Source organism: Ziziphus jujuba, chromosome 11, assembly GCF_031755915.1.
Source record: "Ziziphus jujuba cultivar Dongzao chromosome 11, ASM3175591v1".
NCBI classification, from domain to species: domain Eukaryota; kingdom Viridiplantae; phylum Streptophyta; class Magnoliopsida; order Rosales; family Rhamnaceae; genus Ziziphus; species Ziziphus jujuba.
In genome coordinates, this window is record NC_083389.1 from 4,910,297 (window position 1) to 5,015,000 (window position 104,704).

The window sequence follows — 104,704 nt, forward strand, 5'->3', positions numbered from 1 at the left end:
CAGTTGGCCCATTGGACTGGATGATCAACTCTCTTTATAAGCTCATTGACTTACCCATATTTTTTCTATTATTATTATATTATTAAATTATTATTATTTTGGTATATGTTAAAATTAATGGGTAAATCTGACTTGCAGAGACTATAAAAGGTATAGAGCAAGCAAACATATATATGTCATATGGTATTTTTGAGAGTATAGTTTTCAGAGATCTGAAAGTGGTTTGAGAGTATTGTGTTTATAGGTATTACTTTATATTGTTTTCTATTTTGTAGGATTAAAGATTTAATTTGTCAATGGCTGTTTTTGAACGTTAATAATTTATATTTTAATAGAATTTAATATGTATATTTAGATCTGTAAAATCATCATCTTCATCATGATTATGAAGTGCATGCACTATGCACTAGTGTTCCCCACTTTCGCCACTATTTTTGCGTACAAGTTATGTTGTTTGCTTTTGAATTTGTGCTTGTTTGCCTCAGTGGCACTACCAATCGGAAATGTTAATATCAACAGGGAAACATAAAAAGAAAACAAGAAATCATGACGACTTAATCAACCAATTGTAAATTTACCCCCAAAAAAAATAATAATAATAATACTAATAAAATAATCAACCCATTGTATATAACGGATCAAATTAAGCAACTTCTGAATGGTTATAGTAATTAGTTAGTTAAACTTAATTTTGCCAAGAATTTAATTTACCATGTTGAATCATACAATTAGTACAAAGGGCGTGAAATCAATATTTGAAATAAAAGTTGAATAATATTGTCTATTATAGTTTTATTCGTTGAGAACCTAATTTCTATTTTATAGTGAATACCTAATAATATAAGAATTGGTATTCGCCCTCCCATAGTTTTTGTATTATATCCTTAATTAAAATGATATTTTAACATTTGACACATCAGCATATTTTCATTTTAGATTGAAAACATGTTTTCACCAAAGCATTAATCTTTTTTCTTTTTCTTTTTTTCTTTCTGTCTTTGCTGGTTGGTAAATCATTAAACTTAATTGTAGCATAAAATTTGATTTTAACGAGGAAGAGCAATTAGCGGGAGATGTTTTGGTGGTAATGGTATATATTATCCCTCCCTACTATCTTATAGGACACGTAAATGCACATGTACCTGATACAATTGTTTCACATTCCGATTCACGGTTTGATAACCTTGTTCCCATCACTTTCTCAACTCACCATATTCATATTCATATTCGTCTTTACATAATCCAAAATGAAAAGGAATTAGCAAGGAATATTTGAAACATGTATTTATTTGTGTATCTATATATATATATATGGATGTATGCATGTATGGCTTTTCGTCTTAATTCCTTATTCGTGTGTATATATATATCTTTCGCTCTCTTAACAATTAAATGAAAGGGCTCTTTTCATGATTCATATATTTATGCATCTCTTTCCTCTTAACAATTAAACAAAAGGGCTTTTATCATCATCATCATCATCTTAATTCAAGCTTAATTTTATTGTTTCCAAAAGGCGTTTATAATAACTAAAAAGAAAAAAATCAATGGGTTGGAGAGTAGTACTGTTTCATAACGTACGAAGGTGACAGCAATGGATTAGAGAGTCATGGTTAGTTTGCTTTTGCTTTGACAATTAATAATTATCAATCCATTACTTTGGCAATTAGTATTAATGTACTTTAAAAACGTATGACTTATTGTCTTAATTAGCTTATTTTTATTAAATATGTTTAAGTGGTTGAAACTAGTAAGTAGCTTCCTACTGCGACTATTATGAAATAAGAAAACTCAGATGATGTGAGAAATTTAAAAGAGCATACATCAAGATGTGGAATCTATTAAAATAACTGAAAATTTTGCAGAATTAGGAATTTTCAAAGATAAGACACTTTTCTCATAGGTTAGTTTTGGTTGGTTGCGAAAGTGTTCTTCTATGTCAGATACACTAGGATGTACACTTTTGATATCTCTAGTATAATGTCGTACACTTTTTGGTTATCACAATCGGCCACTAAATGTTTGGTATATCTTTTTTATATATTCATGACTACTACAAAAATACTGCAATCCTCATCCACAAACATAAATGGCATTCATAATGAATATAATTATGCTTTTTATTTAATAGTTTTGACAAAAAAAAATTTTGATTAAATGACAAAACCTAGAATAAAAGAAGCTAATAATTACCTATTTCATTAATCAATTATTTTAGTTAAAAGCATATGAAATTTAATTGAGCGCAAATTGTTGAGATTAATGGTGAATGCTCAAATTTCAAGGAGAGAAAGGGAAAATATATAAAAGGCGCTGTACTGATCCCTCCCCTGCTGAGGCAATTAATATATAATCTGGCAATCTAGCTCCTAGCTAATCAATATTATTTCGTTCCTAATTTGTATATTTGTTTTATAATCTAAGTATTAGACATCTGATAGTTGTAGTGTAGGCAGCTTGTTCCGTTCACAAGTAGTAGTGTCTTGGACTTGTTTATGACTGGTATCTTTAGCAGCTTCGAAGTCATTGACATTACTAGTAGTAATATTAGCGTCTCCAGTACCCTTTATGGCTTGGGGAATATAGAGATCGGCTTCCTGCAGCTCTTTGTACTCTTTGTATTCTCCCCAAAGAACGGAGTAGAGTCCCGCAACTATCAGTGCAGCTCCAAGAACACTGTACCACAATCATCATAATAATAATAATTTCAATATAATGATACATATTATATATATATATATATATATATATATATCACTATAACAAATGACTTCTAATTTGTAGGACATTAATTGGGTACGGTACATATATACATAAACATAGTAGTCAGTACATACCCTCCCATATAAATATTTTCGGCAAGGATGAAAGAGCCCATGACAGCCACAATGATCATCATAAGGGGGCTGAAAGCAGTGACAAAAACAGGCCCTCTTTTCTGCATGACAAGCCCTTGAACATAATATGCCATGCTTGATGAGATTAATCCCTGTAAAATTAATGCACATATATAGTATGTTATGTATATATATATATATACAAAGATCATGATGTGAATGACATAATTATTGAATTTATTAATCATATATATATATATATATATATTAATAATGAGAGCGTACACCATAGGCAGCAGCAAGGAGATTCATATCCCAGCCGATGGTCCAAGCAGAGGGAGAGTGCTCCATAACGAAGGTGACAGCAGTGGATTGGAGAGCGCCCATGAAGCATACAAGTGCAGTGAGAGAGAGCTGAGCTGAATATCTTTTCAATGCCACTGCCTGCAATATAAAGAAAGATGCCCACGCAAGCGTCGCCATTATTAGCAGAATGGACCCCTTCACCCAGTCCTTGTCATCCGCTGCTGCTGCGGCATTACTAGTACTAGTCGAATGGCCGACCCTCCCCGTATGATGCTCAGACCACGCAAACTTAATCACATGTCCCTTGTATAGTGTCATCAACATTGCTCCTCCAACCGTCACAATCGTTCCCAACACCTTTGCTTGGCATCTTACTTTCTTTATCTCCACTTTCTCCATCCTTTAATTGTCATTTTTAATTCCGAATTTATCATATTAATTATTAATTAATTGCTATCAATATTTAATTAACTCATTATATATACATATGTACACATATACACGGAGACTACTGCATAAACAACTAACATTGCAATTAATTACCTGCATAGGACCGCCATGACGAATGTCATTGCAGGGAGCATGTTGCTCATGGCACATGAGAAGGTGGGCGATGTGAACTTTAACCCGGCATAGTAAAAGTTTTGATCAATCACCGGTCTGTATCAAACCATATACTATATATTTTAATATGCATATACATTATTTCTATTAATTTCGATATTCAATATATATTATATATACAGTTCGGTTCAATTGGAAACATCCTCAATTTTAGTTGAGAATAAGTGGAATTGATCATTTAGGATTGTTGGATTACATATATGTCATGTGACATGCATGTAATCCAACAATTCTAAGTAATTGAGCCCACTCATTAATATCCTTACTTGAACACCATTGTATATATACATATAAGTTTATAAGCATGTCCAAATATGATACTCATTATATATACGTGTATGTGTATGAGAAAAACTCACCCGAGAAGACCGAGGACAAAAATATGCATGAAAATGGGGAATGTAATCTTTGGCCTTTCTTTCCTGGATGCATATCAAACAGTTATCAAATGGAGATGGGATGAATATATTATTATTGTAACCTCGCATGACTCATCTATGAGTGTGTGAAGAAGATAATATGTATGCATATACCTCTCAAGAACAAGAGCGAAGGGAGCGATAGCTGCTGTGGCAAAGGCATGCCTATAGACCACAAGCACATAGTGGCTCATTCCTCTGTTGAGGGAAACCTTTGTTACTATGTTCATGCCTGCGTACCCGAATTGCAGACATATCATTGCTATATATGGCTTCGACCTTTGGATAAAATTTCCTAAACATCCTAATTGTCCCTCCATTTTTTTTCTTTTTTTTTTTTCTGATTAATTATTGTAAGATATTAATTAGGTAGGAAAGAAACAAAAATAAGAATAAAAGAGATAACACAGATGGACAAGGAATTAGAGAGAGGAGGGAATGAGAGGAGGAAAAAAAAGGGGAGGAAGAATCACTTTCAAGTAGCTGAAAAACTGGTTATGTGTGTCCTAAGTGAAAAAATGGTACAACTTGATATATATATATATATAGACGTGAGGAGGGGCAAAGCCCTTTTGCTAAGCTAGCCTTGGATGATCTGTTTGCATATCCATTCGTTCAAATAGCCACTACTATTGTAGATTAATTATATGGATCATACATATTCAGTTTTCATATCCAAACAAAACGAATGCGAAGGAGAGGTGATGTAAATCCACGTGGCAGCACTATGCATTGTTAATTTTTTGAGAGCTTAATCAGACTTTAGTGGCAAGGTGTTTGAAAATCAGAAATGACATTGGTGGTTGCTGATGCCATATATGATGGGCCTAACACGTTGCTAATGGTATGGGTGGGACCCCACACTTGGCCTTGTCTCGAAGCGGCATTCCGACGAATCTCATCCGTCCAAACAGTTCGGCCAATCCCATTACCACTATGCTTTCTCACACCCCACCCCTCCTGTATTATTCCTAATTCCTTCTGGTTTGCCCGCCTAGCTGCTACCTGCCTAATTAATTACCTCACGTTTAATATTTGCAATTCACATTTATAAAGCATAGATACGATATGATAAGACACTACTTGTACTTGTTATTTAATTTTAATTTCGAGAACGTACAACTGATTAATTATAAGAAAAGCTACCATGTACATGTTTAATCTGCTGTGCACATGTGGACTTATTATATCTGATTATACACACACACACATATATACATATATGTATCTATATGTGTAATGTGTGTATATAGCTACTAACTTCCGAGACACGGTTTTCAACCGTTTTACTACAAATTTCGATGGGATAGTATATTATGAAATTTGGTATAATAAACTCCTTATATCTCTGTTTCTATGATTGCTCTGTTTCACACTTCTTAATTGGAGGATGACAAAAGCAAAATGCTCCCATTTTTCTGCATTCATACTCATTAGTGCATGAGGCAGATTAGTTAATTATACTAATTTACATGCATATACATACATACATACATATATATATATATATATACTGAATATATATTACTTGGAAATAAGTACTCAAAGAATCTTCTCGTCCCCTCTACCATTACCAATCTTTGTTCAGCTAGCCAGGTACAATCTATAAAATGTTGCAAGTGAAAATAATTGGAAGAACCTAATTAGTTTCTTTAATAAACAATTAATAATATTCTTAATTAGCAAAAATGATACGATTAAAAATATAATTGTTTCCATCCACAAATATTGTTTCATATCAAATTCAGTGTATAGCTGGCAAAACTTCATTTTCTATCTGAAGGAAAAGCATGAAATATTATTGTCATTACATCACGATTAAAATGGTGAAAGTAAAATCAGAGCTATTTGAGGTTAAGACGAAACCTAGCTACATATGTGTGTGTGTGTGTGTGTGTGTGTGTGCGTTGGGGGCATCAGTTTATTATTGGTTGGCATATGAATTTGGCAACCCGAATACGATGGAGATAGCTATGAAGGAATTTCGTATATTGTATAGGATTCGAGGTTGAAAATCATAAATATCTATATAATGTAACAAAGAAACACAAGTTGCATACTTTGATTGTACGTACTGAAAAATGTGATAAAGTTAAGAGTAGATGATCAGTAGCATATTTGTGGTAGATTCGTAGAATAAAATCCCGCATGCATGCCTACTGACCATATGGTCAGGAACAGAGCATCCCTGATCCCAGCACCAAGAAAAAAAGTCAGTTTGCAATTGCAAGGCTTTTATATTATAGCTGCACTACCTACAGCAAATCCATAGGTTATATATATGTATATATACACCAACTTAATTAGGAAAAAATTTAAGATGGCACTGAAACAAGCCCTTAATTCGCCCCCAGAAAGTGTCTAAATGCATGTACAGACTAGTCCAGAGCTAGGGATGTCAACGGGGCGGGCGGGGCCGGTTTTTAAAATCCTGTCCTCGTCCCCGCGGGGAATTTTACATCCCATCCCCGCGGGAAATTTTACATCCCATCCCCGCGGGATCGGGGATTTTGCGAGGCGGGGACGGGGCGGGACGGTTTTTCCCATTTTATTTTTTAATTGATATTTTTTTTAAAAATTTATATAAAAAAATTATTTTATGATTAAAATATAAAGAAAATGACTACAATTCAATAAAAATATAATAAAATACATCAAGGAACAAATTTACAATTATAATAAAATATATATTTAGAAAAATAAATAAAAAAAAGAAGAAAATAATTTTACATAAATAAAATTTTATAAAAAAAATAATAAATAAATAAATATATATATATATATATATATCGGGGCGGGTTCGGGGCGGGGTTATTACTCCCCGTCCCCGACTCGGTTTTTAGGAATTTGCTCCGAGCCCGCCCCGCATCCCCGAATTTTCGGGAAAAAAACCGCCCCTAATGGGGCGGTGCACCGCAGTTTCGGGGATGAACGGGACAAATTGACATCCCTATCCAGAGCAGAGCGGCATTATTGGTGATTTAGATGGGTTTTTTGCCATCCGCATATATATGCATTAAATTGTTTCATAAAATTCTTAATTTCGAAAAGTTTGAGGGCCGTGAGCCTAGTTTTCATGCTTTCATTTTTGACAGGGACGTTGCTACGTTTTGCTAAATATCATTGGCAAATTTGTTGACATGCATGATGAGAAATAGCAAGCTAGAGATTATAATTATGACTTTTAAGTAACTCAACATAACTATTACCTAAAAAAAAAAGTAGTAACTCAACAAAACGTGAAAACGCAAGCATTTTCTATTCACCAATATATATATATATATATATATATAAAGACTAAAGTAGATGTTATTCTCATTCAAAGAATTTCACTTTTGTTGTGATGGAACCGTTGAAAAGCACAATCAGCATCTTGATGCAGATATTTATTGTTTTGTCTTTTTCGGGACTTATTAAAGAAGCTCATGTTTGCCACGTAGCCTTAAGTATATCGCACACCACAACTTGGAAATGGAGCTTTTACACTAGCTGTATTTCTCTAAAGTCTAAACCACAAAAAAAATTTGTATGTAATGTCACCACGTCAATGACCTATAACCATCCTAACTCATACAAATTATAAATTAAAGCATATACATCCCATGAAATATTCATTATATCATTATCAATCATCCATATCATCTATACAATGGTTACAAACAAGTTTCTTTTCTTTTCGTTTTTTTTTTTTTTTTATTTCTAAAGCATATGTAGCAGATCATAAAATCAATCATGTATGTATATTCATATTATATGTTCCAGAGTCCAGAAGGACAGAGCAAAAGTCATAAGTGGATTTGCCGCACAACATATAATATATATATATATATATATATATATGTATATAAACCAATCATCGAAATGGGCATCAAATCACCTCCAACTTTGTCGACATATATAATTAATGACGTTATATGCTACCAAATGGTACAACAACGTTACAGTACTAAGCAACTAAGGAAAGGGATATATGTTCTGGTCTGATCAATTATTTTTTATCTGGAAAATCATCATTTTACTTTTTATATTCAAACAAAAGAGATACAGTCTAATAATGTAAATATGCAATGCATCGTGACTATTGTAGGATAGTTAAACGCATGCCCTTCAACAGTAATATTATCATCGTTATTAGTGCATCTCCTTCAATTAATTAAATAATGCGACTGCATTGATAGTAATGGTACTCTATCTGCATTGATGTATGATAGATATAGAATTTCACATCATTTAAAAAAAAATATATATATATATATATATATATATATTTTAGTTTATTTATTTATTTTTTAATGTTTATATATATATATATATATAAAAAAGCTAGCTAGGCCCACTTGTATGCACTCGTACACTCAAACTTTTCTTCCCAGCTCCTTTAAACAACGTTGACGCATTGCCAAATTCTCCTCCTTCATCCAATTTAGAACGCATTTGGCAATTGCACATAAATACCTTTCTTTTTTTCTTCTTACTTTTGAAGCTGCCTTGCCACTAACAAGTACTCCTTTAATAACAAAAACCCAACCCTACTGGGTCACTCTCTCTCTCTCTCTCTCTCTCTCTATATATATATATATAATCGTACTACATCTGTCTAGCTTTAAGTAATTTGTTGTTTTCAATAACGTCGAAAATCAAAAGCTTTTTCCTTCTTTTTATATTGCATTCTTTACATACATATATATCTTTTATTTTCTTACAGATTATATCTTAGTTTGAAGAGAAAAATAGACCCGGGCCGAAAATAAAAACCATAACTAGCAAGTTGAGTCCCTTTATATGCTTTAGACGTAAAGGTTCTCTTTTTTGTGAAAATAATAGTCTCTCAACTCAAAAAAGAATTTCTGTCTTAAAAAGGCCTCTATTATTGAAGCTGCATATTAAGCGATCAAATATCTTTCTCATCCAAAAATTAAAGTGCCGGTCTAAGTCAAAGATTCATTTCTCCAACGCAACTAGATCTATCTGCGGTATATATCATACTTTGAGATGAGTTCAATTATTTCGGGAAGCAAAAGGACCGAACTAAGAGCCAGCTAGCTTTTAAAAAGCCATGCCCTACTTACAATATATCTTTCACCTATTAATTAATTAAATTCAAAGCCATGCCCTACTTACAATATATCCATAATGCACTCGCTCACCTTTAAAAAGTCTGATAAGTTTCAATTGGAAAAAGAAGCATTCACTTCAAATAGTTTCAATTGGAAAGAGAAGCATTCACCTCAAACTATATTGTTTGCAAATACCACAAGGAAGCTATCTAATTGATTAATTAGTGCCTTTGAAGACGGAACTCTAGTTTATGTTTTGAGTATAGACGATCATTCAAAAGAATGCACATATACATATTGATGATAACATAATCCCAATATAAGATAGAAACATGTTATGTATCAAGTGTTGAAGATAATACGTTAATGAATTAAAATTAAAATTCTGATTGATCAAGTTACAACCCTTAACAATTTTCATATTAATAAGTGTCGAATATAAGAAAAACTGTTTTATATCATTAGCGTATGGATAGCAATGGTATAATGTTCTATACGTAATTGGACATTAACAATTTTTATATAGAATCACATGCTTTATTTTATTGTTATGCGATGTTGATAAGTGACCTTTTTAACTCACTTATTTGGCCCTTATATGCTTAAATTCTTGCTTGGAGCTCAAGGTTTTTATGTTTTTGATATGTTTTGTGTACTTGTTGTAGATGAGCAAAAAGGAGGAACTAAGGCAAATTTTAGTAGAAAATTTTGGGGATTTGAAGTGAGGCTTCATTGGCAACTCCATGGGTGCTCAAGCTGCTAGTTTGGTTAGCTATCATGGCCAACTTTCTACTATTTGATGCAACTTGCTATCTAGCAAGTTAAGCTTATTAACGATCACTCAAATACACTGCAACTCCATCCAAGCATGCTAGCAACTCCAACTTGCTAAGCTTAGCATGCTCAAGCCTCCACCTCACGCTCCAAGCTCCAATCGTGCATGCATAGCAAGTTTCACAGAAACTCCAACTTTCCATGTCTTTCTTTAAGGATTTTTCTTTGCTTTTGGGTATGAATATTGCTTTGAACATGTCTAGCTAAATTTATTAGCCAGGATTTTGATGAAACCACTATATTGATAATATTTGATTAATGGATTGATTTTTATGTTGTTTCTATTCAATCTTCTTGTATAAATCTTGCAATTATTGTTTAATATACTCTTGCATTTGGAAAATTGTTGGAGTGTTGGATAGATTTATTATTTCAAATTTAGAAAAGTTAAATTTGCTACATTAGTCTCTAAATTTACAAAACATAGGTCTTAACCGATATTGGAAAGATTGATTGGGAATTTAATAGCTATAGAAGAGTGAGCTTAAGGCATGAGGACTTAGGAATTATAGGAAAGAATTTTTAATCTTTATTAGAAACTCATAGATTCTAATTTCACTTATGGGAAGAGGATTAGATTAAATTAGAGACTTTTAAAGTTAGAAATTGGATAGAATTTGGTCTTTAATCAACCTAATTAATCTCATATTAGAAGGATAGATGAGAAGTCAAAATCATAGATTTTTAAGTTCATTGTAATTCCAATTTAAGTTTCTAAATTATGTGTTTGTATCTTGAATTTCTTTGTCTTGTCATTTACTCTTGTTTAGCTTACAATTTCATTATTTGATTTCTTGCCTTGTTTATATTTTCATTGCTACATTATATTTGTCAGGACCCGTCCAAAATTCCTCATTGGAATCCTAAACAAGTCCTGATTCCAGAAAAACCTTGCCGAATTTTCCAAGAAAAATTCGGCAACATCTCATCTGAGGATTGGACTTACCACAAAATTCCCTGCACATAAAATATATTTCTAAATACATCACCTTATTCCTCCCATCTTACTACAATTTAATACTATAAGTTTCTATAACTTCAATAAACAACAGGGAATCAGTGCATAATTATAAATATTCAATTAAATATACAGAGCTTTACAAAATTTTAAGTATAAGAACAAATGCAATAAGAAGATAATAGGAATAATACAAGATAGAGAGGGAAAGAAGGAAAAACTTCTTGGACTTTCAACAACGACAAAGATGCCGAACTCACCTCCGGACGATCAACGTCTACTAACTTGGACCTAGGAAAACGGATTTAAAAACACATGAGATGCTGATCATCTCAGTGAGCGACCCGGTACACTAAACAATAATGATAATAATAATAAATAATAGTCATAATAATAATATAACAATAAAATGATCTTGATTAATGAATAAATACTAAGTATTTTGAAATAATGTTTTCTCTCAAAACCCTCACAGTTCACTCGAAATATTCCCCTTTTAAAACATTTTTACAAAACTCAATAATCGTATGCCCCAAAGAATCACAAATAATTAATTAAATAAATTGCACATAAAATACAATAAACTAAAGGTTTAAAATTTATAATGGAAATAATAAAAGATAATTTTAATAACACTTATTAAAATTGTAACATGATGTCATAAATAATTAAACCAAATCACAAATAAACCAATAAATAGATAATAGAACTCATAGTAGAAGAATTTAGCACAAATCAAATTAATTACTCAAGGATTAAATCAATGAAATAATCAAGAAATACTATTTAATAAATAAAATGCAATTGATATGCAATAAAAAAATAAAATAAACTAATGAGAGACATCAATTAATTAAATAATAAAATCACAATTAAATACCTTTAGTTTCAAATAAAATTTGAAAACATTAATTATCATAAATAGGATAAAAAACAATTAAATCCATTGAATCTTTAAATATGATTTTAAAACAGATTTTTGTTTAAAAATTTCATATCCAAATATTCTGACGCACCATACTATATATCAGTGATATCCGAAGGCGTCCAATGTCCCAAAGCACCATCTAACGGGGAGGTTAAGAGAAAACCTATATCCAGTCACTGTGGCGACACACTGGACCGATGCTATCAACAGTCACCTGGCCATGGATGGGGCGGCTGATGCTCACTGTGCATTATACCCTACCAGCCCTCAAGTCCAATGGCCTAATCATGCACACTAATCATATCCATGTAAATCTAGTACAAAACACAAATATTATATGAGTGCGTTTAAAAATCATAAAATCAATATATTTTTAAATATCCAAATCTCATAAATCCCACTTTTCAAATCGTTGGTTCACATCATCTTTAAACCCATAATATTTTCACAATTCTTTTAAATCATCCTCATAAATCCATCAAGTTCAAATCCATCAACTTTCAAATACATCAATTTCTCAATCCACAATATTCAAATGCATAAGCATAAATTTTAAAATAATAACCTTAAATCCTTAAAATTCAAGATAAGCATAATCTCATTAAAATCACATAATAATTCCAAAATTCATAAATCCATATAAATGCATTTTTATTGCTTGAAATAAACTCACAAATAAATTCAACATTATTGAAGCCTCGCATAATTCTTGAGATTATCATCACTAAAGAGAAAGAATCTATAAAAGGCTTCATAAGCAATTTAAGATCTTCCATTAGAATAAGCATGAGGATGTTTGTTTTATGGCTCTGATAATATTAGTGTACCTAGATAAAAATAATTAGTCAAAATTTTAGTGATTATTTAAATATAAAAACAAATTCTCATAAGAACGATATTCTCTCATCGCTTTATTATTTGGTACGATTCGTATACTTGTAGAATTGGGGCGTCAATTACAAATGATTAGAGGTCATTAAGTTTACATTGCACATAGTAATTAAAGGAATATGGATGACAAGATGTCATTGTTACTTATAAGATACCATCTCCCAACAAAAGCGATTTTCATTTAGATTGAGTCAAAATTATCCAGAATGATTTAGGCCTATGAGATTATTGATCATGACTCATACTATATTTCTTTTTTCTTTTCGCGTGCTGCTTTGGATGAATATGTATACTACTTTTTCCTATCCATATATATATATATATATATATATCCAAAATAAAGGTAAGGTTTTGTCATAACATATATATAGTCATGATATAGCAAGAATATGATAAGAATAAAGATTTTATGGCAAGATATATCATTTAAATATTTTATTAAAAAGTTTTAAAAAAAATCCTAATTGGAAACTAACAACTATTATATTTAGATGGGACCCATAGGTGATTCTTATAAGAGTTAATTTGATATTTTTTAATTTGATTGATAATTTATTTTTCCTATGAAGCTATCAACATTAGTGACATAGTTTGTGACATAAGAAATCCTTACTATAAAGTTATAAATAGAATCAAAATTATATATATATATATATATATGTGTGGAGAGAGAGAGAGAGAGAGAGAGAGTCAAACTCACATTAAGTTCTCTATTATAAGCTTTTAGATCATTTTTAGAATTGAAATTTAAAAATCAATTAATAATTTAATATAAATTTAATATCATATTAAAATTCTACTTAAAGAACATAATCTGATTAGGGATCTAATAAACCATAAATGATTAAATTTTAACCTTTAAAAATGATACATAAATTGAAAAAGAAAATTCTAATAATAAAACTATTAGAAACCTGATTGATATATATTCCCACCAGTCGTGAGGACACTTTGATATATTTTGGTTCAACTTTTATGAAAATTAAATTAAAGGTTGAAAAGTGATGCTCTTTAAACCCACCCATCTGGCACTAATTGGCTAATAGAGAATTCGAAATGTTATATTCTTCGCGAAATAAGAAGAATTGAATAAATAATGTTATGTTTGACAAATGCAGCAATCTGGGAACGCAAACAAATGGAAAAGTGCTTCTGTTAAATTTTTTATATGAAAAGAAGGATTATTAAAAAGTAAGACTAGCTAGTATTGCACTTTCATTAGGCAGTGAAGGAATTACAGTCGATTTTGACGGTTCCTTCCCAAAGAAAGAAGCAAAAGGAGTGGTGGGAAGTAGCACGTGGAATCCAGATTATATATATATATATATATATATATATTTCCTTCTCAGTCAGTAAGAAGTCGATCACCGACAAGTAGTAGAAAATATATATATATATATATATATATCAAATAAAATTAAAGGTTCTATAATTGATTATTTTATAGTGGTCATTTTCATCGATATTAATATTTCTATCGATATTTTTATAAAATTAAATTTTTAATATTTTCATTAATATCGATATTTTCATCATTGATTATGTTTTATTATTTCTATTAATTATGTATAATGTAAATTTAATAATCTATAATTATACAAACACCACATGATATAACAAATAAAATATGTGAACTTGTAAAATATTTATTAAATTTTCACGTATAAATTATCCCTTGCACCATATTATATTAAAGTTCTTGTCTTGGATTATATATGTGGTAGTAATATAATAATTGGTTGGCATATCCTGGTGAGATGGATGTCTTATTTGTATGTAAAATTGAGAAGGGTGGTTTCTATATTTTTTTTAAAACATTGATTCTAATATACTCTAAATTAAAGAGGAGGGAGATTTTATTGAGGTATGGTTAAACTCAAAATCTGAAAATGTATAATTTTACCTGTGGATTAAACTTAGGAATATCGATTAATGATTGAATAGCTCCATAATGTTCCCCCCCCCCCCCCCCCCCCCCCCCCCCCCAAAAAAAAAAAAAAAAAAAAAAAAAGGAAGAGAAATGGGTTTAATTATTGTCTAAGAAAAGAAACGGTTTTTCTTTTCCCTATTCAGTGTGCTGCCATGTCTGCCCTACAGATTAGGGACCCTTAAATGCCCATCTTAAATTGAGTTAAACTTTGTCAAATACTATTTAAGCAAGCCCAACATATTAATTAAACTCGATCCTACTTCATGGGCTATTCATTCTTCTCAGCCAAGTTTCAAAAGAAAATTTACTACAATCTTAATCATATATGACATGTTTTTCCTTGACCCCTGTAAAATGATTACTCACAATGTTTTTTTCAATAAAAACATAATTTCAACTTGAAGATCTAACTTGAAGACACACACCTACAAATATATATATATATATATATATATATGTATATATATATGCAAAATTTCTCCTCTCCATTCAAATCAGGAAAATAAATTAAGAAAATCGAAATGCAAAGCTAATCCTGATTGTGTTGCTGATTGTGTTGCAGAAGTGGGTTGAATTGGATCGGGTTATTTTAAATTTAGACTAATTAAATTTGAGTGTTTTAAATTTAGTTCAATATAATTAGATAGGACTTTCATTAGTTGAGCTTAATTTTCCAATCCAAACAACTTGTGCCGGTGAAAATGTATGAAATGCCCCATAAATTATATATAATTTAACATTAATTTGACAATATAAGTTATTTGGTGGTAGCCGGTAAGATAAAACATACATCATATAGGAATAAAATTGATACATGCAGGTTTTTTCAATTTTGAGGAATTGACTAGGCCGGGGTTAGGAATACTAAATATCCAAAATTAAGGAATCGAAATAATTAATAAATCATAAAGAGATTAACGTGGACACCATGAACTGGTATTGAAAATGAGCACCTTTCTGATCAATATACAAATTAATAAATTTGGAAAATGACCAGGCAATCAATTTGCTGTTATAGAAGGCGCATTCAGTTACGTATGTTTTACTTGCAATTGTAAAATAGGTGTGAAAAAATACATAATTAATAAGTATAACACAAATAAAAGTCCTTGACTAGCTTTCTCTGTTGACACAAATAAAAGTCCTTGACTACACGCGGTGGCTATACATATGAATCAGAGAGAAGAGACAATGACTAATGCATGCATATGCACCAAAACATTATTATTATTATTATTATTATTATTATTATTATTATTTTGGCTTAAACTATGTATAGAGACAAACAAAGACTAATGCATGTTTAACATTTTTTTTTTCCCTTTTTTGGCTTAAAGTATATGCCACCAAAACTAATCCTTCTTCGTAATATCTTTTCAATTAATATAAATATATTATATATGTATACAATTCTTGCTTTAGATAATTAACTGGCGAATAATCTCCCATGGCATGGAATAGCTCGCTAGCTAGTGAGTTTGTTGCCTTGTTGGCGGGATTAATGGGTAAAAGAACTCAAACCCACCGATTAATCAGGGCATTTCATTTGGACCATTTGGCCCCACCAACAGATTTAACCATTAATTAATCATAATCCGCCTTAATTACTATTATTTATTTATTTGTTTAATTATGGGTGGTTAATTTGGAAATTACGTCATCCATCAAACATTCAAACCGGACTTTTTCTTCTGAAAATAAGATATACCTGCAAGGCTGCGACATAAGCGTACTCCACCCATATCTTATCAGTACTCACCCGCTCACTCGCTCACTCTCTCTACTTTCCAATTAGGTAAGCTTGCTCAGCTTTAGCCTTTAGCCTTTAGCCAATTAGTCAGCCATGGTTATGGAGCTTTTCTTCTCTATCCAAATTCAATCTCTCCTCTGCCTTCTTCTTCTTCTTTTTCTTCTGCTTCTGTTTGCATATTTCTACCTTTACTTTGTTGGCCATGGCCGCCATATTAATATTAAAAACTCAACCCACAAAAGAAGCAAACAACCTTCAGCAGCAGCAGCAGGAGGAGGAGGACAAGGGTTCAAAATCTACCCCATCCTGGGAGCCCTACCAGAATTCCTGTACAACAGGCATCGGTTCCTTGAATGGACCACTCAAGTCCTCCGCAGGTGCCCCACCAAGACGTCGGTGTTTCGGCGGCCGGGGAAGGTCCACGGCATCATGACGGCCAACCCAGAGAACGTGGAGCACATGCTGAAGACCAACTTCCAAAACTACCCGAAAGGTGACCGCTTCAATTACCTGCTGCAAGACTTTCTGGGGGAGGGAATCTTCAACTCGGATGGTGAGCTGTGGAAGCTGCAGAGGAAAACCGCCAGCTACGAGTTCAACACAAAATCTCTGCGCAACTTCGTATTGGAAAACGTGGTGGTAGAGATGGACACCCGGTTGCTTCCCACTCTGGAGGACGCCTCCCGAAGGGGATATGTTGTTGATTTGCAGGACATCCTGGAGCGCTTTGCTTTTGACAACGTATGCAAGTTGGCTTTCAACGTCGACCCTGCTTGTCTCAATTCCATGGCTGCCAATAATGCCACCAACGCAGGTGCAGGTGCTGAATTTGAATTCATGCGCGCCTTTGAGGACGCTGCCACCCTTAGCTCCGGCAGGTTCATGTATGCCTTTCCCATCGTCTGGCAGATCAAGAAGTTGCTGGGCGTTGGATCAGAACGCCGTCTCAGACAAGCCATCCACACCGTCCACAAATTCGCTGACAATATTATACGCTCCCGAATGGAAGCCAACAGCAGCAGCAGCAGCTTACAAAATGAAAAAGATTTACTGTCCCGGTTCATCGCTAATGAAGAAAACAACTCCCCCGAGTTTCTCCGAGATATCATCATAAGCTTCATTCTTGCTGGGCGAGACACCACTTCTTCCGCTCTCTCATGGTTCTTTTGGCTACTGTCATCCAGACCAGACGTCCAGAACTCCATACTCAAGGAGCTGCAAGCAATTCGGATACAAAATACAAATACTGGGGAAAACAACAACACATTCTATTTTAGTTTCAACCAACTCAGGGACATGCAGTATTTGCAGGCTGCCATTTCCGAAGCCATGCGCCTTTACCCTCCAGTGCCCGTTGATACCAAAGCCTGCCTGACCGACGACATTATGCCCGATGGGACATTCGTTGGCAAGGATTGGTTCGTGACATACCATACTTACGCCATGGGGAGGATGGAGACCATATGGGGAAAGAATTATGATGAATATGTCCCCGAGAGGTGGTTGGATGATGATGGTATGTGCTGCCAAGAGAGCCCCTTCCGCTTCCCGGTATTTCATGCGGGGCCGAGAATGTGCCTAGGAAAAGATATGGCTTATATTCAGATGAAGTCCATTGCTGCTACCGTTATCGAGAGGTTCGAGATCGAGGTGGTGGATGGGGATAAGCGTCCAGAGCACTTGTTGTCATTGACCCTCAGAATGAAAACTGGTTTGCCCGTGAAACTCACAAAGAGAGAACGACTCTAATTCAAATCAAATGGGATATATTAATACACAAATCCTACTCTTTATCACAACCACCCACTTTTTTGTTCATCGCTATCTCTTCCGTTTTCATATTTTATTTTGGGAATCTTGGTGTGGATTGTGTATGTTGGTCCGTCAGCGTTTACATATCAGGCAATATTATACACCATTAGGTAAGCATCTCGATGAGTAATTTGACGAATAGACGGATAGTGATGTTACCATGGAGATAATCAAGTAATACCTATTTCCCTGGAGAAAAACGATGCTCTCCTAAGATACAAACAAGAAGAAAACCAATAACAGCAAAATATGCATATGCACATAAAAATTAAATATCTAAGCGTATAAGAAGGTGAGTAAGTATATGGGTTGTTGACCCGTCTAGTCGATTAGTTTGATTTTCTTCCATCAACGTTCATAGGCAAGTTACATGACGCACAAACCAAAATAAGCAAAAGGATAAACAAAGAAAAATCAGATTTATTCTTATCTATCAAATATATATATATATATATATAATGGGAAATTCTATGGTGCGGACTATCCGCATGTAAACCACACCAAAACCGATGCTTTTTGGATAAAAGGAAAAAAAACCTCGGTTTTGCTATGTATGTGTACACAGTATACACAACAAAGCCGACGTTTTTTTTAAAAAAAAAACAAAAATCGCCGCTTTGATGTGATCCGCACCATAAAACTACTCTATATATAATATATGGAAAGATATGTCATTGTACTATATTATTAAAGTCGGCCACTGTCTAATTGGTTACCCTGTGTCATAAGAAATGAGAATAACAATGCCAGGCCAGGTCGCATAGTACGGACCATGCAAACCATAAGCACCGGTCATGTCTACTCGCATAGGAAGGCCTTGGTATCAACAGCAGCTCTATTCAGTTCCTTTTAGTTACCAAAACTTGCTACAACTATCCATTATCTTTATAAACAATCATAGGTTACCGCTACAATTTCATTCCTCCTTTTCTTCTGAGCTACCTGAATTCATTCCCCCTTGAACAACAATATCTTTTCCAGGGAGTCCCATAACCCATACAGTTATGAACAATAAATAATCCGTAGGACCAGCTCTGCATGTATGAGAACAGTAATCGGTCAGTAATTTGCTAAAAATAATAGCATAGCTCTCCTGTTTGACAAAAACAAAGAGGAAAATATATATATATATATATATATATTAAAGAAAAAGGTACCAATGCATGGACAATTTTTGAATAGGAATTTCAGAATTAGAAGAAAAATTAAGTGCAACTTCAAGACAACTTGAGTTGGAATTTCTATCTCCAAAAGGCACATTTCTTAAGACCAGGAGGCCATTAAGTAGGGGTTAAATAGCAATCCCAAGCCAGAAGAGTCCCCAACTTCAGAAGAAAAAGAACTGCCCCAATGGTACATCTACAATGTTTACATGTAAATTCCTTTCATTAAGCTTTTGGAAAAAATAAAATATTGCACAGATACCTGGGCACCACACCCTTTTTGGCAAGAACTCAAAAACCAACAAAGTCTACTTCTGTGAAAAAACGATGTTGTCCTGGACCCCATTACTGACATTTGCATCTTCTGTCTTCACCCGTCGATAGAAGAGGACATATGCGGCAGATGACTTCACATCTTCTTCATTTATTGGTGATATATGACTATCATCAAAGCTATACCACTTATTCTCATCTAGAAGCTGCAAATAACAGTGTAATCATCTAAGAAGGTATAGGATTGAGTCTTAAAGATTATATTACTACTAATTATTCGACTTATATAATGCAGATTAAATAATGATCAGACAAAGAGGGAAAAACTCTTTCAGAAATATTTCTTCCCACGTACCTTGATGTGTGCTGTGTAGTGACCACTACCCATGCTACCATAATGGTTTGTTAAAGCATAGAGTTCATAGAGTTGGCGCTGGGAGTTGTTTTTATTGGCTACATAATGTGTTACATCAAAGTCATGAACAGGAAAGTTAACAAAAGTTTCTAGCTTATGCTTCATTGATCTGCTGTATGAGAATCTCTTTAAATGGATGACCAACACTTCTGGAAGTCTCCACAAATCAAGCTTTTTGCTTGCTTGCCGCCGCTCTTTGCACTGTGGACAGTACCTTCACCAGATAGCCATTATGATTTAATTAGTGGCCAATCTCTACACTCGTACAATGAGTGCCACAGTTAAAAGGTAAAAATGATTTAGGAGGTTTAGAGAATTCATCATCATTAAATATTCACAGTTAAGGTACAAGTGGAATGCTTAAAATATATTAATCGGGTCTTCAGAAAGAACAAAAAAACTCTCACAATAAATAAGTATGATGAGATGCAAACATAGCAGAATTTAGGGAACAAACGTTTGCTAACATAGTTGCACTAGCAAATTTGCATGCTGTTTGACATCTTCTACTCCAGCAGCCATGGGAGACTAGTAAGAGGTGAAGCTATTAAAAGGCTAGCAACTCTGGGACGTGAAAATCATAGACAGATAAGAGACTAGTAGCAGCCAGACTAGTAGATCCTATATTGTACCATTTGTGTGTGACTCTCAGTGTAGACAGGGGGAAAAGGATAAAGAGTGAGAAGAAAATCTAACCACATATCTTCAGGCACCAGTGGTTCTTCACGTAGAAAAGCTTCTAAGCAGGTGTACAAGGAGAGAGGTTCACTGCGAGCCTTCTTTGTAACAGGTCCATATTTAAACACCTCTGGTAAGTTTTCTAGGTAGTGAGTATCATACTTCTCCAAGAGATTCTGGGACCAATCAATATATATAAGTATTGCTGTTGATGTTGAGGGAAGCTTAATTATTTTTTCTTGCTCCATTAACAGATCAATGAATGCATTATTTTCATCAACCAACTGAAGAGGTAGTTTTGGCAATGCTGCTTTAGAATTAGTGACATCATCTGAATGAGAAACATTGGAGTCAGTACATGCTTCACCAGAAGTTAAATCAAGACAAGGTTCTGAAACTGCAGCAGAGATGCTAGTATCAGATACATCAGCATGACCCAGACTCTCACTTCTTAGCATAGGAGAAAGCATTTTTTGAACCATTGTCTGTATATTGCCTCTCGTAATTTCATCATCACATGAGATTAAGGAGACAAGAGGTGTTCCATAAGGTTTCCAGCCTGATGAAGTCTGCTTATCACTAGCACCTCTAGGAGACAATTAAAAGTAAATTAGTAAGTACTAGAAAGTTCCTCAATAAAGGATAATGAAGAAAAAGAACAAATGTTAATGTTTAACCAAGAAACAAAGACATAAATCAGCTCCACCACTACTTTAAATGGTCTACAATATCATTGAATAACAACACATTTGATTCCGATCATGACAATTGTCCAGCTATAACCAAGTGAGCAACTGCTTTCTCAGGAGCAATTAAGATACTCAGGAAAAAAAATTAAATTAAATAATAAATAAAAAAGGAAAAGGAAAAAAATAATACAATAAAGGAATTGAAAATCAAAAAAATTATTTTGGGCACAGCACATACAGGGAAAACAAGGGTTTGAGGGGAACGTGCTAAGGTTTTTAATTATTATATACATGCACAAAAATAATAAGTATACATACTGCTCTCCATGACGGTGCATCAGCTGAAGATATTTAGTTTTCTTCAACAGCTTTGAAGTCTTGTAGGCAACAAGATGGTCATCATCTTTGATAGTGGACAACGATATTAATGGGTCTTCTAAAAATCTCTGAATCAAATGGTTGTGTATCTGTAGATCACACGTTTAAACAACATAATTGAATACATTTATATGAAAATATACAACCACAACATTAACGATGCTTAAGAAGACAAACCTCCACAAGCAAAAGCTTCTCATTGTGCTTCAAGGAACAAGCACCAGTAAGTGCCTGGATCAGGTCCCTGCAGCGTCCCTGCTTGGGAACGGTCACAGTACAAGCATATGGTAATGCACTTCCATCACATGTAAACACTGTCACCGTCATAGTTCGGGTAGTGGTAGACTGGAGCGGCAGTGAAAGGTACATGAAGGGATCAAATGTGACAGATACTTTATTGCACACTGGGCAAACCAAAGTTGACTTGTATTGACCCTATGATTTGGGGAACACATAAAAATACATACTTAAACTGAATTATATAAAAAGCATATGCATGACTGAAGATGACGCATCTAAACAGAATAACCACATGATCTTCTGAAATAAGATGTTCAGTTTAAAACATGAAATGATGCCCAACATTAGCTGGAAGATAAATTATGTCCGAAGCATGCATGTCAACCAACTTTACCACATGAACCATTACATTATCAATTTGTACGTACTCACTTGGCACACATCGACAATTATAGAATCATTACGAGCAATGTGATTGGCCCAATACTCATCAGCAACTTCTTCATCAGGTCGGCCATCAGCATCTCTAGATTTTATGTAGGGTTTATGTTTAACACGATTCAGATCTTCATGAAGACCATCTAGTAAGAAAGCTAAAAGCTCCTGTAATAATAGTCAATCTTTTGGATGTTGAGGTGCATTTATTCATTGAAAGATAAATAAAATAAAATAGAAATTAGTTACAACTATCAAACCTGAGAATCATGCTGATTGTAGCCACTAAATTGAGGAGCAAAGCGAGCAAGCTTTGCTTTGAAAGGCCGAGGAGCCACTGGTGTTCGTCCAGGTGCCCACAGCTTCCGTAGTAGCTCACCAAATGCCAAAGCTAGCTCACCCTACAATATAACCACTTCAAACTGAGTCAAATCAAGATAGTAAATAGCATTAAAAGAGTGAAAATAATCCTAGAAACTGAAAAATATCTACTAGTAAAATCACTAACTTGAGTCGATGCGCTTCTTGGAGTAATTTAGATTAAATGATGATAAATCAAGGAATCGATAAGGAATAAGAAATAAATCAAGGAATCCATTAGGCATTACTTGAGGAACCTCAGAGTAATGAAATATAGATTTTTTCCTGGCTTCCAATAAGATTACTCCTAGATTTTATGGTTCTTATTTGATATGAGACAGCATTAACACCAATGCTAGGGACAAAAACATTGCTGGCTTACTAACTCTTGCTCTAGCTCCTACTCCTGGCAAAAGGCTGACACGACCTCTCGATCTACTTACAGCAGCCCAGGAAGAAAAACGTCGTCTAGGCGTTCTATCATCCGAAGAAACGGAAAATACCAAAAAGTTCGAATTCACAGCTAATAACATTTTTCTTTTATTCCGCTGATAGTGCTTGCATTGCTGTCTATTACTAGTTCCGACAGTACTCATCCTTCCTAGTGGGACTTTAGCACTTTCACAAAGGAGGACATATTATTCTAATTCTCAGACATCTATTTGACCATATTTGTACAATTCATAGTCTAGAATTGTTTGTAAATAAATACATCAATACACAATATTCACATTTATTCATGTTTAGTTTCAGTTCCTTAATTCAACCATCAGTATCTGTCACTGGATACGCATACAACCAAAACTTCCCAGCTCGAGTCCTAAAGAAAAATAGATCAGGTTATTTTACTCAATAATGCAAATGCTGATATCAATGGCATTCAAGAAAAAATTTAAAGTAACAACTCTAGACAACTAAGAAGCAACAGGTAGCATTTCTGAATGTAAAGGATTACTGTTCTAGGCTGGTTTTTGGACTCTATACCAAATTCTACAAAACTTATAATAAGATTCAGTAGGGTCCTTTAACAACCAAAACTCTTTCAAATTAGAATTGAAAGAAAAATAACTCAAATTATTATCTTAATTGAAACTTACGACCATGCCCAGAGGGTTTTGCCAATTTATCTCTTGATGATAGTCTTCCCGAAAATATCTGGCAAATTCTGGTGTATGAACAAGGCACTGTATAGCACTATTCATGAAACAAGTATTTCCAAGGTTTAGCAATCCAGTCAAACCACCAGTAGAGCCCCTTGTACTAACACCAACAATCCCATGAGCATTATCCGACTCCCTAGCTGGAGAAGGCAGGCTTTGACTCTGTGCAATCTCAGTGTTGTAGCTTTTTGATGCACCCTTGCTAGCGGATAACCCTCCTGCAATTGATAAGCTTGACTTAGAAGGCTCTACAAGAATAGAGGTCGCTTCCTTCTCAAGAGATCCATTGTACTGAACAGAACTCATGCAGCCACCCGATCCAATAGCATTGGCATGGTTAAGGACTTCCACCAGAATCTGTTGGTCAAAAGAAAGAAAAGGGTCACGTAATACACAGAGGACCCTCATCCAACAATACATAAGCTTCACAGCTTACTGGAATTTAGAAAGGGGAAAATCTATATATAATTCTATATGATTTTGTCATGAATGTACATTTCTATATTTGTTTCCCAGAATGAACCAGTAGAAATATCCTCATTCAGAAAATACCAACCGTAATTTTGATGCATGTAAATTAATGAATTATTAATTAATCACTCTCATTGATAACTGATAAAAACCAAAATTTTTATCAAAGCTGCCCATAAATTCCTACAACATATTTTGCTCATCTAGGTACATGACTTTGTATATTTGTAAAGTACTTCTACAACATGATCTAGTTCATCCAAGATAAAAAGTCTAAAATTACATGTATATTTCCAATACATCTTTACCAAGTTCCATTAAACGCATGCAATAAAGGCAGAATCCAAGTTACAATATAGTGGTTCTAGAAAGCATAGTCAATTTTTAGAAGATAAAAAGATAGACCCACATCTTGATCCATCTGAACATTAGCATCATCAAGTGTTTTATCCATGTCGTTCATCAAAGCATGTTTTTGGCGTCCATAGAAATCCCAGATGCACACCTACAGAAGACAAGATTCTTGAATACTAAAGAACTTGAGAGTGAAAGACTTGCTGAAGTATAAGCATCCACATAAAATAATAAATTTAATAAGTGGCTAGCATAACAAATTTACTTGTTCAGCTTTAAGATCGAAAATCTCACAAGCTCTCCTATGAAGCTCTCCAATGGTTTCCTGTGCACAATGTTTCAATGTCAAGTAAGCAACACACCTATGAAGACATCAATATGACTACGACACCAGAAGGCTGAAGAAAGTGGTAGGTAAAACATGACCTGGCCTCATACTATACCTTCTTGCTTATTCTTATAGTAGAGCGATCACCTTTTGGCATCATAAGTAATTGAAGGCGCAGAGGATAAACTTCCACAGTCAACTCTGTCTGAGACAGACCTGAACTAATTACCTTTCTTGCCAGTGTTGGACCACCTCCATACCTAGAAACAACAAGCACTAGATTAGTCTCTTAATGTTTCATAAAGCAGAAGTAAATAACAAGCAATCCAATTTAATAAAACCCTTCAAAAATACTAAAAACAAAATTAAGAAAAATCAAGATGCTTAAAAGCACAGGGAAAATTAAACATCATTAAACCAAGTAACCAATTTCAGAGGAAGGAAGGACAGTCCCATATCAAATTATAGACACAAGAAAGAAGAGTATGAAACCATAATGATAGTTAAGATGAATCTTGAACAATTTATACCATGTATGCAATTGGTTCCAAACTTCATGAGGGAGCAATACATAATCACGGCCCTCTAGTAGAGTATCATGTATCTCAGTTCCTGCATTGGAGTCCTCCGATGTTGCATCATATATCAAGTCAGAATTATCGATACCTGAAGGCCTTTTTAAGGTACTTGTTCCAACTGAATCACAATGCTCAGACAAGGAGGAGGCATCATTTAGGTTATTTGGCTCATCACGATTCACATATTCAATCCAATGTTGCCACCATCTGTAGGGAACCAATTAGAAAACATTAGGAAATGAACAGTCAAAAAAATAATGCACGCATGACGAACTGATTATATTTTTCTTCTCTCAGGCATGGGGTGTGGAACTTTTTAGGTAATTTAGTCACTATTCTTTGAACAAAACACCTCAAATCATGGAGCTTAAATCATTATAATTGCAATCCAAGATGCACATAGAAAACAGCAATAAATAAGATTCAATGTGATGGCAAGTCGGCCAATCACTGACACAAAATAGAAATAGCTCCCACCATGAGTTTACTAGAACTGAAACTACTACACTGATGTACTGAACAAAAATCATCTTCAGCTGGTGAAGAATGAGAAGCAAATAGACGAAAATAAGCATTGTTTTGAGGACCCTATTTGCCAAAATTCAGACAATGCTAGTTTCTGGTTGGGAAAATAGTATCTCAACTCACCAAAATCGTTGGTGAATATTAGATAAGAATACTGAAAAGACCAAGAATTATTTTTACCTAAGCATAAGATAGCTCTGGTTCAAGCATAATCCGATTATGTAAGTTTCTCACGTAAATCTACAATGAGTTAGCTTGCTAAAAGTACTCAAACTTGCTTCAAATTGTCGTCCAATAAGTTTTCTTAGGGAAAAAGAGAAAAAAAAAATACATTGCACGAACACAACAGTGTACAGCTATTTGGCAACGCGAAAAAATATTACTTCTTTTCTAAGTTTTAGAGGAGGAAACGCAAAATAAGTAAATAAATAAATTCAAACACAAAAATTGGACCGAAAAAATTGAGTATTGCTGAGAGAACCGTATTTAGGTGGAGTGAAAGTAAGAAGAAGATTAGGGCAAAGGAAGAACCTTTGGGTGATCAAATAAAATGTATCGCCCTCTTTGCTGTTAGCTTCGGCAGTCAAGGCAATGTCCCTTATCACTATCCTCTCTTCATCCGGTGTCAGCTCCGAGCTGCTGCTGCTACTGCACATCGACACCTCCGCCATCTCTCTCTCTCTCTCTCTCTGTCTCTCTGTCTCTCTCTCTCTCTCGAACGATATTAATGGAAATGAATTGAGATTGTTATGATTTGTTTTCGTTCTCCAGGGTTTTGTTCTTTCTGAGTGACCAAACAAGGCGTTAAGAGGCCAGAGAGGATGTAATCATATCATGCCTTTTTTTTTTTTTTTTTTTAATAGTGGATTTTTTTTCCTTTTTGCTTTATAGAATGAAAATTATATATATATATATATATATATACACACACACACACACTTATATATGAGTTTATAACTTTTAGCCAAAAAAAAAAATTATATATATATATGAGTTTATAACACTTTAAAAGCGTCAATAATAAGAAAATTACTCTAACATGATACTTTTATCTTTTTTCGATTTGAGTTTTTTTCCCCTTTTTTCTTTTTTTTTTTTTTCTATTTTGATACACTACTTGAATTTTTTTTTTTCAATATTATTATTATTATTATCACTGCCTTGGGCTTCCTATAGACGTCAACGTCCTTTCTTGTTCGGGCCAAAAGACTTGTGTACCCACAGTTAACGTCCGACCCACGGCCTGCCAGAAGCAGTAGTACCCACCAGTCGTTTGATGAAACGCCTATTTGAGATCTCCACCTACTAATCTGTTATTTGTGTAGTTGGTTTCTCTGCCTTCAAAGTTCAAAGAGATGGATTTGCATTGATGTTGCCGTTTGGAAATGGAACAGCTAATGAAGTTTCAAGTTTCAAGCTTTTTTTATGATAAAATTTTCAAGTCTTTCAAACTTTCCCCATGAACTATGTCATTGGGCTTTCCAAATGATAGACCAAAATAAGAAATTGAAAGTAGAAAGAACAAAGTGGTTCCCATTGCAGATTTGGCCCCCCAATCGTGAAGCCAACAAGATAATCCATGTACATATATGTGGATGTTCCTTGCCTTGTTTGTAACTATTAACACCAAACTGGCTTAGCCTGTAAGAAGTGTTCACTCGTTAGAAATTTAGAATCTTGACATGTGATAGAAGGAAACAATGATACCTTTCCATACATATAATTGGTTTATTCATTTCATTAATTTGCTTTATTGAAATACTAAGAACCTTAAACGAGGTACATTTAAAGTAACTTATTGATTTAAAATAGTTTTCAAACTGTTACACTTCTTTGAAGCTCTACCCCTCCATCTTTATCAGAGCTATCCATCTTCTTAGATGGCATTTTATCTTTAGCAAGTTCTTCATCATCTTCCTTGCTGCAGATTTCTGTGGCCTCTTGCAAAGGCTTATATGCATAAAACCGAGCGCATGCCACATAATAAATGAGATTAACAACTTGAATTCCACTAACAAGCCAATAATAGTAGTCCAATCTTCCTCTATTTAGATTTTTATTTGGCAGCCAATTGTTTTGCTTGCCAGTATACGCATGTACAAGTGTCACCATCAAGGTACCAATATAATTTCCTATTGAAATTGCTATCCAATAAAGGGCTGCTGCAGTGCTTCTCATGCTTTCAGGTGATTGATCATAAAGAAATTCCAAGTGACCAACAGACATGAAAACTTCAGCTAATCCATGAAGGCAAAACTGAGGAACCAACCAAAACACACTTATGGGGACAACGGCTTTTGCATCATCCAATAAGTTGTGATCAGCAGCAACTGCTTTCCTTTTCATTTCAACAAAAGATGAGACAACTGTGGCAAGGATGTTGACCGCCAAGCCTATTCCCATCCTCTGTAGGCAAGTGATGCCAGATGGGTTCCCTGTCAATCGGCGAGCCAAAGGGACAAATAGACGTTCATAAAGAACAAGTCCAGTGAGCATGGTTAGGACGCCAAAGACAGACAAAGTAGCTGCTGGGATTTGGAAGGAATTGGTAAGGTGACGATCCATAGTGCGAGCTTGTTGGATTGTGAAGCTGTGTTGATTTGAGTGTGAAGCAACAAGCAAGATTCCGGCTGCCCAAATAGGCAGCATTCTTATGATACACTTGAGCTCCTCAACACGGTGAACTGTGGTAAGCCTCCACAGGTTTGGTGGCCCCAGAACCTTTGCCTCATCGTCAGTTACAATGGCGGCTCTATCAAACCACCTTCACATTAATAAAGAGACAAGAAAGCAGGGATGAGGCTATTTGTACATTTCTTGCACTTGAAGAAATATTAAAGAACATGGATTTCCGAACTCACTTGAATTGATCGGTGTGAAGAAGCCTCCCCTGCAAACAAATAGCAGCATCAAGCTCCCTATTTTCATACAAAAGCATGGGATCTGATGGCATCTCTGCATTCCTCTTCTTACTAGCTGCGACAATTACGTGAAGCAATCGAACCAATGGACTCCCTCCTGGTTTTAACCTTCTATAAATTGGAGAACCAATGACAAAAGCTACAACTGATAAAGCCATGGCTATAGTTGGAATGCCAAGACCCCAGCCCCAACCTACATTGTCTTGTATGTAAACTACGACAGTCAAAGCAGTTAGTGTTGCCATTCCCATGCTAAAATAGTACAAGTTGAATAAGTTCCATCTTCGACCAGCAACTCCAGACTTGGTCATGTCAAATTGGTCAGCAGCGAAAGTAACAACGCAAGGCTTAATGCCACCAGAGCCAAGAGATGTGAGGAGAAGAGAGATGTAGAGGATCCATATCTGGAAGGCTGATGCTTCCTTGCAGTTCATTTGTGTGGGGCATGGTGGAGGGCGCAAGGTGGGTAGTACTGCTGATATAGTTATGCTAATCAATCCCTGTAAATGAAAAGGAAATTTGACATAATAATGATTAAACTTTCTCACTTCTAATAATATTGTTTGTTCTCTGTATGTGCGTGTGTTATGTTAAAAAGTTGCAAAAATTAATTAAACAGAAACTAGAATAAGCAATGATCGTGTCCTGTATTATATCTGTCAGGTTTGTTAGGTTTTGAAAGAAAGAGAGAGACCAGTTCATAGATGAAGGAACTGATGGTGATGGTCCAAAACCGACCGGCAAAAGAGTCGGCTATCAAAGCACCAATGAGTGGGGTGAAGCTGGCTGTTCCACTGAAGTTGGTGAGGGTGTTGGAGGCCTGAACCAGCGGCAGATTAAGCTCTTGGGTGAGGTATGTTATCATGTTGGCATGGAAACCTGTGGTTGCAAATCTGTCACAGATTTCATTTGCTGCATCCAAAACACGTGGAAACACAGCTAGAGTAGTCAGTTGTCAGATTATATAACATTAATTATTCCACAAAATAATATTGCATGCTCTTAATTCTTCATTCTCCTTTCCATGTTATTCTTTAATGTGCTGACGTTTAGAGCAAGCGTAAGAAAAACACTAGTTATTGTAGTCCAAATAAAGCCTTCTCAAAATTGAAAATATTGATTAAAAATGTAAACGCCCCTTTCAATAATCTGCAGAAGAAATGCTGAGAATTGCAATACACATATATATAGATTGTTGTTGAAGTTGGAAGGAGGAGAGGAGAGCTACAGGATTATATATATATATATATATTATAGTATTAGGCATCATTCCCAAAGCACAAGTGCTGCTATACTGTATGTAAAATACACACAAAATTTTATACATCCTACAATAAGTCAGATTTTTATTTTTTTAATCAACTTCGCACCATTTCCATATCTTATCCCTTGGATCTTTCCATAAGCTGTGTCTTGGGTTTATGGTACATTGAACACCCAGAATTGAAAGAAATTAAAAAGAAGAATTAATCAATATATACAGTACAGTTGGAATTGGAATATATATATATATATATATATATATGTATATACATACCAAAAATGAAAGGCATTGTTCTGATCCCTCCGAGCCTCTTTTCCTTATTCATTTCTTCCTCCTCCTGCTTCTCACCACCATCAGCTATGTTCTGCATATCCAACTCCATTTCTGGCTCTCAAATCCAATGCCATGGCAGTATATATAAGCAGATAAAAACAAAATAATATTAAAATTTGGGGTTAGACCTTAAGGTAAGGTGGTTTGGAGAGACAGATTTCCATAAATAAGAGATGTTTGGCCCACAAATTGACTTCCACTACCCATTGGCGTGAAATGATAGTCTTTTGTGCCATTAAATAGAGCTTGTCCTTACTCTAACCAATTGCAATTACTGCAGTTTATGTAATAAATATATATATATATGCCTTGTACCTGTGTGCCTGGCAAATACACAAAATTTTAGCATTATTCTGATTCCACTGTTTTTCTGCCAACATTAAATAAAACTGAAAATCAGTCTTACTCTTGCATAATTTATATAAATTTAAAAAGAGTGGAATCTTTTGCCAAATCGTAAAAGGAAGAAGACAACTAGTAGCCTGCATTATCGACATACAATCCAAAGCAATAAGACAATTAGTAGCCTTCATTATTGACATACAATCCCATCCATCCTAAAGATGTAGGTCCTTAATTTGGGCTTTTTTTGGAACTAAGTGAGCGAGCGAGCTAGACATATAAGCATATATATGTATATGTTCCAAGAACTAGCTTGAGTTTGAAATGTGTGTGAAACTCCATGGTCTCCACTAGTCGGTCAGCAGTAGCAGTAGCTCTAACTGGCTGCTTGATTGCAATTGCAAGTGAAATAGACAATATGCTGATACACCTCTCCCCCCCCCCCCCCCCCCCCCCCCCAAGTCAGCTTGCACAATGATATTAAAAATACTCTCTTTCTTTATGCATGAGTCGACCATGCAATTGCACGTGAATGGCAAATTACAACCTCTCCAATTTCAAGTTCTGATTTATAATTTTTCTTAAACTCACTTATTATTATTATTATATATAACAATAATATTATAAAGAGCACCATATAGAAAGCATCTAATTTACACGTTCCACCATATATTGTGAAACATTAGGAGTACAGAGACATGCACAAAGTGATGATTTCTATAGTAAAATTGCATATGTATATATATGTATTAAATAAAAGATATGATGCCCTTATTCATAAGAGAAATCAATGTGGGTTTTGAACATTTATATTTTATATATAAAAGTTGATGCAGCTTCTCGCAAAAGTTGTCACCATTAATAGTAATGAAATTGACAACAACGTTATTAATAATTATTTTAGATTAATTAATGAAACTCATGTGGCGCGACATGCAAAGTCTAATTAATTGATTTGGTAGACTAGACGAGACTGAGAAATGATTGAGCTTTGAATTGTATCAGAATGTTTTGGTGCATTTCTAGTTCCCTACACTCCACGTTGACCAGGATTAATGCAGCCATACGGGTTGCCTTCTTTTTTGAATCTTTTTTTTTTTTTTTGGATGAAATGTCATACAGGGTTCTTGGTAATGCATCCCGTTAGCAATATATCTAAACATATACTTGTGCAATACAGAGAATAATTCATTAATTAATGTCTGCTTTTCTAAGCATTGACTTCACGCTTCACGCATTCAAACTGCAGTAGTAATTGTCTTAACCTTCTAACCGAAGCATGCAATGTAATTCGAAATAAAATATCATCACGGACGAATTTGTTCCCTCGCTCACTAGAAAGAATCTTCTCAGAAAAAGAAAAATGTATTTGTTATTTTGAATCCATCAAACAAAGAAAAAAAAAAAAAAAAAAGAATAGTTAACTTGACAGAAATTCCATTTGAGCATCTGGTATTGAAAAAAATAAAATTGAACTTATTTATTTATATGGCCCAATAATGCAAAGGATGACGTCCTGGCTTACGAAAGTGAACAAAGTTAGGCCAACGGAGATATACGAAAATGCCCCCTGGGTGTCCCTGCTACCCTACAAATGAAAATGGTGGATCAACGATTCCTAAAAGATAATATCAGCTCTATTCTGTTCCTTGTTTGTTTGTTTGCATTTGCATATGCTATGACTGCCTCACATGTAAACAGTGCATTTCAAAGGAATGCAATGCACTCGAAAATTCATTTGAATTTTTTATCGACACCAACAGTACTAAGTAAATCAAACAAGAAAGGGAGGACAAGTTCAGATTCATAACTCAATAAAAAGTAATAGGAGCAGTACCTTGGCTTGTATTTTGATGAATATATAACTTCCAAGTTGCATTGTGCTCCATCTACCTTTCCAATATTGGTTACTAGAAAATCCAAAACAAAAATGAAGAGACAACCATGCCACAAAGTTGAACCTGATTATGTTCTCAAATTTCGACACCAAACAAAAAAAAACACTTTTATGTTCTTAAAATCAAATTCAAGCGTCTAATGGATTAGAAAAGGATTACGCAGATCTATTATAGGAATTTACAGCAGGAAAATTTTTCATTCTAAACATCAACAAGAAACAAATCCAAAAGAATATTACGGAGGAAGTCATGCTCCTAAAGTCCTGCCTATGATGCAAAATTATTTTCTCAGCTTCAGTTGAAGTCTTTCAATCTTTTCTTCAGCATGTCCATTGACTTTTTACGTGCACTTTGTTTATTCCTGTTTGAGAGGCTTTGAAACAGCCCATCAGGGGAATCCTTGAATTTCTCACAGATGCTAGCCACCTTCTTATAATCCAAAGCACTGTAGTTTTTCTGCCTTATCACAGGATTCATGAAATTCTCAGGTTGACTGCTCAATAGAAGGTTTATCAATTGGCGTGCTTCTATCAAGCAACCTCTAAAACTACCTTCCCTGTACACATCGCTCAACCCAGTAGTGTGAAACCTCTCATCTGCAAAACACTCTAACATCTTTAAATCATTGTTGAAACTCGCAACTACATTAGCATTGAACCTCTTCACACTATCGTTAAGAAAAGCCGCCACAATAGAGTTTGAAATATGCTCAAGTGCCCCACTTCCAACCTTGTATAATGCATCCAAAGGCAGAATTTGCTGTGCTGTAGACATAAGAGTGTCAAGGTAAATAACTACTTCGTTTATATATTCATTTCCATTCTGTGCTATCTCCTCTGAAGTCCAGTTAATATTTCCTGTAAGTGCCATAAATTCATCCAACTTGTTATTCACCAAATTCAGAAGTCCAATATAAGCTTCATCCATCGATGTTTTTAGAACCACCTTTGCAGTTAAACTAGCTTGAGGCCTCTCAACTGATCTAACTGGGATCCCACACAGCTGGGCGGCATGTCGAAGAAAATAATCACAAGCTCTTTCCAGAACTGCTATGTTTGCAGCAATCTGCATAGCTTGGGAGACACCAATGCTGCCCCTTTGAATTGTATTAAGTATAACCTCATTTAATACATCAATTAAGAGCTTGTCTAAATACTTCTTTACAACATCATAAAAGTTAGTGTTCAACCCATAGGACAAGTAATCAACAGATCCTTTGATGAATGATCTCACAATGCGGCAGACATCAGGTACCATGGAGGAGAATGGTGCAATATACGGGAAAGCTGGCATTATATCTGAGGTTTGGAGATTAAATAACAGGACATTATTCTCATAGTCAGCATCCTTTTTCATGACCATCTGCTCATAGGTATCATTTGCAAGAACGGCAACAATCTGTTGGCGACACTCTTCCAAAAGAAGTTTATGGTATTTGTCCCGGCTATTATCTAGTGCCTCAAGAAGTGGAGCAACTTGGTAGCCATACAGCCTGAGAGTAAATCCAAGAAGAGTTACATAATCTTTCACCAGGAGAAGATGAGTCGTGGAATCCATGTGGGAGAACTGTTCCTCTAAAACAGATATTATCTTAGCTATAGATGTTTCCCACATTGTTTCAACCTGCTCAGCTAACAGTAGGCCACCAGCAGTCCTCAGGACTCGATCCTCTACTATAAAGTACCCAGCAATTTGGGCCAAAAATGTTTGATAGGATTCAACAAAAGGCTGTGTGGATGAGATCTGCAAGTCAGAATTGAGCTGCAACATGCGATTCTTATAGTAATATTCCCGAAACTGCTCTTGAATTCCTAGAAAAGTGTGGATATAATATGCCCGGTAAAGAGGTGTCAGATCAAACTTCAAAACAGAATCTTCATCTAATTCTTCCACGTCTAATGTATATGAAAATTCTCCTATCCCTGAAACATTTTGTTCCTCAGCTTTCCTCTGACGTTCTAGTATTTCCTCATCCCTTTGACGTGCAGATGCAGCGTGGCCTATTGCTGTTTGTCCAATATTCTTTGCTGCACTCCTTATGTGAACTAGCCATTCATTGACTTGACTACAAACTTTCTTCTCTATATGCGATTTGATCACTGGAATTCTCTTCTCTACCACCGTTCTAAGTGCCTTGACAGGAATACTCTGCAAGTAACTTCTCTCAATCAAATCCACGATTTTCAGAGCAGGATAAAACTGACCTTCGGAAATGTGACTGTTACACTTGACACAAAGATCCAACACCTGTACACAGTTCTTTGACATAATGATAGCTTCAGTCACATTCTTCTTGATCGCATAAGATTCAAGAAGCTCCTCAAGTTTGATTAAAAGGGCAGTCCCAACCTCTTGAAGCTTAAAATTATCACTGGACAGGTCTCCTTTCAGTTCTTCGGCATCAACTAACACACCCCGAAGCTCATCCACAGCAAGAATGAATTCCTCATAATGGCTTTTGCAAAGCTCCTCAATTTCAACTTCCTTCTTTTTCACAACGTTCTTAAGCTGGTGGAGTAATGATTCAGGCCTCCCCATTTCAAATGCATGCCTGACAAGAGGACCCAGGTCATCTCCGTTCCCAATCAAAGTAGCAAGAACCAAGTCCTCTCCAGTATCCCCATTCTCTTTTACAATTTTCCTCTTTGGTTTCACATCCATAATTTTTTATCACACCTAGCAAAATCAACGGAAACAAATTATGAGATGATTAAAAGACTGATTAAGTATACCAACCAAGCTGTATCCTCATAAATTCTTATTAAAAAAAACAAATAGCTTGTATTGCATTTTAGGAATACCAAATGTGAATCCTATACAAGGATATATGCTAGACGAAATGAATTGAAAAGTCCCCTTTTTAGCACACATGTAAATAGGTTTTCGCATGTTTCATCCAAAAAGTAAAAGAATCCAGAAGCAGGCGAAAAATCCCATAAAGAGGGGGGGGGGGGGGGGGAAAAAAAGGGATTTTTTTCCTTGGGAAAGTTGAAGCCCATCAAATTAAGAAGAACCAAGAAGAGGAAAAATGTGCTCGTTTATAATGGGCATATGAGCATTTGCAATAATGGGTCCACATTAGACAAATCCATTCGATCAAATACCAATCATAAGAATCATCGGAAGCATAAGATATGGCATTTCACTTTCAGCTGAACAACAAAGGAAAAAGAAAAGTGGTAGAGAAAAAAATAATACGAATCTTTCTTTCCATTTCCTAACAAGCAAAACAGAGACATAAACGAAAACCAACATACTTGTATATATTTTGTAATGGGAAAAATAGAGACTCACGGACAGACAGGCAGATAGTGAAGCTGTTGTTTTTGAATGTCCGGAATGAATGAGAGAGCCTCCGCAGCTAAACGATGAATGAATTCCAATTTTCGAAATGAAATCTCTGGTTTTCTCTTTTAATTTTCTCCCTGGTCCCTGCAATCGAATCTATTTGGAATCTGCTATGCTCTGCTCTCCGTTGTGTTCGAGTTTGGGGAATTGGAAAATGGGAATTACTATTTCCACGCGTTGATTTGCTTCTTTCACGGTAACTAGTAAGGCCGGCTCTCTGCTGTGTACTTTTTTTTTTTTTTTTTTTTCCCAAACATATAATTTAATTAGTACCATAGTATATTTGTTTTTAGTTCTTTTTCTTGTTCCTTTATTCTTTTTGAGTGGTTGATTAGATGCGATTTACTTATATAATATTAATTTTAATATTTTCCACTCAAGTGTATGTTTGATTGCAATGAAGGAAGGAATAATATTAGATATTAGTAGAATGAAAGGGAGATGGAGAAATTATATTAATTATTAAAATGATATGTGATAATGAGGTGATTATTATGTTCATGACATTCTATTGTTGTTGTGGATCGATGTTTTTAAAGTTAATTAGTGGGATGGTAGTAAATCAGAGCATGCAAAGTTGTCTTTTGCTTATGTGGTTGTTGGTTAAATCATAAATGTGTAGCGTACATGTAACAACACTAGCGACTTCAACGAAGACATATGATACATATATTATTTAGGAAAAGGCTTGCTGCTTTTTTCTTTTTTCTTTTTTTCCAAAAAAAGAAAAAGAAAAAAAAGGTGCTTCGTTTTGCGTCTCATCCAAAATTAGAAAAGAAAAAAGGATAAGAGGGAGAGCGAGCCTTATCCAAAAAAACTTGAGCTTCCCGGTTCCTGACTGGTAATTAATCTGGTAATGATGATGCGCATGGCGAGTCGTGGTCCTTGCCCTCCAATTCCGTCCATCAATATGGTTTCAAAGTGCTCCGCTTTTTCTACTTCTTCTTCACCTTCAAGTAAGTCAGTGGGGATTATAAGAAGAGAATTAATGTTGAACGGAGTAGGGGCTCTGCTTCCAGCTCTTGTAATTCAACCAACACATTTACATTCAGCTGCTGCTAAAGAGGTGGAAGTAGGCTCCTACCTCCCTCCCTCACCCTCTGACCCTTCCTTCGTCCTCTTCAAAGCCACTCCAACTGACACTCCTGCTCTGCGTGCAGGTACTACTTATACTTACCCTTTTTCGTATTTTCTTCTTCATACTTCAATTTTCAATTTTCATCTACTACTAACAACTAGTATGACTATGTCACTATGTCTATCAGTCTATGTCTGTCTTTCTTCTTTTAATTCATTAATCATGTATATATATATATATATATATGCATGCTAATTAATTAATTAATGATACTTGTGAGAGAAAGAGAGAGAGAGAGAGAGAGAGAGAGATGGATTAGTTGTTAATAAATAGTAATAATTTGCAGGAAATGTGCAGCCTTACCAGTTCATACTCCCGCCCACTTGGAAACAGACGCGTGTAGCTAACATTTTATCTGGTAATTACTGCCAGCCTAAATGTGCAGAGCCTTGGGTTGAAGTCAAATTCGAAGACGATAAACAAGGCAAAGTCCAGGTTGTAGCATCCCCCCTCATTCGCTTGACTAACAAACCCAATGCCACTATTGAAGATATTGGCACCCCTGAAAAGTTGATCGCGTCCCTTGGACCTTTTGTCACCGGCAATACATATGATCCTGATGAGCTTCTAGACACTTCTATTGAAAAGCTCGGTGATCAGACGGTACTGCTTACCATTACACATATAATCTTTTACCAAATTGAACTTAGCCTACTCTTCCACATAATTAAAATAAAATTCCATTCCTATCTACTAGTATTCTTAGACCTAAATACTTTGCCGACTGTAATTGTTATATCTTTTGTATGCAGTATTACAAATATGTACTTGAGACTCCACTTGCTCTGACGGGTTCTCATAATCTTGCAAAAGCAACAGCAAAGGGAAACACTGTAGTGTTGTTCGTAGCTAGTGCAAATGATAAACAGTGGCCAACTTCCCAGAAAATTCTTAAAGCCATGCTTGATTCTTTTCAGGTTTAATTCTTTCCCATATCAAATCAACTGTAAGTTATATATTTAACGTACCACCTTCTTTACCATATATAGCATGTTATCCTTCATTTATTTTATTTTATTATTTTTTTCTTTCATTTGGTTCTGATTTGGTGAAATTATATACTTTATTTTGTCTGTTTTCTTCTATCAGAAAATGAATCTGTACGTTTTCTATGGTTTCAGTTTCATTAATCATCTATTCAGGGCCAAATTTTTGTAACAATTACTTTCTAATTCTTTTTCATTTATTGAAAAGCTACTATGAGGCCCTTGCAAGGAGGTTTCCTAATAATTTTAAGCTCCGAGCTCACAAAGATGTGCATGCATTGGATAACCATCAAATTAAAGCCCTGCCAGAACTTTTTTTCCAATAAGATAGTAAGAAAAACACAATAATATAATCACCTAACAGGCGATTTAGTTTGCTACTAAATCAATATATGATGACATTATCAATATCAAATGTACAGTTGGCTTTCTAAGGAATGGTATATATGCATAGACAGTTGAGCTTGAGACATGCATAATCATGATGCTTGCGATGCAAATATGTAGGCCAGAAATCTGATGCACTAGTTTTATAGCAATGACTAATGGACATCGAAGTTCATGATGATAGTCTATTAATTCATTCTCTAGCTGAAAATCTCACCTCTATCTGTTTATTGATCTTCTTGGCATGTTTGTAGAAGCAGGAAACTCCACGGCAGTTTAACTTGAGCGTCAAAACAAAGAAATTCACTCAAAAAAATGAAAACACATGTTTACATGCATATCCTCCTTGAACAAATGTTGATCAATCTCATTCACCATTTCTTTCATGAATTTCCTCTTCTTTGTTCCTTCGTTTTGATTGATACATGAGGAGTTTGACCCTATCTTTTTCCTTTTTTGTAACTACAACTGTTTATGCCATCACGGTCATCTTAACAATCGACTTCGGAACTTGTTGTGTTCATATGCTCAACACCTTTTGTTTTCAAAACATATTCCACCTTTTTCAGTGTCACATCCTGGCAATATTCAGTTATTTTCCTACTCTCTTCAGTTGCGGCACTCTTGGTAACGAGATGTAAAGCTTTGTGCATAAGATTTCTTGATGATGGCCTGTTGCTCTTTCCAGCCATCTCATCTCTTTACTCCAGTGCTCCATCACAACCCGCATCTGTTGCAAATTTTGTCCACCGCTTCAATAGATATTCAGAAGGTATATAAGATATATTTCTTTCTTCAGGTACCTTTAAAGAATGACTACATAAAATACCGATTGATTCAAATTTTGCACAACTACATGTAATGGAGGGACCTAAACAATCAAATGTCACAACTTCATCCTTCTTGTGCCCGTCCTCTATCAATTTGAACACAGGAACCATCCCAAAACTAGTAACTTCTTCCATTTCCGGTTGCATGCTGTAAAGAAACTCATCTTGGAACTTTCTGAACATTGTTCCACTATATATACGCTCTGCTTGCTTCTCTATCTCTCTTATTGAAATCAATGAAACCCTTTTATTGCAACGTAAATCTTCAATTGTTTCTTCTAAGGGCCTTCAGTCTGCTTCCTTTTCATATTGATGAAGCTTGGTAAAGTCATGATGTCACTCGCTGAATTTTGAAAAACATGACGTTCATGCTATTCAAAATTGATTGTACTCCAGCAATGAAGATCTTTTTACAGGAACAAATGAGACCATTTCTCTATTAACATGAATAGCCTATTAAACCATGAATTTTTGCGAAGATTATATTTGTCTAGTAACAGATTCCACTGCAACTCAAATTCTTGCTTTGATTGACATTCAAAATACATCTATAGAAATCGCTCTCAAAATCAGATTGCTTGTAATATGTAGAAAGGCGTCTTTTAGCATTTTCCATAGATATAACACATACCAAGATGATGTTCTGTCTCTGGGAACACCACCTCTAATGAGCTAGCAATTGCTTGAGACTCGTTGGTATAAAATGTTTTTGGTCAATGATCGCCCATAGCTTCCGTGAATGTCTTGAACAACCAGACAAAGGAGTCCATAGTTTCATCAAACAAGAAATCACAGCCAAACAAGATGCATTGCTGATGATGATTAAGTCCCCAAAATGGTGAACAAAGCATATCATATCTTTCCACTTGAAATGCTGAATTGAAAACTAGAACGTCCCCAAAATAATCATAGTCAATCCATGCCCTGCCATCCCTCCAGAAGAACCATTCTCGGCATCAACTCGGATGGTATAGAAAAATGAGGAATCTTCCACTTTCAAATGTTTGAAGTAATCTATTAAGCCCTGAACATCTTCAGGTTGTAGAATATTCATATTTCTATGATGCAGGTAGTTATTGGAATCGGTATGATCATGACCATGAAGTCTGGTATACTTTGCAGCTGAAATATCATTAGCAACAGGCTGCTTATGCATTGTTGAAGGAGGCTGATGATGAGAATGCTTCACACTGCTCTGTGTTGTTGACCTGTCAATGTCATGATTGTGGTCAAGAAGGAGGTCAGAGATAATCCATTTGGCAGCTTGAAGTGTAAGTTGGACATTGGCTTTGCAACCTGTTCTGGTTGATTTTCTCTTATACTTTGGCTGTTGTTGTTGGTTGATCTGAAACCTTGTCTGGAACACAGTAAAAATCGCGTTCTGATGGTATCCTTCCTTTTCTTACGTAGAAACCGTTTTGTTGAGCATAATTCTTGTAAAACTCATAAGCCTCCTCTTCAGATGAGAACTCCATCCCATATTCTGGTGCCTGATCCTTTAAATAACTTCAACAACATGCCTTTTCTCAACAGCTGTAGTAGGCAACTCGTAATGAATTTCATTTTCTAGTTGTCTGCTGTTAATGGATGAATGTCATCACTGGAAGCATGTCCAATCAAATTGTCCAACTCCTTTTTTCAGAATTATGCACAAAACGAGCTACACGAGGTATTAGATTGTTTTTCACATGTTAAATATTTAACAAGCTTCAATTTCTTTTCCTTTTTTCTTTTTTTTTTTTTTAATAATAATAATAATAAAATCTTAAAAACCAATTTTAAGCTATTATCCAGGCCTGTGGTATGAATAGAAAATGAAATGTTAGTTACCTGGAGGTGGAGAGGATGATGGTCAAACTGATCCCAACAGCAATGGTCATTAAGAAGGGAGTGGCCGGAGAAAGTAATGTTAAAGGAGGAGATGGAGAGTCAAAGGGAAGTATGCAGTTAGAATTTGTAATTGGAGGCGTACGAGGAAATGGTAATGACAGAGCAGAAGCAGAAGCAATATCATACATATACGCCCTTCCTAAGCAATTACCATCCGAATTCTAAGGACATGGATGATGATGATGATGATTAGGAGACGGGAGAGCATCTATTGGGAGATCCATTACAATGCTTAATGCTTGATGTTTCCCTCCACAGTCCACTGCACTGAACAACAGCCCAAAGCTTGCTGCTTGCTTGGCTTTACTAATTCTGTTGCCTAACCAACGAATAAGAATGATCATTTGGGCGGTTGCTACGAAACTTATATGAAATGGACTTTGTTGATATATATATATATATATTCATTTTCCCATTAGAATGTCCTGACTTTAATAAATTTAAGATATATATCAGATAACATATTATATAAGAAATATCTTAAGCAACACGTTAGTCTGATGTTAATGTTGATATCCTGACTTCAGTTTTGTGATAAACACATGCATGTATTATGCTATCAGATTACGTGTAAAAATTAGTAGATTACTTATAATCATGTGTACATACGTTTGGTATCATATGTTTGCATAAGTTTTTTAAGCAAAATTTTGTATATTTTTAATATATACATTTATATTATATTTATTTTGAAAAAAAAAATGGGGAAAGGGTGCATGTACCTTTTTGACCACAAAAATAGATATGAAGAAAATGGTGCAGATAATTAACGTATGAATGCACCAGCTGCATCCTCCGTACACCATTTCTCTCTTTTCAAGTTCAGTGACCACCAATCTTCTGTCTTCTGTGGTCTGTCTCACTTCACCCTGCAATTTATAAACATGTTAAGTGAGGCGAGGTGCTTATGAGTTGAGCCACAAATTGAGTTTGAACACCACTAATCTCCACTGCAAATTAAACAACATCCGATGGCCAGCACCTCAAAACAAACTTCCTTGCCCATCCACCTGCATACTCAGCTCTCCTTCAATATTGTGCATAACAATTTCCCACTACAACAACCACAGTCACAGCCACGGCAGGAGCAGCAGCTAATTATGCCCACAAAATCACCCCACACTATTCTTACTTGCCTCATAGCTGTGCTCCTCAGCCTAATGGATATGAAGCATCAAGCGAAGGCTGGTGTCTCTCCATTTGAAGCACACCCCACAAGAATGCGGTTTGCCATTTCCTGTTTGCTTACACATTCCTTGGTTTATGGCATCTAGCTCTCACTCTCTAGGTTTTCTTATTCTTGTTCTGCCCCTCAATTCACTACACCATTTACACCCTTTGGTTTATTTTCTGTAGCATCGTTCGCTTCGCTACACTGTTTGGTTTCTTTTCTGTAGCGTCTTTAGTATCAACGTTGGTCCCAGATTCTCTGCAGCCTGCTTTATATGGTTGCTGTCGCTAGTGGACATTCTCAACGCCCGTATCAAAACCATGTGGAAATTGATGCACTCTACAACTACGAACTCCTTGGATCAGGGCACACGCTTCCACTGTAGATTGGCCTATTTTTATCTGAGTTTTTCAAACAAAAATATTTGTCCCATAAATGTCTGATTATTTTATATAATGGAGGATGATAGCAATTTGTACTCCTAATTGTTAAACAACAAACAGGACAAATAGGTACTTTGAAATTCGTAAAACCAATAATTTTTTTTTTTTAATAAAAAATTATAAACAAAATATTTTGCAAAAGAAAAACGAAAGCAAATCTTTAATCTCTTCTAACACTGGGTACAAACACACACACATTCAATTCCACCCACTAAATATGTTTAGCTTAACAAAAACCCATCAAATATGTTCCAGAATTTTCAGGTCAACGCGACTGCTTCTCCCCGTGATGATAAATCACATTAAAATTGATGCATTCTATGCAAGTCATATTGCGGTATTGGACTTCTAACATTACTCAATTTTAACCATTAATTAACAATAAATCATGCAACAGTGAGGACACGACAATTACGTGCATATTAGGATATTAACAATCTGATAGAGCCTGCTAATCATTAAGTTATATATAGATATATATATATATATATATACAAAACTGGGGGGTCAAGTTTAGATGGTAGTTATCTTATCACTAGTGACTCCAAGATCTTAAACACCACCTGGTTTTCCAATCCTCTAAACTCAGGTGGTCACCAGATGATGAGGGCCGGTGGCTCGCGGAAGCACACATGAGTAAGTTACATACTTCACGCTGTCTATAAGCACTACTACAAAAATCCGAGGAAGTGACTTTGGTGTGATCACTCCATCCACATCGCTTTCACTGCCCTCTCTGGGATCAACAAGCACGGAAACAACCATCGAAGAAACAGACCTATTACCCTGACAATTGTCTTTCTGAAGATTTCTCTTTATACGATCTTCAGTAATGTTATTATTAGATCCGGCAAAGGGAGCAGGTAGGTTGTGGAGGGTCCTTCTATTCTTCCTCTTGTTGAGACGGGTATTATTCTTATGGTGTTCTGTTGTAACATTGGAAACCGAAGAGGCAGGAACTATAGCTCCAGAAGCAGGTGAGACATCAAACTGAAATACTTCAGTGCACATGCCAGAACTCAACATTGGCCCTGCATAATTCCAAAAACAAATGTAAAAATAAATCTAATGTCAACTCTCAAACGTGACAAGACTTCTTAATAACCAATAACCTAAGTACTAATTAAAGTTCTATGATTTTAACTGACAAAAACCGATACTCTGTGTAACTCCACGACTTTAATTGAAAGGGTTTTCTGAACTTTTTGGAACATTCATGTAAGTAATTTTTTATGCACTACAAAATGAAGTATTCAAATATAAAAATCAAATATTAAATGCTTGATTGCATTGCATGCTGAAATAGCGATAACCAAAACTTTGCCAGATAAAAGGGTTTTGTTAGCCAAATAAGGATTTTCATTTAAGTTCACGAGAACAAACAAAGATGAAAGATGCTAGGAACTCCTGCCCACAAACATGATTGAATCCAAACAGTCATGATTTTCAGCTGAGATTAAATCTCAGACATACATCAATCGGGTCAACAAATCTTAATGCTATAACAATAAGAAGAAAAGAAAACCATGCACATCGAAGTGCTTCTTAAGAGATAGCAGCAACCAATAGAATGCCCATGAATATAATCCAGATTTTAGGGCTACTTGATTGGCGTCCATACTCCTATATTTAAACGCTGACCTTGGTTCACTAAGCCGCAATTGTCAAAGAGTAGCTGAGGATGCCAGGATGAACTGATAATTATTCATGTAGTATTGAACATTTTATCTATGGTCAAACCATGATCCAAAAGAATTTGGCTAAAATCTAAACCGGTATACTCAATACCAGAGCTAAAAACATCAAGTGATAAACGCAAGTAGAATTACAAAACCGTTTTGCATGGAAAAGAAGGCATTTCAGAACACAAAACATCATCTGAAAAGGGAAAGATTGAAAACATAATTATTACCTGCAAGACCCTCACGGAACCACTGTTGTAGTTTACCATCTGCAGCGGTTGACTTCAAATGGTCCTTCAAAGTGTCATCAGCACCAGAAGTAAGAGCCTTTTGTCTTTCGGTAGGATTAGCATATAGAGGAGCATGTCTACCTCTATTCCCTCTAGCTTTAGGAATAGCCAATGCATAATTATTATTAACCTCAGGACGGGCATGAGATGCCTTAGCTTTCTCACTAGCCAGTACAGAATGAATTATCAAGTTTCCGTCAATCTTGACAAGCTTATCATTTCTTGGAACATATAAAGAAGCAACAAGAGGCTCACTAGCATTGCCAAGACGAACAAACTCGTCAGAACCTGGCAAAGGCCGTTCTTTTTTCTGTTCTTTCTGCCTCTCATGAGGTATTCTATTATAACCATCAAATTTCTCCTTAGATATTCCAACTCTGATATTATCGTCAGATCCATTCATATGGCCAGTGACGGTCAAAACCCTTCCTCGGTGATGATCATAAAACCTCTCACTAACATAACCGGACCCAATAGGAACTTTGTCGATTAGACCACCAAAGTTGAGATTTACTATAGGAACAAGTGCACCAAAAAGCAGGAAGAAAAACAACAAACCCAGAAAACTAACGCTGGCAACCTTCTTAGTTTTACCCTCAGTCTTCCGGCCCTCAGGTTTCTTCCCCTTTGAGGCCGACATATTCGATTGGGTTTGGGTTTGGGGTTGGGGTTGGGGTTGGGTTTGGGGTTTCAACCTAGGAATGGGAACTAAAGGAACATGAGACCCTTGCGGTTTCACAACATATGGGGTGCATGGCATCCACGGATAAGCCATGGGCGGCATTGGGGGTTGAGGATACATTCCCGGTGGGGGACACATGGCTCCGCCACTCAGTTGCTGCCTCAAAGTGGCATTCTCAGCCATGATATAAGAAATTCTACTATTCAAATCGGTAATTGTAGAATGCATAGACCTCACCTTATCTTCCAGCTCTTCCACGTAATGCTTCTTCCTCTGCCTAGAAAGCTGCGCACTTTCGCGATTCCTCATCAGCCGGGCCTTTCTTTTTTCATCCTCCTCGTTTAAACTCAGGTGCGAATTCGCATTGTCTGCAGGGGCCGACGACCTCCTATACTTGGTCGTTCTTGATTCCACCGCGTTCCCGTCTTCATAATCTGCTGCGGCTGCAGGGGCTTCTTCTTTCTTTCTCTTGGACATGCCGTAGCTTTTTCCTATCTCTTCCTCCAACTTAACCTCGGATGAAATATCCCGATCAGGCGAATTCAACCCTTGCGAAACGCCCGAACCTTGAGACGATACAAGCGATGGCGATGGTATATTACTAGTAGTAGAAATGTTGGAGTGGTGCGGATCAGCGGAATTCTGAGAATTCTCCGAAGTGGGATAATTCAGGAACTCATCGGCCACATGGGAATACTTGTCGCCGAAGACAGTAGAGCTAGCCGATTCTGGAGACGCCGAAATGGAAAGCACAGCAGCACCGTTCGAGGAAGCGGGATCATAGATGGCGTCGGGGATTATAAAAGCCTCGTTCTCGGAGGGTAAGTAGTGAAGGTTGGGATTGTCGACGTCGAAAGTAGTACCGAAATCGCAATTGTCCCAGAAATTGAAATCGCCATCGCAATCGAGGGCAAAGTCTTGATCCGAAATCAAAGTAGAGTCGGAAGCCAAAAACTGGGGATCGAAGGGTGGGATGGGGAGGGAGTCGAAGTCTGCCGAGGAATTCTTAGGGTTAGGAATTGAAGACGGCAACTGGTCAACAACGACCGACGAATCAGCCATGCTTAGGGTTTCAGGTTTCAGGCTTCTACAGGTTTCACAGAAAAAGAGATTGAAAAGAAAAATAAGAAGAAGAAGAAGGTTTTTAACTTTCTCACCTCACCTCCTAATTAAATCCTTCCCAAGGCCTAAGGATTTAGGGAGGGGGGGTGGGTTTAGCGAATGAATTAAATGCGAGATTTGTTTACAAAAACACTAATAAAAATAATACATAAATGTGAGATCTTATGAGTTTATAAAAAAGATTTAAGTTAAGATTGAGCGAGTAACATCACGCTCAGGGAGTGTGTGGATGTGGGGTCCTAACTCCAATGAAGGCAAGGTCAATAATCATAAGAAAGAATGAAAACGGAAGGTAAGGTGTGGTGTGGTGTGTTGTGGTGTGGTGGTGGGAGAGATGGAGATGACTGGAGGGGCGCGTGTGAGGGCGGTTTTGGCTTTCAGTTATTCCGCGTGATGATGGTATCTGGAAAGTTCGTGCGAGGTGTCTTTGAGTTGAGATGGTCAGAGCCAGGTGTGGAGTTGCGTTGCCGTTACGCCTGTTTGGACTTCACAATTTGAATCGCTCTCTGTTTCTTCAACCCCACCGCAAGGGCCTGGGCTGTGCCAGGCCCAGCCACGGTTTTTCCTTTTTCCCTATATCCATAAAAAAAATTAAGGGGAATTTGGCCCAATACCTCTATAGGACCGAACTTCATGAATTTTGCCCCTTCAATTCATTTCTTTTTTGATCTACCCCTTAATATCCCTTATAATCTTCAAACAAAAAACAATTACTTACATATCCTTTTATTTTTAAAACCAAACAAAAATCAACTATTCATTTTCTAAACGTCTTTACACTTTCACAAATACAAAAATACAAAAAAAGCAAACAAACGGCTTTATACACGAACACACAAATACAAACAACCAAACCGAAGCTGTAGTGGAAAAGACAAACATTAGGATCTCATCTCAGCACAGGGAATAAGGTAATTGGTTGAATCTTTTTCTTTATTTGTTGCCGTGGGACCGGTGTGGGTTGTTTTTGTGTGGATTTGGCTTTATGTTTATTTCTTTCGTTGCCGTGGAGTGGGTTTTTATTTATAATTTTTGTGTTTATATTTTTTGAAGATTTAGGATAGATTGATATTGGGCATTAGTAGGAAATGAAGAGAGGAAAAAAATGGGACCGGTTTGGCCTTGATCAGTGGCCGGAGGTGGAAGAAATAACCCGGTGAAGAATCGGGTCGGTAGTGGTTTAGGTGTCAGGACCCGTCCAAGTTCCCCACCGGAACCCTAGACAAGCCCTGATCCCAGGGAAACCCTACAGGACCCTCCTGTGGAAAATCCGGCAGAACCTCCCCTAAGGAATGGACTTACCACAAAATTCCCTGCACTGAAAACACACTTCTATAATTGTCCTCTTATTCCTCCCACAGTACTACAAATTGGTTCCACAAATTTCAGCACTCCAAAATAAATACAGTAATCCAGTGCAATTTAAATACATAAGTGTCCCATACAGTATACAGAGCTTTATGACATACTACAAAGTATAGAATACAGCAAGAGTGAAAGAAATATTACAACTGCAGTAAAAGAAGAACAAGGTACTGCACAAACTAATACAGCGAGGAAGATCAAGTCCGCTCCGAGTGAACACCGACAACCTGGTACCTAGAGGAACGGAATTTAAGAGTCTGAGATGCTAATCATCTCAGTGAGCGACCCTACTACTATACAATATAATACCACGGTAATAGGTACATAAATAATAATTATTTGGAAATAATATTTTCTCTCAAAACCCTTACAATTCTCTCAGTTGGAAAGGTTCCCCTTTTAAAACATTTTCACAAAACCCTTTATTCATATTCCCCGAAAACCAAGACATCAAATAAATATCCGAACGGTAATAATTAATTTTTTTAAACTCCAATACAGTTTTAAAACGTTTTATTTTTAAAACATAGTTCCGAAAATCAGTTGATGCACCCACTATATACCAGTGGCACCAACAGTACCCAGCGTCCCGAGGTACCGCCAGACAGGAGGTTATAGAAAGAAACCGGCATACGGTCGCGTGGCGTCCCACTGCGCCGTTGCTAACCTGGTGTCCCGGCCAAGGGGGGGTGGCCACCCTCTCCGATGGCAACCACAAGACACCATCATAATATCACCTGCGCGCTACTCACACCCACATGCGCGCTAATCATATCCATGTGCACAATATCCATATCACATATACCATATCACATATAATCAGAACACCAGTACGTGCACGGTGCATCTAAAAATCATGAAATCCGCAAATTTAAATTATAAAACAAATTTCACATTTTTCATAAGCATAGCGGGCATAATCCATCCGCTTGAACCGGGAAATTCTCCACAATTTCTTTATAATCAATACCATAAATTCCATGATTTTCAAATCCACCAACTCCCAAAATCCATCAATTCAAATATCCACATTTTTTCCAAGCATAAATAATTTCTCGAAATATCATAATCAAATCTCATAAAATTCCATGGGCATATTTTATAAAAATTGAAATCACCAACATAACCAAATATTTTCTTTGAAATATTTGAAAATCAAATCATGCCCAATTTAATATTAAAACCACAAGAATTTCAAAATTCGCAAAACCATAAAATAATTTCACATGGCATAATTTGCAAAATGCACATTTTCTTAAATCCAATAAATTCATAAATAATTCCACAATAAATTGAATAAATATTTGGCACATAGAATTTAAATTCCAAATATTTAAATCACACACATATTATATTCACAAATTAAATTTCCCAAAATTAATTTGAAGGTGGGTCACTCACCTTATGCACGTATCTCAATCAAGATCCTCCGTAGGATCGACTCTGCTACTCGCACGTGCACCTAAAACATCCACAGTACCAAACCACAAATATTAATATTTTATTCGGGAAATTCCCAAATGGGTACCCGGGGAGCGAACACCAAACGATAACTAAAAATTATGAATTATATACCGAATCGAAGCTCGAGTGATGCTAATCACAGATCCGGTCTTAATATCCGATGATCGTACCCGACGGGGTCGAAATTTCGTCGGGAAGCTTTTCGGGTTTCGGCTCCGCAATTCTCCCAAACCGTCGCGAATTGGCGGAAACGGATGCCGGATTCGGGTTCAGGAGGTCGAACACAGCAGACTGGAGCCGGCCGGAAAACTGGGTACTCGCCGGAACAGTACTTTCCGGCGAGCCGCCGCGGTCACCGGCACCCGTCGCCGGCGGCGGTGCGTGCGGTGGCCGTTGGTCGTGAAATTTTGCAGACTTGTAGATCATGAGGAGAGCAACCCAACGGGACCGGCGGTGAGCAAAACGGAGGTCGGACGGCGGAGAAATCACCGTTTGAAGATTTCCGGCCCCTCGCCGGAAAATGCTCCGATCCTGGCGCGTCGGTGGTCCGATGGCCGTGATTTTTGGTGGGTCGGCCGGACTTGAGGAGAGGAGGATGGGTGTACGGCGCGTGTGGCCGGAAAATGGCCGGAAGTGGGTCGATTTGCGGTGGTCGGCGGTGGAGGGGAAAAACTCGCCGCCGAACTTCGGACGTCCGATCCCAGCGCATCCGGCGGCCGTTCGCCGTGAAATTTGGAGGTTTTGCCGGAAATGAGGAGGGCAACCTTGCTGGCAGGCGCGTGTACAGTAACTCGGCCGGAAAGTTTGAAAATCTCCAGTGGCCGGCGACTCTCGCTCTCTCTTTCTCTCTCTTCCCCGAGAGTTTTAACAAATAAAAACCCCTGTGTGACACTGTTCATGCCACGTGGACCAATCAGAAGCTGACACATGGTGTTACTGTACACTTAAGCCAGATATATTAAAATAATACGGTACCCGGCGAATTTCAAACGTCCGTAACTTTTTAACCAAATGTCCGATTTAAGCGTGCCGCTAGTCTATGAACTCGTATCGACGAGTACTTTACAACCAACAAGAGTCAACTCAAAATTACATCACAAGAAAAAGTCAACTCCCGGAACCTTTTGGACAGTTTGCACTTCAACTTGTTTCGCCCATAACTTTCAAACCGTAGCTCCGTTTTCGACGTGCTACTAGTCTACGAACTCAGGGCGTCATGCACTTCGCCACGGTACCCTAGTCAACTCAAAATTCCAACTAGAGCAAAAAGTCAACTTTTGACCCGCTCGGTCAACGGGCAACCTCGGTCAACGTGCAAGGATTCCGGTGCGATTTGGGACGGGGTGTTACATTAGGCGGGTTTATTTTTTGAAGATTTAGGATAGATTGATATTGGGCATTAGTAGGAAATGAAGAGAGGAAAAAAATGGGACCGGTTTGGCCTTGATCGGTGGCCGGAGGTGGAAGAAATAAACGGGTCAAGAATCGGGTCGGTGCTGGTTTAGGCGGATTCGGGTCGACCCGGACAAGGGTTGAAGATGGATTGAACAACATGTCGTCTGGGATGAACGACACCCAGACGACACGTCGTTTTTTTTTTTTTTAATTTTTATAAAAAATGTTTTTTTTTTGGGTATAGATATATATATAGAATTGAAGATAAGAGAAAGAGAGAGAGAGAGAGAGAGAGAGAGAGAGAGAGAGAAATTAATGTAGGACCGAGCTTCATGAGAGAAATACTTTATGATTATTTTTTTTGGGAAAGAATGAGAGAAAGAGAGAGAGAGAGAGAGAAATTAATAGTAATTCATAAAGGAATGTAATACCGTCAAGAATTCCCTATTAGATTTTTTTCCTTGTATTCATATACAAAATAATGAAATATATTATGAATTTTATGTCACAAATATGTATGAAAACTAGGATGGCGTTTATTTGATCCAAAAAGCATAAAAGCATCCTGTCTAGATAAAGATAATATGTTTTAACGGTTGTTGACTAAGACCAAAAGGACCCTTACAAGCAGCAACATCAACATACCCATCCTTTCCACAAATTCCAACACATGCTGAAACCCTTAAATTACCATAATATATATATATCAGAGAGAGAGAGAGAGAGAGAGAGAGAGAGAGAGAGAGAGAGAAAGCAAAAAGAAGTGAGGTCGCCGACTACTAGAAGACTGCACTTTGTTCTACAAATAAATAGAAAAGAAAAAATGCTTATACATGTCAAAACTCTCCAATGGGGAATAAACTGTACAGTATCAAAGTGCTCTTCCTCTGCTGGCTGATGCTATTGCTATGGATATGTTAAAACTAAAACCTCTCAAGTGTGCATATAATCACAAGAAGCACCCTTCTTGCAATGACCACTCTCATGATACTTGCAAACTCTCTGTCCCTTAAACGGAGGCCTTGAAGAACCTCCCCCTCCCCCTCCCCCTCCATTACCAAACGATGACTGCCTGTTCCAAGGTTTATTACCCCCACCATAACCAGAATCCCCACCGTGAGATCCTCTATCCCTCTGATTTGAGTATCTATCTGCATTATGATTCCGTTCGCTTCCCCATTTCCCTTGGTTCCCTGTTGGTGCGCCCCAACCCGGATTTGGATTTCCTGGTGGTGGCCCTTGATCAGGAGAAAAGAGAAAAATACTTTATGATTAATTAGAATTGAAGTTGAGAATTCCAGAGTTAGTACTTTCTAAAGGTATAGATATATATATATATATATATATAGAGAGAGAGAGAGAGAGAAAGAGAGAGAGAAGATCGATGCATAAAATTTTAGGTACATGGTTAGCTAGAAGCAAACACGCAAACACTTTATCCCACAAAAGAAAAAAATAAAAAATTAAAGAAGAAGAAGAAAGAAAGATTTAGATGGCATGCACACTGCTATACATTAAATGTTCAATAAATGTTATGGCATGCACAATATCCTTAGGAAGAGAGCGTATGAAATTGAGGATTGCGGATATTTATACATGTATGTATACATAGTTGACAATGTTGTTAAAGGTAGATAAAAGTTTATTAATGTTGTCAATGTACATTTGTAGGTTGTACTTTATAATGGCACCAAAGAGGAACTTGCGACGTCAACCGAAGAAGGGAGTTAAGAAGGTGGAAAGTAAGAGACGCGGTGGTAGCACAGCAGCAGCACCCGACTCTAAGCGTCAACGTACTACTAGGCAGAAATCCAAATCTGAGACGGAAAGCACCAAACTTCGAGGGCACGTTCCACTTTCCTCTCCCCCATCTGATACGGTAAGTTTTATATTCATTTAGGTTGTTTTGTGCGGTAAATGATAAGACATGTGACAGTATTTATTCATGAATGTGAAAACTGAAGAAAAACTTCACCCGATGGCCATCGGTAATTGCCGATAGGCCATCGGGCTTTTTTTTTAGTTCATTGTAGGTTGATTACCGATGGTTTCATCGGTAATTACCACTTGTGCAAAAATGTGAACCCATATGTCTTAAGATTTAGTTGGAAATTATTATTATCAAGTTAGGGTGGAAAAATAAGGTATGATTAAATCGTTGATGTCAGTTCCATTTATGTAATTCATATTGCAGCCCATATATGCTCCAAAGGAACGGATGTTGCAGGATGCCGATATAAATAAAGGTAGGGCACATTCATTCGGGAATCCAATAGGGGCGAACAAAGTAATTACAAGTGTCCTCACAAGTGAGCAGCTCAAAAAGTATAGACAAACATGTTTTGGACACTTACTTGACATGAAGAACCTCCGGTTCTCTGGTCAGTTAGTGCATCACCTGCTTTGCAGACAAGTTGAGTCCAACAATCCAGAAGTACTGGAGTTTAACTTCGGCGGATCTGCCGTGCGGTTTACGAAGTGGGAATTCGCACTCATTAGTGGGTTAAAGTTTTGTAGGTACCCTTCGATATATGATATGCAAATTTCCAAAGGAAATGAGCTGCGCACGAGGTTGCTAGATGACAGGAGTGACTTGAAACCGCCCGAACTGGAATGACTATTCAAGGATACACTTTTTGTGGATGATTGGGATGCTGTTAGAATTGCGTTACTATATTTCTTAGTTCATGGTGTACTCGGAATGGATCCGAAGGTTCAAATAAAAAAAAATTCATTGATTTGGTTGCTGATCTCGACGTCTTTAATTCCTACCCTTGGGGCATTCTGAGCTACAAGGAGACGATCAACTCATTCCACAATGCATTCCAGCAACGAGGACGAGGACGTGCAGTAAAGAATATATCACAGTATTATGACCTAAAAGGTTTTCCATTGGTGTTTCAGGTACGGTAAAATATTTAATACATGTAGCGTTTACTTAAAATTTATATTTAATAACCTATAATTTGTATTTTGTAGGTGTGGGGGTTTGAAGCAATCCCTGATTTTGGTAACCAATTTGTCGACCGGTTGGAAACCCGTTGTCCGAGGATCCTTGGATGGCATACTCCAAGGCAACCGAACCATTTTGCTGTCCATAATTGGTTCTCCTCCAATAGCAATATAAGGCAAATTTTGTTTAGACTACATGGTACGACTACATTCAAGTTACATTACCATAGTCAGTTTCCAAAATTACTATTTTTTCCTTTCTTCATTGCATGTAGTATGTTGTGCACTGGACGTTAGATGCTACCGATGAGGAGAAGACTATGGATTACTGGCGAACAATAGCAGTTGACACACATGAAGTTCGCTACACGTCACCTCCAATTGTAGCACCGATAGTTGGCGCTAAAGATGCGTCCAAAGCTGGGGAGCATTCTAGTGGCCCTCCAGATGCTAATTTCAGGGTATGCAATTGTTACTTGCACGCAAATTTGTATTTCATATGTTGTACTAATATATGTTGACTTATGTTTTGGATATTGATATTGATTAGCTTGCTTGCTTGGAGGCAAAAGTTGATGAATTAAATAAAGAGATGGCAGCGTTAAGGAAGATGCTTAGTTTTGTTATTGACCAACAAAAGCATCAGGTATCATTTAGACAACTCAGTATACTTTACTTTAGTGCTTCAGCATTATTAAATTACATATTGTAATTCAGCAATTATTTGTTGTTAGAGTTTGGGAACTGCAAAAATAATCATTGTGTTTTGCAGGCCGAGCATCATATGCATAGCCATTCACCGTCATCTTCGGTTAGACCATCATCCCCTGTGGCACCGTCTGTTGGAGAGCGAGCTGAAGAATTTGATGCACCCATAGACGGTTCCAATGGTAGGAAGGAGGATGATGATTGTACTACACCTGAGCCTATCGTACCTGGAGGACCCTATGTGGAGGATTCCTGGGCTTTGGTGCCATATCGACCTTTACATTTCGGGTGGGATATCGGTGCTTCAGCTGACAGTCCACATCATGACCAATCAGCTGAGATTGAGGTGGAAGATCGGAAGCATAACATTGGTGATACAAGCTGATTCGGTCGAGTTTACCACCAGTCACATCACGTCATCTCTCCTTACACCGACCCGTGTAAAAAGAAGGTCAAATTTAATCTTACTCGACCTATTGATGCATCAAAGGAGAGGGCGTTCGATGAGTGGTATAGGGTGGCACCGAAGGAAGCAACCGTGTGTACATCTTATATGACGGTGGGAAAGGAATTTTTTGCTGAGCTACTGACCGATGAAGGATGGTTGAATTCCGATGTAAGTTATATGTTTTATGTTCATGCAAAATCATTGTGGTCCTATGTTTGGAATGATGTTTTATTTATCACCTCGCACTTGTTACTTATTTCCTTTAATGTGGTTTTGCAGCATATTGACACTATTTTGTATTTCATACGAAAAAGACGGTTTGATAATGAGAAGATGTTCACCAACACCTATGCCATATTAGACGTGTTATTTTGGGTAAGATGATGGGATGTTACTGCGTTGCTTAATGTTATATTGATGATATTTTATATTGTATATATTTCATTATTTGGCAGTCATCCATCAAAGGGCGTTATCCCATATGGAGGGCATCTCGTAGCACATATTCATGTGATGCGACCCTTTGTAACTATGTGCGTGGGAGGTCACCCAAACCTAGCGTGTCGTGGCGGATATGTGATTATGTAAGTCCATACATATATTGAAAAAAATTCTCACTAAGTTTCCCATTTTGTGGATAATAAGGTTATGTTCTAATTTGCAGGTGTACATCCCTGTCAACAATGGAGGCGCGCATTGGTTGGCAGCATGTGTGGACTTGAAGGCCCGGCATATTGATTTATACGATCCAAATATGGGAAATAAATATGTCCAGAATAGAGAGTTGAAGAATGCGGAATGCCTTACGTATATGCTGCCTTACCTATTGAGGGATGGGGGATATTACGGGAAGAATCCGGACGTGTCTCCCACTTTAGATCCATTCACAATGACCATGATCAAAGATGCACCCCGCCAAGATAATGGGTATGAATGTGTTGTCATTTCAAACAACTTGTATTGCTGCTGTTTTTTATTGTGGTTACGTGTGAAAATACACGTAGTTGGTTTTCATTAATACTAATCATTAATGCTATTCTGCAGGGGTGATTGTGGCGTCTACGCTCTGAAATTTATTGAGTACATGAGTAGTGAGGAGAACCCTTCATTTGGTCCGCAAGACATTATGTTTTTTAGTAAAAAATATGCTGTTGATTTGTACTTTAATAAACTTTCAATGTAGATCGTATGTTTAATGTTATGACGGTCTATACTAATGTTATACTAATGTTATCTTAATATGCTGAACCTATCTTTACTAATGACAACCGTTGAAAAAAAAAGAAAAAAGATAAAAGATAAAAAAAAACCCTCGGTTGTGGTAAAAATTAAAGGAAAGATGATTATCGATGGTGCATCGATAATTCCCGATTCACCATCGGTAATTACAGAAACGCTTTTTCGTAACCAATAAATAAACCATGGAAAAATTACCGACGGTTTCGTCAGTAATTTCCGAATGTGTACAGTCCATCAAGTTTTACCAATTTATCGGGCCCCACAAGTTCCATAATGTGTGTTGAATGCAAAAACATGGCAAATAGGGATTCTAAAATTGTACTAAAGAGAGAAAATCCCAAAATTTCATAAAATATATCAAATTTTGCAAAAAAATTGATGACCGTTCACCCTCGGTAATTCCCGAGGAAATCGTTGGTAACCACTAAATTCCTTCAGGAATAATTACCGACAGTTTCGTCGGTAATTCCCGATGGTGTACAGTTCATTATGTTTTGCCAATTTTTTGGACCCCACAAGGCCCCTAAGGTGTGTTGAATGAAGAAGCATGCAAAACATGGATTCTATAATTGTACTAAGGAGAGAAAATCCCAAAATTTCATAAAAGTGTATCAAAGTTTGCAAAAAATTAGTATACTGTTCACCCTCGGGATATTCCCGAGGAAATCGTCGGGAAACTACAAATACCCTCTAGAAAAATTACCGACAGTTTCGTCGGTAATTTCCCGAGGGTGTACAGTACCTATTATTTTGCCAATTTTTTTTACCCCACAAGGCCTCTAAGGTGTGTTGAATGAAAAAACATGCAAAACATGGATTCTATAATTGTACTAAGGAGAGAAAATCCCAAAATTTCATAAAAGTGTATCAAAGTTTGCAAAAAATAAGTATACTGTTCACCCTCGGGATATTCCCGAGGAAATTGTCGGGAAACTACAAATACCCTCTGAAAAAATTACCGACAGTTTCGTCGGTAATTTCCCGAGGGTGTACAGTACGTATTATTTTGCCAATTTTTTTTACCCCACAAGGCCCCTAAGGTGTGTTGAATGAAAAAACATGCAAAACATGGATTCTATAATTGTACTAAGGAGAGAAAATCTCAAAATTTCATAAAAGTGTATCCAAGTTTGCAAAAAATACGTATACTGTTCACCCTCGGGAAATTACCGACGAAATTGTCGGGAAACTACAAATGCCCTCTGGAAAAATTACCGACAGTTTCGTCGGTAATTTCCCGAGGCTGTACAGTACCTATTATTTTGCCAATTTTTTTTACCCCACAAGGCCCCTAAGGTGTGTTGAATGAAAAAACATGCAAAACATGGATTCTATAATTGTACTAAGGAGAGAAAATCCCAAAATTTCATAAAAGTGTATCAAAGTTTGCAAAAAATTAGTATATTGTTCACCCTCGGGATATTCCCGAGGAAATCGTCGGGAAACTACAAATACCCTCTGGAAAAATTACCGACAGTTTCGTTGGTAATTTCCCGAGGGTGTACAGTACCTACTATTTTGCCAATTTTTTTTACCCCACAAGGCCCCTAAGGTGTGTTGAATGAAAAAACATGCAAAACATGGATTCTATAATTGTACTAAGGAGAGAAAATCCCAAAATTTCATAAAAGTGTATCAAAGTTTGCAAAAAATATGTATACTGTTCACCCTCGGGAAATTACCGACGAAACTGTCGGGAAACTACAAATGCCCTCTGGAAAAATTACCGACAGTTTAGTCGGTAATTTCTCGAGGGTGTACAGTACCTATTATTTTGCCAATTTTTTTTACCCCACAAGGCCCCTAAGGTGTGGTGAATGAAAAAACATGCAAAACATGGATTCTATAATTGTACTAAGGAGAGAAAATCCCAAAATTTCATAAAAGTGTATCAAAGTTTGCAAAAAAATAAGTATACTGTTCACCCTCGGTAATTCCCGACGAAAGTGTCGGGAAACTACAAATGCTCGCTGGCAAAATTACGAACGATTTCATCGGTAATTCCCGAGGGTCTACAGTGCATGATAATTCGTCCGTAATAACCTCTGTAATATTTGATGTACTGTAAACCATCGGTAATTACCGACGAAACAATCGGTAATTTTCCAGAGGGTTTTTTTTGGGATTACCGACGATTTCCTCGGGAATTACCGAGGGTGAACAGTTGTCATTTTTTTGCAAAATTTGATATGCTTTTATGAAATTTTGAGATTTACTCTCCTTAGCACAATTATAGAATCCAAATTTTGCATGTTTTTGCATTCAACACACCTTAGGGGCCTTGTGGGGTAAAAAAAATTGGCAAAATAGTACGTACTGTACACCCTCGGGAAAGTACCGACGAAACTGTCGGTAATTTTTCCAGAGGGCATTTGTAGTTTCCAGACAGTTTCGTCGGTAATTTCCCGAGGGTGAACAGTATACGTATTTTTTGCAAACTTGGATACACTTTTATGAAATTTTGGGATTTTCTCTCCTTAGTACAATTATAAAATCCATGTTTTGCATGTTTTTTCATTCAACACACCTTAGGGGCCTTGTGGGGTAAAAAAAATTGGCAAAATAGGAGGTACTGTACACCCTCGGGAAATTACCGACAGTTTCGTCGGTAATTTTTCCAGAGGGCATTTGTAGTTTCCCGACAGTTTCCCTCCTAACAAGTCTCATTTGGACATACTACCATGGAGCCATTCATGTAAAAGTGATTGATACCATCCATTTAAATTATCATCCTTCCTTACACATCATATTGACACGAGAATCAAGTACAAAAACTAAAAACAAAATCTGAATATGGAAGAAATTGGATCATTTCACAAATATGGAAGTTTCCTTTTTTTTTTTTTTCTTTTTTGTTTATTACATTTTGGTATCTTTTTTTCTACGAAAATCCAGCTGAACACAACTCTATAATTCCTATGTTCCAAGATTATGTATAAGATTCGAAACATATTGGATACAAAGTCCTACAAGGTAGCAGACACGGCAAGACTTTGCTGGCATACCTCATGCTGAACCAGAATCCTGATATCCCAAACAAAAATATATAAAAGAAAGAAAAAATTTGTGAAAAATTAAGTGAAAATTCAAACTCCAATGCCTGTTATCAACTGGCCCAGCATGAAGGATTCTTTTCACATATACCAGGTTAGGCCATCTGCCTCTATGCTAATAAGCCTTTGCAATTCAAATTTTTTTATGATGTTGAAGAATGATGCCTAAAATTCACACAGCAGCATGCATCTCTAGCCGTCTTCGTGCTAAGATTTTCAAATTTGTTCAGAATGCTTTGAAGCAACCTGTGTGTCCACCGTTCTTGTGTCATGCTTTCTCTTGCTTCGTCTCTTTGATCTAGATGTGCGAGTCTTTGTAGGATGCTTTACAGCATGCTCTTGGATGCCCAACACTACATTTTCATTGGTAGGGAGTTCAGGAGGGGCATCAGGCCATGATGTGCGTTTTGATGGTACATTGACCTCCAGAGGAGGATCAATTATCCATCTGTAAAGAGACCACACTAATTTCAAATGCATGTGCATAGGAAGAGATTCTGCTAAATGAATTTTAATTAAATAGGCAATTGACTGTCATGATTTTTGTGTGTCAATGATATATATTGAAATTTAGATGGCTTGATGAGGGGTGGGGGGAAAAAAAGCATTTCTATATGACAAAATTATTGACTAAAGGTAAAGATTTGCTGAACCAAAGTAAAATAAAAAGAAGCATGCTACATAAAATCATAGTACAATTATATAAGTCAATTGTTTAAAGGATTGTAGTCAAATTGCAAGTAAGAAAGCCCTTGGGAATGAGGTCAGAGGACTGAACAGAAATACATTGAAATGCCACACCAATACCACTTGACCACTTGAAACAATGCAATGACATTCACTTGAAAAGAGAAGTTGAGCATCATTGTCACATTCACAGGTAGGTTACTAATTTTAAGTTCTACCCATGTGTGATATTCAAAATCACAATTTCACAGCCACAATTTTATGCTTTGAAAATAAATTAGAAACGCATAGTACTTAGAAATTGAAGGATATAACAGCAGAAAGTTTAACATGACAAGATTATTACAAAACATTTCTACCAATTGTATATGATCATTGGCACTGTTGACTCCATCTATGCTTCAAATTTTTTAAACAACCATGACAGCTTTCAGAATGCAAAAACCATATGCACTATAAAATGGAAAATGGATTGGAGACACAATAGGAAAGAAGATATGGTACCTGTAGGGCCAAACCATAACCGCCATTCACATCTTGCTCGAAATAAAGTAACTGGAAAATAAAGCAATTAGATTATAAATTTAATGTCACACCAGCAACACAAAAGAAAATGCAGATGCAGAGAGAGAGAGAGAGAGAGAGAGAGTTCATAGTCATCAAACATGGTATATAAACAATTTAAATGCAAAAATATGAAATATACATACCTTAAATTTGCTTTGTGCATTTGAAGTAACTCTTTCTACAATACCACACTCGGCTTGTTGCTCGTTGATCGTAACACCAAAGAAATGAGCATTTTGCTTATCCACCTGCAACAAAACAAAATCAACCAAATGGAAAATTCTAGAAAGAATGAAAGTCCATGATAACAAACATGAAAGCACCTTTCCACTAACTGATGACAGAATGGAATGTATCCCTAGTTGGCTGTACGCCATCCAGCATCATATCATCATACATATCTCTCAGCAAGAAATGCCTACCACCACCGTTATTAAAAAAAAAAAAAAAACCAGAACACAACTTTCACAATTTCTCCCAAAAAAAAAAAATTCCCAACACCACTAAAAGAAAATCAAAATTAGAGTTGTTGCCTACCTGTTGCTTCTGCTTCTGCTCCTAGGGCTCTCTAAAATCCTGCAGTTTTCTCTCTGAGTTGCCTCTTCACCATCTCCTTCAAAATGCGCAGTCTCCACGCTTACAATCCGACCGATTCATGAAAGGAAACAGAGGGCTCCTAAGGTCTGGTTATGGATAAAGAGATGGAGGGGAAAAGTCGAAGAAAGGAAAGAAAAAAACATATAAAAAAAAAACACATAAGGGTATTTTGGGATTTTAAAAGATTGGAGGGGTAGATCAAAAAAGAAATGAATTGAGGGGGCAAAATTCATAAAGCTCGGTCCTATGGGGGTATTGGGCCAAATTCCCCAAAAATTAATCATTTATATTAAATTATAAAATACTAACACTACCACTAATAATAAATTCATAATCAATAATATTTTTTTTTGAATTAACGTAATGTATCATAAGAAGAAAATTATTGAAATTTGAAGAAACATGTTGTTATCCCATTGTACTCAATTCAAACTCGCAATGCCGGTGAACTTGCTAACTGGATATATATATATATATATATATAAATAAACATCTCTTCCCTCAGCCTCAACACAAAACATGCTATATATTTACATTGTGTGAAACTCTCTCATATCTTTAGTGACTTTGTATACCGTCATTATTATTATTATTATTATTATTTAGGCATTTTGTAGACTTGTAGTACAATGATTCAACTTTCTATTGCATTGCCTGATTGGATTAGCATTGTGGAAGGTGACCACCGGACCATATTAAGAACAAAGGAATTCTTCCGCAGTTGGAACACCGTTTTGTGACTTTTTGTCTACTGTCTACCACTGCATCCACGTACATATCCAGTCCTTATCCTCATTTTGGGCCCTCTTTTATCCCTTCTAGTGCAGAAACGGCCCATACTCAAGCTTGGGGCCTTCTGGGAATCCATATCTTACTCTTGTCTTTGAGAAGTTCTATGGAAATTAAAACATGTCCTTTTGTTTTTTTTTTTTGTTTTTTTTTTTTTTTTGAAATAATTTATCTAAATTATAAAATATCTAAATTTTTTTTATTTTTTATAATTCGAATATGTATTCTCAAACAGAAAATGTTTAACAACTAAAATTAATTCTCTTTGTCGATTAAAACATGTCTTAGTTTACCTTAAAATGGATATAAAATTGAAATGTAGAGAAATAAATTATAAAATAAAGGAGTAAGAGCATCAATTTTGTAATTTACACTGGAAAATAAAAAAGAAAAAAGAAAAAGAAAAAAGGACAGAAGAGGAGGTATAGTATAAAAAAGAAAGCGTGGGGAAATAAGGGTCCTCTTTGGTTGGAGGGGTTGGAATTGGGAAATCAAATAAGGGGGATAGGGAAGAAAGGTTGGGGGGGTGTTTTGTTTTGGTGTCTCCGTTCTCCAAAATGCAAATGCTCTCTTTCCAATAACACGCACCCCCCTTCTTCTCCCTCTTTGACCCGAACAGGGCCACTGAGCGAGAGATAGAAGAAGAAGAAGAAACAAGCAGCATCACACACACAGGACACACAGAGACGCAGAGGGCGGGTCTTCTCCATGGACTCCTCAGCTCCCGTCGAAGTCCGCCCACACATCCCTGACAAGGAGTCAATGGTCGACCCTTTCTTGGTTGAGGCTCTCCACAACCCTCGTCATCGTCTCACCCGTCTGTATCTTCTTTCTTTCTTTTTTTTTTTTTTATTTTTTTTTTAACCCTAATTTCCACTCTTCAATTTAGATCTGTTTGTTTATAGTTTGCTTTCTCAATTCTGCCCTTTTCTTCTTTTTTGGGAATTCCTTTTGTTTTCTTTTGGGGCTTTTGACATTTTCTTCCTGTGCAATTTCCCCCTTTTTCCATTCAATTGAATTGGGTTTGGGGTTTGGGGAGGCAGTTTCGGATTTAGTTTTACAGCGGATGGTAAATGGTTATCTCAGATCTGATCTCAGGTTCATTTCTTAATTCACCTTTCTTTGGTTGAATTCAGCAAAACATATAAAGCATAAAATTTTGCGTCTGATGGTCCATGCGACCTGGTTTCTGGATGGTATTGAATGTCTGACCTGCTCTTACGAAATTTGCTGCATTAGGCTTTGCACTAAGTTGTTGGTTCTTTTCTTTTTTCTTTTTTTCTTTCTTTTTTTAGGGGGTTCAAGTCCCGGATAACAAGTTGGCATTTTTCTGAAGGAAAATTTGGTTCGTAGATGACTTTAAGCTATATTAGCTGCTTGATGCTCCCATGCATTCTTCTCTAACTTCCATGTTGTGTTTTATTGACCGTTTTGATTTTAAGATCTAAGTCCCCTGTCATTATAAGGTTTCTTGATTTTTTTAGTCAACCTTCTAGTCAGTCAGCAATGAAGTAATTAAAGTTGATAGTGCCTTTGCTAATGTTCTTATGGCGTAGCAGGCATAGTGGTTTGTTGCTTTTAGTGCTTATGGCTCTAAGTACCCCTTACCCTATATATATATATATACATATATATTGTTCAGAAATCGTTATTTGCATGCTTTTGTAGAGAGAACTAAAATGCTAATATTTTCCTTGCTTGGGTGAAGTTCTTTTGTTCATATGTGTTAAGTATTGACTTATTAGAGGTGGATTTTCTGCATTTTTGATGTTTCTTTGAACCATATTGTGGTCTTTATGTTTTTTGCCCTTTCTTTCTTTGTCTAATTTTTGTATAACGCCTACATTTTTCATTATATCCATTTTGTCTCCTTGTACATGCTTTATCCATTGGTTTTGTAGAGTACTTGGTGATTGTTCGGTCTATGACAATATGAATGTCCATTTTTATAGTTGACATGCAACCCCACTTGTCCATTTTTATAGTTGACATGTAACCCCACTTTTCAGTTTTGCGAATGGAACTTGATATCCAGAGATTTCTGCACAATCCTGATCAGCAGCAGTTTGAGTTCCAACATTTTCCAACATCCTACCTTAGGCTTGCTGCTCATCGTGTTGCTCAACACTATGGTCTGCAAACTATGGTACAGGATACTGGGTTAGATGGTCAAGGAAATAGGATTTTGGTGAGAAAAACAGCAGAAAGCAAGTACCCAGCCGTTCGTTTATCTGAAATACCAATGAAACAATTGGAAAACGATAAACCTGAGATGGTTAAAATTGCCATCAGACGTAGGCCTAATAGATCTTTAAGCGAAGCCAATGAAGCTGGGACCAAACGAAATCCTGTGAGAAGTGTAGAAGAGAGAAAAGAGGACTATGATAAGGCACGTGCACGTATCTTTAGCAGCCCTAGCATTTCTGACTCAGATGATAAATTGTCTCAGGTCCCAATGGATGGGAGAACTTTAGGTTTGATCAGTAATGATAATGAAGGATGCAGAAACTCTGTTGTTGATGGAGAGAAAAATACAAGTATCAGAGATGTTACTTCTTCATCTCGAGTTGCCATTTTCAGAGATAGGGAAAAGGATCGTACTGACCCAGATTATGATAGGAGTTATGAAAGGTAAGTAGCTATCTTTAATGATTACTTTCGGGTCGGGGCATACTGTGATAGCTAATTGTGCGTTTATCTATTATTGCTCACTGTTGTGTCATGCATACCTTGAGCACTGTTGGTTATGGTTCTGAAATTTTCAATGTTTACTCTTTCTTTTTACACACCAAAAGCATATGTTTGTTTATAATGCTATTTGTTAGGGATGATGGGTGGTGGGTTTCTTGGATGTTTGAGGGCTTTTGACGAGAAGCTATTGTATATTGACAATGCTTTTTCTTTTCTGTTTTGTTACTTGATATCATTCTTTGTTCTAACTCTTGGTTTGGTATAAATTAAATTTTCTTGTAGGTATGTTAGGAATCTTCCAGGCAATCAAAATCTCAACTTGGCACCTTTCAATGTGCAAAAGATTCAACCTCCATTTGTGCAGTATGATGCTGTTTTCTCTGGTCAGATGCCAAGGACTCAGGCATCACTCAGCTATGGGCCTCCTTCAACCCCAGCTATCAACCCTTTTTGTGCTATGGGATTGAATCAGACAACCAGGGATGCTTCATACATGCAATGGTCGACTGCTGCGATGGTGTATGCACATTCATATGACCAGTTTAGACATGCTGGTTTTCAGGTAGGCAATAAGGCCTTGATTACAGCATCCAGTATTTCCACTTTTACTCGGGGGTTTGTTATATTTTGTACTGTTTATTTAGGCAGCTTTCCTGCAAAATTCATGAATGTTATTCTGGGGGAATTGAACTTCCTCGTTCTATGTCAGTTATTGTTATCTTTCGAGTGTGACCGGCTGTGTTATCTGAGCTTTCAAAGCATTGTGGCCGAATGGCTCTTAATTAACCTTATTGTTTTTGGTCTTCTCTGCAGGCTCCATTCTGTCAGCAACCCCTAAGCTTTGATTATTCGCAGAACCATTAGATGACATGTGGATGGGATTGTATTACTAGATATACATTCAGAATTTCTTTATATATATTTAGGACTGCTTTTAAGTTAGGTGCATTGTCTGAGACTTCTTGTTACCAACAGTTAATAGATTTGTCTTATTTTCTCTTATTTTTTGGTTTTTTGTTTTTAAATCGATTTGGAGCCTATATTAGTAAGGGAGTGTAATGGTACTACTTTTCGTTGGACATGTGCTATTTAATGAAACACTGATTCATTCGGGATGCTTTGACGTTAAATTAGATTTAATCACAGGTGAAAAATTGGGGTGCTTTGATTTTAAATTAGAATTGATCCCAGATTTCACCGACAATATCTTTCAAACAATAAATCAAAAATACAACAATTTTTCAAAATATGTATGCATGTTCAAATGTTAAAAGAGTATGGTTAAAGACGACTATGTTGATCGTACGGTTTGGGCGGTGCAAGGAGTAATGTAAATGAGTTTTATTATTTGTGTTCAAGGATGATGGCCACCAGCAGATCATAATTGAAATAATTAATAAAATTTGAAAATGTTTTTTAACAAAATTTTTTATTTATGTTTTTTATTTTAATTTTTCTATAAATATTTATTGATTTATTTGTAGTTTTTTTGTTATATATAAGTTATCTATTTTTTAGATATTATAATAGTGATATAAGAATATATGTTATATATAATTAAATTTATATAATATTGAAATAAAGTGTGGTTTTGATTTTTTATCAATTTTTCATATTATAATTAAAATAAATAGTTTCGTTGGAATTTTTTTTAAATAAAAAATATAACACATTTAAAAATTTTTTAGAGATGCTCTGAGATGGCAATTATTAGTTAGCTATATAAGTTTTGTATTAGATTTCACTAGCAGATCATAACTGAGATGGCAATTACTAGTTGGTTATATTTAGCTATGTATTTTTTTTTTTTATATTAAAAATCTAATATGGAGAATAGGAAAAGTGAATTTCAAAATAGCCATTTAAATAGTTAAATGGTGTATGATGATTATTTTCCTTTCAAAATAATCATTTAAATTGTTTAATGGTATATGATTTTTGATATATGATTATTTTTTTTTTAAATAACCACTTAAATTTAAATGATATATATGTTCTCATATAATAAATACAATATTTTATTACTTAAATTGTTAAAAAACGTTAGAAAACTTTCATTAGTGATAAATATCATATTTTATTATAAATATATGAATTGATTGACCCATTAATATTTATAAGTAGAGTATTTATAAGTAGAACGCGATAAATGAGAGCTGTGAGTGTCTACATTCACATAAAAAAAGTAAAAAACAAATGGCCACTTACCCATGGGCTGGCAGCCAAGGGTCTCAACTTAAACCATGCAATTATGAGTGGAAACAAAATTAAGAGTCCGATATCTACTTATAGTCAGAAGATTGTTATCAATGAAACTAAGAAAAAAATTAAAAATTATCGTGTTTATTTATTAGAAATCCATGGATGATTATTTGTAGTCGTATCCGGTATCTCAAACAAAATTTTTTTATTGGAACATGCAACGGAGTGCGATGGATCGTGGTACAGGTTGTTTTTCTATATGTAGTATTTTGCACACCCCCATCAACGTTATCAATAAATAAAATCTATAACAAATACTTTTGAAATCCCAATCATTTGGTGAGAGATCCAGATGTCCTCCACTTGCACAGACTTAAGCTAGCATGTGAAGCCTGCACCGCCCACCCCAGTATTATTATTAATTTTCTAATTAAGCAAAAACGTTTAAAAAAAACACAGTGCCTCGGTTTAAAAAAGTCAGGTACTCGCATATAGAAATAGGAAAAATGGGAAACCCCCAGGAAGTTGACAGTGTGTCTCCTCTCTTCTCCTTCTGTCAGTGTGTTGTTCTTAAGCTTAGCTTATTTATTTTGGAGTTGCCATTGCATGCCATGCCATGTCCAACGCCACATTCCTCAAATCGTTTTTCATTTTATTCCTTTTGTCATCAAATATCATTATCACTTCATTATCTTAAGCTGCTGAGTAAAAAAAATATTATCATTACCCTACTAGGCAGGAAAGAGGAACACATATGGAGGTCTTTCAAATTAACATAAAGGAGATCAACAGCGGCTAGACACGAGATAAAGCAACAATGATTATGATTATCTTGTATACTGTAACTATACAATCATAATGAATAATGATATTTGTTTTATGAATGAATGAATGCAATAAGAGATCCAATCGGAATCTGAATCTGACACAAAAGAGGACCATCATCTCAATTTATCCAATCATTCCAGTTGCGACCCACCGTGGCATTCTAACTTGTACTCTAATTTCTCATTTTACTTAGACAATCAAAGGGGTACCCTATTTCAGGTAACTTTGCGACTGTGGACTTGCCCTTCTGGCAATTAATTTTTAAAAAGCTTGGAGATCATAAGCTAATACATTAAACTTGCAAAATAGCTTACAAATGCTACTTGTACATTTACCTCCACAGCTGAATTGAAACCCCACTAGTCCATGCGAACAGAAGATCAGCAGCTGAAACTTCATCAAAACAATTGTTAAACATCTTATCCACTCACCATTGACCTTCATACTTTCCTAGTCACACTATCTGTCTCTTCCGCTTCTTAATAACAACAGCAAATTCATCCATTCGAACTAAATAATTAATTAAAATATAGAGAACGCCAAACTTCAACTTCATATGTGTCTACCATGCCGACACTCCCAAGTGAAATCTCAAATGACATAGAATAGCTAAGTCTTACTTAACTCTTACATGCAAGGATATAAGCCATTTGAAATTATCAAAGTACAAATTGGAAATAATAGTTAATACAGCTACTTCATGTAGCATGAAGATAGGCCAACATTCTAATGCAATCGGAATAGTTTTAACAGGCCCCTCAATATTGTGGGGGTTAAGTCTTCTACAAAGAGACACACAATGTACAACACGTACACTTTCATCTCTACATACACTAAACTAAGAAACACAAGGCACAACTCTTACAAGGAAGATGTTCTTGGACGAAGCCAAGAAACACAGCATTAGACGTCCCAACCAAGTTATTAACCAACCCATGTTTAGCTTCTTAGAAAACATAAATAGACTTGCCACCTTTATTTATTCTCACCTACAAGCTCAAAATTAGTCAACTTTGTTGCTTCAGCCATTCCCCTACCATTAATTACCAACCACAGGACCTCCCCAGCAAGAAAGACTCAGACTGTGAAGTGAAAGAAATCCAGCCGATTCCCAAAATTAAAAGGTATATGCAACCTCCAAGAAACTCGAATTCATCCATTATGATGACTGACACCATCAGCGTAGCTGCCATATAAGAGTTTCGAAACATCGCTCATTGTCGCTTGAGTGGCATCATGACCAAATTTCCGCCACCAGAAGTCGACAAGGACAAAATTTACACATGAAGAAACCCACAGAGCAAAGGGACAACGCAAAGGACACTAATGATATCAAATCCTAATTACTCATAAAGGATGGTGGTGAAACATACCCGACTGGCAACGTATGTGTTACAAGCAAAATACTTTAGGAACTGGAAATGGAAATTCAGGCATCAATCCCAGCCCCTACCAGTGACTAGCAACAAGATCATTGAAGATTAACTAACATTAACGATGACAACCAGTCTTCTGAACCCACTCTAACAAATACCCCACCGGACACCAATTACTTCACATGGACCTGGACCTGAAATCAAATTGAACGAGAGGCAACTAGACTGAAGAAAGCAAATACATTTTACCCAAATATTTAATTTTTAATCATCCCCAGTTGGAAAAAGAGTAAGAACCTTCCTCCCCCCTCCTCCTCCTCCTCCTGCTGCTGCGTTAGCCGACTCCAAGTCCTCCACATAACCAGGCACTGGATTATGCACCGCTGCCGACCCCATCCTATGAACCGGCTGTGACTGCCTTGCAAGGAAAGAATGCTCGAATTGGCCGTTTGTTGGGGAACCAAAATGGCCGACCTGCCGGTGATAAGGCTGCGGCTGAAGGGGACTGTGGGCCGCAGCGGCTGCAGCGGCGGCCATCTGCTGCTGATGGTGGTGGTGGTGGTGGTGGTGGTGCTGGAGAGCAGCCACGGGTACAAAAGGCAAGAAATGATCGGAATTGGGGCGACCGGGATGCAAGAAGTGGGGAGGGACAGGTGAGCTGGCGAACAAATGGTCGGTGGCGGGATCAGCGGAGGCAGCGAGGGCGGCGGCGGCGGCACCGGCTCCAGCGGCACCAGCGGCAGAGCCACCGGATAATCCCTGCATACGCTTGAGATAAAGGCGGTATTTTTGCAAATGGCTGGCAACGTTCTCTCGGGTCAAGCCGTCGACACTCATGAGCTGCATTATGGTCTTGGGGACGGCATTCTTGATCCCCAAGTGAGCGACGGCGTCTACAAAGCGCTTATGGAGCTGGGGGGTCCAAACGAGGCGTGGGCGCTTAAGGGTGCGGGCGGGCTCCTCGCCGGCGGCCCCGGAGCCCAAATCGGCGGAATCGGCAAAATCGGGAGGTTGGGGGGTGGCGGTGGCGGAATTAGGGGGGAGGGGGTTGGAAGGAGGGGGTGGAGGAGGGGGAGGAGGGGGCTGAGGATGCTGCTGCTGCTGCGGCTGGGGTTGAGGATGAGGATGAGGATGAGGAGGTTGGGCTTGCGCTTGGGCTTGCTGGTTATTATTGCTGGAATTGGGGTTTCGGATGTCAAAAGCCAGAGCCAGATCAGGGGTTATTAGGGTTTGAGACAGGGGCATCAGCTCCTCTGGGGATGGCAGGTCTTCCTCCCACCTTGAGAACCAATTCGACTCATCTTCTCTCATTATTATTTTTTTTCTTCTCTTTATTTTTTTTTTAAAAATTTTTTGCTTTAGCTCTCTCTCTCTCTCTCTCTCTCTCTCTGCCTGCAACACTGCAAATCAATCAATCAATCAATCAATGAACTCGGGTGGGTGGTCCGTGGTCTCACCCAAATTCCAAATTCCACCGGTTGCTTCTTTGCACTGCTCCTTTGTGTGATGTTGTTTTTGGGTAAAAGCAGAAAGCTTCGCTTCCTATAACAAATAACTAATAAGGTGGAGAAGATGGGGGGTTGTTGGAGTGGCAGCAGTGGGAGTGTAATCTCACAAAGCCAACAAAAAGATGTCTGCTTTTTTGGTTTATTTTGGGGAGAATCTAAAATCGCAATCTCAATCTCAATCTCAATCTCATCATCAATCTCAATCTCATCATCAATCTCAATCTCACTGCTATATGTGTGTGTGTGTGTGGAATTGATGAGAGAGATAGAGGGAGAGAGAGAGAGAAAGAGAGAGAAAGGGGTTGGAATTGAGAGAAAGAAGGAAGAGGGTATGCGGAGAGAGGTTCGAGGTGGATCTTGTTATTCAGCTTTTTATGAGGAGAGGGGTACTGGCACTGTTGCTAATGCTGTTGCTATGGTGCTTTTCCTTTTATCTTATGGATTTTTAACCTTTGATTGTTATTTATCTTTATTATTTTTTGTTTTTTCCGGGATCTGGGGTGGTCTTATAATTTCTCTCTTTTTTTCTACAAAATAAATAAATAAATAGGTGGGCGATTTTAGCATTAGATGTTGAATTCAGGACCTGAACTTATCATTGCGAAGGAACAGTGTTTGAAAGCAAAGAGAGAAGACCAAAGAGCAAAGATCAGGAAAAAGATGTACAAATTCTCTCATCATCATCCTACAATTTCCCAAAAGTCTAGCGCGTGTCGAGCACGACCTCTTCATGTCTGTCAGTGAAACGGGAATGTTCTGTTTTCTCCATATGATATCTGTATTATTATTCTGTCACCAGGGGCGGGGATGGGCTGGGCTGGGCTGGGCTGGCCAGAAGAGGTGTTACTGTTGGATGCCGTTGTTGGGTATGCATGAACCCAACCCAACCCAACAAACACGGTCAAAAGATGGGTTTCCGCAGAGGAAGGCCAGGCAAGAAATGAATACAGCACCCAGCTCTCCTACTCATATTATGTTGGCGCGTGTCATCACACGCACAGTGGAGGAGGGTACGGATTAGAGTTTCAAAAAGATAGCTTTTTCGTACGGGTGCTTGGCTTTGAGGTTTTTTGGGGGATTTTTAGATGAGATTAGATTAGGAAAAAGATTAGGGGGAAAGGAGAAAGAATTGCAAAGTTTGGGATATTGTTTAGGTTGGTGATGAGGAATCAAATGGCTTTCTTTCTACATAACTGTTTTATTTATTTGGTGGGCCGCCATCACACCCATGTTTTCCTTTCTTTTGTTTTGTGTAAAGAGGAAAGGAAAGCTAGCTAGCTTTTTGTCAAGTAGCCAAACAATTCAATTTATCTCCACTACATTTGTATTTGTATTTGTATTTGTACTTGCATTTGTCTAACTGTATGGACATGGTTGAACTCCAACCGAGAGGAGAGATTCATAAGAGGGTTTCTCTTAGCTCAGTCAAAAGGCAAATCATACATGCATATGTGTGTGTGTGTATATATATATATATATATATATTAGCATGTTAGCATAATGGAGGGAGGCACCAGTATCAGTCCCAACAATATCATAAGCCTGGTATTGTCTCCTTATATTGCAGCACTACCAACACAAAACCTCTGCATTTGCTTAATTTGCATTCTCGGCCTACATTTATTGCTTTCGCAATCCACATTATCAAGTTTACACCCATAAAATCAATCAACTATCAAACTATAAATTTACAAAACTTGTGATTATGCATGCTTACTGTCTGATTTCTTTCTTCTTCTCCATTTTTTAAAAGGGTCATTTTCTTTGCCATCTGTTAATTTCGCTACGAGGCACTTGTTGGTGGCACTTAGAATTAAAATTAAAAGCACTTTTTCCATGATCAACACGATTACATCATTTGATTCCAACTCCCCTTCTCTCACTATCGCAACATATAAATTTTCAACATAAAAAATAAACCTAATATTTTCTGGCAAACTAGTAAACTAACATCTCTCTCCAGCAAATAATGATCATTATCACCAAAACTGCAACTTTCTTTTTCCCAGTGGATCCAATAAATCAGTAGACAAGGTGCTTGTGCAACACCATTTGGGATAGGAGTTGGGAAATAGGGATCCATAAAGCTTGGATTGTCAGTTGGTTTGGTGGCCCAAAACTCTTATCATGGCCCAATTGCGATAGGACCTATAGGTTTTTTATTGTACATTATTTAAAATAATAAGAGATGCATGTGGGTTTCTATTTAGCCATTGTCGGGCCTCCTGAATTATTTGCATATCGTTTATTCCAACGAAACAACAAACGAAATGGAATGATCTTAAAAGGAAAAAAAATATATATATATTTTGATTGGTTCTTCCAAGAAAAATTATCCATTTTATTTGACTGATGGAGACAACGACCAATTCAATCCGAAACTATATATATTTATATATTAATCACTCAATTTTCAATCTAAGCTAAGATATGATTATTACCAATTAATGAATATTTGGGATTTGTAGGGCATGACCGGACAAAACGAATAGTAATAAGAATTTTTATTTATTTTTTAATCATGGGATTTACTTTTTTTTTTTTTTTTTTTTTTTCATTTGAGGCGGATTCAAAATTGTTCTGTGGATTGGTTTGCAATTAAAAAAAAAAAAAATGAAATAGAATTTTGATGGTCACAAACTGGAGAAAAACTTGTGTGGGACTGTCGCACCAGTTATGCTTATGCAACCATCAAACGCACGTCGCATGCTTAATTTTTTAAACTATGTTATATTACATTTCTTTCTCTTCCCTGCCGTTCCTCTTTGTACCAAACCTCCTTTATATTGTTCATCTTTTCAATTTCTTCATGTTTTTCAAGTTCTTCATGTTTCCCCGCTTGAAAGTTAAAATGAGCTTCAAAATTTATGGCCCAAAAAAACAAAAAAAAAAAAAAAAACAGGAAAAGAGACTTCAAAAAACTAGTAATATGTTTCACTGAAATATAAATATTATCTAAACTTGCATACAAAATCTACATACTTGGAAATTTTTAAAAGATACCCATGTTTTGGAAAAAAAAAAAAAAAAATAGATTGGGTTTGCATATTGAAAGTATCTCCTCCATGCCCCCTCCTTAAAATTTGATTACAGCTCGCAAGATTGAAAATAAATAAATATATATATGTGTGTGTGTGCACGCATGTGTTCAAATTTTTACATTAGCTTTTGAGAATGAATCTGTTAGACTAAAATAATTTGCAAGTTTTAGTGTATAAGCATACCACTTTGGAAGATTAGTTCAAATAATAATAACCAATAATTTTGGATGAAACAATTGTATTTAGAAATAAAAAACAATAACAATTCTAAAACATTATTTTTAACAATAAAAAAAAAGGACCTTAATAATTGAGAACAAAGTAAAAATTGAAGAAAACTAACGCAAAATAATATAGAAAAAAGAATTGACAAAAAGAGTTAAAAACTAAAATTAACAACGAAATTGAAAAAATTAAGAAGGTTGCATGAAGAAAAGTTGTTTGTTGAAGGTGTAGACTTGTGTGTTTTTGATGGATGAAGATTGTACTTATAGTTTCACACGTCTATGCATGCATAAACTTTAATCCAATTAGAGTTATATCGTTAGACATGTTTGAAAATTCAAATTAACTCAAAGCAAAGTTTTTGGTTATAACTTGTTTTCTCAAAGTCTTTTTCTTAATGCCATTTTATTTTCTTTTATAACAATACTAGCTGGGCATTTGTTAAAAATTCATGCCAATATTTAATACTAAAAAAAAAAAAAAATTTCATGCCAATGTGTATATATATATATATATATATATATGTATATGAGAAAATAATTTATTTATCCTTCGTTTTAATTAAAACCCATCTAGTCAACATATATCTTCAAAGCCATTGACCATGCTTACCCACTAATCAAGCAATTCCATATCTTTTTGTATGGTCGAAACAGAATCAATAATGTTATTTTTCCAACCATCGGTTTCGCGGGCTGGAATGGAGAAAAAGACGTTACCTTGACTTTGTTGGCGAGATATGAATTGCAAATTGGAAGGAGTTGCAGATGAGATTTGAAAGTGCTTTGGAATTTGAAAGAAGAAAACGCAAAATATCAAATATGAGTCCACATGTACATAAACCTGTCAATTTTACGCATGTGAGTGTATTATTGGAAGGTTGCGCCATCTGGATTTATGCAACCGTGGCATCAAAGATTTTCTCGACGGACAAACATACAATTTTGGTTTTCTTAATAAAAAATAAAAAATATAAGAAGTATAAAGAAGAAAAAGAGAGTATATCTTTTTGCTGGTGGAAGATGGTAAGATATGAATTTGACCATTGGACTTCCAAAGATAATCTTTTTTATTTCTTTAATGAAAGCGTATGAAAAAGGTGAAGACCAAAGACGTAATTAAGTTGAAATATATAAATATATTTAATAAATATGAACAAACCAAATTACCTTTCTTCTATTTGGTGATGACTTATTGGGGATTAAACATGTTTTCTTTAACAAATAGTTTAACAAAGTGCTGGAAGCTACAAAGTAAAGGAAACGAGGCAATTGCAACAAATTAAAGATCGAGCAGCTGGCATTATTAAGTTAACATTGGTGAGACTTTTATGGCACATATATATAAACATATATATTATATTGTTTAAATAATTGGTTGGGTAGAATTTATTCTATCTTTTTGCCCGCATATCCACCCAAAATCAACAAGTAGTTAATGAGTAGTTGTTATAGAAAATTTTGATTGCTTAAAGCTCTCTCTAGAATAATTAGAGTTTGATTAGTGTGTTTTTTTGTATTATTATTATTATTAATTGAATTAAAGAGAAATATTTTTGACTAATCAGTCAATACGGCAAACACAAGTTGTAATTAGCTAGTTTGAAATTTGGATCAATTGTTTTGTAATATATTATATTATATATATAATAATAAAGAACGAATGAATAAGAGGGAAAATATGAAGCATGCAGGAAGAAATGGGCAGCTTTGAAAAAATAGACTTCAGGAGGGAGATTTGGAGTTGTTGAAAGTTGATCAAACGTGAAAATGAGGTAATTAATTTTATGCATTTTAATTAATTAATTAATAAATAATGGCACGACTTTTTCAATATTGAATAGTCATATATGTAAATTGCAGCTAAATGAAGTTTCTCTGTGAAAGTGGCTGTTGGAAATTAATTAGGTCAGCCTCACCTCATGGTCTATGGATGGAGCCAGTCCCCATTTAGCGACTCCATACCTGTAACATATGATGTGACATGTCATTTAAAATATTTCAAAAGTATATAAAGAGAACTCTTTATAACCTCCGTTAAATATTTACTTCCCTTCTCTGTTAATTCTAACTGCGGTTTGTTGTTATTAAGCCAGCCAACTACTTCTGTAGCATCGCCTTGCCGTACAACCAATACATTTCGAGTTTCAACAACTTTTATCATTGAATTGATGCACAGAAATCTCACCAACTACGGTCAAGAATCATTATTGGTTTTGTTAATTAGCAAATGGAGAGCATCATGGCTTTTTGTTGATTAATTAAGATCAAGGACCAAATATTAATTTTTTCACTAATAAGCTAAATTACTTTGATTTTATCTCTTTTCAGTGCCCGCCCGCATTTGCATTTGAGAAGTTATCAAGATCTAGACTGCAAGAAAGCCATCCTTCACCTCTCGTTGGTTGGATGCATGGTATCTCCATATAGGATCCCAATTTGATCTGCCCTATCAATAACTGAATATTTTTCTTCGATGTTTTTATAAATTTGAACCCAAATTGAAAATTCTATCTCCTACAAGTTTGGGGATAATTTGGACTCAGGTTTGTTGGGATAGTCAGCAAAACTTTTGCCCAAAATTTACGGCAAATTGATAGGATATTCGGGGAAAAAAAAACAAAAAAACAAAAAAACAAAAAATTGTCGTGCGGAAACGAAATACATGGAAAAGACAAGGGACGGTAAAAGCAAAATTTGACAATGTTATTCTACTGTAACACGGTGGGCTTTGCTTCTTTTTTTTTTTTTCTTTTTTTTTTTGGTTTTTTTTAAATGATTTGTCATTTTTCAATTTAGGGGACAGAAATGGGGATATCAAAAAAAAAGAAAGAGTATCCCAATCCCATAGTTAACACATGATGTGCAGAAGTGTGTCCAGAAAACTGAAGTAAAGCTGTACTGTAGGTAGGTCTATTTAAAGCAATATATATATACATATTGTATATATGTATATATAGCTGAAGATATTAAGTAATTTCCTTAAATTACATAAGCATAACATATGAAGTGTACACATACACGAAGTTGGTAGCTAGATGAGCTGTACCATTACCATTACCATTAATTGGTAAATTGAAGCATCAGTACTAGTGGTAGGGTATATTATAAATATTAGTAATAATAGTAAAGTAGATAGTAATTAAAAAGTTATTGCACAATGGTTATTAAAATGGAAATAAAATCAAGCAGGAATGGCATAAAGAGGGACAGCCTTCTTGAGGGTAATACCAAATTGCTCGGACATGTCGAGGTTCTGGGGAGTGATTCCAGGGGGAAGTTGCCAGTGGAAGGAATGGATGAGAGAAGCCAAAGTCAAGGTAACCATTCGATTGGCCAATGGCAATCCTGGGCAAATTCTTCGTCCAGCACCGAATGGGATATACTCGAAATCTCTTCCATTGTACTCCCGAGTAGTTGCACTTGCGGTGGTGCTGCTGCAGCCTCCTCCTGCTGCTGCTGCTAAGAATCTTTCTGGTGAAAACGACAAGGGATCATCCCAGTACTTGGGATCTCTTCCGATACACCAGGCGTTCACTAGCACTCTGTTTCCCTTCTGGATGGTATAGCCGTCTATTTGGACGTCGTTTTCTGCAACGTACGGCAACAGAAGAGGCGCTGCAGGGTGAAGCCTCAGCGTCTCCTTCACGATTGCTTGCAGATATGGGAGTCTTTCGATGTCTGACTCTTCCACTTGTCGTCGCCTGCCGAGCACCTGTTCAAGCTCTTCTTTTGCTTTTTCCATCACCCCCGGCTTCCGAAGCAGCTCTGCCATTGCCCACTCTGTTGTCAGTCCAGACGTATCACTTCCCGCGATAAATAAATCCTGTGTATCATCATCATTATTATTTATTAACTTAATTATATAGTAGTAGCTACTTTTCATTAATTTATTAGTATATATTAATTGGTCATGAAGTCATGCTTAATTCATCGCTACTACTACTACCACTACATGATCTGCAAACTAAAAATTAAAATTTTAATAATATATGCCAGACCAACCAAAATCAAGGGTTTGATGGTTTCAAAAGTGAAGCCGTCTTGATGTTGTTGGCACTGATCCAGAAGCACGTCCAGGAAATCGCCATGGGTACTAGAGGTACTATCGGAAGATGATGCTCTGGATTGCAAACGTTTGGCAATGATTTCGTCGAATATCTGATGCAACCTTAGATAAGAAACCCGAACATGGCGCCTCACCCCCTGCAGATCGAACCTCCTCAGCGCCGGAAAGTAGTCGGAAAGATTGAGCTTGCCAGCATCCTCCATGATCCTCCAAACAAGGTCCTTGAACTCCTGAGCCGTCTCGAACCCAACAGGGTCGATGATGTCCACCGAAAAGATTGTGTTGGATATGAGGTTCAGCGTGGCAGCAAAAGCAAGAGACCCTATGTCAACTGCTGTTCCAGCTGCGCTGTGCTTCCTCACGTGCTCCACCAGCTGATGCACCTTCCGATGCCGAAAGTGCTGAAGATAATCCAGCCGCTGAGCTGTGAACATCTGCGTGCTGCAGATGCGTCTGCGGTTTCTCCACCGATGGTCTCCCGGAACCCATGCAAGGGTTCCTTCCGGGTTCGGCTGCGATGCAACCGAGTCTGGCACCGGCCGGTTTGAGAAGGCCTTGTCGTTTCTTTGCATGATTTCCCTCGCCATTTCTGGGGAGGATGCCACTATGGTGGTCACGAACCCAAGGCGCAGAGCCATGAGTGGCCCATACACTTTTGCCATTTCTGTCATTTTTTCGTGAGGACGAGGCCCCAGTTGGAGTAGGTTGCCTAGTATTGGCACTCCACTTGGACCTGGTGGCAGCACCCTCCTTTTGCTCTCTGATGATGATCGCCATCGGACAACTAACCACACAAATACGGATATGGACACCAGCAATATTTGAACGCTTTCCATCTCTTCCGTCTCTTGCTGCCTCCTAGCTTATTAATTACAACCTATATGTTGTGTTGTGTTATGTTGTTTAAAACTCTACTACCTTATATATATATATAGACACCTAAAATATGGATCGACTACTTCATCCACCATACAAATAATAAATATAATACAAGAAATTATTAGTGCGCCTGGCATAAAATATTCGTTTAATGAATGGTACATAATTCATTTCGTGTCTTGTTTTGTTACAGTGAAATTTTGTCTATCGGAATATAATATAAGTAAGCTATCATGTATACAATAGGTAAATTTTGATCAGTTTATTAAATTATTATGTAATCTTTCATTAGACTCATTATTTGAAGTATATATACATGTATATATAAATTAAAAAATTTAAATTTAACTTAACTTTCAAATAATAAAATAAATTTTTTTCATTAAAAATCTGAAAAATAAAAATAAACATATTTATTTAATATTTCTAAAATAATTAAATTTTAAAAAATCAAATATATATTTCAATAATAAATTAAATATTTTTTAAAATATAACATCTGTATAATTGAAAAATATCTTTTTTTATCTAATAAATTTATTTTGTATTATTATATTGCACGATTATTCCAAAATAATATCGTTAATGTAAATACAAAATTTAAAAATTTATAATGCGAAGTCATATCATGTCGTGACAATACATATAATGTGAATTCATAGTATGTCGTATCATGTATTGTTCATATTATGTCGTATCATGCATTGTCGTGTCGTGTAAAAATTTTCAAACTTCAACTTTCAGCCTACTAAGTACGTATGGACAATTAAGTGCAACATCCACCTCGTGGTGTTATGCCTCTTTTGTTTCCAATTTGACGGCAATGTTGTAGATTGTTGACTTTTTTGTCCCTCCCATTAAGGTGATGAACCAAATGTGATAAGCAACCAAATGGGGCAGTTCACAAATTAGTTGACCACAAAAAGTACTTTTTTTTTTTTTGATAGAAAGACCACAAAAAATCCTTGCGTTTTATTTTGTAACCAAAATGTAATTAAATTAGTATATGATAAACAGACCAAGCAAATCCAGCAAACTTAACTATTATGTCATTTACCCCCAAAAAAAAAAAAAAAAAAAAAATTAACTATTATGTCTTGTCTTTAGAAGAAGAAGAAAGAAGGAAGGAGGTAAGGTAAGCTTCTTAGCTTATTACCATATAAAGGTAAGCTCATCAATCGAGAAAAGCACACTCTATCAATAAACAAACAACTGAAAATTTGGCGGTCGGTGATTGATCAAAATCGCATTTATTTCATTTGGCATGGTAAGCTGGTGGGACAGATTCAAAATGACAGAGACAACAATCTCATGCTTATCTCAGAATTGTAAACAATTTCACCAAGAGTCAACTCTCAAATCACGGTCAGTCACGAGCAAACAATCGTGTTTGAGAATGAAGAAAAGTTGCGATGCGAGATGGAAATAAGAAATCGATAAGATGGAAAAAATGTTTGAAAATTTATTAAAAGAGAGGAAACTAAATTTTAAAACCCAAATTTTGCTTTGGTATAATCTAAGAGGGATGTTTGTTTAAAGATCTAACTAGTTTTAGTATAATTTAATTTTTTTATTTAATAGAGTTTTTTAATATATTAGTTTTTTTTAAGTTTTTAAAAAGTTTTATCGTTTAGTTTTTTTTTTTTCTATTAATCTAGGTTTTTTATTATAAATAAGGATTTCTGTAACTCTTTTACATAATTGATTAATGGTACAAATATTCATTTATGAGATTATTTTTTTAAATTTTGTATGATACTAATTAAAACTAAGTGTGATGCTTAAAAATTTTTAAAATTATTCTAGTATGATATTAGAATCCTGTCCTTAATTTTTTTCTTTTTTTTTTTTTTTTTTTTTTGGTTTCTTTTCTGCCTTATCTATCCTACATCAATTTGGTATTAAAGTGTCGCTATATGAACAATGCTCATGAGCAATAATTGCATGAATACTATTACGTGAACAGTAACCCTACATGCACAGTACTCGATGATTAGATTGTATACTTTGGCATAGGGAGTCATGATTACACAATCTAGAAGAAATTATAGGATAGGTTATCTGACAACCAATTTAAAAAACTATTAATACATATGGTAGAACAAGTGAAATCCCTTAATGTTCGGGTTACCAATACTAAGGCGCAAATATCCCGATCTAATAATTCTTTAACTAACAATGAATAAGATGAGGCTTCTAATGCCAATGATGACAAAAGTTAGGAAAATCGACCAACAAAGATAACTAATTAGGTAAGAGATGTTTCAATTGACAAATAAACATAACAATGTGTTTAGGGACATCGCACAGCAGGTAAAAGATTGAAGTACTAGATTTTGAAGGCAAAGTGAACCCAACTGAATTTACTAGTTGGCTTTTTTTTTTATTTAAGAATATTTTGATTGGTATGATATGGATAATGATGGAAAAGTAAGACTTGCTAGAATGAAATTAGTAGATCTTGCAAAAATTTTGGTGGATAGGTGTTGAAGGAGATATATAAGAAGGATGAGACATCCACCCATTGGTATTTGGCAAGAGATGAAAGCTAAATTTCAGAAAAAATACATGCCTAACAATTACCATGATAAGTTTTGTTAACAAGCAATTAATTTAAAGCAAAATAACAAATCAATTGTTGAATATATGCAAAAGTTTGATGAATTGAAGACTCAAAACCATTTAGTTAAAGATCCAAATCAAATACTTGTAAGGTTTAAATCTGGTTTGAAATATGAAATTAAAATAGAATTATTATGACAACAAATTTACAGTTAGGAAAGCTTTTCTAGTTTCCTTGGATTTCAAAGAGTACTTTTGAAGTTTCAAGAAATCTAATGCAGATTTCTTTCACAACCAACCAAAAAAAAAAAAAAAAAAAAAAGAAGAAGAAGCAAATTAAACATCTAATTAGCTTACAAAGTCCAATGTATCTACTTATTATATATACTGCAGATTTTAGAGAAAATCACAAATGTTTCTAGTGTGCACAACCTGGTCTTATGGTATATAATTGTCCTAGGGAACATAAAGAAAAATCAGATAAAAAAAGAAAGAAGACGAAAAGAACTTTGATTTGGGAGAAAAAGATTAAGTAGATGCTTTAATTTATGCATTTGTCACATGCATCTTTTCAATTCTAAAGATGAGCAAGAAGATTGAAGCTGTACATTTATTTTTACATTTATTTTTCAAATACTAGGAGTATAACCTTCTAGCGAACCACATCCACATTTGTATAAGGTAGCGTGAATTGATAGATAGTGCTTCATTGTGGGAGTCTTTTCATGTTCAATCATAGAAATTCTTAACCATTCAAATTCCTACCAAGAAGATTGATTGAATCATCGGTTCTTAATTCTATCAACTTGCCAGGGTCAAGTTTTTCTAAGCCAGGGGGAAAACAATTAATGTTTGAAAACTTATGAGGGATTTTAAGGCCCAAATTTTGATTTGATATGAGGCTGAAAATAGACTTTTATTTGAGTCCTTATTATTTTAGTTTTATTAAGTTTTTAGGAAGTTTTAGTTTAATTTATTAATTTATTAATTTCCGTAATTTCTTTATCGCTAGGAATCTTTAAATTTTTTCTGTTTCGTTGCAAAGAATTTTCATTTTGAATTAGCAAATAACAAATTTCCAAGAATAGAAAAAAAAAAAAATTACTACCACAATAGAAACGTGATCATGAGAAATGTGAACAATATTTCAATTTGCAATGTCATCAAACAAAACAAAACTTAAACTAAACATGGGGCAAGAGAGTTTTTGCCGGTGGAAGCAGCGCCACAGCTCCTCGCTCTGAAACAGAGTACTTCCTGAAAACTCCCTGAAGCTTACTCCTCGCAGCATTTGAATGCAAGCTTACAAGTAGTTTTCCACAATCTCTGTTTAACAAAACAAGCCACGCCCTTTTTATAATTAGAGCTATATATTCACTTTTACCGACAAAAAAAGACACACGCAGAGAGAGGGAAAATAATAATAATAATAATAACAATAACAATAATAAAGGCATTGATTCCCCTTCTTACATTAGCTGTGATTCGGAAAAACCAGTATGAAGCTTGAGTGTGTCATTCCAAGTAGGAGTCTTGTTTAGGGTGCATCGAGCCGCGTAGACTGCCGAGGCAGCAATCATTGAAGGGCAATACATAATGGTTGCGTAATGCATCATGCCCAATTCTGCCAGAAAGAAGACCATATTTTTCACCTGCGTATTTTCAATACAATGTGTTTATGAATCTCAAAAACAAAATAGACCCAGAACAGAAAAAGAGTATGTTTAAATTAGAACGAAGTGCTGCTTACTTGTTGGTCCTCCGGAGTTGATGCCTTGATGAAACGAACGAGAAATACATAAGGGGTAGGAACAGTCAGAGTCCATTCCAACTTCCCCAGTATAGTTTTCTCCATCACTAGAATCTGTTGGTGAGTGTAAGCTCTGTCTGAAAGGCATACAAAGTCGTTCACCTGCAAAACCAACAAACCGCTTCAAACCTCTGTTCGTAACTGACATAAAAAGAAAAAGACAAAAGAAAAAAAAGAAAAATCATAAATGTTCTGAGAGCAAAAGTAAAACCTCAGGAGCCCAAATTTCTTCATATTTTGAGGCCGTTAGCATGGCACTGATGCCCACCAACTGCAATTCTCTTCTTGGCACAGTCTTCACCGCAAGGAACCGATCAATAATATTGACGGTGAGGTAAAAAGTTTCAGGGGAAAGTTCAAATTTCCTATGGACATCTATCAACCAATCCACCAAAATAGCTCTCATTTGTTCATTAATCTCAGGCTGGGAGTCCATATAATTATGAGGGCGGTTCTCATTCTGAATCACCATATTCACGGGAGAATTAACAAAAAAAATATCAGAGAAATTCAGGCAACAAGAATAATGAGATGATGGAGTAAGAAACTAAGATAAAGTAGTAATGTACCTCAACTGACTTGAAATACTTGTACATATCTTCAATGTATTCAACGGCAGCCAACTCGTTGCCAGCATCTGCTGCATCAATATCAACAATCTGCTCCTTCTTGGGATGTTTGTTAGCCAAACCGCAAGCAGCCTGCCAAAATGTGGATCAAATTGCATAAAATAATTCAGGGACATGGACTAACATGGAAAAAAAATAAAAAAAGAAGAATACCAAAGAAAAAGCGTAGCATATATATACCTTGCTTCTAACCGTAAGGACTGAAGTAAGAGTTGGTGCCTTCTTCTTGGAAGGCCCTTCTCCATCCTTCTTTCTGTTTACAACAGGCTTCTCTTGCTTGTTGACGACGTCGTCTTCATCTGTATCCGAGTTTATCTCGATAACTTCTTGGGGCTTCTTGGGCTTCACAGTAGCCTTTTTCTGAACCGCTGCCTTTGGTACCACCCCATTTCTTTTAGCCGCCGCCACTGCTTCAAGAACGGGAGGAGCTCCATCCACTTTAACACAGACTTGTTTCTGTACAAATTTGGAAGAGAGGGCAAAAATCAGAAACGATTAATGACCCAAATTTAATAAGAAGAAACATTTGAAATGCAAAGGTACCTTGTTGTTCTCAGCAGCGGCTGCAGCTTGTGCATTAGCAAGCAGTTGCGCACAGAAACTCCTAACCGACACCCAAAAAAAAAAAAGAATAATTAATAAGCAACAAAGAGAGACAATCCCCACCGAAATTGCCAAACAGCACAGCAGGCATAATAAGACACAGATTATTATTATTATTATTATTATTATTATTAAGGATTTACCTTGTGATGGGGCGATTAGGATTAGGCTTAGTATCAACTCCTCGAACAGTTACCAGATTCCCAATATCTCCTAGTGCCTTACGATTTCTCCCATCCCCCGCACCATTCTTCTTACTTACCGCCTTAGCTGCCCCTCCTCCGACTCCTACCACTGCCTCGCCTATTTTATTACATCACATCATCATCACCAAACAAAAAAAAAAAAAAAAAAAAAAAAGAAGAAAATCGCCATTGACTTTCTGGACAATTCATCCTCCCCATCCAAAGTGTCTTGTCTTAATAAGGATTAGCAAACAAACTAAATATGAAACAATTGATAAACCATATAAAAACATGTCCATGGTTGTTTTTCACCGTTTCTGGGCAGACCCAAAAAACAAACAAACAAACATTGAATTTCTTTTCTTCAAGAACCAAACACTTCGGATGAAGAAGATAAATAAAGATGTACATCACCCAAAAGAGAAAACAGAAACAAAAAAAAAAAGTACAAAAAAAAAGCATCAAGAAGAACAACCAATATTGAAGTCATCGATTTGGTTGTACATATGTGTATGCAATTGCAGTATACATCAGTCGGAAAAATGTGTACTCAGTAAAACAAATCACCGATTATTAAACCCCAAAACTTAGATCTCATAAAAACCGATCTTCAACGAAAACCAAGAAGACGAAGGCATAAAGAATAAAGAATCGATAGTAATACCTCTGCCTTGTTGTGGAACAACTGCTCTCGACGCCATTTCTAATCCGCAATCGGCTAGTACTAGTCTAACAACAACTGCTACACCCTAAAAATCCAATCCTCCCCCCTCTCCAGATCTCTCTCTTCTCTCTCTCCCAAGCTCTCTTAGGCTGCAGTGCATAAGAACAAGAATGGGTTTGGAGAGACCTTACTCCTTTTTGAAGCTTGGGATCCGACGCTTCGCTCCAACGGTCATATTTTTTTGAATTTCTGATTGTTGGATCTGCACTCAATCCAACGGTGCTAATGTTCTTGAAAAATTGTAGCCGTTGGGGGCCAAAAAGTTACCGTTCTGTTAAAATAAGGCACTATAAAGGTGCCAGCTAACGCCACTTATGGTCCCATGCAACATATTGTGCAACTATATTTCAGAATGACACGTAGTGAAGCACGCTCTGTATAAATAAGATTTTTTTTTCATTTTTTGGTAAAATCTGTATAAATAAGAAATGGCTACTTCTAGTACCAATATTTCTCATTTATTTTTTTAAGGAGAATTTATCATTTACCAAGCACAACAAAATTGTTTTATTATTTTTATTATACACAATAAACTGGTTACAGTAATTTTTTTTTCCCTTGAGAGATTAAGCAAGTTAATGATAGCTTTTTGTTTTTTTTATGGTAGCATGAGAAATATACCTAACTTGGAAATTTTATAGAGTTTTAAAATTATAAATTTGTCATCTCCATTAGGATTATGATATTTTATTTTTTATAGGGAGGATTATGAATATAATTAAAATTTAAGATTCATACAAGTTTTATTTTTATTTTTTATGGGATTCATACGAGGTTTCCATTGTAGATTTAAATTTAAAAAAGGGTTACCGCTTATTTAATCTTTATTTTTCAGAAGAAAAAAAATATATTTCAGTATTATAAATAATTATTAACATTTTTATATAGTATAATATCAATTGAACATTAATGGGATTTTTTCTTATAATGTTCAATTATAGCAATCAAAATAATTTACTTTTATTCATATCAATCACTTCTGCTAGGGGAGTCTGGCTTTTCGTTTTACAAGGTAGTGAAAATATTTGATTTTAATAACATTCATCCTCATCAACTCCACAAATAGTTTTTGGGTTGACACTCATTCTCAACGTACATTTTGTATCATATCTCCCCTGTTAAAAGGATATTATATATATATATATATATATATATATATATTATGGAGTGAAAAAAAAAAAAAAAAAAAAAAAAAGAGTGCACACACACACACACACACACACATCTGTGAACAAGCGTAGTGTTTTCTTATTCACCCAAAAAGGTTTTAAAAAAGATAATAATACTCGAAAATTCTCTCCTGAAAAGAAGAAAGCAATCTAGTGCAACATACCTTAAATATATGTAGATTTATCGGCCGAGTGCTGTGATCCAAATATAATTATTATTATTATTATTATTATTATTATCTATTTTGAATGTTGTTGTCCATGTTTCACAGCTTTGAGGCCATATTCATAATATAATAACAAAGTACGAGAGTGTAAATAAAGAGGTATGGGGCAGTTTCATTAAATATTAATGCTTACAGTTTGTTAGAGAGAGAGGTCCAAATATTAGCAAAGAAAGAAAAAAGAGATCGCAAATCAGCCACAAAGAAAGAACCAATTAATCATAAATCAACATATCTTGTTAACAAAAAAAAAATATATATATATATATATATATATATGATTAGGCAAACAAAAACAATGCCTAAAAACAATGCAACCCAGATTAGTGGAAAAACCCAATCACTATAACAAACACTTTCTCCCTCTCATAACACTTTTGACACACACAAAATCAAACATACATATTACTCACACTACAAAAACCTCATTTTTACTCCCACTTTTTCTCTGTAAAAACTCAGTCAGTTAGCTTTACTTCTTCTATACTTGATCATCTGGTCCAGCAAGCATCACCTGCCAATGTCCATTAAAATGTTCTCTTTTTCAAACTTCTTTTTTGGTGGGAATCATAAAACAGCAACAACATACAAGCAGATCATCTTCTAACGAAGAACAATACATCTTAATTGAATTGGCTCATTCACCCAAAATCTAAATTTGAAAATAAAAAGAAGCCTAATATATGTGGCCAACAACAGAAAACACCTTACTCATCGAGCTAATATTAAAGCACTTCTTCTGAACATTGAAAGTTTTATAACATTTTTTCACATCAAGCTTCCTAAAAGACCTTCCCACATCAGCTATATCTAACTTAGGATGGAGTTGATAGAGTTGATAAGTGAACAAAATAAGCTTACATTGCAATCATGAGCGTATTTCCTAGCAAGCATAACGGCGGCATTCCTGTCTCGCTCAGATTCAAATGTTAATACAAATGAGAGCCCCTTTCTTGCTTGCCAAAACAATGTCTTTGCTGCTGTATTACCATCACCTCTAAATCCGCACAACTGTTAAAAACATGTAATGATCAGTTAAATCTTCATGTTGTATTATTGATTAAGTGCTGACAGTTTAGTATTTCTCCCAAGCGATGCTTCATTGCATTGATACAGTTAAGAGAAAATATTTTCCCCTGAGAAAAAAAGGGAATTAACAGGAAAGGAAAAGAGAAATTTCCAACCATATGGACGCAAGAAATTTTGGATACAAAAACTATTAGAGTATAGGCCATCACAAGTACCTGCATTGAGGAAGAATAAATTTCTCTAGCCTTTGTAATCCATCCTCTACAAAGCTTCATTCTCGTCTTTCCCACATGAAATACATGAACAGAATGCGATGAATGATCTTGTCCATTCACTTGGGAAATAACTACCTACAAAACGTCAAATTTCAAAATTTGATAATAAAATCCTGTACAAAAGAGTCCATCCATAATACTCATAAACTTCAATTTGTTGAAAACTGCATGATATTCATTCCAACTAGAATCTAAAAATAAACAATGAACTACTATTTATATATACATCAGGATCATCCATAGCATTCACAGTATTTGCTTTTGTATTTTTCCTTGTTTCCTAACATTCAAGCTGACTAGCAATTATAGGATACTTATTTATTAATTCTGTATCACTTTAGCCCCATATGGTATATCTATCACCTTCACACATTACCAACCAGTGGTTAAAAAAGTGTCATCTTGTCTTCTGTGTTTACTTTGATTGCCTTTTTACCAGTAAGATGTATTTCAATCTTGTGCATCCTCAGGTCTTCAACACACAGGACCGAAGCATCTCAAATTCACCTTTCAATTCACTCCTACTTTTTCTTGAATATCCTCATTTTCTAAGTATTGGTAATCATTTCTACTATTAAGACAATATGTTAATACTTGTGTTTCAGCTACTCACTTTACCCACTAACTTTTTTTTCTTTACCACCCAAAACTCCATACCACAAACTTAGCTAGGATCGTAGTATTCCTATAAAACTTTCCTTTAACTTCATAGCTGTTTTATAATAAAACTCCACATGCAGTCTTCCCTCATCCATCCTACCTAAACCCTAAGTTGAGCCTCTTCCTCTCCTCAATATTTTGTCATAAATAATTGGTTCTAGTCTTCTAGATACCAAAACTGATTGCTCTAGGGTAACTATATTCGGCATCAATTTAACCATCTGCCTCCTTTTATTCTTTTTACTCTTTAGGCATATGTACATTATAAACTTACAATTGCAAAAACTATAGCCACCAAGTAAACAAAATCAGAAGTGACAAGAACAATGCAGGATCTTACATTAAATTCAGAGTTAGATTTTCTCAAAAGCGTGTCAACATAGCTTCCAAGTCCTACAGCTGTTAAAAGCAACATAATCAGCATTTTTCAGTCATCTCAGCACTGATAATGTTCAAAAAAAATAAAATAAAAAAGCTATACTATAAGCATGAGCATAGTCTGTGCGAATGGCAACATGAATCAGTACATGAGGAAACAGAATATAGAAAGGAAACACCAAAAACTCTGAGAAAAACCAACCAGGATCAATAGGACCAGAAGTAATCACTGAGATTTTATTGCCATTTGAAACAATGTCTGCTTGTAAGATTCGACCAACATCAAAAGGTTCAGGTGCATAAACTGACTTGTCAGCACCTGAGGAAGTAGAAACCGTTCCAATAATTCATGAAAAAACAAATAATAGGATGAAGTAAATAAAGCTGTTTGACAGAAGTAATATGTAAATATAGAAAAAGAAAAGGCAATCTGGTGATGAAGAAATGATAATGAGATACCAGCAGTGTTTTGCATAAATTACCACAAGCTTTGATTTTACAAAGAGAACAAGAATAAGGTGCAAGATAAGCTGAATATGTTACAAAAACATCATGTTCTTTGAGCTGGGAAATTAAACAACATTGATCAGGTGCATACCTGAAATAACTTCATTCCTGCTGCACTCTAATGAGACGCGATACCACTGAATCAAACATTTTGAAAGTGGTGGAACCTTATCTGAGCAAGGTTGGATTCGTAGATATGAACCTAAAGTTTCAGAACCATTTAAAGTGTACAAGCTGAATTTGTTCTCCTCAGCCAACTTGCTTAATTCCAGCTGGCAAGATTAAAGAGAATCAGAACAACGCATATAAAGCCTTGACCAAGACTATTTGGTACAGTTTAGAAGTCCAACTTTATTCAAGTTCACCACACCAGAATCATATACTAGAAGTAAAACTGATTGCCATGCCAATAAAAGAGTCTATTGATTCATCTAACATAAAAGGTAATATAATACCAAAAATAGAAATCTCCTCAGGTTTACTTAAAAAGAAGCAGAAGATCTTTGAATGCTACACACACCTCTTTCTGAAGCTTAACTGAAGATAAACATTTCTCTCTAATTTGAGTTCGTAGTGCACGGAGCTCATGCTCCATTTCTATCACCTACAATGCGATGATAGAGAAGGTTAATTTATCATGGTTACTATTAATTCTAAAGAAGTATAAGCAAACACCTCTTAACAACACAGAAATTGCACCTTGCTTGGCTGATGCAACAACTTAATTCTTCTAGCCTCTTGAACCTCCTCTATTAATTCCTCCACGTCCTGACATCATAGAGACTTGAGTACAATACAATAGCCAAATACTAAAATGACAAAAAGTTTGCTAACATATCTCAATATAGACAATTCAACTCTCAAGATTCTCCATTTTCTATTTATGATGATGATACAAGGAGAGTACTACAATAACCAGATGAATCAGATTATGAAGAAGCATAAACTAATACACAAATTCGTTTACGTATAATACACACAAGTAAATATTTTGCATTTTACCCCAAAAAAGAAAAAACAAAGAAGTAAATATTTTTTATGTACTACTCAAAAGTAAGAGGAGAAAAACAGAATTATAGGAACCTGCTTCTTAGAAGCTTGGGAAACTCTTTCTTGTTCCTCAAGTGCCTCACCAAATCTTTGAACTACTGCCCTTGCACTCTCTATTTCAGCACAAGCAAAAGATTTCTCTTGGTTCACCAATTTTTTAGCATCTTCAGAAGCCTGTAGATAGAGAGTGATGCCAATTTGAGAAGAAGTGCAGGTATGAGATTGCATAAAGGAAAAGAGGTTTAACATGCAAAACTCTGCACGCCTAATTGCAAAATTCTACACTCAAATTTTCACCGAGTATTTTGAATTTTTGATCCTCTCATTTTCAGAACCATTCAGATTGATGTTGATAATAATGAAGGAATGGACAAAAGGATCTATCTGCAATTTAAGAGCCCATGAATTACCTGTTTGAGAAAGTTCGCTAACTTTTTCACTTCAAACTTCTCTTGAATCAATTCTCCCTCCTTTTGAGTCAACTTAACTGCTAAAGCTTCCACCTGCATGATATGGACAATACTTTAATGAACTTTAAGCTCACATCTATAACATTTTGTTAGAGAAATGTTTATATCTATAAAAGAAAAAGCAAGTTAGAGATATCCCTAGAAACAAAAACGAAACACCCAGCAAAGCATTATCCTTAATAATTTTAGGTTCCAGTCGTTCATTTAATTTTTTTCAAAGGATGATATAATTGAAAAAGATAGTGTGTAGAATTTGCAGCTCACCCATTGTTTCCACAAGTTCAAAGTCTTAAGAAGAGATGGTGCAGAAAGTTAAAACTAACTGTATCCAGCTCACCCATCCTAAGACCCCAACTTGCAAGAAAACACAATGTAATGCTTTTAAAAAACTATAGGGACCAAGGTACGTAATATTGAAACATTTCATATTTCTAAATTGAAAATGCACCTGCCAAATCATTTCCACCAACCAAGGGAAAGATTACATTTGAGTTAGGCATGCCAAATCAAAAATCAACTAAAAAGATAACAATCCTGCAAAACTAACCATAGAGATAGCCTTCTCCACGTCCTCTTTATTTCGTCCGGACAAACGGCCTCTCAAATGTTCCAATGCATCTCTGAGCTTCTTAAGAAGAACATGTCCCTCTAAAGATGCCACTTCCCTAAGCTTTGCCTGAATTACAAGAAAATTGGACCAGTGACACATTGAATGTTAGAATTATTTCTCTATAAGGAGCAAATAATACAATTCGTAGATAAATAACAAAGAAGAAGTTTGGAACCTCTTCGGACAACTTAGCAGCAGCAGCCAAGTTTTTGTCAAATTTACTGGCAAGGTCGCGAACTGACAGACGCTTGTGCTGCTCCGACAGCTGGGAAGTTTCCCGTTCCACAACCTCCTTTAAGGAGGGACCATCATTGTCCTCTTTTGACTCTTCCAGGATCTGACTATCAGCACCTAGTTTATACTTGGGAAACCGGTTGGAAGCAAAACTCACATCAACAGAGACTGGCAGAATTGCCTCCATCTGCATATTTTCTTCAACTTCAGGACTTACTTTCGTCATTGGGAGAGACACTGAGATAATATTTTCTGTTTATCAGAAGCACAAACAAATAATAATGGTCATACCCTTCAAGATAACCAAACATGATATCTCTTAAATGGGTAACAAGATATTACATTTTCAAATCACAATTTAAACTAAGGCAAAATCATATTCTATAAAAAGTATACGCATCCGCTGATAGATACTCATCCACACCTCAATGGGGAAAAATTAAAACACAGTCCAAAATTACTTAAGAAACTATAAGTTGTTAATCTAAATTAAAAAAAGAAGGGATAAAGTTCACAACCCTCACTTATATTTTCCTGCTTCTAAGCGGAAGGATCGACTAACAACTTGCTCTACTACATTCCAAAAAACAAACCCACATTATAAAATCTCTTTAAAAATAAAAATGAACAGAGAAACCTGTTAAAGTGATAAACGAACCTCACAAATTTATGTTAATTCATGAAAGCATAAAACACAGACGATCACATGCAAAAAGTAAGGAAAACCCAGCACTCCAAATTGCAGAAAGAAGTAAGAAAAGGGAAGTAGAAGATATATTGAGACGCGTGTTTAGCATAGCTAAGGAAGAAAGCCAGTATGATGCTCCCAAAAGCTTAAAACTTTTGAAGAAAATAATGCAGCAAAGGATGGGCAATTAAAGTTGCAGATCACAGTCATACCAAAAAGTAGAAATATATGCTAATGGCGGTCCATGGCCGGAGATGATTGTTCCTGCAGTCGGGTAGCAATATGTGATAAGAGAAGAAGTTAAAAACAGAAGAGAAACCAGGAGGAGAAGCAGAAGAAGGAGAAGAATCTCTAGGAGGATGGTTTGGTTTGGTTTGGTCTGGTATATGCTTTTTCTAAAGGAAAGAAAAGAAAAGAAAAGCCTTGTGTCCCCCTGCCCTCTCTGTCTGCTGTCCCAACAGCTTGAATTGTATTTATTTTCCTTCGCATCATCATTACTCGTTCCATCTCTACCAAAAAATTATAAAAAAATAAAAAATAAAAAATAAAAAGGCTACAGACTAGAGAGGGAGCAGGAAATAGTAAAAAAGTGAAAGCCTGCCAACCCCACGGGCCTGGCCCCACATTGATTTGGGTCCCACCTATTGGCTGGCAATCTGAGTTGGGCGGGAAGGGATTAGACTCTTGAGCTCCCGAGTGGCGCGTAAGAGAGCTGCGCTTGGGTCTTCCTCCGTTGGATGTGTCCGTGGGGGGAACAAGTGTTTGGCGGGACGTGGTTGACCACCGGTCCGGTTTTTCTTTTCTTTTTCCTCTGCTGCTCCTGCTGCCTGCCTTTAAGTTTTCTTGTTTTTTTCTTCTCCCTTCTCAATTCTGATTTTTGTATGCAAAGTGGAACCTATTATTATTATTATTATTATTATTATTATTATTATATAGCCATTATCAATAACAACTTCACTTGCACACCCGAATGCCACAAATAATATTTTCAAAAAAAAAAAAAAATTTACTTTTTAGGTAACCTAAAGCCTAACCTTCTCAATGTTTATACCATAACATTACAATATCTATCATAATACTCATATTTTATCCCCCCAAATAGTCATGGAATATTGAAAAAAAAAAAAAATCATTCTACAATCTAGTTTAGAAAAAAAAAACAAAAAAAAAATTTAATTCGAACCTTAGGATCCCGATAAATATAATCTACAAATTAAATGAGTTTGATGTATGATGGGCCCACATAACATGCACAACTGGATTTTTAGCAACCAAAAAAAAAAAAAAATGCACAACTGGATTTTAGTATCTGTACGGAAATCCAAGACATTTGAGAAAGTAACAAACCAGTGTATAAATGTCACCGTCATGGCTACGACTGGTCAATTTTTTGTTGTCTCGTTTCACTTTCTTTCTTTCTTTTTTTTGCCTCCATCAGTTTCTTTCTGTTTTTTTTTTTTTTTTTTTGGGTAATGTCAGTTTCCTTCTTATTGGTGTAACTGAAAATAGGTAATTAAATTTTTATAGAATAAGTAACCAGTTTAACATAACACCCATTATATTATTAATTAGTACAAGAAGACAAAGGATAAGATAGTTAATTAGAAGTGAAGGAAACCGAGTAGTTGGATCTAAGACCGCATCAGTGGCTTCGTGGGGGTTAGTTGTTTAATGGATAGGCGACCCATCCTTATTCCTTAACCTACCCGACCATATATACCTTTCCCATTCACACTACACATCTATAACACATGCATTATGATCCTACTACTACTACTTACTACTACTACTACTACTACTACTCAATCTTTTAACTTTCTACTTATGAGAAAAAAAAAAAAAAAAAAAGGAAAAAAAACTGTAAAAGGTCTTGAAGTCATTTGATAATAACACCAGAAAGCCTAGCAGCATAATTTTGGTAGCACGCTAGCCCTTATATATGATTTTTTTTTTTTTTTCTAAAAAAAGTATGTACCTTGTTTTTTGGTTTCTAAATCCTCTGTGCTTAGTTAAAAAATAAATAAATAAAAATATGTCCCCAAATCTTAACCCCATAAAAGCTATACATTAGTAGCACATTTTCCCACTAGAAATATCGTTATATATAGCAGCCTACCTTATTAAATTGAATTATTAAAGACATCTTCCCTAACTTAAGACTCATTCATACGGCCACTTTATGGTGTTTAAATACAACTTTTCATCTTATCCAAACCACTTTGTGACTTTTAAAAAATAAAAAATTACGTTGATATATACGTCTATAATTTCAATAATATGGATTCAACCGGTTAGTTTCATTACTTTATTTTGTGTTTATATGTGTGTGTGTGTGTTTATTAATTATTTTCAATCATAGCCATTCATTGGTGTCATTTTTATATTGTTTATTGGAGCCCATTTTAAAAGATGCATAAACAAATAATAATATATAAAAAGAAATATGTGCTATGAGTGTCGATTGTTCTCTCTGGCATTTTTTTCTTTTTGTTTTTCTTTTTTTTTTTTTTTGTGGTGTTGTGTGGACAAGAAGAAAATACTAAATTTTACTTTATTTATTTTTTGGTTGATTTGGTTTTAAGGTATTTGGCCGTAACAAAGAAAGAGTTCAATGAATTTTTATTTTTCACCGTTTATTCAATTATTGCAATATCTTTTGCTGCCATCCAATTGTGTTTATCATACAACTATACACATCAACTGGTCCACAAATAGAAGGTGACCAACTATGAACACGACATCAAATCCCAAATATTTAAAAAACTTGATGATGATTTGAGAGCCTATATATGTTTAAAAATTCTATGCATGCACGTGAATAATTTGTAGAATTCATCTAAAATGTTGTCCATATCCAAAAAATAAGAAGAAGAAGAAGAAGAAGGAGGAGGAGGAGGAGGAGGAAATAACCTTGAAGTGGGAAACTATTTTATAAAATTCAAAAAATATAAGATTAATTGGATAGCATTTAAGAAAATGAAAAATATATTTATCGGTAATATTTATATATATATATATATGATATGTGTATATATATACATAACATATAAATATTTGTGAATCAAAATTAATCTAAATGAATTGAATATTAGATCAGGAAAGAATTCCAGAGGATAAAAAGTGAAAGGAAATAATATAAGGACGTTAAAATAATAGTAATGAAAAAGAAGCTTTAAATTTGTATGTGGTGGAGATGTGAGGTGTTTGTTTGTTAGTTTACTTTTAGGAACGCTTTTCGACCGCCGCTAGGCTCCACAAGGATATATGCAGTAGAGCAGAGGAGAGCATAGCAGGGCAGAATAGAGAAGAAGGACCGCAACAATTACATAGAAGTTGTGTGGCAAGGAGAGTGTCGTTTTGCAGTTTGATTTTGTCCATCAAAACTGCTTAACAGCTTAAGAGATATTTAAAATATTAATAACTTTATATTAATTATGAATAGCTAGCTTATTAGCTTGGGGTCTGATATTACTAAATATATATATATAATCGGATACATAAACAATTAAATATCATGAGCGTGTTAGGGAAGGTATCTATATACGTATCGATCTGTGGGTGAAATGATAGCTTTAGCTCATGAAATATATAAACTAATAATATTATATGAAGTGGGTAGTTGAGATTAGACGCTTTGAAGTCCAAGATACACAGATGATGGATGGTTTTGATATTTTATTTATTAATTAATATACAAATATGGTGGGGTAGCGGGGAGCATTTGGTAGGTGATATGGTGAAGAACTTAATTGTCCCTAATCATCACTTAAACCATAATTAGCGCCAATCAGCCCTGCCCCCACTCCTTACCCCACCCCCAGGAATCCTGCCACCTTCCAAAGCTTCATTTGCTTATTTATGGGCCTATTCCTATTCCTATCTTATGCAGCTTTTTTTTGTCTTTTCTTTTCCTCAATTACTGCAATATTAGCTAAGTTCAACTCCCAAAAAAAAAAAAAAAAAAAAAAAACTCACTCTTGGTCTTGGATAGTTATCTTGAAGAGAAAATTAATAATTAAACTACTATTGTTATTCATCATCGCTAATGGCAATCAATGATATAACCAAACAAAAAATTTTAAAAAAAAATGTAATTACATAAATGAATTACATTTATAGTTTTTTTATTATTTAATAGATAAAATTTTACTATTTTTCAACAAATGATCATCGCTACTATTAGGATCACATCTTTTGTGGTAAATATTGATTGAAGCCATTTAATTTAATTTAATTTTTTAATAGTAAAATTCAAAAAAAAAAATTCATTAATGGTAGCTATTTAAATTGTCATTTGATGTGGATTTTATTGATGCTCTATTATCATTAGTGATAAATAATTATAGGGTGAAAGAGGAACCCTTATGGTATAAAAATGTCATCTATGTATGTCCATACCGATAGTTAATTATTCAATATATCCTATACAGTAAGTTATAGCTTTAATTTTAAAAATGAAAAGGCAAACATTGATCGTTTTGGGAATATGAAAATGGTAATTAAGGATGACATATGGATCAAATATACATGACAAATGCAAGGTGGAGTACAAATTGTTATCCACTTTAAAGGTTTAAATTTGCCATATCAAATACAATTAATTTAAAGGTTTCAATTGATTCAATTCATTTATCATCAATTTAAAATGTTAAATATATACCTATCCGACAATCATATATATATATATATATTTATATATTAGTTAGGCTTAAATAATATCTATTTTATTTAGTTAAACTAAGTTTTACTCTTTATGATCATTGGATACTATCAATCGGTTAGGCATTATTTTTATATGAAAATTCAATAATCATTAAGTGTGGATCTTAGTTTAATAAATTAAAGTGAACCTTATTTAAACATAATATATATATATATATATACAGTCCGTCTATGGTACGGACGGTCCTCATGACCACAGTATTGGTGACGGTTTTTCATAATATTAGTGACGATTTTCTAAGAAACCATAGTTAATACTATGAAAAATCGTCACTAATACTGCAGTTTTCATGTGGACCGTCCTCATCATAGAATTTTCGTATATATATATATATATATACAGCTAGGTTTACATCAAAGATCTAATATTTTTAATATCGGGTCTTCTACAATCAAACTCATATTAGGACAACTTGATGTTTTAATATCAGATTTTTTTTTATTAGCCGTTAGTTTATATCAAAATTAAGATATAAAATTTAAAAATGATAAAATAAAATTTTAATGACATATGAAAATTCTATTTAGTATAAAATGCATTGGTATCATAAATTAATAAATATAATTTTTAATTTTAATTTTTTATGTGATTTGATTATACGTATGTAGATATATAATTATATGTAAAAGGTAAAGACAAGGGTTAACAAAAGTGAGGTGGATTGTGAAGATGAATGCCTTTTATTTATTTATTTATTTATTTTTTATTTTTTTTTATGACAAGGCAGAGGCTATAATTTTGTTTGAGTACATTGATATATATTATCTTAAGAGGCACATGGTAGGGACTCTCTTTATGCATGTGTTTCAAGTCCCAACGTCCACTTTCACACACGTCTATTTTCTGTTGTCCACGTACTTATATTCTTCAAATCAAGTAAACACCCTATTTTTTTCATCTTAATTCCGAATATATTCATAATAGACATATATATCCAAACCATATTCACATTACATTCCTACTTAAATACAATAAAGAAGGTCAAATTTACTTCATAAATTAAGAATTTAATATTAGATATTATTTTAAAAAGATCAATTTTATTTTAAAATGAAGAGTAAATAAATTTACTTTGTGAGTATGTTGCATAATAAATAACTATTTTGAAATAAAATTGACTTTTTCAAAATAAAAGTGTTAGATTTTTATTTTATGAAACAAACTTCAGCAAAACCATATATATATATATATACACACACACACACTAGTTAATCTGCTTTATGCGCATTCAGCTGCATACTTAAATCATTTTGATATGGTTTTTTGATGAATCATTTTCATGGTGGCCAACTTTTGTTTACTATCCAGACATGTAATAATTTGCAGAAACGAAATGAAATGGAGAAGATTGATTTATAATAAATTGTGCGTTTGACTCGTATGCCATCTGGCTATTCTTCACCCATTGTAGTCTTTGAAAAAGAAATAAATAGAAATTGCATGGACCAGGAACTACCAAATTTCTAAACACAAATCTTGTCACATTGAATATTTATCATCTATCTACTCTTCCGCAATCTGCCGTGCTTTATATAAATAAGACCATGTCTAGGTCCACCAAAAGGCCACACGTAAAGTTCGGGTGAGAAATTCCAATTCCCCGTCGATTGAGCAGCGAATTTAGCTACACAAGACTGACTTGACTTTCAGTTTAACGTATACAAAACAAGAAATTAAAGATGCTCGTGTTTTGTTAAATGTTTTTTATTAACTAATATAATATATATATTTACATAGAAAATTTAGGATTGGGCTTTCAATCAGTTTGGGCCCATGAGAAATTGGGTAAACCTAATCCACCCATTAAATTTAAGGTTTTTTCGAAAAAAATAGCCACTTTATAACTTCATTTTAGAAAAATAGTAAAAATTTTTTTTTTTTTTAAATAACCACATTTTAATACATCAGGACCAAAATACCCTTTTGTACTCTTTTTTTGGGTCTATTTTCTCTACCGAAATGCAACTTTGTTTTAGTTTGTTGTTTTTGATTTTTTTTTTTCCTCCATTCCCTTTTCCTTTCGAAACAGAACTAGGGCATAAAAACAAAGCTTTTCCTTTCCTTTTAGAAACACACCAGCAGCGCCATTTTCACTTCAAGCAAAAAACACACCAGCAGCACCATTTTCCCTTTCCCTTTAGAAGCACACCAGCAACGTCATTTTCCCTTTCCCTTTAGAAGCACACCAACAGCGTCATTTTCCCTTTCCCTTTAGAAGCAGCGCCATTTTCCACGAATTGGCAGAAAAATGGCGGAAAATTGGTGGAAAACTGGCGGAAAATTGATGGAAAACTGGCGAAAAACTGGCGAAAATTTTGCGAAAACTGACAAACTGGAGGAAATTGGCGGAAGTTCATCTTTTTCTCCAAATTTCCTCCGTTTTTACTGTTTTTCATGATTTTTCAGTTTTACACAAAATTTCTCCCATTTTCAAATCATATGCCACCTAAGTATCTTTAAAATCACATATAACATCTCATAAATCAATTTCTTGCATACCCATATCAAATAAAAAGCTTAAAAAACCCTAAACTAATAAAACTTACAAGAAAAAAGAGAAAGAGAAAAAAAAAAAACACATATTTCTTTACTTTCATCTAATAAGAAAAAAGATAAAATTTTTACCTGATTTTAGTTTGAGATATGAGAAAATACAAAAAAATGAGAGTGAGAGGCGATGAGATGCAAAGAGTGACCTTAGAGAAACCCCACGAACGGCTGTGTAGAAACCCCACGAACGGCTGTGTAGAGGAAGGAAGGAAAGGGTAAAAAAAAAACCTTTTGTGTAATTTTCAATTTTATCAAGGGTATTTTTGTCCCAAGGTGGCTAGTTTTTAAAAAAAAAAATTTTTTTGCTATTTTTCTAAAATAAAGTTGTAAGATGACTATTTATCGAAAAAACTCCTAAATTTACTACCCGTCTAACTTGGAATGTTTAGATCTTTAATAATAGATTGTTTGCATGCCTCGTTAATAGTTCTAGTAAATTAATAACAATAAAGAAGACGGAACATAGAAGGTTTACGGATATTCTCATTTCCATTTCCCTTGGCCTTGTTGATGTTTTTTTCCTTTTTTTTTTTTTTTTTTTTTTTGGGGGGGGGGGGGGGGGGGGGGGGGGTAATGATTGCTTTTTGGTGAATCGGTAAAGCTCGTTACTTGTATATATGTATGAAATGAAATGAATATGGTATGACCAGTAGTACAGCGCGGTCCCATGGTTGTCAATGAAATTAGAGATTAAAAATTATAATAAAGAGGGTTGTCTTGCTCTTGCCTTATTGTGCTTTAGGCGTTGTGTATAAGCCTATGCGAAAATTGGGAAACAGTCCCAATTGCATGCTTAGTCATTTGTATTGAACTCATCAGCCATCTCTCCGTTAAAAGAAGTGATAATTCAACTCATTTATATACCAAAAATAAATAGGAAATACTTTAATTTAACAGCTATTATTTAGCAGTTAATTATAACATCACTGCCTTATCATATAATGCTACTACGATGCCAATTTGGTTACCTATATATTCTGAGTGTAACGACTAATTTATTTATTTATTTTTTTTTTGGTCCTATACATATATATATATATATATATATATATATTTTATCTGTTTGCTTTTAGGATTTGGTTCCACGCCATGTACGTACACATTCTTTATTTCGAGTGGGATTACCATTAGTATTTAACAGTCATCTGCCAGACCCAATTTAAAAACTCAACAACAAATACCAAAACTCATCACTACATTTGCCATATATGTGTATGTATATATATATATATATATATATGTATATATTCATGATTAACCGTGTGTATATATGTATATATATATATATATATATATGATCATTTTACATTAAAATATCTTAGATTTTATAAAATCAAAATATATATTTTAACGTGAGTATATTACATTCATCATGATTTTATTTTAGTAATTATTTTATACTTATTTTGATGTGATAATTGTTATATATAAATGTATATATCCATTTTTAAAGTTTTAACAGATTTTTCTAATATCAAATTTGGAAATTACCTTTACTCTAGGCATGAACAATGGTTAGACTCGTTTGTGACTTTGGGAACAAAATAGTGCTTTTGGATCCTAAAAAAAGTCCAAACTTGAGTAAAATTAATTAAAAACAAAATATTGATTATGGATGTTACGTACATATTCTTATTTGCAACATGATCAAGCGGAGATATCATCTTGAATGTATTGTTGGATTGATTCATCCATATATATATTCGCAATATATATATATAAAACCAACTTTCGACATCAAATTTCAGTAATGATATATATTGACTCCAATGTGTAAATTAAAGAGTCTCCACAGACTGGCAAAGTGACCAGTTGGAAGGATTTGAATATGCTAATTACACTTATTGAGCTCTCTCAATCTCATGCATATATGCGGCTGAAAATAATATATTCTCTACAATCTCCATCGATCATATGCCGGTTGTCTTAGGCAGTTGTCTTTTGTTGAATTAATTAATCTAAAACTTCTCTTCAAAATTGAAACAATTACACTCAAGACATTCATTTTTGGATTTTGATAAAGACATAAATAACGCTACTTGATTTGATAAATAAAATAAAGTTGATTAAATAAGACTTCAAATGGTGCACATTAAGATTTATAAAAGAGCGAGACAAAGGGATTTGACTTTGGTCCTACATTACTAAATCCGAAGAGCTTTTTCTCCCTTCTTTTGTCTTCTAAGAAATCTTCTTCTTCTTTAATTGAAAGTCGAGTGAAGTAGCTAGAATCCATGTTAGATGACCAAATGCTGACAAACATATTTTCAGTATAACCTTAACTACTGTTCCTTTCAAGGCTTTAACATTAACATATATGTTTTTCCAGTACACATGATCTCTCAGTCTAGTCTAAGTCTACCATCTCATTTTCCTCAGCCATATATATATATATATATATATATATATATATGTATATATATGGTGAGATGTCATGAAAGAGGTTGGTGGATGGATGTGAATGGTGACCTCTCAATTATATATGTTAATCAATTGCAGCCCCAGCTGGTCAAGTTACCAAGCAACCAACTGATCATGTTCAACTATTTATATCTATAATCCATTTTCATTTTTGTAATTAATTTATTTTGGTAACCAAAAAGAGCATTCAGTATTATATATGTCAGCAACAATATTATAATTTGCAATAGTCTAAGGAAAAAAAGAAAAAGAAAAGAAAGATGTTAATTTGCAATGATATAATCGAGCTATTAAATACTGACTTGTAAATTGTTGATTGCTTATAGCTTGATGTAAGTAATATGATGAAAAAGCTAAGAAGCGAAGTGACGGAAAAAGCGTTTGCTCTTAGGCAGAATTATAATTGTAATGTTGCCCTGGGATAGTCTCTTTTTTATTATTTTATTTTTGCCTTTTTATTTGAGATCAATTGAGACCGATATATAAATATGTATATATATATATATATATATATATTTAGTAGTGTAGAAAGCAAAGACTTGAAGAAGACACTGTTTGTTGACTAAATTAGTGTTAGATTGGGCATAAAGCTAAGCAAATTGGATTAAGACATTATATTAATTTAATAATTGCAAAAATTATGTAATTGAGTGCCTACAACAACCATAAAATTCATAGTAAGCGTCTGCAAATTGCGCAATCATGCTGATCCATTTATATTCTTGTTCAAAGTTTTGTAAAGAAGAGAAGTGGTTGTGATTTTTAAGTGTGACAGATTAAGATGCGATGCTTGAACGCCAACCCAAGCAAACCAAACATCTCAAATAATTCCCACTCCCAACCACATATGAATGTGATATGATCCATTTTTAGCCACACTTTCAAACCCAGCTAGGCTGCTTCTATTTATTTATTTAATAAATTAAATAATTAATTTAAATTTTATTGCCAACGGGACCCCCCTACGGCAACGCCACTCGCTTCCAATGTCTTAATGGAGCGTTACGTATTTTTCTCCACTAGAGTCACGACACGTCACCGTTTCTTGTGGATTCCATTGGGGTTCTTCTAATCCAAACCAAATGGACGCTATGCTCCCTTCTTTCGCCTGCTTTAGCCTTTTGGTTTTCCTTCTCTGTCGATCTTTTTTTTGGGTTAATTTTGATATCGCCTGTATGTATTCCGTTTCTGTAGCATGCATTTGCACTACAAATATCTTCAGGTGATTTTTTTTTTTTTTTTTGGCTTTTTGTCAGATTTCAATTGACCATTTTGCCCTTATTTTCTACACGCCCAGTAGCTGATTAATTCAACAAAATGCCTTGTATACCCTTTTGGAACCTAGAGGCTTATTATGGTCGACAATCGAACCCGGCCTTACCTGCGCAGCCAGATATGAGTTGGGACTCTTAAGAAATTCACTTGCCTTTAACGGTTACGAATAAATATATTTCTGTTAAGTCTTTTAAATAGAATGAGATTTGGCATCAAAAAATTTTCTTCTATCATTCCTCAACGAAATGAATAGGTTCAAATTACTCTTGTAATATGACAAAATATATATATATATATATATATATGTTCAAATTACTCTTCTATCGTTCCTGTTGATTATTTTTATTTTTATTTTTCCATAATATATATATATATATATATTTGTAGACATAGAAAATCTTTGTATTTGAATTTTTAAAACATTTATTTTTACTATTACCTACAAATGGTAGTTTTATAATTGCAAAGCATTCTTGATAAAATTTTAAAAGCTATTCTGGGTGGCTGGATAGGATGTAATTAACAAAGGTTTCTTCATTTTTAGGATGTTCATTATCATAATTGAATAAGTGAATAGTAAAAATTGGATGAAAACCTGATAATAAGGCAATTTCGTATTAATCTGATAGATAAAATATTAAATGAATGCCCTGCGGTGCTGGCTACCATGAGACGCATTCAGATCAGATGAAAACCCACAGCTTCCTTCATTGTCGGTGATGTGGG

At 35.4% G+C, this 104,704-nt stretch overlaps 12 protein-coding genes and 1 long non-coding RNA gene across 24 annotated transcripts; 4 read left to right on the forward strand and 9 right to left on the reverse strand.

Annotated features, from left to right (window-relative positions):
• Window positions 1–2,091: 2,091 nt before the first annotated feature.
• Window positions 2,092–4,762, reverse strand: LOC107431527 (WAT1-related protein At5g07050). Its single transcript, XM_016042468.4, has 6 exons — window positions 4,301–4,762; window positions 4,127–4,189; window positions 3,687–3,803; window positions 3,123–3,543; window positions 2,838–2,989; window positions 2,092–2,676 (listed from the first exon to the last, which is right to left on the reverse strand). Exons 1-6 carry the CDS (start codon window positions 4,504–4,506, stop codon window positions 2,427–2,429), a joined length of 1,209 nt encoding a protein of 402 aa, XP_015897954.3. The 5' UTR covers window positions 4,507–4,762; the 3' UTR covers window positions 2,092–2,426.
• An 11,362-nt stretch (window positions 4,763–16,124) lies between these two features.
• LOC107431540 (cytochrome P450 CYP94D108) lies at window positions 16,125–18,352 on the forward strand. The gene has a single exon (XM_016042484.4). It carries the CDS (start codon window positions 16,628–16,630, stop codon window positions 18,281–18,283), a length of 1,656 nt encoding a protein of 551 aa, XP_015897970.3. The 5' UTR covers window positions 16,125–16,627; the 3' UTR covers window positions 18,284–18,352.
• Window positions 18,353–18,643: 291 nt separating this feature from the next.
• LOC107431539 (ubiquitin carboxyl-terminal hydrolase 5) lies at window positions 18,644–27,269 on the reverse strand. 2 transcript variants are annotated; one of them, XM_016042483.4, is made up of 15 exons: window positions 26,925–27,269; window positions 25,821–26,075; window positions 25,406–25,550; window positions 25,228–25,287; window positions 25,018–25,113; window positions 24,075–24,494; window positions 22,878–23,018; window positions 22,615–22,785; window positions 22,120–22,377; window positions 21,883–22,031; window positions 21,324–21,463; window positions 20,894–21,206; window positions 20,138–20,411; window positions 19,772–19,988; window positions 18,644–19,380 (listed from the first exon to the last, which is right to left on the reverse strand). In XM_016042483.4, the coding sequence occupies exons 1-14, from the start codon at window positions 27,062–27,064 to the stop codon at window positions 19,818–19,820; spliced, it is 2,733 nt and encodes a 910-aa protein (XP_015897969.1). In that variant the 5' UTR covers window positions 27,065–27,269; the 3' UTR covers window positions 18,644–19,380; window positions 19,772–19,817. The 2 variants fall into 2 exon arrangements, with proteins under 2 accessions (XP_015897969.1, XP_015897968.1); XM_016042482.4 differs by having other exon boundaries at window positions 20,894–21,463.
• A 637-nt stretch (window positions 27,270–27,906) lies between these two features.
• Window positions 27,907–31,612, reverse strand: LOC107431515 (protein NRT1/ PTR FAMILY 3.1). Its single transcript, XM_016042454.4, has 4 exons — window positions 30,852–31,612; window positions 30,009–30,226; window positions 29,255–29,814; window positions 27,907–29,157 (listed from the first exon to the last, which is right to left on the reverse strand). The coding sequence occupies exons 1-4, from the start codon at window positions 30,958–30,960 to the stop codon at window positions 28,209–28,211; spliced, it is 1,836 nt and encodes a 611-aa protein (XP_015897940.3). The 5' UTR covers window positions 30,961–31,612; the 3' UTR covers window positions 27,907–28,208.
• Window positions 31,613–33,184: 1,572 nt separating this feature from the next.
• On the reverse strand, window positions 33,185–37,091 carry LOC107431531 (exocyst complex component SEC15A). Of its 3 annotated transcripts, none has more exons than XM_016042474.4 (2): window positions 36,454–37,091; window positions 33,185–35,827 (listed from the first exon to the last, which is right to left on the reverse strand). In XM_016042474.4, exon 2 carries the CDS (start codon window positions 35,810–35,812, stop codon window positions 33,446–33,448), a length of 2,367 nt encoding a protein of 788 aa, XP_015897960.1. In that variant the 5' UTR covers window positions 35,813–35,827; window positions 36,454–37,091; the 3' UTR covers window positions 33,185–33,445. The 3 variants fall into 3 exon arrangements, with proteins under 3 accessions (XP_015897960.1, XP_015897958.1, XP_015897957.1); XM_016042472.4 differs by having other exon boundaries at window positions 36,409–37,091; XM_016042471.4 differs by having other exon boundaries at window positions 36,446–37,090.
• A 102-nt stretch (window positions 37,092–37,193) lies between these two features.
• LOC107431533 (psbP domain-containing protein 6, chloroplastic) lies at window positions 37,194–41,412 on the forward strand. 6 transcript variants are annotated; one of them, XR_003053232.3, is made up of 5 exons: window positions 37,197–37,659; window positions 37,924–38,240; window positions 38,390–38,554; window positions 40,910–41,111; window positions 41,251–41,412. XR_003053232.3 is itself a non-coding variant. In XM_016042476.4 (4 exons), exons 1-4 carry the CDS (start codon window positions 37,356–37,358, stop codon window positions 39,358–39,360), a joined length of 882 nt encoding a protein of 293 aa, XP_015897962.3. In that variant the 5' UTR covers window positions 37,194–37,355; the 3' UTR covers window positions 39,361–39,604. The 6 variants fall into 6 exon arrangements, 3 of the variants coding, with proteins under 3 accessions (XP_015897962.3, XP_015897963.3, XP_024922434.3); XR_007238398.2 differs by adding an exon at window positions 39,624–40,878 and having other exon boundaries at window positions 37,200–37,659; window positions 40,963–41,412; XR_003053233.3 differs by adding an exon at window positions 39,624–40,808 and having other exon boundaries at window positions 37,200–37,659; window positions 40,910–41,412.
• A 2,272-nt stretch (window positions 41,413–43,684) lies between these two features.
• On the reverse strand, window positions 43,685–47,575 carry LOC107431532 (bZIP transcription factor 17). Its single transcript, XM_016042475.4, has 2 exons — window positions 45,257–47,575; window positions 43,685–44,375 (listed from the first exon to the last, which is right to left on the reverse strand). Exons 1-2 carry the CDS (start codon window positions 47,058–47,060, stop codon window positions 43,930–43,932), a joined length of 2,250 nt encoding a protein of 749 aa, XP_015897961.3. The 5' UTR covers window positions 47,061–47,575; the 3' UTR covers window positions 43,685–43,929.
• Window positions 47,576–55,374: 7,799 nt separating this feature from the next.
• LOC132800086 (uncharacterized) lies at window positions 55,375–56,334 on the forward strand. Its single transcript, XR_009634985.1, has 3 exons — window positions 55,375–55,620; window positions 55,732–56,036; window positions 56,117–56,334. It is a non-coding gene; the product is annotated as an uncharacterized LOC132800086 (long non-coding RNA).
• A 6,499-nt stretch (window positions 56,335–62,833) lies between these two features.
• LOC107431548 (uncharacterized) lies at window positions 62,834–66,077 on the forward strand. 3 transcript variants are annotated; one of them, XM_025066504.3, is made up of 6 exons: window positions 62,834–63,201; window positions 63,428–63,482; window positions 63,680–63,729; window positions 64,394–65,015; window positions 65,358–65,637; window positions 65,889–66,077. In XM_025066504.3, the coding sequence occupies exons 1-6, from the start codon at window positions 63,093–63,095 to the stop codon at window positions 65,937–65,939; spliced, it is 1,167 nt and encodes a 388-aa protein (XP_024922272.3). In that variant the 5' UTR covers window positions 62,834–63,092; the 3' UTR covers window positions 65,940–66,077. The 3 variants fall into 3 exon arrangements, with proteins under 3 accessions (XP_024922272.3, XP_015897982.3, XP_024922273.3); XM_016042496.4 differs by lacking the exons at window positions 63,428–63,482; window positions 63,680–63,729 and having other exon boundaries at window positions 62,835–63,201; XM_025066505.3 differs by lacking the exons at window positions 62,834–63,201; window positions 63,680–63,729 and having other exon boundaries at window positions 63,422–63,482.
• A 2,644-nt stretch (window positions 66,078–68,721) lies between these two features.
• Window positions 68,722–71,644, reverse strand: LOC107431546 (transcription factor MYBC1). The gene has a single exon (XM_016042489.4). The coding sequence runs from the start codon at window positions 70,790–70,792 to the stop codon at window positions 69,746–69,748; it is 1,047 nt and encodes a 348-aa protein (XP_015897975.4). The 5' UTR covers window positions 70,793–71,644; the 3' UTR covers window positions 68,722–69,745.
• A 5,526-nt stretch (window positions 71,645–77,170) lies between these two features.
• LOC107431514 (geraniol 8-hydroxylase) lies at window positions 77,171–79,237 on the reverse strand. Its single transcript, XM_025066556.3, has 2 exons — window positions 78,260–79,237; window positions 77,171–78,080 (listed from the first exon to the last, which is right to left on the reverse strand). The coding sequence occupies exons 1-2, from the start codon at window positions 79,157–79,159 to the stop codon at window positions 77,439–77,441; spliced, it is 1,542 nt and encodes a 513-aa protein (XP_024922324.3). The 5' UTR covers window positions 79,160–79,237; the 3' UTR covers window positions 77,171–77,438.
• Window positions 79,238–82,877: 3,640 nt separating this feature from the next.
• On the reverse strand, window positions 82,878–85,828 carry LOC107431525 (G2/mitotic-specific cyclin S13-7). Its single transcript, XM_016042466.4, has 9 exons — window positions 85,656–85,828; window positions 84,950–85,109; window positions 84,747–84,807; window positions 84,384–84,659; window positions 84,144–84,275; window positions 83,786–84,034; window positions 83,515–83,676; window positions 83,238–83,416; window positions 82,878–83,090 (listed from the first exon to the last, which is right to left on the reverse strand). Exons 1-9 carry the CDS (start codon window positions 85,690–85,692, stop codon window positions 82,949–82,951), a joined length of 1,398 nt encoding a protein of 465 aa, XP_015897952.3. The 5' UTR covers window positions 85,693–85,828; the 3' UTR covers window positions 82,878–82,948.
• A 1,475-nt stretch (window positions 85,829–87,303) lies between these two features.
• Window positions 87,304–93,469, reverse strand: LOC107431523 (stomatal closure-related actin-binding protein 3). Of its 2 annotated transcripts, none has more exons than XM_016042464.4 (13): window positions 93,222–93,469; window positions 92,263–92,558; window positions 92,025–92,153; window positions 91,418–91,510; window positions 91,041–91,181; window positions 90,657–90,725; window positions 90,478–90,561; window positions 90,049–90,229; window positions 89,653–89,769; window positions 89,413–89,471; window positions 88,353–88,487; window positions 87,970–88,119; window positions 87,304–87,622 (listed from the first exon to the last, which is right to left on the reverse strand). In XM_016042464.4, exons 2-13 carry the CDS (start codon window positions 92,545–92,547, stop codon window positions 87,590–87,592), a joined length of 1,476 nt encoding a protein of 491 aa, XP_015897950.3. In that variant the 5' UTR covers window positions 92,548–92,558; window positions 93,222–93,469; the 3' UTR covers window positions 87,304–87,589. The 2 variants fall into 2 exon arrangements, with proteins under 2 accessions (XP_015897950.3, XP_015897948.3); XM_016042462.4 differs by having other exon boundaries at window positions 92,263–92,573; window positions 93,222–93,468.
• Between the last annotated feature and the right edge of the window lie 11,235 nt (window positions 93,470–104,704).

Bases quoted from the DNA above. Each gene is read 5' to 3' on its own strand.
- LOC107431531 (XM_016042474.4), bottom strand. From the start codon at position 35,812: ATGGATGTGAAACCAAAGAGGAAAATTGTAAAAGAGAATGGGGATACT.
- LOC107431548 (XM_025066504.3), top strand. From the start codon at position 63,093: ATGGACTCCTCAGCTCCCGTCGAAGTCCGCCCACACATCCCTGACAAG. The intron at 63,730-64,393 runs GTTCGTAGATGA...CCCACTTTTCAG, and splicing joins TTTTTCTGAAGGAAAATTTG to TTTTGCGAATGGAACTTGAT. The intron at 65,016-65,357 runs GTAAGTAGCTAT...ATTTTCTTGTAG, and splicing joins TATGATAGGAGTTATGAAAG to GTATGTTAGGAATCTTCCAG.
- LOC107431527 (XM_016042468.4), bottom strand. From the start codon at position 4,506: ATGGAGGGACAATTAGGATGTTTAGGAAATTTTATCCAAAGGTCGAAG. The intron at 4,190-4,300 runs GTATATGCATAC...ATATGCATCCAG, and splicing joins TTCGCTCTTGTTCTTGAGAG to GAAAGAAAGGCCAAAGATTA. The intron at 2,990-3,122 runs GTACGCTCTCAT...TTAATTTTACAG, and splicing joins TCCTTGCTGCTGCCTATGGT to GGATTAATCTCATCAAGCAT.
- LOC107431514 (XM_025066556.3), bottom strand. From the start codon at position 79,159: ATGGAAAGCGTTCAAATATTGCTGGTGTCCATATCCGTATTTGTGTGG. The intron at 78,081-78,259 runs GTTGGTCTGGCA...GATGATACACAG, and splicing joins CCATCAAACCCTTGATTTTG to GATTTATTTATCGCGGGAAG.
- LOC107431523 (XM_016042464.4), bottom strand. From the start codon at position 92,547: ATGACGAAAGTAAGTCCTGAAGTTGAAGAAAATATGCAGATGGAGGCA. The intron at 90,726-91,040 runs GTTCCTATAATT...CTATGATGTCAG, and splicing joins CCCAAGCTTCTAAGAAGCAG to GACGTGGAGGAATTAATAGA. The intron at 89,770-90,048 runs GTATGCACCTGA...CTACTTCCTCAG, and splicing joins CAGGAATGAAGTTATTTCAG to GTGCTGACAAGTCAGTTTAT.
- LOC107431539 (XM_016042482.4), bottom strand. From the start codon at position 27,064: ATGGCGGAGGTGTCGATGTGCAGTAGCAGCAGCAGCTCGGAGCTGACA. The intron at 25,114-25,227 runs GTAAATTTGTTA...TGTCTTCTGTAG, and splicing joins TCGATCTTAAAGCTGAACAA to GTGTGCATCTGGGATTTCTA. The intron at 20,412-20,893 runs GTTAGATTTTCT...TATCTGGTGAAG, and splicing joins CTGGTGCCTGAAGATATGTG to GTACTGTCCACAGTGCAAAG.
- LOC107431540 (XM_016042484.4), top strand. From the start codon at position 16,628: ATGGTTATGGAGCTTTTCTTCTCTATCCAAATTCAATCTCTCCTCTGC.
- LOC107431525 (XM_016042466.4), bottom strand. From the start codon at position 85,692: ATGGCGTCGAGAGCAGTTGTTCCACAACAAGGCAGAG. The intron at 85,110-85,655 runs GTATTACTATCG...GTAATAAAATAG, and splicing joins TGTTCCACAACAAGGCAGAG to GCGAGGCAGTGGTAGGAGTC. The intron at 83,091-83,237 runs GTAAGAAGGGGA...TTTGTTAAACAG, and splicing joins TTTTCCGAATCACAGCTAAT to AGATTGTGGAAAACTACTTG.
- LOC107431515 (XM_016042454.4), bottom strand. From the start codon at position 30,960: ATGGAGTTGGATATGCAGAACATAGCTGATGGTGGTGAGAAGCAGGAG. The intron at 30,227-30,851 runs GTATGTATATAC...TTTTGGATGCAG, and splicing joins AACAATGCCTTTCATTTTTG to CAAATGAAATCTGTGACAGA. The intron at 29,158-29,254 runs GTGAGTTCGGAA...ATTAATGTGAAG, and splicing joins CTTCACACCGATCAATTCAA to GTGGTTTGATAGAGCCGCCA.
- LOC107431533 (XM_016042476.4), top strand. From the start codon at position 37,356: ATGATGATGCGCATGGCGAGTCGTGGTCCTTGCCCTCCAATTCCGTCC. The intron at 37,660-37,923 runs GTACTACTTATA...AATAATTTGCAG, and splicing joins CACTCCTGCTCTGCGTGCAG to GAAATGTGCAGCCTTACCAG. The intron at 38,241-38,389 runs GTACTGCTTACC...TTTTGTATGCAG, and splicing joins AAAAGCTCGGTGATCAGACG to TATTACAAATATGTACTTGA.
- LOC107431532 (XM_016042475.4), bottom strand. From the start codon at position 47,060: ATGGCTGATTCGTCGGTCGTTGTTGACCAGTTGCCGTCTTCAATTCCT. The intron at 44,376-45,256 runs GTAATAATTATG...GGAATTATGCAG, and splicing joins GTTCCGTGAGGGTCTTGCAG to GGCCAATGTTGAGTTCTGGC.
- LOC107431546 (XM_016042489.4), bottom strand. From the start codon at position 70,792: ATGAGAGAAGATGAGTCGAATTGGTTCTCAAGGTGGGAGGAAGACCTG.